Here is a 144,179-nt window from a genome sequence, read left to right as displayed (position 1 = left end):
GCTTTACAAGTGTTCCGGGTGGCCGCCTAAAACAGGTCCCTTTCATATGTAAATGGGGGCCCAATGCCTGTTTTAGATACCCTCGCTGAAATTGGTTGGCGATCAGCGGTGCAGATGGCGGGTCTGCGCCACTTAAGATTCTTCAGTGGCCCCAGTGGTTGCCAAGGAAATGTAAGTACATTTTTAAAAATATTTATCAGTCATTGTTGCTGTGGAGCCAGGAGGTGCGGGAGTGCTCCCCCGATTCCACTGCACTTGCGATCGCCACCCCCCACCCCCCCATCCATTACCACTTCAATCCCCTGGGACTCACCTTCAGGCCTATATTCATATCTTGAAATGAGGCCCAAAGTTCATTTTCGTCCAGCCCAAAAACGGGCCCACATGAATTTCTACTCCTGAGTTCAGCTCCTATGATTGTGTTCTATATGTCCAGATAAACTTTACTCTTTCTTCAGCATCAGTTCATGCTTTATACGTTGCCTTTTCCTTTTGAGAGCAGTGAAATTGATGGGATTGGTGGGCTGCCTTTAAAAGGGACTTGAAGAAAGCTCGAGGCAATTCTCATTAGTCACTCTGACAAAGTTTAGTGCTTATCAGAGGATGAGTGAAAGGAAAGGGCTCTTGTTGATCATGGCAGAAGTATTGCACAGATGGTAGGAAAACATCTTATGTGAAAAGCTGATTTTCAGAAAGTGGTGGAAAAGATATGTGGTGCAATTTGAAGAAATCTGATCCAGGATGGTGAGGCCCAGTTTCCCTAGTTTCATTAAATATGACAAAAGGTGCTGAGTTGCACTTTGTACAGCTTTAGCCAATAGCCATTTGATTGCTCTAAAAGGATACTTTTCACTTCAGTGACTAACCATAACCACAGCGCAGCTGATCATGTTATATTCAGAATGCCATTAAAATGGACTCTTATTCAGAATTTTGTTGAACTACAGTAGTTCAGTTTCATTAATTGAGGTCAAATGTTCAGCACTGTAAACTCCCCAAATAACAGTGGCAGATGTAACATTGTTGGAGAAGCCTAATGTTAAGTGGCAGCAATTTTTTATTATAGGATTTTACAATGATAAAGACATACAACACCATCTACCAATTTACAAATAAACATGTACCACAACTGTGCATAACCCAGAATACAATACATAATGCAAATATACAGAAACACGGCTAAAGCTGTAAACACAAAGAAGGTGGTTTCTGAAATCTATCATTTACCTACCCCTGCTAAACAAATGCAAGATTACATAGGCCTAATGGACAAGAATGCTATAATGCTGTGCATGTATGAAGATACATGGAAATAGTGACCTCTGCAGCACTGAATCCATAACTCAGGAACAGTTTAATTTGCACCTTGTGTGTTCTGATGATAGAATTCGGAGCGTAGATTTTATTTTTCTCAGTTTTCTCATTTTCTTTCTCTCCTCGTCTCGTGAACACTGACCAGTACTAGGGTACCATGGGTGCTGGCAGTTATAGACTCATAGAAACTTACAGAACAGGATCTCTAGTGCCTCAATGAAAGAGCAATTTTGTTTTCATGCGTAAGCCTGAACAGTTCATGTTGACTGGCTATTCAATCATGGGACGCATTCTAAACTATCCTGGCTCGGCACAGATCAGGAATTTCTTGACCTTTCTGGTCTATATACCTCAGTAGTAATCATGAGTTGTACTTAATTATGTTCTTGCTTTTGTGGGCAGTCACATATTTAAATGACTCCAATAACAAAATAAATGAGTTTCTTTCCTGTTTCAATTGACTTTCCAATTGTCTTCCCTCACTTTCAGAGAGACTCACAGAACTGAATTTGTTTTCATTAGAAAAAAACAAAGTTGTATATATTTAAGGTGGAGATAGACAGATTTTTGAACGATAAGGGAGTCAAGGTTATGGGGAGCAGGCAAGAAAGTGGAGTTGAGGCCAAGATCAGATCAGCCATGATCTTACTGAATGGTGGAGCAAGCTCGAGGGGCCAAATCACCTACTCCTGCTCCTACATCTTATGTTCTTATGTCTTATGTTCTTATTGAGGGGAGACAGAATCAGTTTTACACTGTGGTACAATGAATTACACACTGGCCTTTCACTGCTGGGGTTTTAGGTCTCTGTTCACTTCACAAACTGCTTCTAATTTTGGCAATTTCATTGAGAAGACCCATATGTGGCTAGAGTGGTGAATGGGGGGGGGGGGGGAAATGCCTGCTCCTGTCCTCATTTGACATTCACACCAGAGGACTAAGGTGTGGTAGTCACTGGATAGCAACTGGGAGCAAGAATCCTGGCTGATTTATATTTTTCCTCCTGAGCCCAGTGACACTGAGGTCAGTTGAAGCACCACTACTGTCACCTAAGCTAAGATAATTCTGTATGAACCAATTATTTAAACTGGAATCTTCCTGTTCTGTATGGCTCAATACCACAGCAGGCAGGGCATTCACTGAAGGAGACCATTGGAGGATCCTATATTTTTCCCCTTAGTGAGGAACGATAGTTGGAAGTTTGGAAAGGTCTCAGGTGAATAGCTCCCATCCCTTTTCGTGAGAGTTATCCCATTGGGAAGACCATACTGACATGGATTCATTTCGTTCTGGGAACAATCTATTCTGCTCTGTGATTATTCAGGTGTGAAGGATAGGTGTCTACATCTGCCACCAACATTTTAGGGTAGATAATAAGAACCCAGAAATCCTACTAAGATCTGACTCCAGGGGATGTCCAGAAGGGGTTCTGGCAGGCAGTCGATTGGTTGATTTCTGTTCGGACTTTATACCAGGCAGGCTCAAATTTTCTGACTCATTGTTTCTATGTTCCTACTGTTTCTCCAGCAAGTGCTGGGATTGTCAGGTTTCAGCTGTGAAGGTGGGTTGGGACACAATATAGCAAACTGAGGCTCGGGCTGCTAGCTTGGAGATCTTTGTGCATTGTTTTCCATGAATGTCATGTTCTAGGTTGTTCAATTCAATTCAATTTTTTTTTTCAATTCAAATGCTTTATTGGCATGAAAGTTTACAGAGAACCATATTGCCAAAGCTTACATAGCAAAAAGGTACAGTTTTCCAACATTCTGTAGGTGTCAATCGATTTGACATTTGTTGGGTACATACAATATTACTTTTAAACAATATTATCTCCATTTCCTTCCGATTGTGTCAGTGTGCCTCAGTTACATTAGCATAAAGGAGGATTGGAATTATGCTGCTGATTTAGGGAAGGCCATAGTAAAGCTTGAGAGGCCCTTAATCAGTCAGTAGTCTGGTAACCTCAAACCACATCAAAACCAACAAGTACATGGCCTTCAGGTGTTGGAAGCCCCACTGGCAGATAAAAGCACATCAGCAGCTGTTGGTGTGAATAAAACTTTCCATGTTCCACTAATTATAAGTTAATTAGGAGCTTGTTTTTCCAGGATTGGTAGCTTCCTCCCAGCTGCACTGGAGGGGGCAACCAACATAGGCTAGTGTCTTGGTGTAGAAGATTTTGCCGCCTATTCCTTCTAACAGGGCAACTATAGTTACTTGAGGTTTTGTATGTAAGAAAGTGACGGGTAAGTGGGTGAATAGATAGAGGTGGCATGTTGTTTGGCAATGATGTGGCAGAGTAATAATGTTATAACAGTATAAAACTGTAAGATCTTTCTGTTTCATTGCTTACAGACCTTGAAATGGATTAGTATTGTTTTCCCCTGGCCTATATGAATTGTAGAATCTGCTAGTCTAGAACATAGAAAGCAGCTTATTGCATGAGTGAAGGGAATGCTTTAGGGACGTATAGGGAGTACAACAGATTGTTTGTTTATTTTTCAAATGCTGACTCTCCTGAATTAAGCTTCTGCATGGCAGGGCTTTGCAATGTTGCATTGCTTACACTCCAAGTACAGAGACATCTAATGTCTCTTCTTCTTCTTAAGCAGTCCCTCGGAACCAAGGATGACTTGCTTCCACATTAAAAATGAGTATGCAGGTGACTGATTAGTCCAATGCAGGACCTACAGTCTCTGCCACAGGTGGGTCAGACGGTGGTTGAAGGGGCAGGTGGGTGGGGTGCTTGGGTTGACGTGTGCTCCTTGCGTTGCCTGCGCTTGGCTTCCGCTTGCTCCCGGTGAAGAGATTTGAGGTGTTCGGCGCCTTCCCTGATGCTTCTCCTCCACTTTGTGCGGTCTTGGGCCAGGGATTCCCAGGTGTCGGTGGGGATGTTACACTTTATCAAGGAGGCCCTGAGGGTATCCTTGAAGCGTTTCCTCTGCCCACCTGGGGCTCTCTTGCCGTGTCGGAGCTCCGAGTAGAGAGCTTGTTTATGGGAGTCTCGTATCGGGCATGCGGACAATGTGACCCGTCCATCGGAGCTGATCGAGCGTGGTCAAAGCTTCTATGCTGGGGATGTTGGCCTGAGCAAGAACACTGACGTTGATGCGCCTATCCTGCCAATGGATTTGCAGGATCTTGCGGAGGCAACATTGGTGATACCTCTCCAGTGCTTTGAGGTGCCTGCTGTACGTGGTCCATGTCTCTGAGGCATTGAGCAGGGCGGCTATCACTGCTGCTCTGTAGACCATGAGCTTAGTGCCGGGTTTGAGGTCCTGGTCTTCAAACACTCTCTTTCTCAGGTGACTGAAGGCTGTACTGGCACACTGAAGGCGGTGTTGGACTTCGTCGTTGACGTCTGCCCTTGTTGACAGTAGGCTCCCGAGGTATGGAAAGTGGTCCACGTTGTCCAAGGCCTTTTTGTGGATTTTGATAATCGGGGGGGCAGTACTGTGTGGCAGGGGCAGGTTGGTAGAGGACCTTTGTCTTACGGAAGTTTAGTGTAAGGCCCATGCTCTCGTACGCTTCAGTGAAGGTGTTGACGATGGTTTGGAGTTCGACCTCCGAGTGGGCGCAGACGCAAGCATCACCTGCATACTGTAGTTCGACGACAGTGGATGGGACGACCTTGGATCTGGACTGAAGGCAACGGAGGTTGAACAGTTTCCCGTTTGTTATGTAAATTAGCTCCACTCCAGTGGGGAGCTTACTGAGGGTGAGATGGAGCATTGCAGCAAGGAAGATCGAGAAGAGCGTTGGTGCGATGGCACAGCCTTGCTTGACCCCGGTTCGTACATGAATTGGGTCTGTGGTGGATCCGTTGGTCAGGATCACGGCTTGCATGTCATTATGAAGCAGGCGGAGGATAGTGACAAACTTCTGAGGGCAGCCGAATTTGAGGAGGACACTCCATAATCCCTCACAGTTGACAGTGTCGAAGGCCTTCGTGAGATCAAAGAAGGCCATGTACAGTGGTTGGTGCTGTTCCCTGCATTTTCTCTTGTAATTGACGTGCGGTGAAGATCATGTCCATTGTGCCCCTTAGTGGGCAGAATCCGCATTGCGACTCTGGGAGGAGCTCTTCAGCCACTGGGAGAAGGCGATTGAGGAGGATTTTTGCAATGACTTTCCCTGTGGCAGACAGCAGGGAAACTCCTCTGTAATTACCGCAATCGGACTTGTCACCTTTCTTGAAGATGGTCACAATTACGGCGTCTCTGAGACATCTAATTTTTATGCTAAGCAATTAGCCTTATCTATGCATCGATGTGTATATAGAACCAGCCATTGTGAGAATGGGGGGGGGAGGGGCAGTTATTGAACTAGCAAAGGCTATTGTCAATAAAATGCTCATTTGGAATAAGCTCTTTGATTGGTAAGACCAGTAAGTTGGTCCATTTATTTGAAATGTCTGTTAGTTAACCAGTCATCCATCACTTGCCTTCCTCTGACAGAATATAGATGTCAGAAAATGTTACTAGATACTGATCAGGAGAGTAGCAAGCCCTATAATCAGGCCTGATTGCCACTGTCTTCCATTATCTTTCTCACTTCACCCTCCCTAGCGCATTCCTCCTTTCCCACCAAGTCTCTGAACCTGTGTACTTCACTCATTACTTGTCTCCTCCTGTTACTGAATCAACACCCAGCTGTAGGCTGACTTAATCATTTGCAAAGGACTGATGTGCACTCTGCCTCATGGCATTAAGCCAACCAAACAATGACCAACATGAACCAGACCTCAACAATCAAGGGACTGGAAAAACACAATATATAAGCCATGATTTTTTGGTATATATATTTTTTTAAACTACAAAATAAAAATATCTTGGTCCAGAATTTGTGGTCAACAGTGAAGCAAAGGCATTCGCTGCTGGTCCTGGAGTACACTTTGCGCAAGGATCTCACAATCCCTGTGTCGAGAACTTTGAGATTTTCCACAGTCAACTTAAATCAACGGAGTATAATGGGGATCCCCTTGTGCGAGCTGCTGTGATGTCAACAAGCTGTCTAAGTAGCCAATCAAAGCACAGAATTCTCACAAACAGTAAACAAGGAAGTGAGTAAGCTCTTAAAATTCTAAGGGGGAAAAATTCAGTTGGTTGGCGCCTCCCATTAGCGCCTTAAGAGGGCGCTAATGGGGCGCAAAGCAACTGGCGCCCAGGCGAAATTGAGCAGACATTTTGCGGCGGCGCTAAACAATACCGCCCGATCTCCTGCGCACACAGATCTTGACATCATTTGAGTGTGCAACGCCCTTGTGGCGCCCCGGAATTGAAATTGAGTGGCGCCCCCCTCCTTTCTGCCTGGCGCAACCAACAACAGGTAGACTGGAATGCTTCCCAGTTGCTGTGGGGTTGGGGGGGCGCTATTTAAAGGGGGCGTCTTCCTGGCTTTTGTGTGGTAGACATTTTTGCACCACTCATTCTGAGAGAGAGAGAGATTTTGGGAGAGAGAAAGAGAGACTTCTGCATTGATATGTTTGAGGAGCAGTGTTTGTGAAGGCTGCGCTTCAGCAAGGAGGTGGTCACTGAGCTCTGCCACCTGCTGCAGCCAGATCTGAAGCCTCAACTGAGGAGCAGGATGTCTCTGTCGGTGGCAGTAAAGATAACAGTGGCTCTCAACTTTTATGCCACCGGCTCATTTCAATCAGCTACTGGGGTCATCGCCAATATCTCCCAGTTCGCGGTCCATTGCTGCATCCATCAGGTCACAAATGCCCTCTATAAAAGGCGACGAGAGTACATCTTTTTCCCCATGACCCCGGCCAAGCAGCATGAATGCGCTATGGGCTTTGCAAAGATAGCGGCCTTCCCAATGATGCAGGGCGCCATTGACTGCATGCATGTGGCTTTGCATGCTCCGCATGAGAATGCAGAGGATTTCCGCCACCGAAAGGGGTTCCATTCCTTAAACATGCAGTTGGTCTGTGACCACAGACAGCTGATACTTGCTGTCAATGCCTGCTATCCTGGCAGCAGCCATGATGGATACATCCTGCGCCAGACTACAGTGGCAGAACTTTTCCAGGCACCGCATCACCCAGGTCGTTGGCTTCTCGGGGACAAGGGATATCCACTGTGCACCTGGCTGATGACACCGCTCTGTACCCCCAACACCCCTGCTGAGCTGCGGTACAACGAGAGCCATCAAGCTACCAGGAACATCGTTGAGCACACAATCGGCGTGCTCAAGCAATGGTTCCGCTGTCTGGACCATTCTGGAGGAGCCCTGCAGTACTCGCCTGAGTGAGTCTCCCACTTCGTTGTTGTGTGCTGCATGCTGCATAACCTGGCAATCCTCAGGACCCAGCCAATGCCACCAGGCCTTGGAGCACCACCAGAGGGGGAGGAGGAGGATGATCATCAGCAGCACCAAGGCAGGAGGGAGGCCCACAATGTAGAAACTGGAAGGGCCGTCCGTCAACGGCTGATAGCAAGCTGCTTCTAGGCCCCTGCTGAGGAAATGGCTTCTGCCATTGAGAACAACACGAATGAAACAAACCTGCAACCCCTAAGCCGGCCAAGGCAGCAATGATTGCAAAGACCAAACATGTACATTTTGAATATAAAAACTTATTTATTTTACAAACTCTGTGTGTGTCATTTCCTCATGACAAACTAATAGATAGAAACACAAAAAAACAGTCATTATCATAACTGGTTCTCACAACCTGGAGATAATGTCCAAAACACTAAACAAAAGTTTGACCACGAACCTCAGCCTTTAATAAAAAAATGAACAACATTTTGTCACACCTCCTACTTTTTGCCCTTCGAGGGTGATCTCCTTCCCTTGCACACTTCCCCCCTTCCCACCCTACTGCTCCTCCGTAATGGGACCCCAGTGGCTGCAGCAAGGCTGGTGGAAGGCTGCTGATTGTCAGAACCTGAGACTGCAGATGCCCTTGAAGGATGGCTTCGACCAGCTCTGGGCCTGGAGGGCCCGGCTGCAGACTGCACCAACTCTGCATGGGCGGCAGCAGTCTGTCCTACAGGCGATGGCAAGTGCAGTGGAGAAGTGACAGTGGTGGCAGCAGGAATGCTGTCATCTTGAGAGAGGACATCAACTCCCTGCTCGACCGACACACTGGCACTCCCACGGGGCAGCACTTCAGCATCCAGAGCAACCTGCTGGAGCACAGATTGCTGGCCTGCTGCGGCGTGGTGAGAGCCCCAGGGAAATGTGACGGAACCAGCGAAGATGACAGCAGTCAGTGCTCGCGTGGCCTCAATCTGAGTCTGCATGAGAGCAGTCAGAGATGGGGTATTGGCAGCCAGTGACTGAATTGCAGCACTAAACATTTGCGTGGCATCCGCCTGAGCTACAGCGAAGTGCTCCACACTCCTTGCCAGTGATTCAATGCATTCGGGCACCCTTCCCACTGCACCCATGAGCTCAGTGTGCATGTCCACCGCCTGGGTGTTCATTTCAGCGATCAGCTGCTCCTCCTCTGCATCCAGTGCAGCAGGACTCGCTGGTCTACTCTCCCTCTGGGGAGAAGGACCCCCGAGCTTCCCTACCCCCATCGCATTGCTGCAGCCCGCTGGGTCCTGGAGCTTCACCCTCATCAGACCATTCCCCCCTGCTCCCCTCCAGGGAAGACGTGTTCCCAGTGTGGGTATGGGCTTCCTCAGGAGAGGGTGGCGCTGATGCTCCAGCTTCATCTTCCTCCTCGCCTGCAGCTTCACTCCCACTGGCAGCTTGAGGGCCCGTCTCCTCAGCTGGTGAATCACCATCTGAAAGCAGAGAAGTACAAGAGTAGCTTTATCGTGAGGACAGGGTGGCAGCAAGGGAGGAATGAGTGCAGCGATTTAGTAAGTTGGATTGAAAGTGTCAGAGGCTGGTGTTCTGAGGGACAAGTGGAAGGAGAGAGGACAAAAAGGTGATGACCTTACCATTGCTGTCCAGAACGGGGTCGGCCTCTCCAGTGGCGATGGGACCGATGACCCGGCTTGACACAATCCTGTGGACGCGCTCCTCAAGATCGCTGAGGGGTTGCAGCTGAGGCCGCCCTCCAGCCATCCGTTGCTGCTGTCTCCTATTATGAGATAGCTTGGCCTGCAAGAAAAAGGACGGCGTCTGAGTAAATATACAGGATTGGTCTTGCCTGATGTGCCTCCCATAGGTGAATAGCCCTTACTGTATGCAGCCATGGTCTTGCCTGATGTGCCTCCCATAGGTGAATAGCCCTTACTGTATGCAGCCATGGCCTTTCCTGATGTGCCTCCCATAGTTGAATAGCCCTTACTGTATGCAAAGTGTGGAATGTGCATGTGTGTTTCATGAGAGGGCCATAGGTGTTGGATGAGTGTTGGGCATTGGGGTTTTAAGACCCTCTGGCCATAGAGTGAGGTTGAGATGGAGGGATGGAGAGGTATTGAAAAAAAGCCACTCACCCTGACGACCCGAGTGAGGTCGTTGAACTTTTTTCTACATTGTATATGGGTCCTGGGCACCATGGTCCTGGAGGAGACGCTCTGTGCCACCTCCCTCCACACTCTTCTGTAGTCACGCGGCAACGGCCTCCTGCCACTCTCTGTGTACAGTATTGATCTTCTGTGCTCCACCGTGCCAACCAGAGCCTCCAAGGCCCGCTCGCTGAAGCGCTGTGCTCGCTCCCTGGCCCTCTCCATAGTCCTTGGCTGCAAAGTTTAGGCAGAGGTCTCTCCAGGCCGAGATTCAAGGCTCCAATGAGCAGGGTGTGGCTGGAGAGCAAGATCGACCCTCCCCTTTAAGAACTGGCTGGCGCCAGTATGTCTGTGTTCCATCGCTAACTGACAGCACCTGCGCTGCGCCCGCGCTCTGAGTTAGCGCCTCGCTCCACGGCCTTTGCGCCTTAAGAGAGGTGTGTAGCGCCTGATTTAGCGCTCCAATCACCTCCAGGGACGATAAAAGCCAAGTTTGCCGTCGGAGGCGATAATTAGCACCAGGCGCTAAACTTTGCTCACGGCCGATAATTGTGCCTCAAACGGGGCGATACTGAATTTTTCCCCCTAACTTTTTTAAAAAATTAGAGAGAGCAATAGAAAGATTGCGGCTCTCACATGGGGAAAGGGCAAACCTGAAATAAAGGTGGGCAAACTTAAAAAAACATTTTTTTTTAATTAAAAAAAAAATTATCTTTTATTAAACTGGACAAATTTCACATTGCACAAAGTTAACATTAGTTTTTCAGGCCTTTGTTTAGCAGTCAATACACTGTTAAAACCCCAGTTACACCTAATCCCTTTGGGTCTAACTTTTGGTGAGGAATTTAACAACGTACTTACTGCGGAAGAGCTGAAGTGGGTGATTACACAGACTGCCAGCTCTGTGCCGGGGTTGGGGGGAGGGGGGGGGGCGGTTGCACGCACGCACAGCGCAGCCTGTGTCAGAGTTGTCAATGACAGACTGCAACTTCAGGATACGCCAAATCCTGAAGTTGCAGTCGGTTTCAAAGCAAACACAGTCAGTTCGTTATCATCCCGACCGCAAATTCCAGGCCCTTATTTTATAAACAAATGATTGGATCAAAAATGATATGATCCAGATTTTAGCAGAAAGGGCATCCTCATGAGTGCAATTCCTTAGTGGCCCCAGAGTTAGTTGTTCATTCACGCTTGTGTAATAATATCAAACAGATCCCTGTGTAGTTGCCCCTAATACACATCCAACAAGTTCAGGATATTGTAGGGTAAATTAATAGGTTCTGAGTGGGAATTGACTTTGGGAAAAGAAATGTTTTGATGGTGTGCCACAAACTGATTGACAGCATTAATGTGCATTTTTAGCCTTTCCTGAGGGAACCATCTGCCATTACATCCACGTTTGTGTTAGTTGAGGAGGCTTTGAAAAAGCAGGTGGTCTCCAAGCTACACTCACTGAAATTATCTCACCCTGTGGAAAAGCCTTTGGAAAAAGTAATCACTTGAAAATACTTTTTGATGTTCTTCATTAGCAGAAAGCATCGCTTTACATTTATGTAATAACATTACATTACTGAAAATGTAACACGTTGAACAAAAAAGGTGACTTGCCCTTTCTGGTTTTTTTTTTCCATTCACATTCTTTTTGTTTTGAAATAACACTCTCTCCTCACCCTTTTGTTTTGTCCTCACAATACATCTCATGAAATTGTGTAGATCTGCCCAATGAATACATTCGCCTACATCCCACCACACATCAGTAGCAAGGTTTCACAGTGTGGCTCTTGTTTTAACAGAACTTAGCTTTTCAGTTTCAATGGACTGTAAAAATCAAGTTGGGAATGCAGCTTAGAAAGTATTAGATGGGAACTCAACGCAATTTAAAAGTTGTCAAATTTCAATCGTTTGCTCAGAAGAATAGTCTGCTAAGTGTTACCAACTGCGCTAGTGTGTTTTAGTGAAATGCAGCCCATATTGCATTTTGAAGGCACCATTGATCTAATGTATACTAGGTACTAGTAGTACTGTGATTTGGTCTGGCCCCCAATAATCTTTGCTTGTGCTCACCATGCCTTTTATGAGCCAAAACTTAACCATATAGGTGTAGTGAATGGGATGTATTATGTCCCAGGGCTAACAATCTACAATCATACCATTGGGTTATACTGGATATAATGACTGATGTTCTGTGTGTGTATAGGTTGCCGGCTGGGAGCCTCACCCTTCGACAGCTCGTACCAAGAAAATCAGCCCCATGGTCTGGGGTGTTCGCCATATACTCCTGAAAAACACTAGAGGGTAGACTTCACGGAAGTTCTCCCCATTTCTTGCCAGAAGTTCGGCAGAAGGTCAGCGGAAACCTTGGCGAAACAACGTAAACAGCCATTTCCACTGTGTCTCTGCATTTTGGACGATCTTCCACCAAATTTAGGGTGAGAGCCAATGTCAGAATACGGGATACAAATCATATTTGAAGCTGTTCTCCCCCCCACCCCCCACCTACATATTATCAGACCATATATTTCAGGCTAAGCTACAATTTGTTTATTACAAGAAAGAAATATATACAGAAGTAAGTTATAATTAGCAGATCAAATAGTAATAGAGTACCTCTCTCTCGAATATTTTTAACTGTTTTCTGAGACCAAAAAGATACAAATTTTTGAGATTCTTATTAAGTCTTTGTTCGGAGTCATTTGGCTGCTGCTCAGATATAGCTGGTCCAGAAGACTTTTCATATCTTTGAAAGAAAAAATCTTTTCCTCACTAAGAAAGTTTCATTTGAAGCAGCCTCAGAGCGAGAAATAAGCTTTTAATTAATTATATCTTATGGACAGATGGAGCATGACCTGATGCTCCCCTCCCCCACCACCCTACTCATCTGCTTCATTACCAGATCAATTGCTCTGGCTTTTTTTCCCCCCTTTCAAAAACAATGATTATTCTTTTGAAGGTCTGGGCAATTAGGGATAATGGCTACATTTGCATGCTTGCATTCTTTGACAACTGCCTGATTGGTATCTACAGCATAAAACATCCATCACCCTGTATGTGATCTGTAACTTGGTTAGCAGAGCCTAAAGGATCCTAACCTATTTAACATGTGTGCGTTCAGTCACACCCACGCACCACCACCAACAACTGCGTTATTTAATGCAGAACAAAATGTCCCAAGGTGCTTCATAGATGTGTAATCAGAATTAATGCTAAGCCAAAGAAGGAGATTTTAGATGGAGTGACTCAAAGCTTGGTTAAAGAGGTAGGTTTTAAGGAGGATCTTGAAGGAGGAGAAGGTGGCGAGAAGGAGGGCCTTAGGCAGGGAATTTTAAAGTATTGGACTAGGCAGCTGAAGGCAGGGTCATCAAAGGTGGGGTAAAGGGAGGGGTATTGCACAAGAATCCAGTGTCGGAAGAATGGAGAGTTCTGTGTTGTAGGGCTGGAGAAGGTTACCCAGATCGGGAGGGGTGAGGCCATGAGGGAATTAAACATGGGGATGGGAATTTTAAATCGGAGGCATTGGGAGTCTGGGAGCCAATGTAGGGTCAGCAAGGACAGGGGTGATAGGTGAGCTGGAATTGGCGCGGGGTAGGATTAGGGCAACAGAATTTTGGATCAGCTGATGTTTACGGGGGTGGAAGATGGAAGGCCGGCCAGGAGAGAGACAGAAGAATCCCCTTTCAGCAAGCAGTTAACAGAAGTCAGTTTAAATCTGCCAATCTTGTCCTGGCTAAAACTTTATAGAAAAAGATATTGGAGACAAAAGTCCATGGCTATTCAGCATACTGCCTCTGTTACTTTGACAATGGTAAAGGCAGAACAGTCGGAAACTAGGGAAAAATCAAAGATGATTTTGTGGGAGCGAAGTAACTGCCTCCCCCATACAAGGTGATCATCGTGGGGGAGGGCCAAGGGCAGGGACTCTCTGCATCAGAAACTCTTGCATCACAGGTCTTCACTGGGATCCAGCTTATGGTTGGTGCTGGTACGGCTGGTGAAAGCAGATGAATTGACCAACTTGGGAGTAGATGTGTACCACCTGGTTCCAAGCTGCGATCGAGGCTAGGTTCCCTGAAGAGGAAGAACATTTTTTTACAAAAATATCTTTTCATGCAACTCTCATATCGAAGGGACCAGAGGGGGCAGCAAATATTTTTCCAGGGCACCCCCCACCGCACCCCCGCCCACAACCCTTGCCTGGCTCATGTCCAACAGGCTTTCTACCTTGGAGACAATGATAGGCACTTTAGATATGCCCACCAGTGGCCCAGACACCCACCAATGTAAGAAGGAGAAACAATGGAGGAGAAGCTGAACTTGTGCCCAAAACAGGCAGAGCGATTGGCCACTGGTTCATGCCGGCCTGAGACCTGAGCCTAATTCTGAGCCATAAAGGCTAGGAAGGTGCAAGTATGATCCAAGATTTGTGATTAGTCAGCCAAACTCATCCAGGGTGGCAGTGGGTACACTATAATTGGTATCAGTGTCCCTGGAGTGGAAGGGGAAAATGCCACAGTAGGGCAGCATATTGATAAGGAGAAAAAGAGGGGCACAGTTGGATCCTTGAGGAATTCTAGAGGTGCAGGGATGGGAAGAGAAGCCATTGCTGGAGATGTGCCCGCGGTGTTTGGGTTGAAACCAGGCAAAGTCAGTCTCATGGAACTGAACAGTGGAGGAAAGGTAATGGAGGAGGATGCCATAGTCTACTGTATCAAATGCTGCAGAGAGGTCAAGAAGGGCAAGAAGGTTTAATGCTCCTTGGTTGCAGTCACAGAGGATGACCTTGGCTAGGGCCATCTTAGTGCTCTGAGAACAGCAGAAGCCAGACTGGAGGGATTTGAACAGGGAGTTTGTGCTGAAGTGTCAGGTTTATGCACCTCTGGATACAGAAATTTGGGGGTGTGGAGCAACATATCTTTTCTTGTAGAGTCCCAATAATTCTAACACAAGCCCTAATCCTAATAAAGGTTTTTACTTTATTAACCTGGACAATTTTGCACTAGATTTGAGTGGGAAAAGTATGAAGATTATAATCAAAATATATATTTATCTTTTGAGCTATAGGCTGTGCCGCACCTGTTGCTGCAGCTAGTGTTGCCTTGTTTGTAGCTTCTAATGTAATTATTCAACCCTCCACCTTTAGCACCTAAACTCAAAGCATGACTGGTATTTAACAGATCTGAGCACTGAAGAAGCCAGAAAGATAATTTGAACATACATTTCTCCCGAATTTCAATGTTAAAAGAAAATGTTCATGTTGTTTACACAATTGACTTTTTCTTTGATGTTCCTCAGAAGCAATCGTCGGAACAAAAACAAAATAGAAAATCCTCCTTTGGAACCAGGAGCAGCAATCACATTTTATCTTAGCATTTAACATTTTCTGTGGAATTATTGAAATATTTTTGACATTTGAACTGATTTAACTGATGACAAGCTAAAGTTTAGCACAAAATTGTGTTTCTTAATCTACATATTGCCAGAGAATCACTTTTATGTTTAATTAATCTGCATGTTTCAATAATCTACCTTTTCCCTCATAATCACCAGCTTTATACATTGATACTTTGGTATCATGCTAATTTTGAAGGTAAATTTGTAATAACTTGTTTGAATTCAATGTCAAAATATTTTACATTTTGTATTCACTTCCCATGGTGCATTTATATGGCACCTTATCATGTCCCTCAGAAACATCCTAAAGCACCTCACATACAACAAATTCCTTTGAAGTGCAGTAATTGTCAATGCGAGTAAATGCCACAACTGTTTCGCGCATAGCAAGGTCCCAGATGCAGAAATGAATAACCAGTTAATCAACAACAGGCCCTACCTGTCAAGATAGAACCAACCATATCTGTAGACCCTGGTATAGTTCCTAGCAATGACTGTTGGGAACGGTCTTCACAGGGTCTTGCACAGCAGAGAACTAGATGCCGAGCTGTGCCATCTGCTGTAAGGACACCTGCAGTTATAATGCGACAGAGACCACAAAGGTCAGCTGTGGCCTGAAACAGGACTTCAGCTTCTTGCAGACACATTGCAATATTGACCTGTAGGGATGGTACTGTGGAGTGGCAAAGCGGTCCCCCTCCTTATGATCGCCTTGTGCAGTACCACCTTCACTTCAGCAGCCATCAAACGGTGGGGGGAGGGGGGGCACATGCTGGCCTGCTCCCTCACTTGCATACAGAAATCTTGGGTTTCCCTTACTTTCACTTATGTTATCACTTCTTAGTCCCCTCCTCCTTCAAGCTTGGTAAAGGTTGATAATGGGTTGATATATTTTCTAAACCTTTCCAAAGGTTTCAGAATGTTTTTTTGTCAATATTCTGATACTCCCTTTTAGAGGTTCCCTTCCCTTTAAATTTCATTTACACACAATTTCCTGCTCCTATCACTAGTGTGTTGCCTGCACCTGTCTAAATCTGCATCCGGAACTATGAAAAAGAGCCAATGTCAGGATATGAAAGGATTTGCAAATTTCATGTCTCCCCCGAAGATTTACTTTTGGTTTAGTAAAGAAACCCTGGTTGGACTGAGTTTAAAATCCAGGGCTCAGCAAGTTGGCTGCGGTCAGCCTCATGGCCAAGGCCTGTAAGTTTCAGTTTGGACTCAAACTTGGATTCCGATGACTGTGAGAAGGAACTTTCCAGAAACTCGAATGCAGACAGACCTTCTGCATTTATGCATGAAAAGCAAACCCAGTGGCATTCGGGCCTCTGATTAAAACCCATCAAGGTTGTTTACACAAACAATCAAGAGCAGGCAAGGCCTATTCAATATGTAATGGAACAAGTTTAGCTGCATTTCAGACCTTCGTTAGAGAACATCGACACTGTTTACAAATGATCAACGGGGCATTCAGACTGGAATGGCCCCATCACGAAACCCGTTGGACAAAGGGGAACACTGAGGAGACGTTTAAAACCGATTAACTGGCCATCCAGGTCGATGGGCCCAGATCAGTACCCTTTGTATGAGTTTTAACACATCCAGATCAGACAAAAGAAACAAGCTGATCTGGCGGGAGATAAGGGCTACTGGGAAGGGTATAACTAGTCCCTCGGGAAGCCACCTCTCTCTCTCTCTCTCCCGCCTTGCCTCCGGTGCCCTGCCGTATCATTAACCCAGCGAGAGGATCGTCGATGAAGAGCCTGTCCAGGGAAGTAGGATACCCGCAGTTATGTTTGAATTACTGGGGTATCTCTGCTTTGGGACGGTGAAAACCTAAAACATCGGCAGGCAACAGGGCACGGAGCAGGCATTTCAACATCCTAGACTGGTGAGCATCAATTTTCTGGCCCATTACAAGACAATCTAGATATGTGCAAAGGGTGGAAGTTAAGGGGAATTGCTAAAGTGTCATTTTAGTCATTTTCTCTCGATGTGTCCATTTCTCCTCCCCCGTTAAGTGTAATTGTGCTGCATCCATAGTGATTTTTCTCTGTATAGTAATTGTTTCTCTTTTTTTAATAAACATTGGTTTTCTTTGCACCAAACCACTGGTCTCGTTTGTCTATATCGCTACTTGTAAATAAATCCGGTGGTCAGAACCAAAGGGGAAGCGATTTGAACCGTACGGGGCTGGAGCAGCTCAGACATGACTGACTGGTCAGACACAAACCCCAAACCAAAACCCCCTACAGAAATGGCGACCACGGCAGGACCATCGGCGACAGTATGCAATATAACAGACAGTGGTGCGGAGGGAGAAACCGCAATGGAAGAGAGGTTGTCCACTTATGTGTGCAGAAAGGTCAATATTGCCAAGAAATGGGTGGGCACTATGTTAAAGGCCGAGCGTCCCATAGACGCCGCCGCCCAGTGGATGGCAAGTAAACAGCATAAGAGGGCAATTGAAAAGGCAGTCTGGTTAATGTGTTACAAGAAACAAGTCCTAGTACTGGACAGTGTTGTAGCAGCACAGGCCGCCAAGCTCAAGAAATTGGCCCTTGAAATGCAGGATAAGGTTTTAGCGGAAGAAAAAATGCTAGTGGCACTTCAGGCGTTAAGCCAAGAAAGAGCACAGACGGCAAGGGAACACCAGGCAAAGGTAGAGTGCCTGGAGGCCTGGGCCGACGAAGTGCAATGGGAACATCAAGCAACGGTAGAGCGTCTGGAATACCAGACCGTTGAAACTAAAGTCAACGCTAGGCGCAAGTTGGAGCACTTAGAATACCAGGTCAGAGAGGTGAGGGGCAGCGAGATAAGGCTGCAGGACATGATTTGCGACCTCACCCAAAAATTAAAAGAGCAGGAGGAGAAAGTAAGGGAGGTAAAGGCAGCATACAAGCTAGCCTGCGACCGGGGGTTCGAGGAGGCAGATCACGGGCCCTATAGGGAGGAGATAGAAAGCTTGGGCGTGGCCTTATTGAGGGCAAAGGGCATGGTATGCCTCATCAGCCCAAAGGTGGGCCAGTCGGACTTTACCGGCAACCCAAACAGAACCATCCCACAGGCAGCACCCGGGACAAAGTTGGCTAGGGAATCAGAGGTCCCACGGCCGCCACCCATAGCTCCGAGTTTTCAGGGGTTCTGGCAGTGAGGGGGGGTGGAGGATGAAGTGGTAGGGGAAGCACAGCAGGCCCCGCTAGATAGGCCGGGACCAGGGCTGGTGTACCCCCTCCGACAACGGAGGTACGGCCTGCCCGTTGATGACGAGGACCCAGGGGCCATCCAAAATCAGTTTGTGGTGCCGCATGACACCCAACAGCTCAGGGCCATGGTTAGTCACATCCCCAAGCTCACTGAAAAGGGAGACCCCTCTCTGCATTTCAGGGACATAGAACAGGCAGCGTGCGTTAATGACTGCGATGACGCACAGCAAGCTAAGATGCTGTTGTTTTCTCTGGGGAGTGATCTCCTCCAGACCCTATCTGATGAATGTAAAATGGGGCAGAAAGATTATGAGGATTTGGGGAACGAGATATTGGAGGCCATGGGACTCAATGACGGTAGTCCGTTCGCCCGGGTGGAAAAAATGGTACAGCTCCCAGGGGAGTCCCCGCAGGCGTTCGCAGACAGGCTGTGGCCAGTCTACCGGAGCGCATGCCCGGGAATGCCAGCGCGAACATTACTGAACCAAGTCCAATTGACCCACTGGCTCCGTTGTCTAATGACAAACTGCCTGCCCCAAATCCGAGCCCAGGCTGCAGCCTGGTTTGACCCCAGTAGCCCCCAGACCACCGAGGAAACAGTGATCCACCAGCTCACGATAGCATTAAAAAATATAAGGGGTATCGAGATGCCCCAACCCAAGGGGAAAGTCCATGAGGTTAAACCTGGGGGCCAGAATAAGAAAGAGTGGCACCAGGAGGGGAACCGCCCCTCCCCGACTAAGTTAAACTGTTACGGGTGCGGGAAGGACGGCCACTAGCGCAAGGATTGTAAAAATCCATGGAAAGACAATAAAGTAAAGAATTCATCAGCCCTAGCCCAAAAGGCAGAGCCAGGTATCCCTCCCGCTGCGATCGAGCCACTCTTGGAGTCGATACGAACTCTCCTCCTGACCAGCCAGGGGAAATGGCAGCCACCACCGGTGTGGTGGTTCCCTCGGCCCCCTTTGACGCCCCACAATGACTAGAGCCAGTGCAGCCTGTCGACCTGTGTCCCCCAGAAAGGCATGCACAGGAAGAAACCTCCTGTAAAATGGAGGAATATCTGCGGTGCCAGGTTACGGAGGCTAAGTTAGTTGAGCAGGCTTTAAGGGAGGAGAACGCTAGGTTAACAGCGAGGGCTGGGAGTTTAGAGGGTCAGCTAAGGGTTTTTAAAATGGTTCATGACCAGTGTGAGCTGTTTAAACCGGAGCAGGGAAACAGGCAGCTGGGATTCAACCCGAGGTTAGAAATCCTCAGCCTGCAGCGGGCACGCGCACGCAGGCTGCACACGCAGGCGCAGTCGCGTGCGTCAAGGGAGAAGTTCCCCAGCACTTTATCCAGACCACTCCCCCTCTCTTATGGGATTCCGAGGAGAAGGAGCCCGAATCAGATGGCCCCGAGCCCGAACCAGGTTTCGAACCTGGAGGGGAAGACCCTAAGCCATCGGCAGCCGGTGGCGAGGGATTGCCCATCCCCAGTTCAGGTTTGGGAGGGGAGGGACCCGAGGGAGAAGGCCCCCAGCCAGCAAGGACTGTGACCCGAGCCAAGGGTCCGCTCGCCAGGGTAGCCCCACCGGTAGCACTCCCTAGGAGGTCTCCTCGGCCACCCCAGCCCAGAAAAGTATGGTCACCGGCTCTTCAGTTAAAAAGGGCGGCCTCCTGTGTCAGGGCGAAGCCGAAAGACAGAGGTCCCCAGCCAGCTGCCATAAGCTGCGAGGGACCAGAAGTGGAGATCAGTGCAGCCACACCGCAGGGAGCAGCCTGCAGCAGCCCAAACAGGGATTAGGCTGGCCGCCCGGAGATGGGCGGCGGATGTATATAGTTTAGGTAGTATAATTTTAAGTAATGTGTAGAAGGTTAAGTTAGGGTGTTTTAATTTAATTCTATGTAAGGAACCGGTAGTTTATAAGTTTTAAGTATGGAAGCGTTCCAGAGTGCTGTCTACGTGAGCCGAGGTCGCGGGACCCGATCACACTTCCCCCGAGCCAGGAAGCCTCCAGGGAACCTGGCTAGATGCTTTTATGTCTTTTTCAGAATTTTGAAATGTGCGGAGGCATAACCCTGCTCGCGCTGAGCCTCGCGAGAAGGGGCGATGTCGAGGACCATCATATCTTCGGATGCTCGGGGAAGAGAGCGCCCCTAGCACATGACGGAAGTGGTCTACGGGAGGCGGATGAAATCACCTCATATGTCCACGAGGGGAGCTGGCCAGGATGGCTGGGATCCAATTCGACCCAGTATTTTAGTGAGACCGGCTTCACGTATGGGGAGGCCTCCCTCCAGTGCCCGAGGATACGAATCGTCACCCCAAGGATTAGCGTCACCGTGGGCAAAAGAATATGTTTGACGTGTAAAGGGAACGTTTCCCTGGATAGATGGTGGTGGCTCAGAAAGTTAAGCAAAGACATGGGGAGCCCCAGGGTAGAGTGGGAAAGGTTAGGGAATAACACTCACAGGACCATTACAGGGACCCAGGGAGGGTTAAGTGTGTGCTGGGATAAATGGTGGGAACCGGATCTGGGGATCTACGTCTGTATGTGGGGATCAGAGAAAGTCTGCCCACAGGCGTTTCCATCATTTTCCGCAGCCAGTGGCAAAATAACAGGAGGGGGATGGACTGGGAGTCCCGCCTGGACGCATGCGCGATCCCGTACTCCCCAATCTCGGTTAATGCCACTGAACTAGTGACCCACCCCCGACGGCCCCTGCCCATGACCCCGACGTCACGGACAGTAGCAGAGGGATGCCCCACCACCACCAAGGGACCAGGGAACGGCCTGGTGCTAGTACCGACAGACCAGGTGCTGTACCAAGGGGTGCATTACGTGGTGGCCTCGGTGATTTTAAACCTCACTGAGGTACACATACCTGCATGGTGCCCCGCAGAGACTGCCAAATTGTATCAAGCCCTATTAACTCAGATGTTTTGAAAATTCCGTGAATTTGACTTTTCGGAGGTCAATAAGACCGCATTGTATACTCACCATGAGATTTGGGACGGGTTGGGAGGCAAAGAAGGGGCGTTTTTAATGATGTTTTAACTGGTTTTAACACGGGGTCCTCGGTCATCAACAGTTTAGATGACATCGAGCTGCAAACCCACATTAATGGTCTAAAAGCGCAATTAAAGGGTATTTTAACTGATGAGAATAAGGTGGTAGGTTTTGAGTTGCATGAATCACAGAATCACAGAATCACAGAAACCCCACAGTGCAGATAGAGGCCATTTCGGCCCATCGAGCCTGCACCGACACATATCCCACCCGATCCCCGTAACCCCTACACCAACACATATCCCACCCTATCCCCGTAACCCCACGTATTTAATCCCCCTAACACTAAGGGTCAATTTATCATAGCCAATCAACCTAACTCGCACATCTTTGGACTGTGGGAGGAAACCGGAGCACCCGGAGGAAACCCACGCAAACACGGGGAGAACCAGACCATGACTCTCCATTTGAAGGAGATCATCGCAGAGCTGGAAAACATGCAAAGATGGTAAATGCTCTCATCAGGGAGGACAGAAACGCTTCTGACCAGGCTGCGCATAACGAGGTGTGCGTGCTGTATGGGGCATGGTTGCTGGGCGAGGGCCGCAGCAATCTGGAGGATTTAAAGCAAGGTTTAGACCCCTCCTGGATCAGCAACAAACACCTCACAGCCCTCCACCCTTATGAGAACGCATTAAGCCCGTGCCAGCTCCGGTTAGCTTCTGAGGCCTACCCAGTCCCAGTGGACTGTGGGCGGTCCAACCACACCGTCATGGGGATAGTTGTAAGAATGCCGGTCATGGGCGGGATGGCCCGACCCGCACCGGTATACAGGGTGGAGAACATTGGAATCATTCAAGGGGGTGCACACATTCGTTTTGCAGCGGTCCCGCCCTATGTCATAAAGTGGGAGCACACTATGACAGGTACTGACCTCTCGGGGTGCCGTAGCCGGGGAGCACACATCATCCTGTGTCCCCAGCACTTGAATGCCTATTCGAAACCACAATGCGGGTTCAGAGCTGCTGACGCGAAACCTATAAATTGTACCATGGAAGCCATGGCACAAGGCCATGTTCCCCCACAGGTAGCATATATAGGAGGTGGGACATATTGCGTCACCACAAGAGCGTCTCACTACCAGCACAGACAGCACAGCTGGTGCGCGGTGAGTGACAGCAGCTTCTGCTTCAAACCCGAGGCAGAAGTGGCACAGATACGAATTGTCCCCATTCCTGAACCGTCCACTGTTCACCTCACTGTGGAGGAGAATTTTACCCACCTCCAGAAATATGTCGCCCACTTCGGTTACCTGATTCCCCCTCTCCCAGAGCACCTTACCAAATTATTAAAAGCCATTCTAGTATCACAAAAGCACTTCTACACTTTGGAACAGAAGACTGTACAGATAGGGGCTGACATTTTAGATATTACGACCCCGCCCTGGTGGGACATTTTTGAGCGTATAGAGGTCACCTCCTGGATTCGAATGGCATCCCACATCTTAGTAGTCTGTCAGCTAGGGATCGTCCTCTACCTGGTTTGTGTCCAGTGTAGGAGAAAGGGTCCCGAGGTAGAATTTAAAGCGAAAAGGTTGTGGAAGGACCGGTATGCCCAGGTGGAAGAGATGTTTAAAACCAATTAACCGGCCATCCAGGTCGATGGGCCCAGATTGGTACCCTTTGTATGAGTTTTAACATGTCCAGATCAGACAAAAGAAACTAGCTGATCTGGCGGGAGATAAGGGCTACTGGGAAGGGTATAACTAGTCCCTCGGGAAGCCATCTCTCTCTCTCTCTCCTGCCTCACCTCCGGTGCCCTGCCATATCATCAACCCAGCGACAGGATCGTCGACGAAGAGCCCATCCAGGGAAGTAGGATACCTGCAGTTACGTTTGAAATACTGGAGTATCTCTGCTTTGGGGTGGAGAAAACCTAAAACATCGGCAGGCAACAGGGCATGGAGCAGGTGTTTCAACATCCTAGACTGGTGAGCATCAATTTTCTGGCCCATTACAAGACAATCTAGATAGGTGCAAAGGGTGGGAATTAAGGGGAATTGCTAAAGTGTCATTTTAGTCATTTTCCCTCGATGTGTCCGTTTCTCCTCCCCATTAAGTGTAATTGTGTTGCATCCATAGTGATTTTTCTCTGTATAGTAATTGTTTCTCTATTTTTAATAAATATTGGTTTTCTTTGCACCAAACCACTGGTCTCGTTTGTCTATATCGCTACTTGTAAATAAGTCCGGTGGTCAGAACCAAAGGGGAAGCGATTCAAACCGTACGGGGCAGAAGCAGCTCAGACACGACTGACTGGCCAGGCACAAACCCCAAACCAAAACCCCCTACAGATACTGGATGCAAACCGTATTGAATCTGTCTAAAACCAGCCAATAACCATTTCAGTCTAACCATTGTGCCTGGATTATAAAATCTAGGCTATAAAGGCTAAACGGAAGCAACTTAATGATGCTCTGTGTTTGAAAATGTCAGTGCTCAGGAGCAGTGCTCCTCTGGGTAATAGCAGCATTATAACCTCTTTTATGGGGATAGAAAGTCTAGAGTAAGTGTTTTTGTTAAAACTACTCGATTGTATATATATTATCTAAAATTTCATGGTTGTTTTTTAAATGGCAATTCAAACAAGTTATTACAAATTTACCTTCAAAATGAGCATGATATCAAAATATCAATGTATAAAGCTAGTGATTATGAGGGAAAAGGTAGATTATTGAAATGTGAAGATGCAATTAAACATAAAAGTGATTCTCCAGCAATCGAGTCAGATCTGCCTGCCTGCTAGTCAGCTCCAGTGATCCAAATTATGGAGAGTATCCCAGAGTGGCTTCAAACCAGCCAGCGGGAACCCCTGAGCCACATAACCCCAGAAAACCAGCTGGAAATGATGGTGGTGTTCTGGTTCAGGAGTAGCCCTCAGGCCGGTTTGAAGTTGCACCTTCTGCTATTTATGACGGAACTGATTGGGATGTTTCTTGTAATTATTATCACCAGTGGGTCTCCATAGTGGCAATAAGATTACATTTGCACAAAAAAATTGAAGGAGTTTTGAAATAATGGTATTATTTTCTTTTATGTACTTTGAACAAATCAGAATTACCATCCACTTCAAGCTGATTGATAGATATTTGTTAGATATTTAGCAATTATTTTCAACTCACTGGGGTAGATTTTGATTTTGTGTGATGGCGAATCAACAGCCCGTTTTACCTCTCCCCAGGTTTTATTTCTAGTCACCTCAATGGAAATCAAAATGGGGAGAGATATAAAAAGGGCTGCTGATTCGCTATCAGCCATTTTACAGTATCACACCAAGTCAAAATCTACCCCACTGTCTTTCCACTATCTTAGGGGGAAAAATTCGGTTGCTTTGCATCTCCTGTTAGCGCCCTAAGAGGGCGCTAATGGGGCACAGCGCAACTAGCGCCCGGGCCCGGCGATGTTAGCGCCGCTCACGAAATTGACCAGACATTTTGCGGTGGCGCTAAACACTACCACCACGATCTTCTGCGCCCGCAGATTGTGACATCAGTCGAGCGTGCAACACCCCAGTAGCACCCCGGACCGGATATTGAGTGGCGCCCCCTGCCTCACCACCTGCCGCTAGCAACAGCAGGTTGAGGGGAGCGTTTTGCAGTCGGGAAGAGACTGGGGGAGCGCTATTTAAAGGCGACCGCTTCCTACATTTTTTTGTCGGTGACATTTTTGCACCACGCATTCTGAGAGAGAGAGAGAGAGAGACCTCTGGAGAGATTCAATGCTGTGTGAAGGAGTTTTGGTTACTGAGCAGCACTTTGCAGGTTCATTTTGATTTGGCCTTCCTTGCATCGATTTAGAAGAGACTTTAGGGGCTGCACTCTGAGCTATTTCTCTGGGCCTCTCCATTGTTCTTTCCAGCAGATTTGATGTACAGGTCTCTCCAGGCCGAGATTGAAGGCTGCAATGAGCAGGGTGTGGATGGAGAGCAAGATTGACCCTCCCCTTTAAGAACTGGTCGGTGCCAGTGTGTCTGTGTTCCATTGCTGATTGACATCACATGAGCTTCACCAGTGCTCTGAGGTAGTGCCTCGCTCCTCGGCGTTAGCGCCTTAAGAGAGGTGTGTAGCGCCTGATTTAGCACTCCAATCGCCTCCAGGGGTGATAGAAGCCAAGTTTGCAGCCGGAGACGATAATTAGCGGCAGGTGCTAAACTTTGCACCTGGCCGATAATTGTGCCCTAAACAGGGCGATACCGAATTTCTCCCCCTTAGTCTTTTAAATATCTGGATGTCAAATCCATGCCTGAGAGGCCTATTTATAATGGGCAGCCTTTTAAATGCTGAAAACAGGAGTAAACCCATTATGAAAGTAGTTACATATCAATTTTTGAATTCTACCTGATGCTCTTCTCTGTCATAAATTGTCCCTGGCCGTCATATAAAGATGGCTTCTACACACTGGCCACTACAGTTCTGATAAAGATTTATGCCCAAAATCTCAACTTTTCTTCCTCTTTCAGATAATGTTCGGTCTGTAGCACATTTACGTTACAACAGTGACTACATTTTTTTAAGTACCCAGTTGGTTGTACAGCAGTTTGGGATGTCCTGAGGTCATGAAAGATGCTACATAAATGCACGTCTTTCTTTCCTTTTACAATATTTTCTGTTCTTATTTTAGATTTCTAACATTAATGTTTTTTGGTTGTGGCTCAGTTGGTAGCACTCTCGCCTCTGAGTCAGAAGGTGGGTTTGAGTCTCACTCCGGTGCAGTGCTGAGGGAGTGCTGCACTGTCAGAGGTGCTGTCTTTCGGATGAGACGTTAAACCGAGGCCACATCTGCCCTCTCAGGTGGACGTAAAAATCCTATGCCACTATCTTGAAGAAAATCAGGGGAGTTCTCACCATTGTAGGTCATAGTTTAGCCAAACATTGGATCAACAACAAATGTCAAAAAGAACATGTAATGAAGAACTAAGGTTAACCTAACTGGTTTGAGTTTGAGGTTAGGTTAAACTGAGTTTGAACATAAAAATATTTTTTTTTCTGAATTATTCAGAGCCAGCTGTATTTAAGCAGCCAACCTCCATCAGTAACACCAACATTGACTTAAAGCTGCCAGAGCAGTTAACAACACAGGCTGGTGAGAGCATTTGTGCCGGAAATACACTGGGAAAATTGGATGGGAAATGTGCCAGACGGAGTCTAGTGAAGTGAAACTAGCTCTCAGACTCATATGGTGGAACCTTGCTGAGGAATGTAGGATTTCTGCATGATGGAGCTCAGGCTCACCAGGGAGTTACAGTGCTACAAACAGGTGGTTTGGTCCAGTGAAACCTGCAGCACCTGCCTGCATGTTTAACATCTGCAGGGGACCTGAAGAATCCTTTGTGCAGTGAGAGAGTCTCATAATATCAAGACCTTTTGTGGTTCCCCTTTCAGGGTACACAAATGTGTTACTTTTCCCTTGTGCAGCAGCTCAGTATAATATGTCACTTTAGTTGCAGTACTGGGGCTTTTTATTTCCTGAAACCTTCCTGCAGCTTTTAGTTGATCCACTGCCTTTTCTCTATGGCACCACCCTAACGTTGCTCCACTCCTACCTGTCTCAAAGTAGTCAGTGCCCCAACTCTAATAACGTCTCCTCCTGTGCCCACACAGTCACCTGGTGTGCCCAAAGACTTCAACCATGCATTCTTTCTAATTGCCGTTTACACGCTGTCCCGCAGTAACATTATCTGTAAGTAGATGGACGATTAGACCATCAAATAGAATTGTTTTTGGTTCACCTCCAATATAATTTAAAACTTTTAGCCACAGGACTCAGTACAATGGTAACATCACAGTATCAATATGCTTATGGCTGTTATTGAAAAGAACTTGTTGTTATTGAGTCAGAAAACCAGAAAATTCAACCAGCTCCATAGTTTACAATATTTCTGATATTATAAATGTTGTTTGCAGTGAAATCCTTGCCCCGGGGAATTTCCAAAATGCAGTCCAGACATGAGTGCGAGGACTAATAAAGAAGTCTTCATTTTATAATAGTCTGCAGTGAATAGGAAAAATATCTTTAAAACAAGCTTTTCCCCCTTGAATGAATAAGATTAATATAATACTCATTAGAAATTATGGAATATTTTTCTCACTCATATACTCAGTGCAATTTAAATTATTTAAATAATTCTCTGATTTAAGATATTCACTTGTCAGATTGCACCTATTATGTGCAGTTACAGAAGGTTAGAGATTAGACTTTTGGTTAACGCTGTTGCCCAGCCAAATCGCCGATGGTTCAGTGCATCTAATAATATATCAGCGCCATCTAATGGTGAATATGGGACATATCAGGAAAATGGATAACAGTCAGTAAACAAGCACCTGTAGAAACTTGAAAACGATAGCACAAGTGGCTAGTCAGTGGGTGGAAAATCCAGTCCTATGAGCAAATTTAGTACAGAAGGGCCAATTTGATTATTAAAGATGCACACGTTTTGCAGATTGAATTGAATGAAAATGTATTAGCTGTAATCTGTGTAATAAATATTAGAAAACAATACAGCTGAAATGCTTCTCTTCTCCCTATATTAAAATGTGTGTTTCTTTAGCATTTCCTTGAGGGATGTTCATTGCAACCTGTAACAATTATCTTCGAACCAAGAACTGGACTGCTTCCCATTTAGTGTGGACTTTCGTGTTTAATAGTTTAAAAAAATCTTGCTTCTTACCCTCTTGACTTTGTTTGAGTAACACAGTGCAAATGATTCTTGGTTTGATCTGAGTTTATCAGAAGGTTTTTATTGACTTCTCAAGTGCCTTATGAGGCTTCACACATTATAGTTAATGGCCCGGAATTTGTGGTCCGGATGACGGTGAACTGACAGCGTTCGCCCTCATTCTGCCTTTTGAAACTAACCGCAACTTCAGGATTTGGCACAAGCGCATGCAGAAATCCTGAAGTTGTGGTCTGTCATTCGCAGCTCTGACACAGGCTTTGCTGCGCCCGCGCCCCACCTCGACCCCCCACCCCACCCACACAGCCGGCAATCTGTGTAATCACTCAAATCAGGGAAACTGACAAAAACTTCGGCTCTTCCGCAGTAATTATGCTGTTAAATTCCCCACTAAAAGTTAGCCCCAAAGGGATTCGGTGTAACTGGGGTTTTGTCAGCGTTAAACAGAGGTTAAGGGCCTGAAAAACTAATTTAAATTTTGTGCAGTGTGAAATTTATCCATTTTAAGAAAAATTTAAATTTTTAAGAAACTTTAAATTTTTTTGGAATTTTTTTAAAGTTTGTTCATCTTTATTTCATGTTTGCCTTTTCCCCATGTGAGAGCCCCAATCTTTGTTTTGCTCTCTCTAAAAAATTTTAAAAGTTAGAATTTTAAGAGCAGTCTGTGAGAATTCTGCATTTTGTTTGGCTGCTTAGACAGCTTGTTGATGTCACAGCAGCTCATACAAGGGGATCCCCACTAACCTCCGTTGATTTGAATTGAAGGTCGGAAAACCCGAAGTTAACACAGAGATCACGAGATCCTTGTGCGAAGCGTACTTCGGGGCCAGTGGCGAATGCCTTCGGTTCGCCGCTAATCGCAAATTCCAGGCCATTGTATTTGAATGTACATTCATAATGACAGTAATTTGCATTTATTATGGCGTCATTAACATACGAATTGTACCAAAATACTTTACAAAGGGGCAACAGAACACTAAGTCGGGGGGAGAAATTAGGGAAGGTGATTAAAGGCTTGGGGTTAAAGGTGGAGTTTGAAAAGGAATTTGGAAGAGGAGAGAGTCTTGGGAGGGAATTCCAAAAAGCAGTACCAAGTCAGCTGAAAGCAATGATAGGACAAGAAGCTGTACAAATGGTCTCAATCTGACACAAGAAATCCATGAGCTCCTCACACTTGGATTTTAGGTTAAAGTGGAGGGAGCCTGGTCAAAGCTTTAAGGAGGGGGTTGGTCACAGAAATAAAAGTCTGGCCTTACTCCTAAATCCCTTTCAACTTCAGCCATTTTGACACCATTTATGGACTACCCATTTTTCTTCCTATGTACAGTACTTTGTACTTGTTTATTAAGTATCGTCTGTCACACTTCTGCTCACATACATATTTTGTCCTATTTATTTTTTAATTCCCGAAAAGCCTCCCCAGATTTAACTTCTTATCCAGTCTGGTAGTCTCTGTGAATCTGAGTGTTTTCTATTAAGCTTCTGACTGCAAGTAGGTACAATAAATTGGAAACAGTAGGGACACTCCACTGGGCATTTACCAAACCCCAACCCCACTCCCGCCCTGATACCACTCTTGTAACAAGTATCTGTTGAATCCTATACCTCATCCAATTTCTTATCCATTTCCGGGTTATACTTTGAGTCTATATCACTTTAACCTTAAGTCTTTCATGCAAAACTTTGTCAAACTTTGCCTTTTGAAAGTACATTACATCATAAGGCTTTCCACAGTCTACTTGGGATGTCACTTGTTCAAAAAAGTCAAGGAGAATCTTTCCCTTCTGAACCCATGTTGGCTGCCATTCACTAGTTTATTGTCGTATAGATAATCTTCAAATTTACTCCTGGCAATTAATTCTATTATTTTACCCAGTATAGATGTGAGGCTAATTGGGATGTGGTTGCCTTTGTCTGCTTTGTCACTCTCTTTGAAAATAGACACTATACTTGCCCATTTCCAATCTAGAAAGATGTCTCCAGTATTTATCGATTCCTCATAATTATCATCAACACCTCACAAATCTCACCCTTTGTCTTTAGGATAAATACCACCTATGCCTGGGGATTTATTTGTTTTGACCCTGTTCCAGCCGACCTCACACCTCCATTTCATTTATGTTGAGCTTGCTAATACTAAGTGGATTATCACTAATATTGCTTCTACCTCTCCAGTGAATACTGTACTTGGATGAAGTAATCATTTAGTATATTCGCTATTTTATGCTCATCCTCAGTTTCTGCCCTATTAGCATCTTTTGGGGTTCTTTACTTCTTCTTTGATTGCATTTTTATCAACCAGCTTTACCTGTACTCAAGAGAGGTGCAGATTCTGGTTTTATAGTGCTTTAGAGGTTCCACAATCAGATATTTGTGAAATCAGATTTTAAATTTATGCACTAGCCTCCCAAAATACCAGAAAACTGAAACCTATTCAGCTACTATCATAGAATCATAGAAAGTTACAGCACGGAAGGAGGCCATTTCAGCCCATCATGTCCGCACCAGCCAACAAAGAGCTATCCAGCCTAATCCCACTTCCCAGCTCTTGGTCCGTAGCCCTGCAGGTTAGAGCATCCCAAGTGCACATCCAAGTACTTTTTAAATGTGGTTAGGGTTCCTGCCTCTACCACCCTTTCAGGCAGTGAGTTCCAGACCCCCACAACCCTCGGGGTGAAGAAATTTCCCCTCAAATCCCCTCTAAACCTTCCACCAATTACTTTAAATCTGTGCCCCCTGGTTTTTGATCCCTCTGCTAAGGGAAATAGGTCCTTTCTATCCACTTTATTTATGCCCCTCATAATTTTATACACCTCAATAAGGTCTCCCATCAGCCTCCTCTGTTCCAAGGAAAACAGAACCAGCCTATCCAGTCTTTCCTCATAGCTAAGACTCTCCACTCCCGGCAACCTTCTCGTAAATCTCCTCTGTAACCTCTCTAGTGCAATCACATCTTTCCTGTAATGTGGTGACCAGAACTGCACGCAGTACTCTAGCTGAGGCCTAACTAGTGTTTTATACAGTTGAAGCATAAACCCCCTGCTCTTGTATTCTATGCCACGGCTAATAAATGCAAACATTCCGTATGCCTTCTTAACCATCTTATCTACCTGGCCTGCTACCTTCAGGGATCTGTGGACATGCACTCCAAGATCCCTTTGTTCCTCTACACCACTCAGTGTCCTACCATTTAATGTGTATTCCCTTTCCTTGTTAGCCCCCCCCAAATGCATTACCTCACACTTCTCCGGATTGAATTCCATTTGCCACTGTTCTGCCCACCTGACCAATTTATTGATATCTTCCTGCGGGCTACAGCTTCCTTCTTCAGTATCAACCACACAGCCGATTTTAGTATCATCTGCAAACTTCTTAATCATACCCCCTATATTCAAGTCAAGATCGTTGATATATACCACAAAAAGCAAGGGACCTAGTACTGAGCCCTGCAGAACCCCACTGGAAACAGCCTTCCAGTCACAAAAACACCCATCAACCATTACCCTCTGCTTCCTGTCTCTGAGCCAGTTTTGAATCCAACTTGACACTTTGCCCTGGATCCCATGGGCTTTTAACTTCGTGACCAGTCTGCCATGTGGAACCTTATCAAAAGCCTTGCTAAAGTCCATATACACTACATCAAACGCACTGCCCTCATCTACCCTCCTTGTTACCTCCTCAAAAAATTCAATCAAGTTTGTCAGACACGACCTTCCCTTAACAAATCCGTGCTGACTATCCTTGATTAATCCATGTCTTTCTAAATGAAGATTTATCCTGTCCTTCAGAATTCTTTCCAATAATCCACCAAGGTTAGGCTGACTGGCCTGTAATTACTCGGTCTATCCTTTTCTCCCTTTTTAAACAAGGGCACCACATTAGCAGTCCTCCAGTCCTCCAGCACCACACCTGAAGCCAGAGAGAATTAAAAAATGGTCAGGACCTCTGCTATTTCCTCTTTTGCTTCGCTTAACAGCCTGGGATACATTTCATCTGGGCCTGGGGATTTATCCACTTTTAAAGCTGCTAAACCTTCCTCTCTCACTATGTTTATTTCATCTAATATTTCACACTCCTCCCCCCCAATAGCAATGTCTGCTTTGCCCCTCTCCTTTGGGAAAACAGACACAAAGTATTCATTAAGAACCCTACCAACGTCTCCCGCCTCCACACATAGGTTACCCTCATGGTCTCTAATAGGCCCTACCTTTTCTTTAGTTATCCTCTTAATATATTTATAAAACATCTTTGGGTTTTCCTTGATTTTACTTGCCAAGAATTTTTCATGCACTCTCTTTGCTTTCCTAATATCATTTTTAATTGCGCCCCTGCACTTTCTGTACTCCTCTAAAGATTCTGGAGTATTTAGCCCTCGGCATCTGTCATACGCCTCCCTTTTTTTCTTTATCCTACCCTATATGTCTCCAGACATCCAGGGGGCTCTAGATTTGTTAGTCCCACCTTTTTCTTTAAGGGCACATGTTTGGTCTGAACCCTCCGGATCTCCTCTTTGAATGCCTTCCACTGCTCTGCCACTAATTTACCTTACTAGACAGCCAAAGTTTAAATGTATGCTTATTTGCCACTACTGCACTGTCCCTTCCAAATCACCTAGACTATCCTTGGTTGTAGATGCATATCTAGCACTTGACCTTCAGGAATTGGATACATAGGGGGTGATTTTCTCAGCTCCAAGGAGGCGGGTATGGGGCAGGACTGCCAGGAAAGTGGCAGAATTTGGGGGCGGTTGTAAACCCACCCCCAACCCGCCTCCGTGCCCTCTTGCCAGGAAGCAGGAAGCCATCCAGCCCCGGGTCCCACCTCCTTGGAGGTGGGAAGGGATTAAAGCCTATTAACTGCCTGTTAATCATGGCCCCACTGATGTGCAGCAAGGTGCTCTCCAGCTCCTTGCTAGCAGGGAAGTGCGGGTGGTCCATGAGAGTGATGATGGTGAGAGGGGACATGGAAGTGGGGGCTCCTCTCAAAGCGCTTACACTTCTCCCCTATTGCCACCCCCTCAGTCAGAGCCCCAGATGGCTCTTTGGATCGCAATGGCCGAGTCTGCCCCTGCACAGTTGCAGGAGGAGCAGACTTTGGCGGGGCCATCACAGGCTCCAAAACCCAGAGGATGACCGCCAAAAGTGTCTAAGCAGTCGCAGCAGGGAAGTGAGCAGACTGCCTCTAACTCTGCTGAAGCCACAGGGGTAGCACTTCGCAGAAGCACGCAGAAGAAAAAGATGACACACAAGTAGATTCACAAGGGTAGCCACTTGGGTGTTTTAGCCAATGTTAATGTTAGGTTTCCGTTAATGTATTGTCAACCATAAAAATCATTATTTTCACCACTTTCCCGTCTTGGACATATTTGTGTGCACCTTTGGAAGTGGCTTAGTGAGTTGCAGTGAATGGTGAGACATAACGGTACCTCCAGCAATGGTGGTCAGTGTGAAAGGAATGGCTTGGTCATTGTAGGGATGCTTTATGGTGTTGCTATGGGGTGGTGCCAACCTGGCGCAGCATGTGGCAGCCATATGGGTGTACTACATAAAGTTAAGTAAATCTGGCCATGATGAGGTCATCCCTGGCCTCCTGGGCAGCAATGTGCTTGGGTGCTAGTGGGATCAGGCCTGCAGGTTCCTCCAGCTGTCGAAGTTTCGACTGTTCAATAAGACTCTGTGAAACAAAGTGATCGTCAAAGGCAGACTTTATTTAACTACTTGCTAGCAAGGGGAGCTTCACATAGGCAATGGCTATCGTGACTTCTCCGAATACATGGACAACAGCACCTCTTTTTATACACAAAGATCAAAACACTTTATCATATGACATGGTATGGTATTGAGACACAATTAATAACATTAAGAAAGAGATGAGTAAGGAATGTTTAAGGTCAACAAGAAGATGACTAAAGGGTCAGCGGAGCCTCAGTGTCTTAAGATAAGGTTAGTCAATAGATAATCAAAAAGTCATGATGCAGGAATACCTTTAGATAAAGCTAATTCATTTTATACAATGGAGACGGTTTGTCTCTCACTTTGGTTCTGGACATTCATACGAATGTTTACAGTACATGTCCTTCGGTTATCATGCTTTTTGTTCTGCTAAGCTTATCTTGTTTATGGAACTGTCTAGCCTGCAAGCTACAAAGGAGTCACATCCTCTTCCTTAAACCGCTTCCTAATATGGGCCTGCCCGTTTCCCCTTATGTTATACTGTGTGAAGCCATTTTGGCCTGTTGAAACAGTTCCAGACTCCATTTTAATATAAGAGAGTATGTGTGCTTATTTTATACTAATATGTGTGGATATATATTTCTATGCTGATGCACTTCTACACAGCTCCTGCTCCTCCTTGTCTCCCAGCTGATGCTCCTGCTCCTCCTCCTGTGAAGAGGCTGTGCGCTCAGTGCCTTGCTCCTCATGCAGTGCTAATACTCGCTGCTGTGCCATGTTGTGCAGGGCGCAGAACACCATGACGATTCTGGAGACCCTCGCTGGTGCGTACTGAAGGGCTCCTCCAGATCTGTCAAGGCATCTGAAGTGCATTTTCAGCATGCCTATTGTCTGCTCTATGACACATCTGGTGGAAATGTGGCTTTCATTGTATCTCTCCTGGGCCTCAGTACTTGGCCTCCTCAAGGGTGTCATGAGCCATGTCTTCAGTGGATAGCCCTTATCTCCAAGCAGTCAGCTGGAAAGTCAGTTTGGAGGAGCGAAGAGCTAAGGGCAGGTGGACTGGCGAAGGACAAGTCATGGCAGCTGCCAGGGAATTTGGCACACACATGCATGATGATCTTCCTATGGTTGCAGACCAGCTGCACTTTGAGGGAGTGGAAGCCTTTGCGGTTGACAAAGACTCCTGGGTGATGATGGGGTGCCCTGATGGCCATATGTGTGCAGTCGATGATGCCCTGCACCCATGGGAAGCCAGCCAGAGTGACAAAGCCGAGTGCCCGCTCAGTAACACTGGCTTCATCAGTGGCAAAATTGACACAATTGGCTGACTTGTCAAAGAGGACATCGGTGACCTGTGTAATGCATCTGTGGGCGGCCGACTGCGAGATGCCACAAATGTCTGCTGCAGATTCCGGGAAGGAACCTGCGGCGAAGAAGTTGAGGGCGCTGGTGACTTTGACAGCCACTGGTAAGGTGTGTCTACCCGCTCCTCTGGGCTGCAGGTCTTCCTCCAGCAGTGTGCAAATGTTTGCAACCTGAGCCTCCTTTGGCGCTGCTTCTCAGTCATGTTGAGGAAGATCATATTCTGCCTGTATAGCCTGTGTTGGGGGTATCGCCTCCGGTGCGGTGCAGCCCTGTGCTGATGCCCTCTGTCCTGTGCAGCTTCAGGTGGTTGAGGAGAAGGCTGATGGTGTTGGGGCTCATCATGGTCCACTTCTGAGGACCAAGGTGAGGCAGTATAAGTGGCACCCATGCTGATGGAATAGATGACAGGTCAAGTAGAAATCAGAGGAGCAAGCTGTCAATGGTGTGATAGGTTGTAACAATAAGGTAAGACTGGATGGCGACTTTGCTGGAAACACTTGCAGCCTGTAGAAAGCTAAATGTGTGCTGGGAATGCAGTCAGCAACAGCTTCTGCCTGAAGAAAGTGACCAGCTGTGAGGTGGGAGCTTTCATAGTACATTTCACCCTATCAACTAATCAGCTGGAGCAATGGCCACTCAACTACCGCCTCAGGCTGACAGACGTGGTTCCCGAGCTGCGTGAATCCCGTGAGCAGCCGGGGGAATTTGAAAGGTAGGCTGAAAAAGGCTCTTAAGGGTCTGACAACTACCTGTTAATGATTTGAATTAGGTCCCCCGCCTCTGCCGGTCGGGTTGCTGCCGCACCAGCAAACACGTCTGAGGGAAAGGCACGTGGGGGCGGGATGACGGCGGGTTCCCGACCCGCTGCAACTTATTTCAAATTTCCCACCCGATTCACCTCCAATCGTGCCCGCACGGACTCCAGAAAATTCCGGCCCTTGACTCTGTTTTGATCTCTCCCTGCCCAGTGGCAAACAGACTGATTTTAGCAAAAGTAGGGGATGCACAATCAACAGACTCAACACAAATCCGGGAACAATCCTGGAACCTCCTGGTCTGTATGACTCGGTAACATACCATCCATGTATTTGCCCACTGAGCTAGTAGGAGAGTGTATATATCTATATAGACAAATTTATGTTCGATACAAATATTTATAATTTGGACCCAATACTAAAAGCTATATAGTTCATGCATACTGAAGGCCTTTCAACATACCAAAATGATTACATTTGGTTTAGTGCATTCCTTCAGGATTTCATTCCGAACTTCCGAAAACCGAAACCCTCTAAAAACCGAAGGTTTTTTCGTTCAGCGTAAGTCGTGCGCACGACCTCGACCCCCGCCGACCCACCGCCCTTTCGGATAAGGGATAGTGTATCCTTTATCCGCACTTCCGAAAACCAAAATCCTCTGAAAACCGAAAGGTTTCGTTCAGTGTAAGTCGTGCGCACGACCCCGACCCCCCGCCGACCCCGACCCCCACCCCGACCCCACCCCCGACAAATTTCCCAGTCTTATAAAATACCTTCTGAAATCCGAAATTTTCCGAAAACCGAAACACGGCTGGTCCCGAGGTTTTCGGATAAAGGATAGTCTACCTGTAGTAACAATATTTCATATTTATATTGTACAGTGCATACAACTGCAGAAAAATTGTTTTAATTGCTGTAAAAAGGGTCCTGCCTCCAATAATTCTAGCTCCTAAAAATGTTGGCAGTTGACTGACACTATTGATAAATATGTCACTGCTATAAAGCATGTCCTCTAGAAACATCATATACCAAGAGACAGCATTTATTACAGTACATTGTCAATGTAGTACACATATGGAATCAAAATTCAGATTCTGTCACAAACTTCTGAAAGTTATAAGGAAGATATGTTTGAAATGTAAAACTATCTCAGCAGTCCATGTTCTTGTACACAAAATGGTTAGTCGAAGGCATTTTTTCCACCATGATCAGAGCAGCCAGAGTGACCTCTGATGCCCCCTGGCTTGCTTTGGAAGTATTAATCCTGAGCTGCAGGAATGACAATCCATACACATAGCAGGATGGGGCAGGTCTGTGCTATCAGTGTTTGCTGTGGCTCAGTGGGTAGCACCCTTGCCTCTGAATCAGAAGGTTGTGGATTCCAAGTCCCTGTCCAGAAACTTGCACACAGGCTGACACTCGAGTGCAATACTGAGGGAGTGCTGCACTGTCAGAGGTGCCGTCTTTCAGATGAGATGTTAAACTGAGGCCCTGCCTGCTCTCTCAGGGTCAGGTGAACGTAAAAGATACCACAGCACTATTTTGAAGAAGAGCAGGGGAGTTATCCCCAGTGTCCTGGCCAATATTTATCCTTCAATCAACATCTAAAACAATTTATCTGGTCATTATCACGTTGCTGTTTGTGGGACCTTGCTGTGCGCAAATTGGCTGCTGCATTTCCTATATTACAACAGTGACTACACTTCAAATGTAAAGTGCTTTGGGATGTCCGGTGGTCATGAACGGCACTATATAAATGCAAGTCTTTGTTTTTTGTCCATTATGTATCTAGGTATCCAATTTAACAGTTTAATCTGTGCAACAAAGAATTTGAGCACTTCTGACTATAAGCAGGTTTGGATGTCACAGCACTGAAATAAAGTCAGGGACAGCTGTTATTTCATGGTGATTTAGATCATGATTGCATTCATGGGTTATGACGGTATGTGATAGTTTGAGGGGGCTAAAAATCACCAATAGATCATTTGCTTTAATGGCTAGTTTTGTTATTTAAAGGTCATGTTTTATCAAGAGTTCACTGCTTGCAAACCAGAAATTCCTCATTACAAAGCCAAACATGGGTCAGTATTATCTATTTGCCCACCAAACGATCAGGGAGCTAAACAAGCTGTTTTTGTATTTCTTTTAAACTACTAAGCATAGAATCTGGATTATAGAGCATCCCAAAGAGAGGCCATTTAAGGAGAAGCTGCAGATTTGATGGTTAATGCACCCTAAAGATTTCAGGTGATCTTATACCTGTTGGTATATTATATATGACAAATTATTTATCAAGATTTTTATTGGAAAATTACCCTTGTTTTGATGGAATTGACTGCACATTGTAGGAAATATTTAAAAAAATTAAATTGCACACAAAATATTTTAGCAAAAATGTGGCAGTAACCTTTTTGGCAATTTAGTTAACTGCTCAAAAGCACTTTTTGGGGGGAGATGGGGACATCAGGCTTATTGTACGTATTCCTGCACTACTAGCTCTTTCAGTGAAGGCAGGTTGCTTTGGCTTCCGTGTAGATCCTGTAGGTCAGTCACCTTGCGTTGGAGGTGCTGCATGTTCTTGCCCAGCTCATTACCTAGAGTAATCTGAACCTTCAGCAAAGGGATAAGGTATTTGTGGCGACTGCAGTTATGCAAAATAATCCCACCTTTCTCACAAAATTGGTAGGCCCCATCTATATTACCCAAATCTCTGCAGCACACACTGATAGCACTGAGTGTAAGAAGAAGCCGATCATAGTAACGCATATATAGTTTTTCCTGCAAACTAAGTACATTCAGAAGAGTATTGAAAGCTCTGGTATACTGTCCGCTTCTAAGGCAGCCGTATCCTTCTCGCACTTCTGGTAGGAAGAAGAACTCAATAAATTCATCAGATTCACGGATATCTTTGATCGCATACAACTGTCTTAAATAGTCCATGAACGCCAACTTGCGTTCAGCAATTTTGTCCTGCATGAAGTTCCCAGCCATGATTTTCTTTGGGAAAGTAATTTCTTCTATCTCTTCTTTAAAATTCTTCAAGATGTTTTTATGTAATTTTTCAAAGTCTGAGTATCGCCGTTCAATATAAGCTTGGCTGCCATCATAGGTGCCAGATTTTATCACGACTACTTTGTACATCTGGGGAGGAAAAAACTGATCAGAATAGTTGAGAGTAATTTCAACTAATGGCACGTGATTGATTAAATAATAAAGAGATGCCATGGATACCCTTACAATGGTCTAAAGGTTAGTCAAACATTTCCACTCAGAGGGTACAATTTTTTTTTTTTTACTAACTTTGGCACTGGCCAATTTGGTGCAGCACGCAGCAAAATTGGGATTCTGTTCGACAGCACAACACCTTTTGAGAATTTCAGATCCTTTTTTACATAAATACAATTCAGAAGCTCTACCCCACTGAGGTCTGTGGGATTTGCGTTATTAATTAAGGACTATGTTTTCCTCCCTCACTAATTTTAGCACAAAATGGATGTGAATATAAAGCAGGGAACAGAATTAGCAAACGGAGGAAATTATTTCCCAAGGGCACTATTCCAATCTGCAATCTGAGCAAAGACCAAACTAAGAAATGGACTTTTTTTTTTTTTTTTTTTAAGTAGAAGATTTCCCACACTTTCTTCCACTTGCACAGTTGTGGATTTCTGCAAATATTGTACTTTCACCTGGGGAGGAATAGAAGAATCACAAAACATGTTGGAAATATCTAGAATTGGAAACATCCAGAATTCAAACGCGATGGCAAAGAAATTGCACTAATACGTCACAAGGGTCTAGTCAGGCTGAAATGGAACAAAACTCTAGGAGGCAAAAGCAGTGGACCAATAGGAAGTTGTTGGCATGTTAATGAAGAAGGTCTACAAATGAGCTATAGAGTGAGATGAAACGATTACATAGCAGCACATACACTAAGAATAATGTTTAATTTGCTGTTCAGAATTTACACAAATTGCAAGATTAGTCATCCTGATATCACAATCCTGTCAGGAGGGAAATGTAATATTTGGGGATTTCTCTGATAGGAATATCATTGTTCAGTGTGAAAGGAATATTACTGTTCAGTGTGAAATGAAGCAAAGCGTTTTTTTCAAGAGTTTTTGTATTGTGATTAGACACTGAATATTTTAAACAAAAAATTATGATTTCTACATTTTGATAATGATGAGAGCCTTTGGTAGCTTGGTTGCTAGAAGAATAATGTTATCATCTAATGGGCTAGATTACCCACTCATTCAGAGTTGATGGGTGGAAAGTCAAGGGTTAAATCCTGTTGTAAATGTTCTTTTTAAACAGTAGTATCAAACAAATATTTATGGCAGGTTGAAAATTGAGCATGGAGTTACAATGACACTGACATTCAGGAGAGGAGTTAGTTTCATTTGGACTGCAGATTATGCCAGCATCAAATAGGGAAATAAATTTGCATTTTTTCACAGGGTGACCCCCATCTAATTAATAACCCCTGCCAGCAGCCAGTCTTCCATGCCAAAATGTGGGCCATGAGTCATAGCAGCACCTATTGAGGTCATTATACGTATTTCCCTTTAAGTCCTCCAGCAGCAACATATCAAACACGAAGGTTTTTATGCAGCTGGCTTGCCTAATGTCCTGGGAAAAATCAGTTGCACATAAATAGCCCTCCATGCACCTTCTGGGATTGAACTGGTTTCTCGTAATTCAAACCAGCTGGTCTTGGATATATAGGTTGCATGTTGTGGTTTGGGTAAAATTTAAAGTCCGGTTGCCAAATCTTCACAGTCGTGCTATAACTTAGATTTGACGGTGGGCGATTTGCAACTGGAGCGTGCATTTGGCGTGAAGTGGGTTTCACTACACCTGCCCTGTGACTCCAGCAAGAGGCCCAAACAATTTTCATGGTAGGGCCTCACCTAAACATTTTGGGTGAGCTGCTGAAGGTTTAGAAGCTGCTTTTGGCCAGGCTCACCTGGATGTGTGCTACTTGCACCCAATCTTTTCAAGGTCATCCCATTAGCTTTGCCCCCAGTGCAGATTTCGACAGGTGAAGGGAACACACTAGTCATGGGAGTGAAATTTAAAGGGATGGAAGCAATTAAAGGAGTGACAGAATAGGGTGACAAAAATTCTGAATGGTTTAGAAAGGTTCAGAAAGGTTCTCAGCTGTTGCCAACACTAAAGGAGAAGGGACTAAGAAAGAACAAGCAGAAATTAAGGAAAAGGAAACCCAGGTGGTAGGTATGATTTGGAGGCTAGTGACAGTGCAGCCCGGCACTCAACTCCCAGGCACTAATGCTTCTCAACTTTTAAAAAATTCAGTTTTGTGCTCTAGGAAGGAATCAAGTGCTCCACTTCATTCCTGGAGGGAAACAGGCAGCAGGCGGGGCAGTAGGTGAGCAGTGCTGCACAATGGGCTGTGCAGCGCTGCTGCATTGAAAGGCTCCTTCCCTCCCTTAAAGGGAAAGGCCATCGCTGCAGGCTCTGCAAGGAAAAATTTACCTGGTCCCCGACGCCAGCCGCGATGCGGCCCGATGCACTGCAGCAGAGTGCTGGGCCGATCGATAGCTGATGACAAAAAAAAAAACTGCAAATAGCATTTAAGATTTTTTTTTCATCTACCTCTGCCACCTCGCCTTTAAATCTCGCCCCCAAAGCATCCGGCCTCCCGATCAACGCCTCCTGCAGTTGCCATCGCCCGGCAGGGGGGCGGAAATGAATTTTGGGTCCGGAGCGCTACTGGGTTGATGCACAACTGGATGATGTCATGATCTCCGGGTGCAGGAGGTCATGGCGCTAGAGGTTACCACCACCGCAAACCACCAGGTGAATTTCGCGGGCGACGGTAACATCGGCATGCCCGGTAAGTCCTTGGCGGTCCATTATCGCTCCCCAGAGGCACTAAGGCACCAAATTTCTAGCCCAAAGTATTTGTTTAATGTCTCTGCCATTTCCTTATTGTCCATTATAATTTCTCCTGTCTCTGCCTCTAATGGGCCTATGTTTACTTTCACTAATCTCTTCTTATTTACATACCTATAGTTTACAGTCTGTTTTTATGTCTCTTGCTAATTTACTCTCATATTCATTTTTCTCTTTCCTTATCAATTTCTTAGTCCTCCTTTGCTGAATTCTAAAATCCTCCCAATCCTCAGGCTTACTACTCTTTTTGGCAACATTATAAGCCACTTCCTTTGATCTAATACTATCTTTAACTTCTCTTGTTAGCCACGGTTCAACCACTTTTCCTGTGGGTTTTTTGTGCCTTAAAGGAATGTAAATTATGCATTAATTCTTTAATGCTAGCCATTGCTTGTCTACCATCATACCTTTTAATGTAATTTCCCAATCTACCTTAGCTAACTCACCCCTCATACCTACATAGTTTGCTTTGTTTAGATTGAAGACCCTAGTTTCAGATTTAACTAAATCACTTTCAATCTGTCCTAATAGCTCCTTTTTTAATTTAATTATTTTTAATATGGATATAGTTAGAGGCTGCAATGTGGTGCAGATTATGAAATCTTGTGTTGAAGCCTGCCTTTTTTTCCAGTTTGAGGCTGGAGCTTAAAGTTGTTGTCAATCAGAACATTTTCTAAAACTCACCAAGTAATTATTTTGTAAACCCTCTGAGAACTCTGCGTTCCTCCAACTCTGGACTCTTGGATATCGCTTACTTCCTTCACCCCACAATTGGTGGCCATGCCTTCAGCCAACTGGCCCCCCCCCCAAGGTCTAGAATTCCCTCCCTAAACTTCTCCACCTCTTGTTCCTCCTATAAAAGACGTTCCTTAAAACCTACCTCTTTGATCAAGCTTTTGGTCACCTGTACTAGTCTCCTTCTTTGGCTCGATGTCAAATTTTGTCCGTTAACACTGGGTATTGTGCGGCGAGTGTCTCGCCTCCTGACTCCCCAAAGCCTTTCCACCATCTACAAGGCACAAGTCAGGAGTGAGATGGAATGCTCTCCACTTGCCTGGATGAGTGCAGCTCCAACAACACTCAAGAAGCTTAACACCATCCAGAACAAAGCAGCCCACTTGATTGGCACCCCATCCACCACCTTAAACATTCACTCCCTCCACCACTGGCGCAACGTGGCTGCAGTGTATACCATCTACAAGATGCACTGCAGCAACTTGCCAAGGCTTCTTCGGCAGCACCTCCCAAACCCGCGACTTCTACCATCTAGAAGGACAAGGGCAGCAGGTGCATGGGAACACCACCACCTCCAAGTTCCCCTCCAAGTCACATACCATCCTTCATCATCACCAGGTCAAAATCCTGGAACATCCTCCCTAACAGCACTATGGGAGTACCTTCACCGCACGGACTGCAGCGGCTCAAGAAGATGGTTCACCACCACCTTCTCAAGGGCAATTAAGGATGGGCAATAAATGCTAGCCTTGCCAGGGACGCCCACATCCCGGGAATGAATTTAAAAAATACTGTATCCCAAAATGTTATTTTCTGAAAGAAGACTATCTCATTTGCATTTGAATGAGTGAACTTTTCTGTCGAAATAGCTTTGTGTCCTGAAATATTTGCCTTCCAACACTAACAAGAGTGCGGATGGCAAGACGGGCACAAAAGACTGCCAAGACAGATAAAAAGATTAAAAACATCTAGGAACGATTCACTATCTGCTGGAGTTAGACTCCATAGCTGCACTGGTCCCTTTATGGGCCTCCAAGTTTGAGGGTTATGTGAGGACCATAAATCACATCATTACCAGGGTCCTCTACAACACTGATTACCAGCTCTGTAGGAATAATTCGTAATAATGTCATAAATCCAGCAATTTCACGATCACCATTAAGTTGAATGGGGAGCCTAATGAGGAGAACAAACATTTATCGGCTTTGGCGAGACGAACGACGGAATGGCGCAAATCATGCAGAAATTTGCGGAGTATTGGAACGGATCGTGTGTCTCTTTCACTCTGCCAATTGCTGTATTTTTTAGGAATGAATAATGCTGAGTGCCATTAACGCATCATTCGAATGGCATGAATTCCCGACAATTTCTAGCCCATTATGTCAGCTAATGTACAAAAGAGCCTCAGCAGAAAAAAAAACACACAATGTCTTGTGGCTATAAAGGGAAAATTCTGACTAACCGCAACAAGACCGAAATGTAACATCTTACTTTGTTTCCTTAAGGTGGTCTTTTCTTTATTTTTCATAGTAGATGTCACTTATTTCGAAAAATCTGAATTTGGTTCAGGTAAAAGCAGTTTGGATTTAGCTATTCCTGTTCCTTTATGTTAAAAAAAAAAATGCCAAATATCCCCTCCCCTGCCCACACATTTTATTAGGCCTGTGACCAATCATGGGGTATGTTCGCAGTCTTTGTTCAATACTTGCTATAACAAATACAACCATTCCACTAAAATGGATGTACAGAACTCTGTGGCAATCGCCGGAAATAAATTACTGAAGAACTTTGCAGTGCAGAAATGAAACCACTGTTGTAGGATTTAAGGAATATAATTACACAACATTCTGCATAGTTACCCTACATTAGATTTTCTCTTTAACACAAAACTCTAGCCTTTGTATTAAACATCAAGTGAGTAAAACTTCCAGTAATTCACGAAGTATTAAGTTCCCCCAGATGTTCACATTCCTCTTTTTGTTGCTAAAAATGATTCTTTAAGGTATATCACATGTAGTTCATTTCTCTTATTAATGGGGAAGTGGTTGCAAAATGGTTCCATACCATCTGACAACAATTTTTAGTAAAATTAGTATGAGGTGGATCTAATGGCAGTAACCATTGGAGACACAAATGAAGCATGGTATATTTTAGTAGAAGGTCATTCTTAGTAGCAGAAGCATGAACTAAGCATTTGAAGAACTGGCAGAATCATTTGAAATACAATTAAAATTTTCCTCTTCTAATTTTAAAATATGCCTTGGGGCATTCATTTGAGACTTGATTCGCAGCCGTGAAAACACTATTCATATGGTAATCTGATTAATAAGTTTTGTGCTTTGGGAAATAGATTGATGTTGTAAGGACAATGGATAAAAATGAGGCTCTCCTGTAGAACTTGAGGCCTAGCTGTAATAGTTTACATGGGGTGAACAGCGATAGGTTTGTGTCGTAAGTGGGAATTTTTTTTAAAAATTCATTCGTGGGATGTGGGCATCACTGGCAAGGCCCATCCCTAGTTGCCCTTGAGAAGGTGGTGGTGAGCCGCTTTCTTCAACCGCTGTAGTCCATGTGGCGAGGGCACTCTCACAGTGCTGTAAGGTAGGGAGTTCCAGGATTTTGACCCAGCGACGATGGAGGAACAGCGATATATTTCCAAGTCAGGATGGTGTGTGACTTGGAGGGGAACTTGGAGGTGGTGGTGTTCCCATACGCCTGCTGCCCTTGTCCTTCTAGGTGGAAGAGGTCGGTTTGGGAGGTGCAGCTGAAGAAGCCTTGGTGAGTTGCTGCAGTGCATCTTGTAGTTGGTACACACTGCAGCCACGGTATGCCAGTGGTGGAGGGAGTGAATGTTTAAGGTGGTGGATGGGGTGCCAATCAAGTGAGCTACTTTGTCCTGGATGGTGTTGAGCTTCTTGAGTGTTGTTGGAGCTGCACTCATCTAGGCAAGTGGAGAGTATTACATCACACTCCTTACTTGTGCCTTGTAGATAGTGGAAAGGCTTTGGGGACTCAGGAGGTGAGACACTTGCCGCAGAATACCCAGCCTCTGACCAGCTCTTGTAGCCACAGCATTTAGGTGGCTGGTCCAGTTAAGTTTCTGGTCAATGGTGACTCCCAGGATGTTGATGGTGGGGGATTCAGCGAAGGTAATGCCCTTGAATGTCAAGAGGAAGTGATTAGACTCTCGCTTGTTGGAGATAGTCATTGCCTAGCACTTGTGTGGCACGAATGTTACCTGCCACTTATCAGCCCAAGCCTGAACGTCGTCCAGGTCTTGTTACATGCGGGCATAGACTGCTTCATTATCTGTGGAGTTGCAAATGGCACGGAACATTGTGCAGTCATCAGCGAACATCCATTTCTGACCTTATGTTGGCGGGAAGGTCATTGATGAAGCAGCTGAAGATGGTTGGGCCTAGGACACTTCTCTGAGGAACTCCTGCAGCGATGTCCTGGCTGAGAGGATTGACCTCCAGCCACCACAACCATCTTCCTTTGTGCTAGGTATGACTCCAGCCAGTGGAGAGTTTTCCCCCCCTGATTCCCATTGACTTCAGTTTTACTAGGGCTCCTTGATGCCACACTCGGTCAAATGCTGCCTTGATGTCAAGGGCAGTCACTCTCACCTCACCTCTGCAATTCAGCTCCTTTGCCCATGTATGGACCAAGGCTGTAATGAGGTCGGGAGCCAAGTGGTCCTGGCAGAACCCAAACTATGCATCAGTGAGCAGGTTATTGGTGAGTAAGTGCCGCTTGATCGCACTGTCTACGACATCTTCCATCACTTTGCTGACGATCGAGAGTAGACTGATGGGGCGGTAATCGGCCGGATTGGATTTGTCCTGCTTTTTGTGGACAGGACATACCTGGGCAGCTTTCCACAGTGTCAGATAGATGCCAGTGTTGTAGCTGTACTGGAACGGCTTGGCTAGAGGCGCAGCTAGTTCTGGAGCACAAGTCTTCAGCACATCAGCCAGGATGTTGCCGGGGCTCATAGCCTTTGCTGTATCCAGTGCACTCAGCCATTTCTTGATATTACGTGGAGTGAATCGAATTGGCTGAAGACTGGCTTCTGTGATGGTGGGGACCAGAGGAGGATTATGATCATCCACTCGGCCCTTCTGGCTGGAGATGATTGCCTTGTCTTTTGCACTCACGCGCTGGGCTCCACCATCATTGAGGATGGGGATATTCATGGAGCCGCCTCCTCCCATTAGTTGTTTAATGGTCCACCACCTTTCACGACTGGATGTGGTAGGACTGCAGAGCTTTGATCTGATCTGTTGATTGTGGAATCGCTTAGCCCTGCCTATAGCATGCTGCTTCCTCTTTTTAGCATGCATGTAGTCCCGTGTTGCAGCTTCCCCAGGTTGGCACTCATTTTTAGATACACCTGGTGCTGCTCCTGGCATGCTCTTCTACACTCCTTATTGAACCAGGGTTGGTCCCCTGGCTTGATGGTAATGGTAGAGTGAGGGATATGCCAGGCCATGAGGTTACAGATTGTGGTGGAATACAATTCTGCTGCTGCTGATGGCCCACAGCGCCTCATGGATGCCCAGTTTTGAGCTGCTAGATCTGTTCTGAATCTGTCCCATTTAGCATGGTGGTAGTGCCACACAACACGATGGAGGGTGTCCTCAGTGTGAAGATGGGACTTCGTCTCCACAATGACTGTGTGGTGGTCACTGCTACCAATGCGGTCATGGACAGCTGCATCTGCGACAGGTAGATTGGTGAGGACGAGGTCAAGTAGGTTTTTCCCTCGTGTTGGTTCTCTCACCACCTGCCGCAGGCCCAGGCTGGCAGTTATGTCCTTCAGGACTCGGCCAGCTCAGTCAGTAGTGGCGCTACCAAGCCACTGCTTGGTGATGGACATTGAATCCTCCACCCAGAGTACCCAGTGCTTCTTCCAAGTGGTGTTCAACATGGAGGAGTACTGATTCATCAGATGAAGGAGGACAGTAGGTGGTAATCAGCAGGAGGTTTCCTTGCCCACGCTTGACCTGAAGCCATGAAACTTCATGGGGTCCGGAGTCAATGTTGAGGACTCGCAAGGGCCACTCTCCTTCCCGACTGTATACCACTGTGCTGCTACCCCTGGTGGGTCTGTCCTGCCAGTGAGACAAGACTTACCCAGGGATGGTGATGGAGGAGTTTGGGACATTGGCTGAAAGGTATGATTCTGTGAGTAAGACTATGGCAGGCTGTTGCTTGACAGCTCTCCGAATTTTGGCACAAGTCCCCAGATGTTGGTGAGGAGGACTTTGCAGGGTCAACTGGGCTGGGTGTGCCATTGTTGTGTCCGTAGCCAGTGCAGCGGTCGATGCTGGGTGGTCCGTCCGGTTTTATTCTTGTAGTGGTTAGTTACAACCGAGTGGCTTGCTTGGCCATTTCAGAGGGCAGTTAAAAGTCAAGCACATTGCTGTGGGGTCTGGAGTCACATATAGGCTGGGACAGCAGATTTCCTTCCCTAAAGGACATTAGTGAACCAGATGGGTTTTTACGACAATCCGATAGTTTCTTGGTCACCATTACTGATACTAGCTTTTTAATTCCAGATTTATTTAATTAACTGAATTTAAATTCCCCAGCTGCCGTGGTGGGATTTGAACTACACGGCGCTGGATTCTTTGTCCAGGCCTCTGGTTACCAATCCAGTAACATAACCACTATGGTTACCAATCCAGTAACATAACCACTATGCTACCGTTCCTCAATGCTGTTTGTGCTTCTCAGTTTTAATTTGAAGTGAGCTCTACAGTAACAAGAACATGCACCAAGCAGCTGTGTAAAATATACAAAGTAAAATTACTTTAAATACTGAGGACAAAAGATCTCCACCCTCTCCCAAAAAGAACTGAACCTGTTTTTATTCTTTTTCAAGAATTTTTACAATTCCATATATTTGCAATTCCAGGTTTGAATAGTGAACATAAGATCACAGGAATTGTATTTTTGATTCTGTACTCAGTAGGTTCCAGAATTTCCTCTGTGGTATGTTTAGAGCAGTGACAAGAATGAAAGAGAGCTGGTGTGTAAGACAGGTCAATGGGGCAGGAAGGACAACCCACTTCCCCTTTTTTAAATGTACCGTTGAAGAAATATGCAGCATGCCAAGTTTCCAAGACGGGAACTTCCCAGTTTTTCCTGAGGGCACTGTACACTTCTTGAGTGTCTGGCAATGACTTCAGTAAAGTACACAGAGTTGTAATTTATTTTGTGTGAAATTTTTTGAATTAGCTCTGTATCAAGTTTTTTAAAGCAGGGGAAATATTTCATCTTAATTTGTATGTTATTGATTTTTTTTGTGTCGGTGCTGGGGAATGGAACACTTGGTGCTTATCGCTGACATCTGTTGCCTACTCAGGTGAGGTATAACAGGGTTAGACACAGAATAAGCTTCCTCTACTCTGTACACTTTGTTCTAGAAATTCATAAATATTATATATACACACACACACACATATGTAGGTTAACACTCCATTTTGCATTAACTATATTGAGTACACAGGCTGTTGATGTCTCCATGGCATCAGCTGCCAACAAAAGAAATGGATAATAATAGATTAAAACACACCACAAACTAGGTATGTATGTATAAATAGATACATGGAGAGATGTATATCATGGCCTAGAGTTTCCATTAGTTATTAGCCTGAAATCAGCCAAATCAGTGTAAAAGATCAGGGAATTTTAAGCACAAATTACGTCGAGTGCAAGTCGAGTTTCCGCGATCTTTAATGCTGGCTTAAAAATCATTGCACTGGAAGCTGGCCCAGCCCTCAGATTGAAATAATGAGCATGGCGAGTTTTGACCGATTGCGTCCGCTCGAGGAGGCTCTTCAAATTAAGAGTGTTTTTTTTGGGAGCACAGGCACGTTTTAAAATATAATATTTAATTTACTAAGAAACTGACTAATGTACACCAATGAAACTAGTAAATGGTTCAGTATAGATTTTTTTAAAAGTCATTTTCAGTTATTTAAAATCAGGTTACTTGCAGATGGTGGACTAGACACTGATTAAAAATGATTGTGATTAAACCCATTTTCAGCTGTATTAATAAAACGGCACCAGATTACCACTCTTTAATATATCAAGGAATATTTTTAATGCAAGGAAAAAAAATGTTTTATTACACTGCCCAATTGCGACGATTCATGGCAGATGATTTTAAGTTTGTGATTATGCAAATTAATTCGAGTGAAAACAAACCATAAAATCGCTTTCGAAAGAACAGTGCAATTTCAACCACAAATTGCGCTAAGATTGCCAATTGCGCCCAAAGCGGAAACTCTAGCCCCAAGATGATAATTTTGTCTGAGGCGTCAGATGGCAGTTGTAACCTGCTTGAGATTTTGGTCCAGTGATATAAGATGTCCTTTGTACCTCTTGTACTCACTCTTTGTCCATTATCTTCTGTATAATCACAGGAGATCCAGTCTACTGAATCAAACTTACCACATATTTGGACCCCTGATCTTCAACAATTCTAGTTTCTGGTATTTCAAAGAGCAGCCGGATTGGCTTCACCTTCTTATTCACCGTGTTCCAGTACTGCAACTGTTGCTGTGTGGTCAGTGTGGCTTCTGGGACCGCAGTGCTGTAAGGGGCTAAGAAAGGGAGAAAAATCTAGTTTGGTTTTAACTTATTGCCACATCAGTAAAACATTCAACTTGCAACTTTTTACTATTGGCTTGGAATCAACCCAGTAACACCATCAATAATAGTCCAGTTCTTTGTTGTGTTGGATGATGATAGAATATTTATTGCAGATATTGTGGCAGAACCACTGAATGACTCTGGCTAACTGTATATAATTCTCTTATGATGGTCGAACACCGGCCTAAACCTGTACCATTGTGTTAGGCATTACTGTGTTTTGTATATAGAGTTTGCATGTAGGGGGCGTGGCCCCTTTAAGAGCGCAGGAAAACGCAGGCAAACGCGATGACGTCACGTCGCAAACCACAGGACTGCAGTCCTCGTGGCATCGCCGTTGAGTAAAGACCTGTTTAACTATTCTCTGGTGTCGATCTCCGTTATTCGTAGGAATTCGTTAATTCCTACATTGGTGACCCCGTTTTTGTGAACGTTTTCACAAAAGAAGAGCACAGCATGGAAGCAAATGCCGTTTTGCTAAAGCTACCACAGTTCTGGGAGCAGCAAGTGCCCTCGTGGTTTATTCAGGTCGAGGCCCAGTTCGCCCTAAGGAACATCGATGCGGATCAGACCAAGTATCTTTACGTGGTCTCCGCACTCGACAGCTCTACCGCCTCTCGGATCGTCAGCCTCCTCGAAAACCCCCCAACGGAGCGCAAGTATGAAACCCTCAAAGCGCGGTTACTGCAGATTTTCGGGCTCACAAAATCGGAGCGCGCCCGTCGATTACTCGCTATGCCCGGGCTCGGGGACTCCAAGCCTTCACAGTTGATGAGCCAAACGCTCACACTCCTGGGCTCAGAACGGGAATGTTTTCTATTCCACGAGATTTTCCTCAGCCAACTGCCCTGGCCAGATCTGAAGTTGAAGACTGCACAACACTCGCTGCGGAGGCTGACAAAATTTTCGCTGTAACTCGGCAGTACTGTGCCGCCACGAGGCACCCATCCCCCGCAGACGCCGCCACAGCTCGTCAGCCTGCTGGGCTGTGCTTCTTCCATGCGCAGTTCGGCGCGAAGGCGAAGCGTTGCCGCCCTCCCTGCAGTTTTCCCCAACAAAAGAACTGACACTACGACCACCGAGGGACGGGTTTAACAGGCACCCCGCGGCCGTGATGGCGATCGGCAACGTGGGAAAATTGCTGTTCATCACCGATACTCTCTCCGGTCGTCGTTTTCTGTGCGACACCGGAGCGCAGTGCAGCATTTTACCCGCGTCCGCCCTCGATGTGCAGACAGGGAAATCACGGCCCCACCCTGGAAGCGGCCAATGGCGGAGGAATTCGGACCTTTGGCAGACGGCGAGTGGAGGTGTGCCTCGGGGGGGCAACGTTTTCACTGGGAGTTTGTTACGGCCAAAGTTTCCCAGCCCCTCCTCGGCGCGGATTTCTTGTGCGCCAACAGCCTCCTGGTCGATGTTAGGAACCGGCGGCTGATCAACGCAGCAACTTTTCATTCTCTTCCGTGTAACACTACGTCGCGCACCGTCTGTGCGTTCCCGACTCCTGATGAGTTCGCTCGCCTGCTCGGCAAATTCCCCGACCTGACAAGACCTACGTTCTCCTCCACAGCCACGAAACATGGTGTGGAACACCACATCATCACCACCAACGGCCCCCCGGTCTACGCGTGGGCCCGGCGCCCGGCAAGCTGGCGGTCGCAAAGGCGGAGTTCGCAACCATGGAATGGTTAGGGATTATTTGCCGGTCAAATAGTCCCTGGTCTTCACCCTTCCACATTGTCCCGAAGCCTGGCAGCGGATGGCGGCCATGCGGCGACTATCGACAACTAAACAACGCCACCACTCCTGATCGGTACCCGATCCCCCATATCCAGGATTTCTCTGCCCATTTGGCAGGGAACACAGTGTTCTCAAAAGTCGACCTCGTCCGGGGCTACCACCAGGTCCCAGTTCATCCACAAGACGTCCAGAAGACCGCAGTCATCACCCCATTCGGCCTCATCGAGTTTTTACGGATGCCGTTTGGGTTAAAGAACGCCGCCCAGGCTTTCCAATGCCTGATGGACTCCATGCTGCGGGACCTCAAGTTCCTCTTCGTCTACCTGGACGATATTCTAATTGCCAGTCCTACGAAGGAAGAACATACCCGTCACCTACGCACCCTTTTTCGACGCCTCAGCCAACACGGCCTGATTATCAACCTGGCCAAGTGTCAGTTTGGCCTGCACCAAATTGACTTCCTGGGGCATCGCATCACCTCAGACGGAGCGGTTCCTTTACCTTCGAAGGTAGAGGCGGTGACATCCTTTCCACGCCCGCAGAACATAAAGGCCCTGCAGGAATTCCTAGGTATGGTAAACTTTTACCACCGTTTCGTGCCTAAGGCAGCACTACTCATGCAGCCCCTGTACGAGGCCCTCAAGGGCAAGACTGGCAAGAACCCGGTAGACTGGACGGATGACATGGCTTGAGCGTTCGCCGACACCAAAAGCGCCTTAGCCAACGCGACTATGCTGGTGCACCCGCTGCCAGGTGCCACCATAGCCCTCACCACCGACGCGTCAGACTACGCAGTCGGTGCCGTGCAACAGCAGTGGGTGAACGGGACGTGGCAGCCGTTGGCATTTTTCAGCTGTCAACTACGGCAGAACGAGAGAGCATAAAGCAAGTTCGACCGGGAGTTGCTCGCTCTTTTTCTGGCCATCCGCCATTTTCGGTTCCTTCTGGAAGGACATCCTTTCACTGCTTTTGTGGACCATAAGCTGCTGACCTTTGCAATGTCCAAGACCGCCGAACCGTGGTCAGTCCAACAGCAGCGTCAACTGACCTACATATCAGAGTTCACCACAGATATACGGCACGTGGCCGGTAAGGACAACCTGGTGGCAGACTGCCTCTCCCGCGCGATCGTCAATACGGTTCATTGGGGACCTCGACCGCCCCGTCGAGACAGCACAATCACCGAGAGGGGGTCAGCCGCCCGTCGTCGTTACAGCAGACCAAGCGCGACCGCCCGCCAGCCTCCGCCTCGAGTGTACAGGAGTCGTTTTGACAGGCTTGTCAGACCCCCTCACAGTTTGACTATGTCCGTTAAAGCGAATTCTGGGGGGGGGGGGGGGGGGGGGCACATGTGGCAGAACCACTAACTGACTCTGGCTAACTGTATATAATTCTCTTGAACAATGTTCTAACACCGGCCTAAACCTGTACCAGTGTTAAGCATTACTGTGTTTTGTATATAGAGTTTGCATGTACGGGGTGTGGCCCCTTTAAGAGCGTGGAAAAACGCGGGCAAACGCGATGACGTCACGTCGCAAACCACGGGACTGCCCAGGTAGTCCGCGTTGCATCTCCGTTGAGTAAAGACCTGTTTAACTGTTCTCTGGTGTCGCTCTCAGTTATTCGTAGGAATTAGTTAATTCTTACAATATCACATTTTCTTATGCCTGTGCCCTATCAGTCCTTAGAATCAGAAATTATAGCACAGAAGGAAGCCATTTGGCCTACTGGACTTGCACCAGTGCTAGCTCTTCAACGGAAGCTATCTATTCAAATCTCATTTCCCTGTATATATGTTTTATATTCCTTTTCAAATATTTATCCAATTCTCTTTGAAATGCTACAGACTTAGCTACTTGTAACATTTTCTGTGTTCTGATAGCATTATGTTAAAAAAATTCTTCGAACTTCTGATTTAATTCTTCTAGTGATAACCTTGGGCTTGATTTTCATTGAGGAGGCTGGACTACAACTTTCGGGGTTGTAGTCCTGCCTCCATCGAGTTGTAACCAACCTATGCGATTTTGACTTGATTGACCTTGTTGAGCCCACCCAGTGGGCTCAGCAGGCCAATTAAGGTCCACCCGGCAACAGGTGACATCACAGATTGATATTTCATCTGTCAAGACCTTTTGACAGATGAAATATCAGCATTTGACAGCTGTTTGAAGCTGTCAAACACTGACAACCTGTACTCCAGGTTAATTCCTTCCTCTCAGGATGATTTAGAGATCTCCCCAGAACAGAAAGCGGAATGCTGGAACTTTTGACAGCTCGCGGCCATTCTGCTTTCTGTGCCGGTGAGATGAGGGGCTCCCAAGACCTGAAGGAAGGAAGGCTGTAAAGGTAAGTACATGTAAGTAAAACTTCTTTAAACACTTTACACACACCAAACACACTTACCTCTTCACTCATGCACCCATCACTCACCTGAACACCAGACATCTCGACCCCTCCAAGCCCTTCATCCCGACGGCCCACCTCGCTAACTTGGCATGGTTTGGAGCCGTCGGGAATCCCACATTTCACCAATGAAAATAGGGATTAGGCTAAAAACTGCCTGTTAACTACCTGTTAACAGGCAGTTAATTGGCACTAATCCCCTTCCTGCCTCGGGGAGGCGGGTCCCAGTGTGGGTCAGGTACCCGCCTCCTTTGAAACTGGCATGGAGACTGGTTGGGGGCGGGATGGGTTCGTGCCCCCCCGATTTCGGGATTTTAACCCCCCACAGCCCAATGATTGTTACTAATTTGCCACAGTGGGAAAATCTTTCACAATTTAACCTTTTAAAACCTTTCATAATTTTGAAAATCTGTGTTAGATCCCTCCCTTAACCATCTCTGTTCCAGTGAGTAAAAAGAAAGTTTTTGAGCCTTTCTTTCTCTCATTTCTGGCATGATTCTAGTGAATCTTCCATGGTTTTAATATCCTTTCTATAATGGGGTGCCTAAAACTGCACACAATATTTCATCTGTGTCTAACTAATGTCTTGTAAAATTCAACATAATTTCCTTTTATATTCAATGCCCTTGTATAAAATTCAGAATCTCTTACCTTTTTAATGGCCTTTTCTACACCTTTAAAGATCTTTTTATCCACACTCCTGGATCCTTCCTAACTCAGCAGGTAGGATTTTCTGCTCCTGCAGTCACAGCCACGATTTTCCATCCATTAAACTGAATAGGTGGAAAACCAGAGGCAGAAAAACCCGGCAAGTCTGTTGTTTTAACATGCTGTACCCAACATGCTGCCCTGTCTATTCCAGGTTTAGGGAGAATAGTTCACTCATGTTTAATGTCTTGTGCTGTTTTACTCAGGATAAAACTGAGCACAAGAAGCCAGCGAAATCATAGAATAGTACAGCACAGAATGAGGCCATTCGGCCCATCAAGTCTGCACCGGCTCTTTCGAAGAGCAATCCAGTTAGTCCCACTCCGAGAATATTTCGACCTATATCTTGATTGAGTTGGAAAGCATTCAAATTGTTCAACATCTTTACAATAACACAACTTAGCATTAAATGTAGTAGTGAAAATATATTTTTATGTGATTGGTTACACCACCTCTTTTACCTGCTTTGTTTTGTGGTGAAACTCCACCCACTGTGTTGCACCCTTGTGCACAGATAACTGTGCTTCCAGTACCAGTACCACTTTCTTCCATATTAGGCTTTTTATTGCAAAATGCTGCTGAACGTTCATTGTTCACTAATGAATTTTGTTGTTTGCTAATCTGATCATTTTTGTCATCTTCCATTGCTGCAACAATCTGTAACAAGTAAAAGCACAAGGTTATATTTTTGAATTTGTCTGTTCTAAGAGATCCTATGGATGACATTAACTAACTGTAAAGGTTGCTGAGGTGTAGATGAGTTGTGTTATTGGATGCAGTATTTTTACAGTAGTATGTTTCCTAAGCCCAAGTCCTAATTTGGAGGATTTGTTGTTTGTACTCATCTAAAAGAATGAACAAAAGACAAGGGCCTAGAAATTCAGTGGGCTGTGCCACCTGTTAGCGCCCTAAGAGGGCACTTAGTGGGTTTTGCGCCACTGGCCACGCCTCCCGCTAAATTTAGCGGGACGCTAATGGCGGCGCTAGCCGTTGGCGCAGCGCCCCGAACGCAAAATTTAGTAGCACCCACTGCTTTAACGCCGGTCGCAATTTGCGACTGGTTCAGGGGGGCCTACCTGCGGCGGTAGAGACGCCGAGGTGTGGGGCGGCCATTTATTTTGCTGGCTGCCTGCCAGCACCTCCCCGCGCCGCCGTCCCCGGCCTCCTGAGCACCCCCCCGCGGAGTGCCGGCTGTGTCCCAAGAGCCCGGCACTTCTCCTCGGTGCCGGGCTCTTTTGCCGGCACTCGCGCTCTTTGAGCGCGCTGCAGCAGGCCCCTCCACTTTAAGGGGAGGAAGGCCTGCAGTACGCCGTGCCGCAGCGTGTGGCACTGCAGCACGTTGTGCTGCGATTTTCAGTTGCAGCGCCCCAAGAGGGATGCGGGGCGCCTCAAGTAGCGCCGCGCTTCCATCTGGGGCGCTGAAAGTGAATTTGCAGCGGGCGGCCGCGACTCCTTCCGGGGCGGTACTTCCGGTGCCTTGGGCAAGACTGGCGCCCTAGGCCAAGCACTTTTATTCTCAGAAATGTCTCAAGGTGCTTAACATTTAAAGAATTCCTTTGAACTGAACTGAGGCAAGTGTGACAGTTATTTTGTGCACATTTTGAGCTGGCTGAAATTTGGAGGGCAAGTGGCATCGGGTCACCCGATTGGTACTCACAGCTTGCCATGATTATGATGAGGCTCAAGGACATATTTAGCATGGTCCTCAGGCCTTGCCGTTTTGGCGCGCCCTAGCTGTGCACCGCATGAATCATGCCTGGTTTTTGGCGCTAATGAATTTAGGACCCTCTGTTTCTCAAATATTCCTTGAGACATGGAGGGTCCTAAATTCATTAGCTCCAAGAGAAATCACTAATTTCTCTCAATGTTTCCCATAGTTTCATGCTTGTTTCATTGCCTGTTCTTTACTCAAGCACTTTACAAGTCATTCTATTTCTTTTCCTTCATGTGTGTATTTTTTTCCCCACTCCTTTCCTTTTGTTCTGTTCCCGTTTAACTGCTGGTCATCTGTAAGATCTTCCTCTTGGCTCTCAGTATCCAAGCAAGTGGACAATAATTGGCTAAATGAAGGGATGATTTTTAGCCAATTGAAATCTCAAATTCTGAAAATTGATATATGAGAATGTCATGTACATCACTGGGTTAATCTTAGACTTCTAAAACCCATTAAACCCAGAAGAAATGCTGCCAAGTTAGTGAACTATTCAATGGTTCCCAAAGTCTAATTGCAACTGGACATGCAACCTTGCCTATGGTGCGCTAAAGGTTTATAAATATTTTGATCAGCAGAAATCCTGAGATTGAATCCTGGAGTACTCTACAACATCCTCCTTTATCCTATTTTAGAGACAAATCTCTTGTGAAGCATTTTATCAAATGTCTTCTGAAAGCCTAGATGTCTAAACATCCATTACATTGCACTTGTCTACCAAGTCAGTTACATCCTCGAGGTTGGGCTGGGAATAACTGTCTTTACTCTTGTTAAATATGCTTGATTTGCTTCCTTTTTGATAGGCTCCAGTGTTTTTCCTACAATAGATGACAAGCAAGCAGGTAATTATCCTGGAATCAGGTTTTCAAAAATGCAAACATTAGTTATGTTATGAACAATATCTTTTAATTTAATGAGCTGTAAAACATTTCAGCTACAAATCCCTCAAATATTTTCTTATGAATATTTAACAGCTTCAGATTTTCTTAAATGGCCATTTTGGTACTAATTTGTATTTTCTCCAAGAATTTAAAAATGCATCTCTTACCTTTTATATGAGGACTTTGATTAAGCAGGTGGTGATGAGCAAGTCTGGTTATGCAGCATCGGACTTAGAGATCTAAAACATTAAGCTGACTGACACATTGCAAACTGCCCTGTGCAAGTCCTTCTACCAGGTTGAAGGCAGATGTCTGTCTAATAGTTGATGAGCAAAACTTGGTATGCAGGTATTGGATACCATTAAATGGGAGCTGCATGTGTGATTGTGCACTAATATAGCCAGGGTTCTGTGCCAACCTTGATTAGGTTGTGGAGAGCCAAACAATTACTGCTGAAGCTCCATACTTTTGACTAATGACTATCATTTATGTTCATGTTGTGCTCAGATGTTATGCTACTCACCTTGTAACGTGAGGGGGATTCCCGGTACCACATGTCCTTCTAGTGTATTTGTCAAATGTCTAATGGCAAATGGTGGCTATCTTCCATGTGTGGGGGAGGGAGTGATGGGGCAGAGTGGGAGGTAAGCAGGGTTCCTTTGGGGTCTATTTGACCCCAGGATTGCATGCCTGGTCATGAGAGTAGATCTTCCCTTGCAGATTCAGTAATCCAATCTCTGAGCCAGGCAGGTTTGCCATACTCTAGGGCACTGTTGATTGCTGGGATTTTAATGTTGTTTTTCTCCATCTAATCTTAACATTTCATTTGAACCCCTTTTTAACTTTAGAATTAACTTGAAAATCTTTTACCTGTTTTCTTCTTTACACTGGCTCCCACCATCCATTTTGAGAGTGGGAACAACTTCTAAACAATAGTTTTCTTTGGTTGAAAATAAGTTTTAAAAGCTTATTTTCCAGCCAATTAAAATACCTAAACCTTAAGATTGGCCTGGTAATGGCAATGACTCAACAAAATTAATCTATCATATGTAACATTGCTTCAAAACAGGAAGTGGCTCTGCCAAATGAGAATACTTGTCAGCAGCCCCTGATGCCTGGCAGTATAAATTCATCTGTGGCACGGTAGGCAAGTACAACTAAGTCTTTACATTTTGCACACAAAGTATTTCCTGTGTTTCCACATGGATGCATATTTGACAATCTTCATGCATTTTATGTAAATACTGCTAAATAAAGCACGTTGGTAATAATCCCCTGAGGGTTCTGTAAATGTCAAGCTTAAAACCCTGAAACTTTCTTCAATGATCATGTTGAATGTGCATAGAATCTTTGAGTTATTAGGTGCTCTCCTGAGCTTTAGAGAACCAGCTACACTGAAACATTCATTAACACGATATCAATGACCTCCTAGATTGGGGTACCCAAACTACCATCACTGAGCCACTTGGAGCCTGTGAGTCCTAACAGCCTAGCCCACAAAGCTTCTACTTCTTATTTGTTAACTTGTTCTCTTTGAACTTCATGAGACTGGAAGTTTCAAATGAGCTGCTGTTAGTGTTTTGCCTTAATCGTGGATAAATCAGAGCACCAAGATCTGTTAGCACAAAGCAACTAAAGTGGTTCATGAGGGTAAAAAGCTTGGCCACACCTGTCCTAGAACATGGTAGACTGCAAGGAGACCCATGCTTTGTGGGCTGATTCTGTACTGTAAAATTCTATGTAATTACACAAACAGGCCATTTGTCCCAATAGCTCTATGCTGGTGTTTATGCTCCACAAGAGCCTCCTTTCACCTTAGCAACATGTCCTTCTATTCTGTTCTCCCTCATGCAGTTATCTAGCTTCCACTTAAATGCATCTATGCTATTCGCCTCAATCACTACATATGGTAGCGAGTTTCACATTCTCACCACTCGGAGTAAAGAAGTTTCTCCCAAATTCTTTATTGGATTTATGAGTGACTAACTTACAGTATATTTATAACCCCTAGTTTTGGACTCCGCCACACGTCTACCCTATCGAATCCCGTCATAATTTTAAAGGACCTCTATCAGATCACCTCTCAGTTTTCTAGAGAAAAGAGCCCCAGCCTGTTCTATCTTTCAAGATTTATAATCATTCCACATTCCATGTTAGAAGCCAATAGTTTGTTTGTGATTTTTCATAGCTACAGATAATGCAGTGCTGATTACAAGATCATAATGGATGAGGAAGGACATTCGGCCCATTGGATTCATCCATCCAGAGAAATCCTGATGCCCCCTCACCCATTGTTGCATTTAACTGTTTCTTAAATGATGCTGGGGATTTTGCCTCCTCTACTTTATCTGGAAGGTTAATCCACATGTTGATTACTCTGTGTGAAGAAAACATTCCTGCTATACATTGTAAATGTACCCTCGCTAGTTTAAACTTGTGTACCCTAGTTCTAATTTAATGTTCTGGATTCACTTTTTCTATACTTTTAACAATCTTATATACCTCTCTTAGATCATAGAAACATAGAAGATGATCATCCAAATTCAGTACCCTGCCCCTGCTTTCTCCCCATATCCCTTGATCCCTTTAGCCTTAAGAAATGTATCTAACTCCTTCTTGAATATATTTAATGAATTGGCCTCAACTGCCTTTTGTGGTAGAAAATTCCACAGGTTCACCACTCTCTGGGTGAAGAAATTCCTCCTCATCTGTCCTAAATGGCTCACCCCTTATCTTTAGACTGTGACCCCTGGTTCTGGGCTCCCCTGCCATCAGGAACATCCTTCCTGCATCTAGTCTGTCTAGTCCGGTTAGAATTTTATAAGTTTCAATGAGATCCCCTCTCATTCTTCTAAACTCCAGTGAATATAAGCCCAATCGACCCAATCTCTCCTCATACATCATTCCTGCCATCCCAGGTATCAGTCTGGTGAATCTTCGCTGCACTCGCTCCATGGCAAGAACATCCTTCCTCAGATAAGGCGACCAAAACTGCACACAATACTCAAGGTGTGGTCTCACTAAGGCCTTGTACAATTGCAGCAAAAAATCCTTGCTCCTGTACTCAAATCCTCTCGCTATGAAGGCCAACATACCATTTGCCTTCTTAACCGCCTGCATGCTTACCTTCAGCGACTGGTGCTGAAGGACATCCAGGTCTCGTTGCACTTCCCCTCCTCCCAATCTATTGCCATTCAGATAATAATCTGCCTTCCTGTTTTTGCCACCAAAGTGGATAACCTCACATTTATCCACATTATACTGCATCTGCCCAATCACCCAACCTGTCCAAATCATCCTGGAGTTTCTCGGCATCCTCCTCACAGCACACACGCCCACCCAGCTTTGTGTCATCTGCAAACTTGGAGATATTACATCTAGTTCCCTCGTCTAGATCATTTATATATATTGTGAATAGCTGGGGGTCCAAGGACCGATCCCTGCGGTACCCCACTTGTCACTGCCTGCCATTCGGAAAAAGACCCGTTTATTCCAACTCATTGCTTCCTGTCTGCCAACCAGTTCTTTATCCAAGTCAGTACCTTGCCCCCAATCCCATGTGCCTTAACTTTACACGCTAATCTCTTATGCGGGACCTTATCGAAAGCCTTCTGAAAGTCCAAATACACCACATCCACTGGTTCTCCCTTATCTATTCTACCAGTTACATCCTCAAAAAATTCCAGTAGATTAGTCAAGCACGATTTACCTTTTGTAAATCCATGTTGACTTTGTCCGATCCTGTCACTGTTTTCCAAGTGCTCTATTACATCTTTTATAATGGACTCTAGCATTTTCCCCACTACTGATGTCAGGCTTACCGGTCTATAATTTCCCGTTTTCTCTCTATCACCTTTTTTGAATAGTGGGGTAACATTAGCTACCCTCCAGTCCATAGGAATTGTTCCAGAGTCTATAGAATTTTGGAAGATGACCAGCAATGCATCTACTATTTCTAGGGCCACTTCCTTAAGTAACCTAGGATGTAAATCATCAGGCCTTGGGGATTTAATCGGCCTTCAATCCCATCAATTTCCCTAACACCATTTCCTTACAAATACTGATTTCTTTCAGTTCCTCCCTCTCATTAGACCCTATGTTCCCTGACATCTCTGGGAGGTTATTTGTGTCCTACTTTGTGAAGACAGAACCAAAGTATGTATTTAATTGGTCTGCCATTTCTTTGTTCCCCATTATAAATTCCCCAGATTCCGACTGCAAGGGACCTACGCTTGACTTCACCAATCTTTTTTCTCTTCACACATCTATAAAACCTTTTACAGTCAGTTTTTATGTTCCCTGAAAGCTTACTCTCATATTCTATTTTCCCTCTCTTAATTAATCCCTTTGTCCTCTTTTGTTGAATCCTAAACTGCTCCCAGTCCTCAGGTTTACTGCTTTTTCTGGCCAATTTATATGCCTTCTCCTTGGATCTTATGCTATCCCTAATTTCCCTTGTTAGCCACGGTTGAGTCACTTTTATTTTTATGCCAAACAGGGATGAACAAATTCTATAGTTCATCCATGCGATCTTTGAATGTTTGCCAGTGCCTATCCACCATCAACCCTTTAAGTAACATTCCCCAATCAATCCTACCCAACTCACACCTCAGTTTCCTTTATTTAAATTCAGGACCCTAATCTCTGAGTCAACTACTTCATTCTCCATCTTAATGAAGAATTCTATCATATTATGATCGCTCCGACCCAAGTGGCCTCGCACAACAAGATTGCTAATTAATCCTCTCATTACATAATACCCAGTCTAAGATGGCCTGATCTCTGGTTGGTTCCTCGACATTGGTCCAGGAAACCATCTTGTATACACTCCAGGAATTCTTCCTCCACAGTATGGTTACTAATTTGGTTAGCCCAATCTATATGTAGATTAAAGTCACATGAGAACTGCTGTGCCCTTATTGCACGCATCTCAATTTCCCATTTAATGCCATCCCCAACCTCCGCATTACTGTTTGGATGTCTGTATACCACTCCCACTAATGTTTTCTGCCCCTTGGTACTTCAGTTCTACCCATACAGATTCCACATCATCAGAGTTAATATCCTTCCTTACTATTGTGTTAATCTCCTCTTTAACCAGCAATGCTACCCCACCTCCTTTTCCTTTCTGCCCATCTTTCCTGAATATTGAATACCCCTGGATGTTGAATTCCCAGCCTTGGTCACCCTGGAGCCATGTCTCCGTAATCCCAATTATATCATATCCGTTTACATCTATTTGTGCAGCTAATTCATCCACCTTATTACGAATGCTCCTCGCATCAAGACACAAAGCCTTCAGGCTTGTTTTTTTATCACTTAGACCTTTTAGAATTATTATTTACTGTGGCCATGTTTGATTTAAACCCTTGATTTATCTGACTGCCACAGTTGCTTTTCTCCTTCCTGTCTTTTGCTTCTACCCTTGCTTCCCTTTCTTCTGTCTCCCTGCACAGGTTCCCAACCCCCTGCCATTTTAGTTTAAACCCTCCCCAACATCACCTCTCACACACCTCTTTTCCAGGCTAAAAAGCTCAAGTTTCTCCAGTCATTTCTCATAATTCATAACCCATTAGCCTCATCACTCTTCTTTGCACAACCTCTGGCACTTCCAAAAAATAAAAATCACACCACAGGTTGACTGGACTGTACATGGTACGCAGAGTGCAAGTTTTCTTGTCATGTCCAGTTGAGGTCACAAAACTAAATTTTTCCAAATAAAAGGATAATGCTGACAGGACTTTGGAAATGCCCAAGATATGTATTTGTACTAGGCCACAGCACCATTTTTGAAAGAACATTATTCTTTTATTTTTGAACAAACAATCCCTCCCTGAACCTACTGTAACAGTTGAAATGAAATTTGTTTTTATCCATCGGTGTACACGTTCAAACATACGTCAAGAATGGCAGTCTTATGTTTCCGTGTCAAGTGTATCCTGGGGAGCGCTTCTTTAGCCTCAGTCTGGTGTTCTGAGCCATATAGATTGATCCCCAGCCTGTGCTGCATTAGCTTATCTCAATGGGAGCAGGGAGCTACAATTGAGCTCAATGACCTTGAGCTAGAGAGGGAAACTATTTGCCAGACTTCCCACTTATGATATCCAATGACCCCTAGTGGAAAATATGCATGTATGGGCATCTACTGAAGGTGAGAGTGGGCTCAGCCCTGATAACCTAATGCTCAAGTAGCCCTTTGAGACTCACATCAAAAGAAGCCATTTGGATGTGTTGCCAGAGGGGTACCAGCACACACAGAACTATACACTGGCCTGAGGTCAGTACCTTCAAAAAGGGAAAAAAAGGGAGAAAATGGGCAAAAAAATACTATTCTGATGTAGTGGGAATCTTTTTTTTTTTTTTTTTTTAAATTGGATTAGGATAAAAGTCAGAATGCTTTTGATAAATTCTTTACTTTTTCCAGAAACACTCATTAAATATTTTTCTCCACTTCATAAAATATTACTTAAACCTGATTGATGTTGAGGTCTGGGACAAGTTACATGGACATTTTATTGAAGACATTTATATATAAAGAAAAAGATTGTAACCAGTCTTATAACATTTAATATGGATGCAGTAAGCTGCAGTAAGGAAAAAGCCACAAGACACTGCAATTAAAAAAAATCTTTAGACACCAACTTAAACACCGTTACACAATAGCAAATGCTTCTACATGTTAAATGTTACCATTAAGCCTGTGAAACTATTGCAATTGCCTTTTAAAAATAGTACAGGATTCCATTCTCTTTGGAAAAAATATACACCTGTAGTCAAGTAGCTATTAATTACATAGTACAAAGACAAATCTCCATATTAGCAATATTTTGCACATATGGGTTTGGCAAATTGTGCAGTAAAGCCACAATTTTATTTTGATAAAACAGGCTCCATTAGTTCATACTATAGCTCTCATTCAAGCAATGGAAAAATGACTGACTAAACTGTGGGAGAACATAAACCAATCATAATCGCATTTGTAAGAGTCATTCTAAAACAGACACTATTAACAGTAAATTATTTTTCTTTAATTTCTGGAAAATATTTAGTTATTAGTAATTTCACTACATGCAAGACTATTACCCACACGTGAAAATGAGAGTTTAAAATGACACTCAAGTGTCCATCAGAAGTAACATGCCCATAAAATAAATTTAAGATCTCACTAGTCACTACAAGTTCCAGATATCCTGCCACTGCCATAAATGAGACATCTCTGTACAGCTCAAAGCTGTGGGTCCCTCCCACACACGACAAAACTGCTATAACTCACCAGTTCAATAAAATGTCCTCAAAATATATTTAACAGCCCAAAATATATTAAACAGCCCAAAAGAGGACAAATGGGAGCAAGTCTGTATATTGTAAACACTGGGGGGGGGGGTGGGAGGAAGGAACATTGAAACCTTGAATTATTTTAATGCAGTATATACACATTATTGCAGTCTACAAAATAGGAAGCACTGAGTTCAAAGCACGAACTAACCTTTAATGTCTGAATTTCTTCCTGGAGCTCAAAGTAGACTCGGACTTTGCCACTGTTGTGACCTTAGAAGTAAACAACTGAAGTGCGTTCCCAGCTTTACATAACTGAAACACATTTCGGTGGATGCATGCAGTTATGATAAAGACACTGTGATTTACATGATTGGAAGAAAGACAGATGCTATGCCCTGTTACTCTAAACTAAATACATCCTGTAAGGGAGGAGTTTATGCAAAGTGAGAATGTTCTTTAGCAGATTTTTTAAAGGGACACTGTATCCATTCAAAATGTTTGCAAACCAAATGTTTGTATGTGGAGGGAGCAGAGACAGGAGGTGTTTGCATCATTTTTGTTACATTAGTATCATGTTCAAGTGGTATGATAATTAGCTTGAGGAAACTTCCATCATCATATGTGTTTCTAAAGAAAACAAAGACGTTAATCAAACACTCTTTCAGGATCTGATATCCTTTTAAATGCACAATATCTTCATGCTTTGGGAAATCTTATTTGGGGCAGAAATATAGAAGACTCATAGGTCTTTGCAGTTATTTTTCAACTGATGAAAGCCCAGTTTTTTTTAACATAATAGAATCTGTTCAATAGCTTTGATTCTGGTGAGGGAACACTGCCCCTTGCCTTGTTCTTTGCTCCCGCAATAATTTTCATAGACCTGCTGATGGCATTTAGCGACACTTCATATTGTGCAAGGGTTATTAAATCCATTGCTTATGGAAATACCCTAGTATGACTTCTAAATTAAGAACACAATAAAAGCTCAGAACAGGCAATTTTTCATCTAAAATACACCCACATACAAGATAGAACAGCTGCACATTTTGAAAGCAAACAACTAAAACTTCTGTGGGTTTTCAGTGATATCAAACATAAGAGGAAGTACCAGGCCATGATCAAAACTTTCAATTTTTGAATAATAAAACATTTTATAAATAGATGCTATGAATTATTTATCCATTTTTCAGATGAGACATTAAACCAAGGCCCTATCTGCTCTCTAGGGTGGGCATGAAAGATTCCAATCACACTAGTTGAAGAGAAGGGAAGTTCTCCCAGTGTCCTGGCCAACATTTATCTGTCAACCAACATCATTAAAACAGATTAATTGGTTATTTGTCTCGTTGCTATTTGTGGGACTTTGCGGTGTGCAAATTGGTTGCCACGTTTCCCTATATTACAAAAGTGACTACACTTCAAAAGTATTTAATTGGCTGTGATGTCGAGGTTGTTGGAGATTTTTTTTAATTTAAAAAATAACTTTGTTTCTTTTTTCTCTCTTCATCCAATCTGTCTTTCCTTCTCTATTTTTCTTTCTGTATCTGATTTGACATTGAATTCACCCACTCTAACTTACACTTCCTTGTTCAGACCCTGCGCTGTTCATTTCACAATCCTTGAATCTGGTTGGTTAAGGAAATACCCAGTTGCTTGCCCTGTTCACACAGATCCCAGATGTCCTGTAGAGGGCGCCGCACCATTTCCATCTCACACTTCCAGCAACATGCAGGGCAAAATATCGTCAACATTAATTGGGCAAGGACAAGTCTAACTAACAGCAGGTGCTGTTCATTGGCCTGCCACAGCAATTTTTATGCCAATATCACCAGGTGCTCAGTTGCTGTGTTGTGTTCTCTTTTTCCTTGGCTATAAAGCCTGCCAACACTTAGGTATGGACCTTGCCAGCCCTGGGGAGGTGGCTTTGGAGGTGGGATGGCCGGGAAAATGGCAGAATTTGGGGGCGGGTGCCCAACCCGCCCCAACCTGCCTCCATGCCATCTTGCCAGGAGGCGGGTAGCCGTCCCGTGCCGGGTCCTGTCTCCTTGGAGGCAGGAAGGGATTAAAGCCACTTAACTGCCTGTTAACAGGCAGAAAATAGGCTTATCACCATTTTGCCCACACAAGTGCGGGCTTCCCAAAGGCTCCGAAACCCGCCAGGGTCACCAAGGCAAGTAGTGGGTCTGCAGGTGTCGGAGGGGTCCAAAAGTGTGCTGTGGAGGTGAGTGATGGGTGCAAGTGTGGAGAGGCGAGTATCTGAGGTAAGTGCAAAATGTTAGAAAAAGTGTACTTACTCCTGCAGGCTTCAATCGGTGGGTATGCGGAGAGTCTCGCACCTCTGAGGTAGAGATGACGTATGGCCATTGCATTCTCCAATGCAACAACCATCTCATTTCTGCAAAAGAAAGAGGTTTGATGAGGTCTTGAATCCAAGGCCTCATCAAACTACAGAGAACGTCACTGTTTGACAGCTTCACAGAGCTGTCAAACGATGACAATTCATCTGTCAAAAATTTTTGACAGATGAAACGTCATATGTTGACATTCTCTGCAACCAGCTTTCCCTTAATTGGCCTGCTAAGCCCGCTGGGCGGGCTTAACAAGGTTAGTCAAGGGAAAATAGCGTGGGTTGGCCAAAAGTCGATGGAAGCGGGACTGAAACCCAACAAGTAGGAGTCCTGCCTCCAAAGGCTCCCCATTGGCAAAATCACCCCCTTCCTATCTAGGTTTATACATGAAAAATGGCCACTCAGTCAATGACCATGGAACTGCAGCACAGCATGAGGCAGCACCTTTGGGTGGAGGTGAGAAATAGGGAGATTTTTTTTTTTTTTTAATCTGACATTTTCCTTAGTTGATTATTTTAATAATGAGGAGCCAAAAGAGTTTATTTACAGTAGTAGCACAAGGAGCACAAATGCCCAGTGTGTTGCTGCTCATGTTGGTCCTCATCACCCATCCATCTGAAAGGAAGGATATTAGCTCTGATGATGTGGAATCTGTATGGGTAGAATTGAGAAATACCAAGGGGCAGAAAACGTTATTGGTAGTGGTATATAGACCTCCAAACAGTAATGCGGAGGTTGGGGATGGCATTAAAATGGAAATTAGAGAAGCGTGCAATAAGGGCACAGCAGTCATCATGGGTGACTTTAATCTACATATAGATTGGGCTAACCAAATTAGTAACAATACTGTGGAGGAGGAATTCCTGGAGTGTTTACGGGATGGTTTCCTGGACCAATATGTCGAGGAACCAACCAGAGATCAGGCCATCTTAGACTGGGTATTATGTAATGAGAAAGGATTAATTAGCAATCTTGTATGAGGCCCCTTGGGTCGGAGTGATCATAATATGATCGAATTCTTCATTAAGATGGAGAATGAAGTAGTTGACTCAGAGACTAGGGTCCTGAATTTAAATAAAGGAAACTACAATGGTCTGAGGCGCGAGTTTCGTAGGATTGATTGAAGAATGTCACTCAAAGGGTTGATGGTGGATAGGCAATGGCAAACATTCAAAGACCGCATGGATAAACTACAGAATTTGTTCACCCAGTTTGGCATAAAAATAAAACAAAAAAGGTGACTCAACCGTGGCTAACAAGGGGAATTAGGAATAGCATAAGATCCAAGGAGAGGACATATAAATTGGCCAGAAAAAGCAGTAAACCTGAGGATTGGGAGCAGTTTAGGATTCAACAAAGGAGGACAAAGAGATTAATTAAGAAAGGGAAAATAGAATATGAGTGTAAGCTTTCAGGGAACATAAAAACTGACTGTAAAAGCTGTTATAGATATGTGAAGAGAAAAAGATTGGTGAAGTCCAGCATAGGTCCCTTGCAGTCAGAATCAGGGCAATTTATAATGGGGAACAAAGAAATGGCAGACCAATTAAATACATACTTTGGTTCTGTCTTCACAAAGGAGGACACAAATAACCTCCTAGAGATGTCGGGGAACATAGGGTCTGATGAAAAGGAGGAACTGAAAGAAATCAGTATTTGTAGGGAAATGGTGTTAGGGAAATTGACGGGATTGAAGGCCGATAAATCCCCAGGGCCTGATAATCTACATCCTAGGGTACTTAAGGAAGTGGCCCTAGAAATAGTAGATGCATTGCTGATCATCTACCAACATTCGATGGAATCTGGAACTGTACCCATGGATTGGAGGGTAGCTAATTTTACCCCACTATTCAAAAAAGGTGGTAGAGAGAAAATGGGGAATTACAGACCGGCAAGCCTGACATCGGTAGTGGGGAAAATGCTAGAGTCCATTGTAAAAGATGTAATAGCAGAGCACTTGGAAAACAGTGACAGGATCAGACAAAGTCAACCTGGATTTACAAAAGATAAATCATGCTTGACTAATCTACTGGAATTTTTTGAGGATGTAACTGGTAAAATAGTTACGGGAGAACCAGTGGATGTGGTGTATTTGGACTTTCAGAAGGCGTTCGATAAGGTCCCGCATAAGAGATTAGCATGTAAGGTTAAGGCACATGAGATTGGGGGCAAGGTATTGACTTGGATAGAGAACTGGTTGGCAGACAGGAAGCAAAGAGTTAGAATAGACGGGTCATTTTCCGAGTGGCAGGCAGTGACTAGTGGGGTACCGCAGGGATCGGTCCTTGGACCCCAGCTATTCACAATATATATTAATGATCTAGACAAGGGAACTAGATGTAATAGCTCCAAATTTGCAGATGACACAAAGCTGGGTGGGCGGCGTGCTGTGAGGAGGATGCCGAGAAACTACAGGATGATTTGGACAGGTTGGGTGATTGGGCAGAAGCATGGCAGATGCAATATAGCGTGGATAAATGTGAGGTTATCCACTTTGGTGGCAAAAACAGGAAGGCAGATTATTATCTGAATGGCAATAGAATGGGAGAAGGGGAAGTGCAATGAGACCTGGGTGTCCTTGTGCACCAGTCGCTGAAGATAAGCATGCAGGTGCAGCAGGCGGTTAGGAAGGCAAATGGTATGTTGGCCTTCGTAGCGAGAGGGTTTGAGTACAGGAACAAGAATGTCTTGCTGTAGTTGTACAGGGCCTTGGTGAGACCACACCTTGAGTATTGTGTGCAGTTTTGGTCGCCCTATTTGAGGAAGAATGTTCTTGCCATGGAAGGAGTTCAGCGAAGATTCACCAGGCTGATACCTGGGATGGCAGGAATGACATATGAGGAGAGATTGGGTCGATTGGGCTTGTACTCGCTGGAGTTTAGAAGAATGAGAGGGGATCTCATTGAAACTTATAAAATTCTGACAGGACTGGACAGACTAGATGCAGGAAGGATGTTCCTGATGGTCAGGGAGTCCAGAACCAGGGGTCACAGTCTAAGGATAAGGGGTAGGCCATTTAGGACAGAAATGAGGAGGAATTTCTTCACCCAGAGTGGTGAACCTGTGGAATTCTCTACCACAGAAGGCAGTAGAGGCCAATACATTAAATATATTCAAGAAGGAGTTGGATATATTTGTTAAGGCTAAAGGGATCAAGGGGTATGGGGAGAAAGCAGGGACCGGGTAATGAATTTGGATGATCAGCCAGGATCGCATTGAATGGCGGAGCAGGCTCGAGGGCCGAATGGCCTACTCCTGCTCCTATCTTTTATGTTTCTATGAAAGGTAGTACAGGTTGTGACTCATCACTTATGTCATGATAGATCAAATAATTGTGAGGAAAATCAGGAGTCACAACAGGAGGAAACTGATGGAAAAGACCATTGCAGCAGCAGGTCAGTTAACAAAAGCAGTGAATCATCTGAATTTGTATTATAAGTTCAATTTTGTCATTATTCCTGTGCATTAATTTATATTAACCTGCAAATTACTGTCAGCATGAAACTTAACTTAACATTAAGCCCACCTGAGTCAGAAGGTTGTGGGTTCCAACCCCACTCCAGGAACTTGAATACATCGAGCGTACTGCACAGCAACAGGCCATTCTGCCCAACTGGTCTATGCCAGCGCTTATCCTCCACACGAGCCTCCTCCTACTCTACTTCATTTAATCCTATCAGCATATCCTTTTATTCCTTTCTCCCTCGTGTGCTTATCTAGCTTTCCCTTAAATGCATCTATGCTATTAGCTCCAACTACTCCTTGTGGTAGCGCGTTCCACATTCTTACCACTCTTAGGGTGAAGAAGCTTCTCCTGAATTTGCTATTGGATTGATTAGTGACGATCTCATATTTATGACCTCTAGTTTTGGACTCCCCACAAGTGGAAACGTTTTCTCTACAGTACTGATGGGAGTGTTGCATTGTCTGAGGTACCATCTTTCAGATGGAACGTTAAACCAGCCTGTTCGTGTGTATGTAAAAGATGCCAAGGCACTAATCAAAGAACAGCAGAGAAATTCTCCAGTGTCCTGGTCAATATTTAACCCTTCGTCAATGTCACCAAAAACAGATTAACTTGTCATTCGCATCGCTGTTTGTGGGACCTTGTTGTATGCAAAATTGGCTCCTGCATTTTTTAAAATTTGTTTATGGGATGTGGGCGTTGCTAGGACATATGTGATGGGCAATAAGAAACAAAAGCATAGTTTATCGCAATGTAGACATACTATCCAATCCACCAGCAAAGATTCATGCAGGTCAATGCCTGCCTCCCTGGAAGCTTCTAAAAGTCTGTGCCACCCTTACTTGAAATTACTAAATATATAGATGAAGAAAAAATATTAGAAGCAGCCCACATAGATTTCAGAAATGAAGATCATGATTGACAAGCATGATAGATTCTTTTGAGGTGAGAACAGATATGATGGATGGGGGAAATACAGTGGGTGTGGTGTACATTTCAGAAAGCCTTTGACAAGGTACCACCCTTGAGACTATTGGAGAAGAAGATTAAGGGTTATGGAATTAAGGGAAGGGTAGCAAAGTTAATTAAAAACCAGCTAGCAGGGAGGAAATAGTAAGAGTTAAGGGCAGTTTCTCAGAATGGTTGAAAGTGGTAATGATGTCCCACAGGGTTCTGTTCCAGGACCACTTCTGTTCGCGGTGTGCATCAATGATTTGGGTATAGGGCTAGAGGAAGTGGTGCCCAAATTTGCAGATAAACTTAAATAGGGGGCACAGTAAATAATTCTGAGGACCAAAGGAAGCTGCAAAGTGATATTGATAATATAGTGGAATGGGCAAAAAAAAAGAGATGGAGTTCAATGTTGGTAAATGTAAGGTGGTACATTTTGTTAAAATAAATGTGATAATTATACTTTGGGTGATATGAAAGAGCAGAAGGATTTGGGGGTTCATGTTCACAAGACATTAAAAACAGCAGCTCAAATGGATAATTAAAAAAGCTAATGGAATACTGGGTTTTATGACAAGAGGTATAGCATACAAAAGTCACAATGTAATGGTGAATCTGTATATAAACCTTAGTAATACTATTGTTGGAGGATTGTGTAGTTTTGGGTTCAACTGCAACACTATTGGAAATGTGGAGGCAAGAGTGACAGCACAGATTTACGAGGATGTTGCCTGGTATGAGATAATACAAGTACAAAGAAAGACTTAAAAAATTGAGATTATTTTCAGAAGTGATTTGATGGAGGTGTTTAAAATTATGAAGGGATGGGACAGAGTAGGCAGAAACAGACTGTGTCCAGTATTTGAGGGGTCTAGAATAAGGGGAAATTGATGCAAGATTAAATGTTAGTGATTTAGAACAGACCATATAAGAAGTTTTTACACAGAGTTTGTGAGGCTATGGAATGCACTACTGGAATTAGTGATTGAACCAGAGACCATGTCAACATTTAAGAATTGGTTAGATAAGTGGTTGAGGGAAAGGAGAAATGAAGGTTATCCTATGCAGCCACAGCTCATGCACCAATCACAGACAGCAGAGGATCCCAGATATAATGGCCTGTATTTTCCGATCGCAGGCCTCCCTTGCCTGAGGGCTCCCGGGATGCACACGTTTCTGCTCCTGGGCCTCTCCAAACTTGAAGTGCGCAGGGCCCACATATCCCAGGGGTGCATGTAGTTTGCAGCGTCCCTGGGATCACATGGGCCATGTGAAGCCAATCACAGAAGGGAATCTCCCTTCATACATTTGACAGGAAGATCTGTCAAATATATGAATGGATATCGATGAAAAAAAATAGTAAAACTTTTGAATGTAAAAAACCCCACATTTTTTAAATGACTTGAAACTACAATAATTTAAGTATTTTAAACAAAATTTTAATTTTTTGAAAAAAATTAAAGTTTTTTTACAGGGTTAAAAATAAACTTACCTTTTTAAAAGTATTTTAAAATGATAAATCAGTGAAAAAAATTTTAAACTTTTTTTCAACTCTTATCCTGGTAAAAGCAGGCCTGCTTTTACCAGGCGTAAGAATTGTAAGGGTTTTCTGCGGGCAGAGGGTTTCCAAAAAGCGGAACTAACTGCCCGCAGAGGTCTTTCTCCAGGGCAGCCGGAGGATCTGTCAAGACCATTCTTGACAGATCGGAAATGCCGGTTTTCAGCGCATGCACTGTGTATGCCTGAAACCAGCATTTCCGATGTCCCTACGGGTGGGTACACAACGCGTACCCACCCGTAGGGTTCAGAATATCTGGGCAAATAAAACTCTTGCTACAACCAGATTTTATCAAACATATCATTGGTCTCTTGAAGCAGCACTTCACATGTCAGGATCAATCAGGGGTAACCTTACAATACAATTCTTGGGTTTCCAAAGTAATTATTGTCCACTGCATACTTCATAACCGTTCTGAAGAGAAGCCTTAGCATGCAGGTTGATGGCTTTTAATCCTATTATCATGCTCAGTCAATGAGGAATTAGCAACAGTACCAGCTATGCAGCAAATTAAGCACCTTTTACTAAATCAAGTTGCTGTGGCGTACCGATCACAGAAAGGACACAATCCGCTTTCCGGTCCGTAGACTATAAATCAGGCGTCATGCCTTTAAGAAGGATCACACCTTTAAGAAACTCGATCTGCAACATAGGTAAGCCCAGAGCGGGGGAGGAGCAGTCGAAGCTGTGCACTGATGAAAGGCAGTCGTACTGTGTAGCCTGGCAACCGCTGGCCTTTTTCAGCCGCCAACTGCGCCCCCCAGAGGCCAAATACAGCGCCTTTGACCGCGAGCTCCTCGCACTGTACCTGGCAGTCCACCATTTTAGATTTCTTCTGGAGGGCCGCCCCTTCACCGCGTTTGTCGACCACAAACCCGACATTCGCGATGGCGAAATCTGCGGACCCGTGGTCAACCAGGCAACAACGCCAGCTCGCTGCGGTGTCCAAATTCACCACGGACATCCGGCATGTCTCCGGTCGAGACAACTTGGTGGCCGACTGCCTATCCCGCCCCGCCGTCCACCTGACAGTGGACTATGCTCAACTGGCAGCGGAGCAACGCACCGACCCCGATCTGCTCTCCGCGCCCACAACCCTCCCAGGGCTGCGACTGACTGACGTCGCCTGCAGCCCGTCCGCCGTCACAGTCAAATGCGACACCTCCTTGGCGCAACCCCGCCCCGTAGTCCCGGCGTCCTGGCAAAAACGGGTGTTCGACATCGTCCACGGCCTCTCACACCCTGGCACCCGCGCATCCATTAGACTGGTGGCCAACCGATTTGTCTGGCGCGGCCTGCGCAAAGATGTGCGCGTCTGGTCCAGATCCTGCATAGCTTGCCAGCGTGCCAAAATCCACCAGCACGTCAAAGCCCCACTCGAGGAGTTCACCGTGCCAGAAAGAAGGTACGACCACGTCCACATCGACCTCGTCAGCCCCCTGCCGCCATCACAAGGTCACACGCACCTGCTGACAATCGTGGACCGTACCACGCGCTGGCCCCAGGCCATTCCACTGACGTCCACCACTGCCGACATTGCGAGGGCGTTCATCGGTACCTGGGTCGCTCGGTTCGGCATCCCCTCCGACATGACGGCGGATAGAGGCCCGCAGTTCACCTCTGATCTGTGGGCCGCCATCGCCCGAAACCTCGGGGTGGCCGTTCACCACACCACGGCTTACCACCCCCAAGCCAACGGACTGTGCGAGCGATTCCACAGGTCCATGAAGGCGTCCCTCCGCGCCAGCCTCGAGGATGAGGCTTGGATCGACCGCCTCCTGTGGGTGCTACTTGGCCTACGCTCCGCGGTCAAGGAAGACCTGCAAGCCTCGGCGGCGGAACTCGTGTACGGCCAGCCGCTGCGCGTACCCGGAGAGTTCCTGCCCACCGCCACGACCCCCTGGTCGGCTGACCCGCAACGCCGCGCTTTCACCAACCGAGCACAACAGTTTGCTCCGGTACCCACCGGCCAGCACGGCGAACCAGCAACCCGCGTACCACCTAGCCTGCACATGGCCAAATTTGTTTTCGTGCGCCATGACGCCCACCGAGGACCTCTACGGCCCCCATACGACGGACCCTACAAGGTACTCCAGACGGGGAACAAGTTCTTCCTCCTCAAAGTGGGCGGCAGAACTGACAAGGTGTCGGTCGACCGGCTCAAGCTGGCGCACCTAGAGCCAGACAAACCCGTTCAAGTGGGCCAACCCCCACCGCGGGGCAGACCGCCTAAGAGCCGGACGCGTCCGACTGCCCCGCTCCCGACACCAACTGCCAAGAGCCGTTCTGGCCGTGCCAACAAGCCGCCACGCCGGTTCGTACACTCCCTACTAGTGGATTCTGGGGGGGGGGGGGGGGGGGGGAAGCTGTGTGGCGTACCGATCACAGAAAGGACACAATCCACTTTCCGGTCCGTAGGCTATAAATCAGGCGTCATACCTTTAAGGAGGATCACACCTTTAAGAAACTCGATGTACAACATAGTTAAGCCCAGAGTGGGGGAGGAGCAGTTGAAGCTGTGCACTGATGAAAGGCAGTCATACTTTGTGTAGTCTCCGACTCCATTTTGTGTTCAGCATGCAGCCTCAACAATTAAACCTTTTCTGTTGAACCTCTCAGAGTTCAGTATTTTTTGCTAGGAGTACGTAGACTCCTACATTGCCTTCTAACAAGTGCCAGAAGGGCACCATTTCTTAAAGGGGCAAAACTACCTTGTCCTATGCATTCATGCTCAATTTTTCAAATACCATCTGTTGCTAACCTATCTACAAATATAATGCAATAAAACAACCTGTAAAGGCTGGAATCTGAAACAAAAACAGAGAATGCTGGATATTCACAGCAGGTCAGCCAGTAGTTGTAGCGAAAAGACAAGTCGATGATTTGGTCAGGGTGCTTTCCCTGCCGGAAATGCTGATCTGTCTTTTCTCTCCACAGATGCTGGCTGACTTTCCTCTATATGTCCGATACGAGCTTTCTCTCTTACACATATAAAGCACCAGAAACTGGATGGCAGGGAAGCGAGCAGCCTCCAAATGATTATGGGACGTTGTGGTGTGGGACTGATCGCAGGGCATCCCTCACCCCCCATGTGACCTGAATGCTTTATGAAATACAAACAGCCTTGGGTATTGAAGTAATGAGTCTGCATGGGTTAAAAGATGGGAAGTGGAGAGTGCTCGGTGTGCTTTCTTACCCTGTTCCGCCTTTACGCAGAGCATTTGAACTCCCGCAACAGAGTTGATGGCACCAGTTCAGAAAGGGTGCAGCCTTTCCGGCCATGAAATTGCCTTCGGCATCTACACTGAAGAGGGAAGTTGGTAACAAGTTGAGAAGCACAACGCAGCCGCCGAGGTTTTTGCTGTCAAGTTAGTACAACTTGGTGACGGGCGTACATCATCTAGAAAGGTAAAATCCCACACTCTCCAGCCTCTTACTGAAGGTATTTGTGGAGTTCCAAATCTTGTGACAATATTGCTGGAACGTGTGATTGGCCAAGAGCCCTGGAAACCCCGGTATCTCAATTACCTGCTCTTGCTCGTCGTGACAAGTTGTCACATGCTCTCATCAAAACTTCCTGCTTGCTAGATAGGGTATTTTTAAAAATGTACTTGGAAACATCCATTTGTAAATATAGCCATTGGCGAGTAGAGGCTTTTATTTATTTGATGCTGGGTTCGTATTGGACAAATGAAATAAAAGCGATTGCGTGCTGTGCTGTATGTAATTCACCCGTGTGTGTATTGTGCGGATTCCACAGCCTCAGAACAATTGTTCGATTTAAGCTTGTGCGTTTGCAGTTGTTTGAAAGCGGTAATTTCTGACTTTGTGACAGTTGAACCTTCCCGGAGCTCTGACGCCAAGGGTATAGAGGAGGGTATACAAAGTATAATCACGTTTTATTTTTAAAGGCAAAATTATGCCCACTTTTTGACAGCATGTAATCAAAACGATATTGAGTTTACACACTTTATTTTTACGAACAATGACAGACAGGTAAAGACCATCTGGTCCGTCCAGTCTCTCACACTTGCGATACCTTGTGTATCACATCATATACACTCCACTCCACCCGAAACCATGTGATCTCCTGGGAGGCACCAAAAAAACATTAAAAACCCAGGCCAATTTGGGGGAAATAATCTGGGAAATTCCTCTCCGACCCATCTAGGTGATTGAAAATAGTCCAGGAAATCACTCTGGCCCTGAATTCTCTGCAGTACCTACCTTCTGTAAGAGGTGATCTCCAACCCAGACAGAAACAAATCCTGCTCTTCCTTGAAGGAATTCAGTGAGTCTGCGTCCACCACAGGAGTCGGCAGTTTGTTCCAGAGGTCCACTATTCTCTGTGGGGAAAAAAACACCTCCTGACATTTGAAGGCTAGGAAAAGAATGTGTTAGGCATATACCTCATCAATATATCTTCCACATACATATATGTAGTACTTAAATATTTGCATGACAATTTTTTTCTTTCATAAATTTCATTATCATTAATGTGGGCTGATAAATTCCATCTGACTATCAAATGGATAATCCTCTGTGGTTTCTGGCCTATAATTTGTAATACACAGCTAAAAATGTGGCCACTGTGGCCTAGTGGTAGCACTCTTGCCTCTGAGTCAGTTGTTGTGGGTTCAAGCTGACACTTAAGTGCAGTACTGAGGGAGTTGGAAGTGCCGTCTTTCGGATGAGACATTAAACCGAGGCCCCGTCTGTGCTCTCTGGTGGATGTAAAAGATTCCATGACACTATTTGAAGAAGAGAGAGGGCGTTCTCCTGGTGTCTGGTCAATATTTATCCCTCAACCAACACCTTAAAAAAAAAGGCTTGGTCATTTATCTCATTGCTGTTTATGGGACCTTGTTATACGCAAATTAGCTGCTGCATTTCCTACATTATAACAGTGACTACACTTCAAAGTATTTCATTGGCTGTAATATGCTTTGTGATGTCCTAAGGTCGTGAAGTGCGCTATATAAATGCAAGTCTTTTATAAATTGACTTATCCCCAACCTTTGCCCAAAACTGGTATCTGATTAATAGTTTAGGTGCATCTCATCTAGGATTCTATCAGCTTTCCTTGGATTTAAAGGCTCTCGGTTAATCTTTCTTTCAGATAAAGCTATATTACATTGCTCAGTCAGCTCATTGATCCACTTTTAATTTTGATCATTGCATATTAATGAAGGTGCGTGCAGAATAATTATAATCTGAAAGTTAATGAGAAATGACGATAGGTACAGCACTCTTCATGTCAAATGAAATAAACCTCAAGTTGTGTACCTTGAGTGGAACAATCTCTTTTTTTTATGGAATCCAAAGAAGAACATCAGATCAAAAGCACAAGACAGCAATTTAAGCAAGGTAAAGGCATTCTGGGTGGCCATTTCTTTTGTCAATAGTTAGGGTCTGTGGTAGTTATTGAGATGGGGAGCTATTTTTTATAGTATGCTATTATATTATCAGTGATTTATTTTTGAGACCAAAGCCTTGAAATTACTATTGGTAATAATAGTGGTTGAATACTTAATGCCTGCATATAGCATTCTTTTGTCTGCTATTTTAATATAGGTGTTAACCCACTTGTGACAGAGGAATATCATACTAATGTCACCAACAGTAATTTCAAAATATATTGTGTGTGTGTGTATATATATATATATGAAAATGTATCAAGTAAAGTGTCAAAAATCAAGATTATTTGGGTGACATGAAAGAAAAGAAAGACTTGCATTTATATAGTGCCTTTCACGACCACCGATCATCTCAAAGCACTTTACAGTTAAAGAAGTACTTTTTTAAAAGTTTTTTTTAAAGTGGAGTCGCTGTTGTAATGTGGGAAATGCGTCAAGTAATTTGTGCACAACAAGCTCCCACAAACAGCAATGTGATAATGACCAGATAATCTGCTTTTGTGATGTTGATTGAGGGATAAATATTTGCCAGGACACTGGGGATAACTCCCCTGCTCTTCTTCAAAATAGTGCCACAGGATCTTTTACGTCCACTTGAGAGAGCAGACGGGGCCTTGCTTTAACGCCTCATCCGAAAGACGGCACCTCCGACATTGCAGCACTCCCTCAGCACTGCACTGGAGTGTCAGCCCAGATTTTTGTGCTCAAGTCTCTGTGTAGGACTGTGAACCCACAACCTTCTAACTCAGAGACGAGAGTGCTACCCACTGAACCACAGCTGACTCTTACTCATGTCCATGGACTTCTTCTAGAAACTAAACCCTGTAGATGTGCAAGATACTCGCTTCTACAGTTGTTATTACCCCACTGATTGAAGAAGCTCCATCCAGAATAGTGATCAAGAAATTGGATCGCAGGCTTAATTAGTTGGGCTGACTCCCTTGTAGACAGAAAAGTGGCTGCCTCTAGAGGCACTGTTTATGTTTACTGGCAGTGCCACGTCAGCAGGTGCTGATTAAAACCATCTCATTCTGTGGATGTCAACATCTCCAGAGGCAGTGGAATTGTCTCATTTACTTTGCAGCACTGTTACTAAATTTGGTGCTGGCATTGGTAGCGATCCTGTAATGTAACTATAGCATATATTTTTCCATGTCTTCTACTTTATGGACCATTTGCCACCACTGGTCCTTCCTCGGCTGGGATTATGGGTGCATATTATTGTTCCCAAGTAGTTACACAATTGTCATTGATGCAACTCCATGGTCAGATTCTTAAGAAAAGGAACATAAATGCAAAGGAGTGGGATAAGGTATTAAATGATGCATTCTAATTAAAGTTTGGTACCTTAGTTACTGCTGTTATCTGATGTAACTATCACTGTAAGGTTCACATCCCGAAAACTCTGTTTACCTGCAATACCCTTGGAGCTCCATTGCTGTTAAAGCCGCTGAAATTACTACTCAATATCTGTAGTACAAACAATATTGGCATGGCAGCCATACTTGATAGGTGAGGGAGGCTTATATCATGGCCATATGCTATATATGATTGGGTGCTGAAAAAGAACAGAGGAAATTGACTATCAAGAGGAATTGCTGGGCATTGTGATATGCTAGAAGCAGGAAACCTCAGGATCTATGATTTTAAGAAGAGATGAAATATGGAAAGTAACTTCAGGGGGGGTGTGTGTGCATGCGCATGCCTGTGTGTATATGAGATGGTGAGAAGCCCAGCAGGGAGTTGCAAGAGTATTTACAATAGTGATGTGTGGTCTAGGGAGTAACTTCAGCAGTGAGTGATAGTCAGGCCCAGCAGTGAGTAACTCAAGTAGGAAGGTGTTTCCATAGAGTAAATCCAAGAGGTGGCAAGGCTATGTTAAATCTTCAGGTATGATATATAAAACCCCCTGTAACAAGGAGTTCTCCATGTTGTGAGCCCTGGAAAAAATTCATTGGGAGAAGGGGTGAACTCTTGGGTTAAATAATACATGGTATAAAAGTGAGTTCATATCAGTAAATAATAAATAAATATTAGGATTTTTGTTTTATAGTCTTGTAATGTGCTTTTTTTAATGATAATTTGTTTAGTCTGTGACTTGTTATATTGTGTACACTTGGAAGCTGGCCAGCAGTGAGCTTTATATTCACACCTGGAATTTGATTGCACAAATAATTATGTGGCAGTAAAGCCCTTTTGACTAAAGCAGGGAAGTTACTGTTGTACATTCCACTGTCAAAGTTGGTGAGGTGGTTGTGCTTAACACTGATGACTTCTCTGATGTATTGACAAGCCAGCTGTCAGGGGGCGATTCAAACAACATGTTACATTTTGAGATCACTAAGGTGGAGGGGGAGGGGGGGTGCAGAATCGTGCCCGCTGTGTCCTTTTATTGACATTTTCAGCAGGTGTTGCCAGGTACTCTATAGAAATGTCAATGAGAAAACAGATCAGCCTTTATACTAGTCCCAAAAGAAAATGCCAAATCGATTTAAAAGCAAGAAGGCAGTTGCTTTAACTATAAATTTACTCTGATGTGAGAGGAAGGATGCTATAAGCTGTGTACTGAGTGTTCAATATGCAATGTTGTTTTCAAAATAAGATATAGACAGAAGATGTAATGGGGCAGCTAATTTTTAAAATGTTGCCATTAATTACAAATAGCAATCATTACCTTTTGTAACATTTTTCTCAAATTATTTCATTGCAGTTCCCATAAATGGACATTGTCTCCTCTGATCTGGAAACTGTAATGTTTTTAAATAAACTGCCCTGCATAGCATGACTAATAGTTATCCTATTTGCAGTCAACTGGATTAATGGGTGTCATTAATAAAGTTTTTTATTGATTTCCACTGCTTAAATTCCTGTTTTATTTTCAGGTAGTGAATTGGTTAAAGATACAAAATTCCATTTGAATTTGAGAAAAATACAAACTAAAATTTCCCATTGTTTGTGTGACACTGGATGATTCATAGAGCCCAAGGAAGCCTGGGAGTGGATGAGGATCTGCCACCTTCCCAACGGAGGCTGAGGAGCAGGCCACCTGTGACTTCAGACGAATGGGACCGAGAACTCATGGGTACTGGCCTGAAAAGAACAATGTTCGAGGGGCATCACACTTATGTGCAGCCTCTGAGGTCAGTCTCTGAGAATGTGTAGCAACTGACCGCTGTGAATCTACAGTCCACTGCCCTCATTTGCAGCACCAGGGATGCTTTTCCTTCAGTGCACACATTAATGGAACATGTGGCAGCTTCATTGGAATCTGCAACAGACCCCCACTTAAGAAGAGGGACCAGTCAGTGCCTCCACTTCCATGGAAACAGAGTGGTGGCAGGTGGGGGCAGAATAGATGGTGCTCAATATACCAGCTTCCAGACCCTAGCAGCTGGGAGGCATGCTGCTGTCTCTTGGCTTTCAGGATCTGATAGCTGCTGTTAGACTAGCTGATCAGTGGGACCACAGGCTCCATGTAATGACAATGGCTGGAGTTGACCAGCCTGAGTTTACTTTCACTCAGGACAGCAGCATGCGCCAGGCCTCTGGCCTTCCCTCTCAGAGCACCACACCAATGGCAGATGGGAGGTGACACCAAAGTTGCCCAGGAGCAAGCTCTAGAGATGCAGCCAACAGCGACTATCTCCCAGGAGCAAGTTGCTATGAGAGGAGTGTCACCTCAGTCTCGACCCTTTTGTAGAACACGAATACCTAACCAGCTCTCGTGATACTGGCCCTTGGGTTGCACCTAGGGGAAGCACTAGAATATGCATGTGTAGCTACCTAGGGGAGCTTGGTGTTAGCAAATGAGTAGGTTGGCATGTGTTCACTTTAGACTTTGTTGCATTAAAATAGAATGTGCACTTAAGTCATACTTTGTTGTTCATGGAGGTTAGTCATACAGGAAAGGGTTCACTTATTTCATGCTGACTTCTTCAATCAGGAGATTAATATTGGCACCTTCATGTAGGAGCAAAGGGGCCTAATGTGTTGTCTTAGTGGCGGAATTATTATCCATGTGAACAGGGAGTAGACTTAGTAACCCACAAGGCACTTGCAGAGTCTTAGGGGTCGATTTTGTCGAACCTGTCAGGAAGAAGGCGGGACTTCCCCTTTCGGCTTTCTGACCCGCCTACTTCGACGTCCAGCCAATCCACGCGATTTTCCCTTGATTGACCTTGTTGAGCCCGCCCAGCGGGCTCAGCAGGCCAATTAAGGGCCACCTGGCAACAGGTGACGTCACAGACTGAAATTTCATCTGTCAAAATTTCTGACAGATGAAATATCAGTGTTTGACAGCTGTTTGAAGCTGTCAAACACTGACACTCTGATTTCTAAGATGAGTCCTTCTGCGCAGACTCATTTAGAAATCTCAGCAGCACTAAAAGCTGAAGGCTGTCACTTTTGACAGATCGCAGCCGTTCAGCTTTCAGTTCCGGCTGAGTGCTGCGCTCCCGACGGCTACAGGAAGAAAGGCTGTTAAGGTAAGTAAAGGTAAGTAAAAGTTCTTTACACACTTTAGACACACCAAACACACTTACCTTTACACTCATGCCCCCATCACTCATCTGAGCGCCGACATCGCGACCCCTCCAACTCATTCAACCCGACGGCCCGCTGCTCTAAGCTGGCGTGGTTTGGAGCCGTCGGGAAACCCACACGAAACCCCTCAAAATGGGGATTAGGCTAAAAACTGCCTGTTAACTACCTGTTAACAGGCAGTTAATTGGCACTAATCCCTTCCTGCCTGGTTTCTGCGGGTCCCAGTGCGGGGCAGGTATCCGCCGCCCCTGAAACTTACGTGGGGCGGGGTTTTGGGCGGGATGGTGTCGGGACCCCCAAAGTCGGGATTTCCCCCCCCCCCCCAACACGCCTGAAACCCCGCCTGACGGCTCCCTGAAAATCTAGCCCTTAGCATCATAACGGCACAAAAGGAGGCCATTCGGCCCATTGAGTCTGTGCCAGCTCTCTGTAGAGCAATCCAGTCAGTCCCATTCCCCTGCTCTACCCCCATAGCCCTGCAAGTTTATTTCCCTCAAGTCTCTATCCAGTCTCCCCTTGAAAACATTAGTGTGTCCGCTTCCACCACTTCCATCGGCAGCGACTTCCAGGTCCTCGCCACTCGCTGCATGAAAACATTTTTCCTCACATCCCCCCTGTATCTCTTGCCCAGAACCTTAAATCTGTGTCCCCCAGTCCCTGTACCATCAACTAGTGGGAACAACCGTTCCCCATCTAGCCTATCCAAACCCGTCATAATCTTGTACATCTCTATCAAATCACCCCTCAACCTCCTTTGCTCTAATGAAAACAAATCCAGCTTCTCCAACCTGTCCTTGTAGCTAAGAGCCCCCATCCCTGGAACCATTCTGGTGAATCTTATCTGCACCCTCTCAAGGGCCTTCACATTCTTTCTTGTGAAGAGGTCAGTCAGGGAGGGCAAAGTTTCAAAGGATCAATGCATTGTGAGAACTTCCAGCAAATCTTGCAGTTGCCTGCAGGGTCCTTTGCATGTTTTCACACACAATCTCTACGTTCAGGGAACGGAAGCCCTTCCTATTGAGGGGGTTGTTTGTAGAAGCCCACAAAGCAAAGTTGGTTCCACCTATTGCACCCTGGACCTTGCAAAAAGCCAACAACCTCATAAAGCTGGATGGCTGTAGCTCGCTGCTGCTTTTCTGTGAAGAAGGTCGATGAATTTCCCCAGCTCTCCTGTAAAGTACATTAGTAACCCAATGAACACATCTGCCTAAGAAGGGATCCCGTGGCTGCCTGAACTGATCTTGCATCATAAAAGTTGAGTGTGGTTGTCATCTTCCAAGCCACAGAGAGAACCATGGCTGGTAGAGCTTCCTTATTACCTGTTTGGTGAAGTGCAATTTTCTAATACACATCTCCTCACTAAGGTCTTCATAGGTCCTATGTTAGCTGTATATTCCTGTGGGGGGGGGGGGTAAATATGTGATGGATGTGCCCTACTTAAAAGTTGTAATGTCCTTCTTTCTCCATCCTCTCTTGCTCTTCCTTCTCCTCCTCCATAATAATGGCATGCAAATGTATGCCCATGGAGAATGTCATACCTGCTCCTGAGAAGCCCTCACAGGGGATGTGGGGTCAAAATAGCCCAGTGGTCTCACACTAGCAGAAGAAGTCAGAAGCTGTGTAGGCAGAATACCAAAAGAATTCGCTCCAAAAAATCAGTCTCCGCTGCAGATTTCAGTAGAAATGAAAAGCAGGCGGGCTCTATAACAGGCGCGCAATCCGCTCCACTAGTTTAAAGGTGAAAATTACCCCCATTTGTAAATTGTTTGAGAAGAGCTTCACAGCTTTTCATTCATTAGCATTTCACTGGCTGAATTTAATCACAGGAGCAAAAGAAGTCTTTTGCAATTTCTTGGATTTCTGCTACTTAACTTTTAAAGGCCCATAAACTAAAAGATTTTCAGCATTTGTTGCAGTTGTAACCTTTCAAAATAAGTTGATTTAATCAAACATAACTCATTTTGGTTGAATATTTATGGAGTTTTTAAAATTATTACAGATAATTTGGCTACAGTAACACCCAAGTCCATTGAGGAGCATTTCATCACTCACTTCCCATTTCATCACTTGCTTTCACTCACTCCTCCATCCTGAAGAGTATATTTTGCAAGAATACGGTTTGTTTGGTAATCTAAAAATGGCTTTTCAGTCCTAACAAGCAGTTTCTTTGAATTCTTATTGTGAAACCGCAGCTGCATCAAATCGTTCAGCATTTGTTACTGTGGCAGAATTGTTTTTATATTTCAATTAGAAACAAACTTCATGATTGATCTGTTTCTTTCTCTGAATAGGGTTATTCACCCACATTAAAATAACCTGGTTGTAAGGGCAGCAAGTAGAATGTGCGCTGATCGGCTTATTAAGGCACAAAGACATCAATTCATCACAATTCTTGGAAGCGGCTCAGTGGAAAACTTTGAGAGCATCCTTGATCACTTATTAGCATGGGATCTTCTAAACTGGGAAGAATATGAAAATGTGAAATCACCACGACTTCTGTCTAGTTCCAGTCGTAATCTCCTTGATATCGTAGCATGTAAAGGGACCAGAGCCTGTGAACTTTTTATTGTGGTGTTGGAAGATGTCATTCACAGCTCACAGCTGTCCGATTTAATTCTGGAAAACTATAAGCCTCCAGAAAAGACTGACGAATCTTCAGCATCACCATCATTATTGGCTTCTCAAACTCTTCAAAAACACAGGCCGGACATAGTGAGGAAGCTGCATGGACGCATTGCCGCTGTGTTGGAACTTCTGCGTAGATATGGCCATTTTTCAAAATACGAATGTGATGAGGTTCAGTTGCCAATATACACACCTTCCCAGCAGGTACATGAACTGAGAGAATTATCTGTGCCACTATATAAGGGTGGGGTGAGGGGAGCGAAGGATTACAAAGGCATCAGAGACTGATATCTCTAGTCTTGAGCTTTTTAAAACCCAGATGTTTAAAAAGAGTAAATTATACTTGACAGGAAAATACTGTTTTTATAATGTAATATTGCTACAGGTTGTTCTGAGACTACCTTTCAGCCCTGAAAATAATTAATTAAATGCTAGGCAGAGGACATCATAAGAGGAGTTGTGAAATGTGATTTTATATCTCGCATGCTTATAACTTATTCACAACCTCTTCACATCTGTTTTGGTCAGCCCATGAGTGACATAAAAATCATATCCTGTGGCTGCTTGTCAAGTATTCTGTTTGTGCTATATGTTAGATGATTAATTAAATTGATGTGTGTACTTTGTTAAAATGGGGGCTAAATAGTTCTGTATAGATATTTTATATTTGCCTTGTATTTTTCTGCCTCCTCTAACCCTGCACCTTCCCAGTCTTTGATCCTGTCCTTTTCAAGACTGAGCCCCCTCAAGATGCAGTTTTTTCCTCCATTTCTCCCCGCCTCCACCCTCACTAAATTTCACCCAGAAAGCTCTCAAACTTTTTCATCAACCCACCCACCCTGCTGCATCAACTCCTGACCATCCAACTTTCCCTCTATAGACCTATGCTTTCCAACATCATTATCTGTCCCTAACCTCCAGAATGGTCTTCTGTCCTCCTCAATTGCTGTCACCACCCACTTCCATTGTCTCCACCTACTGTCCCATGGAAACAATCTGAGAAATATATTAAATAAAGGAACCAAAAAGATTGGGAAGATTAATGTGGAGTATGAGAAAAAGACTAGCAGTCAGTATAAAGAGAAATAGAAACTTCTTTTATAAGCGCTTAAGTAAAAGGGTAGTCAAAGATGTAGTGAGAACACAGATACTAAGGAAGCCATCTTATAATTAAAAGTGAAGGAATGGCAAAGGCACGTGATGACTATTTTGCTATCCTGTTTGGCTCCCACAAACACCTTTGCACCTCTGACCTGCATGCCATCAACCATCAAGGCTGCCATCTCAGGCTAAGCCCAGAAGTATGGAACCTGGCTTTCTCCCCACATGTGATCCATCACCAAGATCATTCCTTGCCCCTTAAGTATCTTCCCCTCTGCTTCCAAAACTCTTAACTTTATACTCGTTGATTTGTCCAGTGGTCTCCTTGTGGCCTCCCACCCTCCACAAACTACAACTCATTCAAAACATTGTGGCCACACCCCTATCACCGTCATCCTTGTCACGCTTGACTGGCTCCTATACCTTAGTGGAATTGACTTTTAAGATCCTGGTCCTTGGTTTCAAATCCTTCCATAGCTTCACCCAATCCTACCTCAACAATCTCCTCCATCTGTATGTCTGTGCATGCACCTCGTCCGATGCCTGCCATTCCTTCACCACTTCCTCTGCTCCATCATTGGCAACCACAATCTGCAACTCCCAGCACCTACACCTTGTTATGTTCCTCCCTATATTCAAAAGATTCCTTATGATCCTTTTCGCCTGTACTTTTGCCTCCCCTCCGCCCCCCTACTATTTCTCTTTCTTTTTCCCTCCCCCCTCCCCACAACGCCTGCCCTCGGTTCACAGCCCTATAAAGGACTTTGACATGTTTTTCTGTGTGTGGACTCTATAGAAATGCAAGAATTTGTTGCTGCTGTCTATAAATACTATAGTCAGGATTTCTAGGTATGATTTTAGGTAGTTAACATTTTTGCTCAATATTTTGGCGGAAAGCAGCTTCTTAATGTGAAACAATCCGACATTCTTCTGTGTCAGGGCTCTATATAAATGCAAATTATCGCCTTTTGTTAAAATTGTTGTGTCATTGACGATTGTCACTGCTGTATTGTAATGTATTCATTTGAAGATGAACAGCTGATGCATGTGCATTCTACAGTTCCTGTCATCTCATGCAATGCTATTTTTGCTGTGTTTAATATTTCAATGTTAGGCACGAAAGCTGCTAGATCTCACTAAAGCCAAGGGGGATGATACAGCTCAGATTCTGTTAGACTACATTGAATCTGAACCTGGACCCGTCAAGCCTGTCCTCGGTAAGAAATATCTCCAGCTTCTTAAAATTGATTTTTCTGTCACTGCTGCAGTTGTACTGTAAAACTGTCTGGGAGAGGTTCCTGCTTAGTTAACCAGTAGCATTAAACCTCACTGCTTTCAAATGCAGAAAATGCAGAGCACTGTGAATGTGTGTACTTAAATCACACACAGAGCCCTGCTAATTAGTGTCTGACTGCTAATGCCATTTTTAATATTAGTGAAAACCCATACTGTTCTGCGAGCTTTTTACTAACATAAAAATCACAAAGGTGGCTCAGCAGCTCATTCAGAAAGGACGGCTTTGCATCAGTTGCAGTTATACTACAGCAAATAAGAAGTACAAAATTGGTGAAATTAGCTCCCTGTGGTCTCGTACCCAAAGTGGACATTTGAAATGATGCTAGGTCGGCTGCAGTTACGCTATGCATTGTGCATCGTTGCAAAGACAAAACCTCTTTGTGGTGATGCAAAATGCACAATCTAACTGCTCTAAATGAGACATTTATGCTTAGGCTTAACTTATCTCTTGTGGTTTTTGCACATCGGCAGCATGGTTGCAATGTTTAGCTGCTAGCCTGGCCTGTCCTTTAATGTCACTGCTCGGATACTCTGTGGAGAACTGGTGTAAATTAGAGGCTAATTATTGTGGGAAATATTTCTATATTGGCAGCTTCTTGGGTCCTCTTCTTGCAATTTTAACCACCTCCAGGTTATTGCACATCTGAAAAAGCAGCAGGAAATAATTGTGCATTTCGTAAACTTTAATTTTCAGAAGATTGTTTAGTTGTAATAGATATCTTCTACAAAGTGGAAAGGTTGGAGTGTGACTGAGGAGCTCAAATCTTCAGTGTAACCAGCAGATCTCCTGCGGGATTTCTCACTTTTCAAAACCCATCTTTTCGACCAAGCTTACAATCTAATATCAGACCTCCAAACTGTACTGGAGAATGAAGGCAGACGGCACAGAATTCTGGGTGTGTGTGCCAACAAGCTTGCTAGAAATATCATGCGTGCCACCAGGAGGGAGGTGGCACTAGCACTCAGTGCCAACTCCCTCATTCCCAGGAGTGCAGAGCAGTGCTGGAAAAAGCCCATTGCCTCATCAGGGTAGGCAAGGTAACACACTGGGCGTTCTTCCTTTTCTTCCTTGTCCACCCTGGGCACCATCACACTCTTCACCCTCTTAAAGCAACATTTTCACAATGCACTCTAACCCTTCGCAATGCACTCTGGTTTAGGGAGCCTCTAACTCAGTATCTTGCATTATGGCCAACCAGATCGCCTAAAACTTACATGCACTAAAATCCTTTCCTGCACTTTAATAGGCTCAAAACGCCACACCTCTTACATCAGCTCTCCCATGCTACTTGGCACACATTCCAACTGCTAGTCTTTCCTTCATTATCTTCTTGCAGGAGAAATTGGCACACAATGTTCACCAGAGCCAGGCCACTAGAGGGGACATCCCCACTTTTAAATTCCTCATGTCCTACAAGGAGAAGGCAATGTAGCTCATGGGGAGGCATTTTGCTCTTGTGGGAGATGACGAGGTTGGTGGCATATTATCGGTGCCAGGTTAGTGACTGAATATCTAAAGTAAGAAAGAACTTGCATTTATATAACTCCTTTCATGACCTGAGCACATCCCATACTGATGCCGTCATTCCTGGGAAGCTCCACAAAGACACAAGCTTCCATCTCCTTCTCTGACTCCATAATGCCAAGAGAATATTACTCACCCATTCTTAGATTCTACCTTTTTTCCTAATCTGGAAATTGAGATATATAAGGGCTGAACAGTTTACCAATCAGATAGCTGTATGTATGGGATCATTTTTTGTTGTTTTCCAATTAGAAATTATATTTCTGGTGGTGATGATGGGGGTTATCGTCTTATCTGTGAGTGATGTCACAACAGACATGAATTATAAGGCCTGTGAGAACTGGATTCCTCTCTAAATTACATCCCTATTCCACCCTCCCCTCCTTGCATCCTTGTTCTGTCCTTCCAGGCCAGGAAATCTTGTGGTCCTTTTTTTTAATTGTTCTGTCCAGAGGTGACTGACAAAACAAGATGGCGGCCAAATAGATTTTCAAAAGATATTTGGCCAATTTTATTGGTGCCTGTTCTCCTTTTTAGGTATCTGTTTCCTGACTGCTGATTCTTGATTGGTAGTTTTCATTATTGTTTTTGATTGGCTGAACATGGGAATCACCCGAAGGCATAACTGTCCTTACACTCAAGATCTATGTACACCCAGAAGAGCTTTCCCCAGCATTCTTGGGCTGCATGGTAGCCATACGGAAAGCTTGATTTCCATGCTGACTGCAAAAACTACAGAAAAACACTGACTGTTTTATATGACACCTTTCACTTAGCATTATGTTCTAAAAAGCTTTACAAAGGAGAGCAATGAACACTGAACAGCAAGTAGGAGGGAAGTGACTCGAGTCAAGGTCAAAGATGTGAGCCTTGAGGATGATTTTGAAGGTGGACAGAGGGGAATCAAGGCAGAGATTTAGGAAGAGAATTCCTGAGTGCAGGAGCATTGTTATTGAAGATTGGTGAAGGACAATAGTTTTGAATGGGGATTGGGAGAAGCAAAGCCTGAAGAAAGGGATAATTATATGATTCCCGTGACTATTGGGTCAAAGAGTGGTAGTTGAGTAGTAAAGATTTGGGTTTGGAGGGGATCAAAAGTGCAGGTGGGTCCCATACCTTAATTTTTGAGACAAAAAAGTCTGAATAACAGCAATTGCCAGCTACACACTTGCCCTATAATTCTACTGATGAAAGCTTTACCTCTGCCAGTGATCCACAGCCCTTATCTTTCAATTTCCAGGTAATACTGGCTCATTCTAGAATTGAGCATTTGTGGCAGCTTCTTTCCTGTGTCATTGGCCCATAATTTGCGGTCAGCGGCCATGTGACGGCGATCACCGCTGACCTCGAAGAAAGCTGCCCACTGATATCCCTGTGGAAAAACATTAGCAGCTGAATGGAGATAAAACTGACTGATACAGCACATGAATGGGTTTCCACTTTAGATAGAGTGGAACAAAAGATCCATTTTGGAAAATATACAGATTTATTTCAATAAGCTTTGAAAAATTTCTACTGCTTTGCAAGAACAAACTATTACAATTCTAAAGAAATTTGCAAACGTTAAGTCTGTAAATTTGTTTATCTGTAGTTTCATGGCAATTAATCACGTTGAGAAACCGTGTCTGCTATTAGATTAATAGAATTTGTTGCTAAATAGTAATGTACTTTTTAATGTCTGTTATTCACAGCACATTCAGTAGACTTTTTGCTGCTCTTTTATTTCTGACTGCTTCTTGTAGAGAAGCTCAACACTTTGTGCCTCAGAACTATAATTAACAAAGCTTGTGGCTTACCTAACAACCCAGCTACTTAACAATGATCCCCAGCTGCCTGCCTGCCAATTATACCAATATTGTGCCCGTACCTACTGTTCGAGAACTCTGCAATGCAGAACATTGTGCGGATTGTGTTTCAGTTGCATTGCCTAGGCATCTTGGGTAAAGCCTGCCTGGCCCTAAGTTATTTGCGCTGTAGAGCTGGCTCGCTTCGTGCTTCTCAACCGTCTGAATTATGAGGAAAGACAGATTTTAAAAAAGCTTCTCAGCCTGGATAGGAGGTGTCTGAAAGATGATTTTATCATCGGAGTGATTATTTGCACAAACAAATGAGTCATTCTGCGCATGCACACTATATGAGACGGGACCGAAACACCACCCCGCCCCCCCCCCCCCCCACCGGAGCCATACGTGCGCACCCCATGTTGCGACTGCGCATGCGCCTAGCTGCAGGGCTGTGGTCTGAACCACGTTTCCTGTAGGCCCAGCTCAAATCTGGAGCCCATTCACTAGCTGTAGGCCCAGCTCAAACCCCCAGCCTGGAGCCCATTCACCGAGGCCCAGCTCGGTAGGGAGAGAAGGTCAGGAGCTGGGGTGCAGGGAGAAGGTCAGGAGCTGGGGTGCAGGGAGAAGGTCAGGAGCTGGGGTGCAGGGAGAAGGTCAGGAGCTGGGGTGCAGGGAGAAGGTCAGGAGCTGGGGTGCAGGGAGAAGGTCAGGAACTCGTGATGGTGGTGGGGGGAAGGTCAGGAACTCGTGGTGGGGGGAGAAGGTCAAGAACTCGTGGTGGGAGAGGTCAGGAACTCATGGTGGGGGGAGAAGGTCAGGAACTCGTGGTGGGGGAGGGGAGGTCAGGAACTCGTGGTGGGGGGAGAAGGTCAGGAACTCGTGGTGGGGGAGAGAAGGTCAGGAACTCGTGGTGGGGGGAGAAGGTCAGGAACTCGTGGTGGGGGGGTAAGGTCAGGAACTCGTGGTGGGGGGGTAAGGTCAGGAACTCGTGGTAGGGGGGGTAAGGTCAGGAACTCGTGGTAGGGGGGGAAGGTCAGGAACTCGTCGTGGTGGGGGGAGAAGGTCAGGAACTCGTGGTGGGGGGATAAGGTCAGGAACTCGTGGTGGGGGGGAGAAGGTCAGGAACTCGTGGTGGGGGGGAGAAGGTCAGGAACTCGTGGTGGGGGGGAGAAGGTCAGGAACTCGTGGTGGGGGGGAGAAGGTCAGGAACTCGTGGTGGGGGGAGAAGGTCAGGAACTCGTGGTGGGGGGGAGAAGGTCAGGAACTCGTGGTGGGGGGGAGAAGGTCAGGAACTCGTCGTGGGGGGGAGAAGGTCAGGAACTCGTGGTGGGGGGAGAAGGTCAGGAACTCGTCGTGGGGGGGAGAAGGTCAGGAACTCGTGGTGGGGGGGAGAAGGTCAGGAACTCGTGGTGGGGGGAGAAGGTCAGGAACTCGTCGTGGGGGGGAGAAGGTCAGGAACTCGTGGTGGGGGGGAGAAGGTCAGGAACTCGTGGTGGGGGGGAGAAGGTCAGGAACTCGTGGTGGGGGGAGAAGGTCAGGAACTCGTGGTGGGGGGAGAAGGTCAGGAACTCGTGGTGGGGGGAGAAGGTCAGGAACTCGTGGTGGGGGGAGAAGGTCAGGAACTCGGGGGAGAGAAGGTCAGGAACTCGGGGGGGAGAAGGTCAGGAACTCGTGGTGGAGGGATAAGGTCAGGAACTCGGGGGAGAGAAGGTCAGGAACTCGGGGGGGAGAAGGTCAGGAACTCGTGGTGGAGGGGAGAAGGTCAGGAACTCGTGGTGGGTGGGGGAGAAGGTCAGGAACTCGTGGGGGGGAGAAGGTCAGGAACTCGGGGGAGAGAAGGTCAGGAACTCGTGGGGGGGAGAAGGTCAGGAACTCGTGGGGGGGAGAAGGTCAGGGACTCGGGGGAGAGAAGGTCAGGAACTCGTGGGGGGGAGAAGGTCAGGAACTCGTGGTGGGCGGAAGGTCAGGAACTCGTGGTGGGGGGAAGGTCAGGAACTCGTGGGGGGGAGAAGGTCAGGAACTCGGGGGAGAGAAGGTCAGGAACTCGTGGGGGGGAGAAGGTCAGGAACTCGGGGGAGAGAAGGTCAGGAACTCGTGGGGGGGAGAAGGTCAGGGACTCGTGGGGGGGAGAAGGTCAGGAACTCGTGGTGGGCGGAAGGTCAGGAACTCGTGGTGGGGGGGAAGGTCAGGAACTCATGGTGGGGGAGAATGTCAGGAACTCGTGGTGGGGGGAGAAGGTCAGGAACTCGGTGGGGGGGAGAAGGTCAGGAACTCGTGGTGGGGGGGAGAAGGTCAGGAACTCGTGAGGGAGGAGAAGGTCGGGAACTCGTCGGGGGGGAGAGAGAATGTCAGGGACTCGTGGGGGGGGGAGAAGGTCAAGAACTCGTGGTGGGAGGAGAATGTCAGGGGCTCGTGGTGGGGGGGATGGTCAGGAACTCGTGGTGGGGGAGAAGGTCAGGACCTCATGGTGGGGAGGGAGAAGGTCAGGAACTTGTGGTGGGGGGGAAGATCAGGAACTTGTGGGGGGGGGAGAGAAGGTCAGGGACTCGTGGTGGGGAGAAGGTCAGGAACTCATGGTGATGGGGGGTAGAAGGTCAGGACCTCGTGATGGTGGGGGGTGGAGAAGGTCAGGAACTCGTGGTGGTGGGGGGGGTGTCAGGAACGTGATACAGGTCTAAAGGATGGGGATGAGAGTGAGAACATGATTCAGATGGGAAGACGGATCACGTTCCGTCCCCCCCCCCCCCCCGTTAGACGTGGATCGCGTTCTTCCAACCCCACTCCCTTTACATCTGAACCACGTTCTCCCTCTCCTCTCTCTAGATCACGCTCTTGACCATGAACAGCAGTGAGTTGATTTCTCAGAAAGCCTGGCATGTGTGCGGCAAGTGACACCATTGGACTGGTGAAATCCAGAAGTCAGGACACTGTCACTATTCACTTTGTACCCAATAAACCTGTTAACAATCCGTGACCCACACACCATGCCCCATCAGTCACCGCAGCTCCCACCCAGAGTGTTTAGTTTGACGGAGTGATTAGCGACACTGTGGGTACTTCCAGTTGACCGTATGAGCCAGGCCACTTGATGATGTCAGTCTCAGCACATGCTAAAAATCTATGGTACTGCGAGTGATGTCCCTTGCAATGATGTCACCCTCGTCTGTTCTCATTGAATGAAACGCGCCTCACTAAACCAACCTTGCAGCTCAAATTATGTAAAATAGTCACTGCTATGGATTTCACTCAGTAAATCAGGCAGCATTTACAGAAAGAGAAACAGAGTTAACGTTTCATGTTCTGATAAAAGGTCATCGACCTGAAACGTTAACTCTGCTTCTCTCTCCACAGGTGCTGCCTGACTTGCTGAGCATTTCCAGCATTTTGTTATATAACTCAATTGATGATTGGGAGGAGATCAACAGGGCAGGCCGTACGTGGACATGTGAGAGTTGCCTTGCTTTTCTAGGTGACCCTCCAGATTATCAGCTGGACGCCACTCTCATGGCTGCACTTGGCTCGGGGAGCCTGCCTGTGACAATGACTGGATCAAATGACACATTGCAGAGACTTTGAATTACTCTCCAGCAGGCAGGATCAAACTACACATTTCAGACAAACTGTTGGATGTGTTTGTCCGCCAAGGGAACCAATCAGAAATCAGGTCCAACCCATTTGTGGTGCAAATAAACGCAGCCTTTTATTGCGATGTATAAGTTAGTGAAGGAATGGAACAGATAATGGTGTCATATTACTTTAAATTGTGAGTAGAACAATAAGAATCTTTTGCTGCAAACATGTTCCTGCTGCAAACAACATGGGCCACTAAACAACGGGAGGGAGGATGGCATTTAAAAAAATTCATTCACAGGGTGTGGACATCGCTGGCAAGGCCAGCATTTATTGCCCATCCCTAATTTCCCTTGAGAATGTGGTGGTGAGCCGCCGCCTTGAAGTGCCGCAGTCTGTGTGGTGAAGGTACTCCCACAGTGCTGTTAGGTAGGGAGTTCCAGAATTTTGACCTAGCGACGATGAAGAAACGGCGATATACTTCCAAGTCAGGATGGTGTGTGACTTGGAGGGGAACTTGGAAGTGGTGGTGTTCCCATGCGCCTGCTGCCCTTGTCCTTCTAGGTGGAAGAGGTCGCGGGTTTGGGAGGTGCTGCCGAAGAAGCCTTGGCGAGTTGCTGCAGTGCATCTTGTAGATGGTACACACTGCGGCCATGGTACGCCGGTGATGGAGGGAGTGAATGTTTAAGGTGGTGGATGGGGTGCCAATCAATATTACAGGATGGTAAGACAGTGTACCGATAGTAGTACGAAGGTTGCAGTGAACGCCATACCTTTTAAATATCTCTCTCTTTTTTAGATAAAGTTTGCTTGAAGTATCAGGAAAAGTTGAGTTCTACATTGGCTGCTCAGTCCCGATTTCTAACAAACTATGCAGGAACTGAAAATATGTGCCTGGAGGATGTTTATGTGGATTGTATCTTGGAAATATCCAACACTGCTGCTGAAAATGGCTGCTTGCGGTTCCTTATTGGACTGGAAGACATCTTTGGACCAGATGGGATATTAAATAAAGATGCAGATACTGTGTTGATCGCTGGGGAAGCAGGAAGTGGGAAAAGCACTTCACTGCAGCAAATGCAACAATTATGGGCAGCCAAACAAGCATTCCAGGACTTCACATTTGTATTTGCTTTCAGCTGCAGAAGGTTAAACTTCATTGATAAACACATTTCACTTAAAATATTACTGTTTGAACATTGCTGCTGGCCTGATCATTACCAAGATGAGGTTTTCCAATATATCCTGGACCACCCTGAAGAAATCATGTTTATGTTTGATGGGTTTGATGAATTTAAATTCCAATTTACAGATGAAGAAAGGCACTGTTCTCCCACCAAGCCCACCACTGCACTGAATCTGATCTTTAATCTCCTCCAAGGAAACTTAATGAAAAACACTAAAAAAGTTATGACCAGCCGGCCAACTGCAGTAACCGCCATTCTAAGAAAATATCTGCAGAAAGAGATTACTTTAAAAGGTTTCTCACGGGAGGGAATCAAAATGTTCATAAGGAAATGCCACAGCAACTCATCAAGTGCAGAACATATTTTATATTTTATCGAAGCAAACTTGGCTCTTCATGGGCTCTGCCATGTGCCCTTCTTCTGTTGGATTGTGTCCAAGTGCCATGAGCAGTTAATGCAGAATGGCAGTAATTTCACTCAGACTATGACTGATGTTTATCTGCTGATTCTGGAGCACTTTTTATTGCATTTTACACACAACAGCCAGGGAATGAATGAAGTTCTACCGAGCCAAGTTGATACAATCCTCCATCTTAGCAAATTGGCACTGGATGGTTTAACCTCTTGCTGCTACATATTCTCAGCTGTACAGCTACGAGAGGCTGAGATATCTGAAGAGGACATTTCTTTAGGGTTCCTTGTCCATAGTCATAGTTTTTCCCATGCATCTAGTGCAGTTAATAATAGGAATTATGAGTTTCTTCACATCACTGTCCAGTGTTTCTTTGCTGCACTGTACATCACTTTAAATGATGATGTGGGACAATCGACTCTTTACTCATTGTTCAAAGCCAGACAGAAAAAAACATCCTCATGCATGATGTCAGCAGCCTGCATTATAGGTTTCCCATGCTATTGCCACCAGTCTCATGAACAACATGAAAGGAGAAGTGAAACTATGTTGCAAGAAGCAGAGAGATCAAATCTCCAAATAACAGCGAGCTTTGTTTCTGGGCTTTTGTCTGGTAGGCACAGGAATCTGATGGGGAAGTCCTCTTGCATACAGAAGCAGTCCGAGAAGTACAAACTGGTTAAAAAATACTTGGCAAAGAGCATACAGAAACACTTCCTATCTATACCACCAGCTGTTGGTGGGGAGAAGAAAAGCATGCATGCATTGCCAGAATTTGTATGGTGGATCAAATGCATTTATGAAATGCAGGACAGTGATTTGGCCAAACAAGCTGTAAGTAAACTGGAGGTGGATCACTTGAAGTTGACCTATTGTGGAATAGGGCCAGTTGAGTGCACTGCCCTTGCTTATGTCCTCAAACACTTGAAAAATCCTGTGGGATTACAGCTGGATTACAACTTGGTTGGTGATGCAGGAATTGAACAGCTCCTTCCCTGTTTGGACATTTGCCAGTCTATTTAGTAAGTGTTTTTTAGCTGGAAATTACAGTTGCCGATATTAGCAGAGGTATGCTTAATGTGTTCTTGTGACATTCCTTTGTCTGCTATTTTGGGAAAGATGTTAACCTAAAGCTCAGAAGTCCAATTAACTGCACTAGTCTTTTGTTGCTATGTATTCTCATCTGTACAGGTAAGAGAGACCGAGATATCTGAAGAAGAGTTCCTTGTTCATAGTCATAGATTTTTTATTAAAAAAGACAGGAATATTGTAGGACCATGGTATGCATTTTCCCCCAAATATTGGAAACAAGTCATTCCTAGGCATTGGTTTGGGCACACACAGGGGTGGGTGGTGGGGAAAAATAATATAAATTAATTTAAACATAGAAGATAGGAGCAGGAGTAGGTCATTCGGCCCCTCGAGCCTGTTCCACCATTTAATGAGATCATGGCTGATCATCCAAATTCAATACCCTGTCCCTGCTTTCTCCCCATATCCCTTGCTCCCTTTAGCCTTAAGAAATATATCTAACTCCTTCTTGAATATATTTAATGAATTGGCCTCAACTGCCTTCTGTGGTAGAGAATTCCACAAGTTCACCACTCTCTGGGTGAAGAAATTCCTCCTCATCTCAGTCCTAAATGGCTTACCCCTTATCCTTAGACTGTGACCCCTGGTTCTGGACTCCCCGCCATCGGGAACAACCTTCCTGCATCTAGTCTGTCTAGTCCTGTTAGAATTTTATAAGTTTCAATGAGATCCCCTCTCATTCTTCTAAACTCTAGCGAATATAAGTCTAATCGACCCAATCTCTCCTCATACATCATTCCTGCCATCCCAGGTATCAGTCTGGTGAATCTTTGCTGCACTCTTTTCATGGCAAGAACATCCTCCCACAGATAAGGCGACCAAAACTGCACACAATACTCAAGGTGTGCTCTCACCAAGGCCCTGTACAACTACAGCAAGACGTCCTTGCTCCTGTACTCGAATCCTCTCGCTATGAAGGCCAACATACCATTTGCCTTCTTAATCGCCTGCTGCACCTGCATGCTTACCTTCAGCGACTGGTGCACAAGGACACCCAGGTCTCGTTACACTTCCCCTTTTCCCAATCTATTGCCGTTCAGATAATAATCTGTCTTCCTGTTTTTGCCACCGAAGTGGATAACCTCGCATTTATCCACATTATACTGCATCTACCATGCATCTGCCCAATCACCCAACCTGTTCAAATCATACTAGAGTTTATCTGCATCCTCCTCACAGCACACACGCCCACCCAGCTTTGTGTCGTCTGCAAACTTGGAGATATTACATCTAGTTCCCTCATCTAGATCATTAATATATATTGTGAATAGCTGGGGTCCTAGGACCGATCCCTGAGGTACCCCACTAGTCACTGCCTGCCACTCAGAAAAAGACCAGTTTATTCCAACTCTTTGCTTCCTGTCTGCCAACCAGTTCTCTATCCAAGTCAGTACCTTACCCCCAATCCCACGTGCTTTAACTTTGCACGCTAATCTCTTATGCGGGACCTTATCGAAAGCCTTCTGAAAGTCCAAATACACCACATCCACTGGTTCTCCCTTATCTATTCTACCAGTTACATCCTCAAAAAATTCCAGTAGATTAGTCAAGCATGATTTACCTTTTGTAAATCCATGATGACTTTGTCCGATTCTGTCACTGTTTTCCAAGTGCTCTGCTATTACATCTTTTATAATGAACTCTAGCATTTTCCCCACTACCGTTCAGATAATAATCTGTCTTCCTGTTTTTGCCACCGAAGTGGATAACCTCGCATTTATCCACATTATCCCAGTTTTCTCTCTACCACCTTTTTTAAATAGTGGGGTTACATTAGCTATCCTCTAATCCATGGGAACTATTCCAGAAACTATAGAACTTTGGAAGATGACCAGCAATGCATCTACTATTTCTAGGGCCACTTCCTTAAGTACCATAGAATGTAGATTATCAGGCCTTGGGGATTTATCGGCCTTCAATCTCGTTAATTTTCCCTAACAACATTTCCCTACAAATACTGATTTCATTCAATTCCTCCCTCTCATTAGACCCAATGTTCCCCGACATCTCTGGGAGGTTATTTGTGTCCTGCTTTGTGAAGACAGAACCAAAGTATGTATTTAATTGGTTTGCCATTTCTTTGTTCCCCATTATAAATTCCCCTGATTCTCACTGCAAGGGAGCTACACTTGACTTCACCAATCTTTTTCTCTTCACATATCTATAGAAGCTTTTACAGTCAGTTTTTATGTTTCCTGAAAGCTTACTCTCATAATCTATTTTCTCCCTCTTAATTTGAGTTGTGTTTTGTGGCGATGAATAGGTCTTAAAAAATGGACTTGAGAATTATTTTAATGATAAGCGCTGGGTTTAGTGAGGCGATATGGTATCCGTTGACTTGTTAGCCCTGTCAAAGACTACAAGAAATGTTTCTCCTGTACCCAAGTTCTTATCTTTGAACTGAGGTTTTAGCCTTGGCTTAGTGCTAGCACTCTTAACTCTGAGTCAAAAAGTCGTGGGTTCAAGCCCCGTTCCAGATACTTGAACACATCTAGGCTGACACTTCAGTGTGTTACTGAGGGAGTATGCACTGTTACAGGTGCTGTCTTTTGGATGAGACGGTAAACCGTCTGCCCTTCCAGGTGGACATAAAAGATCCTTTGGCACTATATGAGGAAGAGCAGAGAGTTCTTCTGGTGTCCTGGCCAACATTTATCCCTCAATTAACACCACCAAAACAGATTATCTGGTCATTTATCTCACTGCTGTTTTTGGGACATTGTGTGCATATTAGCTGCTGCAATTCCCTGCATTACAACAGTGACTGCACATCAAACGTACTTCATTTGGAGTGCTTTGGGATGTTCCGAGATTGTAAAAGATGCTATATAAATGCTAGATCTTTCTTTTTGGGTGCTTTTGAGCACTAAAAATCTGCATGTTTATACCTAAAGAACATTGTCTACTTTCCTGATGCTAAATATTATAAAATGACAAAAGTGGAACAACAGGCCAGCATAGTTCAGAGATGTCATGTTACCTGAAATGCGTGAAATGGGGGAAGGTCAGTTTACAAAAATGGTGGCTTGTCCATTCAATGAATTGTGACCTATTTTGCAGGTATTATATTCCAGTCTCCATGGTATATTTAAAAATATTATTTTGCCATGCTTCAGGCTTTCTGCTAATCCTTACGTTTGAACAAAGATTCAGATATTGGTTTCCATTCTGCTCAATTGAAGGTCTGACCTTTGTTTCAACTGCACATAACATTGGGCTGGATTTTGCTGTAGAAATAATGGCTGAGGCCCACAGTATTCACCGTTATTTACATGGAAATTAGACAGTAACTTCCAGTGATTGCGCGTGCGCAGTTAAATGTGGACATTGCTGTCCGTGATGCGACGTTCCTCCGAAAGTTTCCCGAAACGGCATCTCACTGCCTGACTCGCTATTCAAATACATTGAACGGCGTGAAGTTGTTGTACTTACCTCATAATTACAGACTAAACTCAGCAGAAAAAGTTAGTGCTTGTCCATTCCAATGTAAGTATCCTTTTCACAGCGTGATTAGTCTTAATTACTGCCAAACAACCGCTCTGGCACTGAAAATTAACTTATACAAATGTGGAGTCTCATTCCTTCAGATTTCTAGTTCTTGATTTAAAAAATAAATTTAAATAAAAACATTTTGTTTTACTTTTTCTTTCTGCCTCTTATCTCTCTCTCTTAAGCCAATCTTTCTTTCCCTCTCTTTACTTCACTCTCTGTACTTGATTTGACATTGAATTCACTACAGGTAGACTATCCTTTATCCGAAAACCTCGGGACCAGCCGAGTTTCGGATAAAGGAGAATTTCGGCTTTCGGAAGGTGGGTCGGCGGGGGTCCGCGGGGGGGTCGGCGGGGGGTCGTGCGCACGACTTACGCTGACGCTCAGCGTAAGTCAGTCGGGGTCGGCGGGGGGCGGGGGGGGGGGGGGTCGGCGGCTGGCGGGGTCCGCGGGGGGGTCGGCGGTTGTCGGGGCTGGCGGGGTCCGCGGGTGGGTCGGCGGTTGTCGGGGCCGGGGGGGTCGGCGGCTGGCGGGGTCGGCGGTTGTCGGGGTCCGCGGGGGGGGTCGGCGGTTGTCGGTGTCCGCGGGGGGGGTCCGCGGGGGGGTCGGCGGTTGTCGGGGCCGGCGGGGTCCGCGGGGGGGTCGGCGGCTTGCGGGGTCCGCGGGGGGGGGTCGGCGGTTGTCGGGGCCGGCGGGGTCCGCGGGGGGGTCGGCGGTTGTCGGGGCTGGCGGGGGGGTCGGCGGGGGGTCGTGCGCACGACTTACCCTTTATCCGAACTTCCGCAACCGGAACCCTCTAAAAGCCGAAGGTTTTTTCGTTCAGCGTAAGTCGTACGCACGACTTACGCTGAACGAAAAAACCTTCGGTTTTTCGAGGGTTTCGGTTTTCGGAAGTCCGGATAAAGGGTAGTCTACCTGTATTCTAACTCGCACTAAGGCCGCGATTTTACTGGCGCCCAGAGGGCGGGTTTGGAGGTGGGTCCGGAGTTAAAATCAAAATGATTGATGATGGGTTGCGAACCCACCGCCATCCCGCCTCCACGCAACTTTATAAAGTGTCGGGTCTGCAAGTTCTGATCAGACCCGACACTAAGCGGCGGGAAAGCCACTTAAGGCAGTTAACAGCTTGTCAACTGTCTGGATAATCCTATTTTGAGAGGCTCTTCCCATTTTGCAACATTTTCAGCGTGTTGCACATCGTGCGACAAACACATCTGATTGTACCGGGTTCAGCAGTTAGCTGAATAGTTGACAGCTGCTCCTGCAGCATAAAAGCTGACCTGTAACATGAGTTCACTTTCAGATGCCAGAACTTTGTGTTTTGAGGATCTGGAACACATTTTGCAGGTGTATTGAGGTTGTAAGTGTTTAATTTGAGATCCATATGCACTGTGACCTCCTTGGAATACCCTCTGCCCACATTGACTGAGCGCTTATAACATCTCTTCCTCAACTGAGATACATATCAGCGGGATGGGAACCATTTATACCCTCTCATCCTGGTCCTCCATATCGAAGGTAGAGCAGCCGCGGCAGCAGCAGAACCAAGTACACCAGCAGTGCCAACAGGAACGCCAACCTTCTCCTCAGCCACCTGATGCGGCACAGGGCATCAGCACAGGGCTGCACCGCGCCACAAGAGATGCCCCCAACACAGCGTTTACAGGCAGAGGATGAGCGTCCTCAACATGAGTGAGCAGCAGTGCCAAAGGAGGCTGAGACTTTCACGAGAGGTAGTCGCTGACATCTGCACAATGCTGCACCAACAGCTGCAGCCCAGAGGAGCGGATGGACACTCCTTACCAGTGGCTGTCAAAGTCACCACCGTCCTCAACTTCGTTGCGTCAGGGTCCTTCCAGGGATCATCAGCAGACATCAGCGGCATTTCCCAGTCGGCCGCACACACTTGCATCACGCAGGTTACCGATGCCCTCTTTGCCAAATTGCACAATTACATCCACTTCTCCATGGATGAAGCAAGTGTTACTGCGCATGCAGTTGGCTTTGCAAATATGGCAGGCTTCCCAAGGGTGCAGGGCATCCTAGACGACACACATGTGGCCATTAGGGCACCCCATCACAACCCAACTGTATTTGTGAACTGCAAGGGCTTCCACTCCCTTAACATCCAGCTAGTGTGTAACCACAGGGAGAACATTATGCATGTTTGCACCAAGTTGTTACCCTTCTGACTATTTGTGTGTTAACTTTCTCTTACGCGTGCTTCAACGTGGTGCTTCCCCTGTGGCTTTAGCAGATGTTGGGGCACCTTGCTCACTTCTCTGCTGTGCCTGCTTAGACGCCTTTGGCGGGCGTCCTCGGGGTTTGGGAGCCTGGGAGGGCTCTGCAACAGTCTGCTCCTCCTGCGGCTGTGCAGGGGCAGAGACGGCCATCTCAGTTGGGTGAGGCATCTGGGTCTCTGACCGAGGGCTCTGCAATGGCATGGGAGTGTGACGCTTGGAGAGGAGCCCACACGTGTTGTCGACCACCAACATCCCTCTCATGCGTCACCCACACTTCACTGCTAGCAAGTAGCTGGAGAGCACCTTGCTGCACATCAGTGGGGCCATGAGGACCTGTCTCTGTACTGACAGTTCTCAACTGAGACGTCCATGTACCTTTGGTTCCTCTCCACGATAGATGCCCATCTATCCTCCATAGCTGACCGTCAATCTAGAAGAGTCACCATGTTCATTTGCATCTGGTGATTTGTGTCCTCCATGGAGGTTGCCATCCTATCCATGGCAACACCTACATTCGCCACTGTGTGCACCATGGCATTGCTCATGTTTGCCATGGACTCCTCCGTTCTCTGCACACTCACAGTTAGCGTGGATGCAAACCCTGTCAGAGATTCCTGCAGTTGTTCCTGGAGTTCCAGCACTGCTCTCTTTCTGGATGGCCCCAGAGGCACAGCATCCACATTGCAGCTGAGCAGAACTAGGAGAGTCCTGCGACCTCCAACGAGGACGCTCCTCTGCTGTCCCTGCCGCCACCATCTGCTGATGTTCACTTATGAGCTGTGATACACCAGGTGACAACACTACTCTATCTCGCAATGGACCCACCGAGGTGTGTGTCTGCGCTGTAGTTGGGTGTGCTCATTTCTGCTGACGCTGCTCCCTCAGATGTTGCAGCTTCCTCTGAGGAGTTGCCAGCTCTTTCTCCTGGACATTGGGGAGGGGGGCTCTCGATGGTCCTGTGGTGGAGTAAAGGCATGAGTTAGACATGTGATATTTAGGTAGCAGACACATCCCATTGTGCAGATGATCAGAACTCAATCTGTATGAACATCAGATGCCATATCAGTTACTCATGGAATCTAAATGAGAGGGTTGAAAATCTATTCTGTCACCAGCTTGCTCTACTGCGCCCGTCTCTCCGTCCCCCACTTCCAGCTCCTCTGCACCTCTGACAATCCCGATAGCAGCTTCCTTAGCGTTGGTTAAATGCGCCAAGGAAGGTGGGCCTCCTCCTGTCCTCCCCCTCTCCCTCTTATTGTGGGCTCTCTTTTCCTGCAATGAGGGACACAAGTGGAGTTTGAGCGAGAATGTTGGAGTGAGTGTAGAGAATCCATAGCATAGGTGCTGAGAGGGAGACAAAGATGGAGTGAGGTGCCAATACCAAGGGCCCTCCCTGTGCGTTGTTAAGTTGTTGCCATTGCATAGCAGTGAGAGGGAGTGTGAGGGCAGCATAGTCGAATAGTGAAGTGATTCTGTACATAGAGAGAGAGGGATGGTTAAGGGTGTAAGGGATGTAAGGGGAAGTTGGGATGTGCAGGAGTAGGCTGACAATGCAGAGTGCTGGTGATGAGAGGAGATGGGAAGCAGATTGAAAGTAAGTGGGGTGTTATACTCACTTTTGCTGAGTGTAGCAGATCATTGAACCTTTTCCTGCACTGAACCCAGGTGCGTGAGCACAAAGACCTGGCGCTCACCTCCTCAGCAATTTGCAGCCAGGCTGCCTTGGTTTGCTGAGGAGGCTTCCTCCGTCCATTGGATGGAAGCATAATCTCCTTGCGCCCTCTCACTCCCTCCACAAGAGCATGGAGGGAGTCATCATCAAAGTGGGGAGAAGCCTTGGTTCTTGCAGCAGTCATCTTGCAAACAATAGCAATGAGGAGCATTAGAAAGTGAGTAAAACCCAAAGGCTGCATGGGCCCCTTAAATGCAGCTGAATCGAAGACGTCAGCAGAGGCGAGCAGCAGACCCGAACCCACTGATTGGGCCGGCTAACGTACACGGCGGTCTTAATAAGCCCAGTTAACTCAAAATCGATATTGAAGTGCGGCTGAAACCGACAGCGGGACCAGAGCCCGCCGAACAGCCAACCCGACGTGAACCCGCCTCTGCTGGCAAAATCCAGCCCTAAGTGTTGTTGAGTATTGAATGACGTTATTCTGCAAATTGTGTGCTTATGACCATTTTTCACCAATTGTCAAAAATCTTGAGTTCAAAAATCACATACAAGTCAATACAAGTGAACTAAAAACAAGTTCAGCCCCTATCCTGCAAAACTAGGGTGACGCTAAGCATTTAATGTCAGAATGCAATTTCCTGACTTCATTCTTACATTTTAAACATGATTTTAAAAATAACTATTCCAGGATTACAGTAATGTTTTGTGACTGAATACTAATGTTGAAACTGGTAGCTATACACAGTGCAGTACTTGTATTATACACTAAGTGGAGCACAATACTATTTTATCACCTGCATCCGTGAATAAGGCTCACATCCATTGCACATTGTAATAAAATTTGCTGGCAAGCAAAGCCAAAATTGGGAACATTTTATTTAAATTTTGATGATCGATCGGAAACAAAAAGGGGGCGAAATTCAGTAGGTTATTGCCTGGCGGGGGTGCTTACGAGGTGCTCAGGCAGTAGCGCTGCGGCAGGGCAAATTCCACGCCGCACGGCAAATTCGCCGGCCCCATCGCGCTGGCGATAACAGTTAGCGTCTCGGCACATTCCGCCATGTAGATCGTGATGTCAGCGAGTGTGCAGCGCCCGCTGGGCACCCGATCTACAAACTTCAGTAGCGCTCCCCACCTCACGCCGACAGCGCCAGGGAGCGGAGGCGTGAACCAGCCGGCTGGAGTCTGGCATGGCGGTGCTTAAAGGGATGTGCCCCAGCTGTCAAGGAACTTCCATTCCAAAGGTCAGATTTGAGTGGCCGAGAGCACAGGATGTATCTGCAGCCAAATAAAGGCTGCTTAGTCCCTGGAGTGTTGCGGGTCATCAAAGGACTTTGCATTTCATCCCACAGTACATCGCTGTTCTGCACTCCCTGAATCATTGGGGGCTGGTGTGCAGACTCCAGTGACCCTCCCCTTTAATGGCTGGAAGGCGCCTGCGCCAGTGCTCACTCCCGATTACACAACACCTCATATTAGTTATCGCTTGAAGCCTAACGCCACCCACTTACACCATTACATAGAAACATAGAAACATAGAAGATAGGAGCAGGAGTAGGCCATTCGGCCCTTCGAGCCTGCTCTGCCATTCAATGAGATCATGGTTGATCATCCAAATTCAGTACCCTATCCCTGCCTTCTCCCCATATCCCTTTAGCCTCAAGAAATATATCCAACTCTTTCTTGAATATATTTATTGAACTGGCCTCCACCGCCCTCTGTGGCAGAGAATTCCACAGGTTCACCACTCTCTGGGTGAAGAAATTCCTCCTCATTTCAGTCCTAAATGGCTTACCCCTTATCCTTAGACTATGACCCCTGGTTCTGGACTCCCCGGCCATCCAAAACATCCTTCCTGCATCTAGTCTGTCCAGACCTGACAGAATTTTATAGGTTTCGATGAGATCCCCTCTCAATCTTCTAAACTCCAGTGAGCCTGATTTAGCACTCCCCTGCATTCTTTGAGTGCTGAGACTGAATTTAGCGGGCAGCGAGATTGATTAGCGCCTGGTGCTAAACTTCCAACTTCTCAAAAGTTAGCGCCCCAACCAGAGCGATACTGAATTTCTCCCCCAAAGACTTTTAATTGTATTAATATAATCTAAGAAAGTATAAAGTGAAGGAAAGTGCCTTTTACTGGTATAGGCCCATCTTTGAGCAGTTCTTCAGACTACAACTCACAAACTGTCTCCATATATTTGAATAGAATCAAATAACAAATTTCTTATAGTAATATGTTTGGGCAATGGTACACATCCCGTATGGACAACAGACACAGCCATGGATGCTCATGACTGCACAGAATTTGAGCTGTTACCAGGAGGTGCACAGCTTCCTGACAATTTAACAGCCAGACCTTAATCAGTCTTATACCAGACACCTCTCCTTGAAGTGACCATTTTAGCAAAGAATATTAGAATTATGTCAGCTTACAAGTAGATTGAAAATGTCTTTAATTACAGTAATGATTTTCAATCAAAAAATATAGTATGGTGGGAGCAAATGTATTAAAATGGAGTTATATTGATTTTTGCAGTTTTTCTGTTTATTTATGTTGATTATATTTTTATGTTTATATATTGCAGCCTCCGAGCAAATAACATTTCTGATCAAGGAGCCTCCAAGCTGGTTGACCAAGCTCTTGGCTGCCGCAATTTACAAAAGATTGCGTAAGAACAATTTTGCTGGGTGTTTCTGTTAACATGGTGCTGACATCTACAATTATTGAGAGTCTCAAAATTACTTAGTGATTTAAAAAACAATTCTAATATATTTATAACCATAAGGAAGTAGCTATAAGAGAATACAATGGAAGGTGATGTAGAGATAGGTGTCTGCATTTGTTTATTTATACTTTTAGCCCCACTCCCAGAGGCACAGCCATTTGTAAAGAGCTGGGAGTGCGGAACACTACGGGCAAGTCTAAAATTTGGAGAGATGGAATGTAAACCATATCAAAGTTTGAGGGAGACACATCTCCCTCCTCATGTTCTCCCCCTGCCCCCATTTCCCTCAGAGGTTACGGGCTGGATTTTCATTCAGAAGTCAGGAAGGAGGCGGGACTACAACTTTCGGGTTTTAGTCCCGCCTCCATTGAGATGCGGCCAATCCACGCGATTTTCCCTTGATTGACCTTGTTGAGCCCGCCCAGCGGGCTCAGCAGGCCAATTAAGGGCCACCCGGCAACAGGTGACGTCACAGACTGAAATTTCATCTGTCAAGACGTGTTGACAGATGAATTATCAGTGTTTCACAGCTGTTTGAAGCTGTCAAACACTGACAGTCTTCTAACCTGAGTCCTTCTACGCAGACTCAGTTAGAAATCACGCCGGCACTGAAAGCTGAAGGCTGTCACTTTTGACAGCTCGTGGCCATTCTGCTTTCTGTGCCGGCTGAATGATGGACTCCCGAAGCCTAGAGGAAGGAAGGCTGTTAAGGTAAGTACAGGTAATTTAAACTTCTTTACACACTTTAGACGTGCCAGACACACTTACCTTTGCACTCATGCACCCATCACTCACCTGAACACCGACATCGCGACCCCTCCAAGTCCTTCAACCTGACGGCCCGCCTCCTCCAACCTGGCGTGGTTTGGAGCCGTCGGGAATCCCCACAACACCCTTCAAAATAGGGATTAGGCTAAAAATTGCCTGTTAACTACCTGTTAACAGGCAGTTAATTGGCACTAATCCCTTCCTGCCTCGGGTCGGCGGGTCCCAGTGCAGGGCGGGTACCCGCCTCCTTTGAAACTTACGTGGAGGTGGGTTTTGGGCGGGATGGTGTCGGGACCCCCGAATTTGGGATTTTTGCCCCCCGCACGCCTAAAAGCCCTGCCTCACGGCACACTGAAATTCGACCCCTACATCTCTGCCCCCTCCTTATTTCAGATGACTTTCGATTCGGGTGCAACATGAATTTTCATGAAACTTAAAAAAAAAAAAAATGTTGTACAAATTCTGTGTGGTGAAGTAATCTGACTGTGTAGAAAGTATTGTGTGTAAAGCAAACCTTTATATTCAGGGAAAATCATTTACTACTCAAATTCCTATGGTTTTTTTTTAGATTGTTTCACAACAATTTAACTGATGCGTGCGCTCAGAATTTTGCAAAGCTTCTTAAACACAAGGATAACTTTCTAGCATTAAGGTAAGATCAATACCAGGAGTGTTCAACAAAGGAAGCATTTAGACATTTAAGGCCTGAAATTCCAGTTCGCCGGCAGAGCATAAATTGGGCGGATCACCTGAAGTGGATTTGAATTTGAGGCAGAGCCAGGTTCCACCAGGATTCCGCCCTGTACCAAGTCCCACTTTAAATTCCAGTGGGTTTGGAGCAGCTGAGTCCACCCCCCCTCCCCCATCAAGGGGGGGTGTCTGGGGTGGTTCCTGCGTTACCCAGGGAATTTCATCCAGTGTGCCCTTTATAAGGCCTCAACAAAACTGTCCACAGCTATAAGCTGGCATGACCTCTTGAGGCCTTTGGGAAGGCCCCAGAAGATTCACAGACAAAAGCAATTGATCCCAGTGGATTGATTACATTTATCTACTGCATTTTGGCTCTATTTGGAGATGAAGATGGTAAAAGCAGCCAAAGGTTTTTGACCTAGGAATTGTCTTGGGGGACCTCCTAGCAGAGTGGCTTTGGACAACTCCACCTTACAATAGTGGATCAGGGTGGGTGTCTCTGAAATGTACTTGAAAGCGCCAGGAGTCTCCCTGAGCATTCAAATGACCCTGTCCCTGGGATTTGGCTCTGGCCATCAATTTGGCTGGCCATGAGGACTGCTTCTGCTGCAATTGTACCAATGGAGAGGGCCCATTGAAAATTGTTGCTCATTAGATTTTTAAATGGTGCTTATTTATGCCTTGTATTCATTCTTTAACATTCCCAGGCTAGGCAACAACCATTTAACAGCTGCTGGGGCAGAAGTGCTGGCAGAAGGTTTAAAACAGAACAACTCCATCCAGTACTTGGGGTATGTCATTTTCATTGTTCTGGATTCACATGCTGATACTGAACATCATACACACTTCATTCACATAGGATCGCAAAGGCCAACAGTAAATCCTTAGATTATAATCTCTTTGTAATCTCTTTTACCTCTTGGGTTTGGTAGTTTGGTGATCATGCTACTGTAGAACATGTGCCTTCATAGTAACAGATAAAAATATGTAAATTAAATAATAGAATAATAGAAACTAATTCACATCAGTTATAAGATTTTCGGGGGTAATTTTTGAAGTCAATGGGAAGTAAAATCAGATGGGGTGTAAGAAAGAAAGACTTGCATTTATACAGTGCCTTTCATGCTCACCGGACGTCCCAAAGCGCTTTACAGCCAATGAAGTACTTTTGTTGTGTTGTCACTGTTGTAAAACACAAGGCTGATCCAGTCAGTTTCCCGCCAGGCACGCTGGGTTAAAATGACCCCCATTTCATTATAATATAACCCAGCGATGCCTTACACTGTGAACATGAAGTCATTTTACACCGTTTACTTCATTTGTGTAATATCGTGATTCATAAACTGTTTACTTCAATGTTTATCCAGACTTTGGGGAAACAAAATTGGAGATGCTGGTGCTTGTGCTATAGCCGCAGCTCTTGAGAACAACACGAGCATGTTATGGCTAAGGTAAGGATGCTTGTGTAGTAATGCTTCTAACAGAACCTTTTGATTTAAACTTTTTAAAAACATGTGTTTAGGTACGTAATTCAGTGGACACTTTTCTGACTATTAGTCTTGTAGGTAACAATGTTGGCAGTCGTGGTGCCAGGGCTTTGGCTTTAATGCTGAAGAAGAACACCGTCCTCGAGGAGCTGTGGTGAGTGTCTTCAAGACATCAGCATGGAAAAGTGACTAAATAGCGAAGCACTAGGCCTCAGCTTGTTTTGGGTGGGGTCAAATCATTAATCAGGCTGTCAGTTGAATTTATGATTCTTTTATTATGGCTACTGATATTTGTGGTTGCGCAAACTTGTTTTTTTACTGTACTCCTAGCGTGATGTTTGAAGAGCGCTTGCTGGTATGATGCTGCCCAACTTGTGCACTTCAAATAAGGTGTGAATCTCTTGTTAGTTTTGACACTGCTTTGGAAAGGGGTGCTCTTGAGATACTTCCACTAATTCAGCTTTTGCTGCTGTAATATACTCTAAGCAGAGCCTGTTGAATTCTGCAGCACCTCCAGGCCAATGCCTGTGGAAACCCCAACTAAATTTTGCAGTGTGAGAATGTAGATTCTACAATAAGGCTGCCCAGGATTTGGGGACATCACTGTTGCAACATATGTTTAAATACTGTATAAAAACAAGTGCAAAATTGGTTGCTGTTGTTAGGAGAACTGAGCATTTCAAATTGTTTAAAAACCATGTGCTATTTACAGTAATAATAGCTGTCACTTAATACCTGATTGTCTCGGCTGATTTTTCAGAGGCAGCTAGGTGTTAAGAGGCAACTAAGTGTTGAGTAGTAGGTAACGGATACCTGGTGTTCTGAATCAGAATAGAGCTAACTGACACCAACTTTCCATCCCCATCAATTTGTGGCTCATTAATCCCCATGTATTTCACACCTTGTACACTTAGCTGCTAAACTAGATTTGGAGCTTCTGTAAAGACATCTAATTAAGATGCTGAGAGCAGTGGGTTACATAATCCAAAAGCATTTCAACTTTATACACTTTAACTGCAACACTTGGAAATATATTGCCATTCCTTCATCGTCGCTGGGTCAAAATCCTGGAAATCCTCCCTAACGGCACCGTGGGAGAACCTTCACCACACGGACTGCAGTGGTTCAAGAAGGTGGTTCACCATCACCTTCTCGAGGGCAATTAGGGATGGGCAATAAATGCTGGCCTTGTCAGTGACGCCCACATCCCATGACTGAATAAAAAAAAAGTAAGTGCAAGGATCAAAATGCACAGTGATTTAAGGAGCAAGATAATCAATTGAAATTGATGTTATCTGACCCCATTTAGAATCAAAACATCAGGTATAAGTTCCAATAGAGTTACAATGGGGAAAACTGTTTAGGGAGGGAAATGATGAAAAAATGATGCACAGCAGTTCATAGAATTATACTGCACAGAAGGAGGCAATTTGGCCCATTGTGCCTGTGCCGGCAGCATCTTACTAAATTCCAGGGTGATTTCGATGGCCATGGGATCGCAGAGCACTGGGACCCTGATCATCATACTGAAAAACTGGGTTCTATAAAATAGGATATTTATTATTATCTTCTATCGCTTCGCACAGCACACGTCGGTCAAGGAAGGCAGGAATTCGGAAGAGTAATTGAAAAACTTGTGACAATTTAGCACTGAAATACAATAATTAATGTTTGAAAACTGAAGAAAAGATATGTAAATATGTCGCATTCTGAGATTTCGGATGGCAAGCATATTTTGTGGGTAAGGAGAAGCCCATTTTATGACCATTGATGTGGGTTGGGTAGAGGATAGGGACTAATTAGTAATATTGTATGGAGTTTCAGATGGGTTTCAAGTAAAGGGTCAGGGATGGCATGAGCCGACATGTATTCCTCAACCGACTAGACAACACGATGGGCAGTTTAGTGTGTGTGATTGCACGTGTGTATAATATAATATGCGAGCACTGGGAATGAGTGAGAGGCAGGCAATAGCTACAACTAGAAGACACTGATAGGTCTCGGGGAGGGCAATGCTACCTGAGGCTGTAGAGAGATCTGAAGTGGGCGGGTGGTGGAGGGCGAGGGTCAAGAGGTGGCATTGGGAACAGAGTAGGCAGAGAACCAGCAACATTAGAAATGGGAGTGGAACTGGTAGGGCCATGGTACAGGATTGCAGATAGTGGGCATCACCATAAGCTACAGAGCCATTGAGCTTCTGGAGAACTGAAAGGCAAGTAAGCATGCTTTATAGCTGTTCTGTGAGATGTTGATCAAGCAGCTCTTGGATCTAATTTTGGCTCAGTGAGCATTTCATAAAATTTTGAAAACCAGGCATGAGTCAGTAATTCAGCTGACCCATGATCCTAGATAGTCTGTTCCATCTTTTAAGCTGGCAGGTGATTTTCCTGTCAAAACCACCTCATGGCAAATGGTCTTTCATGCACACTAGTATGTTTAAAATAAATTGTTTGTTACTAGAAAATAAAATTCTAGTATTTCTTTCAGTTTATACTTGTTTTTTTGTTGTTGCAGCCTTCAGGAGAACAGTTTAGTTGATGAGGATATGCTGCACTTTGTAGAAGGACTTCAGAACAACTCAAGCTTGAAGGTTCTCAAGTATGTAGTGATATGCCAATAAATGTGAAATTTATCAAAAGCTTATGGCTCCAACTCTAATTATGTGCATAGATTCATACAGCACAGCAGGTGTCTGTGCCGGCTCTCTGAAAGAGCTATCCAATTAGTCCCACTCCCCTGCTCTTTGCCCATAGCCCTGCAAATTTGTGCTTGTACTGTAAGAAAGATCAGATCATGTATTTCCTTCTCCTTTCAGGGACATTGCTTGATTATTCATTTAATGTTATCAATTTGAAAGAGATACTCTTCAAGTTGTTTCCACTCATCCCAGGTGTACATGGTGTGCTATGTTTTCCCTTTGCTCATTGGTTCCAAAGTGTTCTTTTGCATTTGAGTCAGTCTTTCTCTTTCATTTCCATTGTTGCATCTCTGATTCAATGCTACTTGAGATTCCAAGCTAGATGCTGGGTTGGGATATCTTTTGAAAATCACAAAAGAGTTGGTATTACTGTTGACATCAGGGTAGGCTAGGTTAAGTCAACCTATTTAACCGTATGTCATCTAGCTTTCATGAAAAAAATATATCTAGGATAATCCTTCCTTGAACCCTGGAAAAAGTCTTAATACGTTGCATAAAGCAACATATTTGACAAAAAAGCCCACTGTACCTTTGAAAGGGCATTGATGCAACAGTGAGAGTTCAGAGAGGCATGACAGGCTCAAAGAATTGAACTTGATTTGATTAGAAGAAAGATGATTGAGAGATTAATTAACCTGCCGTCTGCTTGCAGAGGTAGCAAATACAGGCTCAAACTAAATAAACCACAAGCAAGACTAGGGATTAAAAGTTTTTTTTATGTAGGATAATAGATATAAGACTCCCATCAAGTGCAGTTCATGCTATATTGGTGACTACTTTTAATGAAATAGTTGGATCAATATCTGTATAAGATTGGGGTGGGAGATTATAAGAATATGTAAAAACACAGATTATCAAACACTGTATGGAACACTAATTCATGTCATAATCATAATCATAATCAACTTTATTGTCATTGTTAGTGCACAAGTGCAGTACAACGAAATGTAGGCTTGCGGCTCCCGAGAGTGTACATTTAGATTAAGACATTTAAACATTCAACATACATTTGGCTTGTAATACATTAACATAAACATAACCATAATAAAGTGCATTGGCAGATGTGCAGGCTTTAGAGTTTATTTGTGGAGTTCAGTAGGATGACAGCCCTGGGAAAGAAGCTGTTCCTAAATCTGGTCGTACGGGTGCGAATGCATCTGTAGCGTCTCCCAGATGGCAGGAGGGTGAACAGACTGTGGCTGGGGTGGGTAGGGTCTTTGATGATCGACCGTGACCTCCGTAAACAGCGTTTCTGGTATATGTGCTCTATGGTCGGTAGCCGGGTGCCGGTAATGCGTTGGGCAGTTTTGACTACCCGCTGCAGGGCTTTCCGGTCATAGTAGCTACAGCTGTCATACCATACTGTGATACAGTTTGTCAGGATGCTCTCTATTGTGCAGCGGTAAAAGTTAGAGAGGATCAGGGGTGACAGGTTACATCCCTTCAGCCTCCTTAGGAAATATAGGCGCTGCTGGGCCTTCTTCACCAGAGAGGAGGTATTGAGGGACCAGGAGAGGTCTTCCGTGATGTGGACTCCGAGGAACTTAAAGCTGTCCACCCTTTCCACCACAGCCCCATTGATGTGTAGCTGGGACCACCCATGTCCTCTGTGAAATGCAACTGGTCAGAATTAAATAGAGTGGATTGTAATGCTGGATTGATGTTCTGGTGTTTCACTAGATTATTTTGGGGAATAATTTCATAAGCGTGTCAGCTTGTTGGAAGTTTTAAGCCTGGCTAATTGCCTCCCTAAGAAAACATAATAAGTTGTGGAAAGTCCACAACAGTACATTGTACATGGTCTGTGGAAGGGATGATTTGATGGGCCAATTGGGCTTGCCTTCTTTTCTACTTCATGATGTTCTTGTATCTTTAGTTACATCCTCGTTTGGGTTAGCCTTTTTACTAGACTGTTAAATGTTTTGCTTTAAATGGCAGTGTTATTTTTCTGTAATCCACTGCAGATGAAATTCAATGGTACTCTCATGGTGTAGAACATCCTTTGAACCCCTCAATAAGATTTTACTTAATCACTGCCACCCTCCTGTTCTCTATGTCATTCACATTATCTGGGCTAGAGAAGGGAATATTCAGTTAGTCTTCCTGCTGCCCACTGCCATGTGCCAAATTACCATGTGTAGATGCCAGAAGAGGACAGGATTAGGTCCAGCTGGTCTATGCTCACACGTGATGAGTGGCTACTTCAGTGGCAACAGGAAGGTGGCTGTCAGTACATCTGGAACCATGTCTGAGTGTAAGGCAGCCTCTTCAGGGGAAGGGAAGAAAACTGTCAAAACATTTCCAGCTGAAAAAACATTGTTTTGATTGAACCATTGAAAATGATTGATTCCATGTGATGCTTTGATCTTGTACAATTAGCTAACAAGGTAAAACAGGCTTTTAGAACTTAAATAATGGACCTATGAGATCCATCCAGTTTCAGATTTGAGGATATTTCATTTTCATATGAATTTGAGGTGAGGCCACAATACTAACATTTTTAAAATGTAAGTGTTGATGGTTATACTCTTAGGTGTCCTTTTTTGGCTGAATACATTAATTATATGGGGATTTCCTGTTAAAGTGCAACAAGAATTCTGGGTCATCAAAATAAGCTATATTTAACAAAAGTAGATGGGGTGTGCATGTGGTCTCTGCGTGAGCATTTCCCGGGCACCCAGCAACAAATTCCAATTGTCTTGAGTCTGATGACTTGAGTCTGAATAAGTGAACGCCCATTCATATAGCTCTCCTATTCCCCATCCAGTAATAGAAACATTTAACATTAATTATCAGGCTGCGTGAGATAAAGACCTGTAATTGCCAACCATCTGGGGTTATTCTGCTAGCAAGACACTTGGCTGTTGTGGCTGGTCTTTTGCCTTTGAGGTATATCTGAGGGGCAGACCTAGTTTCTTCATTTCATTGCAATCAAGTGCACAGGTCACTGAGGTGAGCTAGAGCTTTGAGTCCGCAAAGGCATCCATTTATGAACAAGTGCTCATGAGACATATTTTGATATCAGAATATGTTGTTAAGGCACTGATGAGAATTAAGAACTGTATTGGTGATTTAATCTGCTGACCTATTTTGCTTTCTCTTAAGCATAAAGTACTTTTAGCCTAAACTACACAGTCTTTCGGTGTGGTGTTTTGTTGTCTTTTGGAGAGACCAGGAGGGTAAGGTGGGCAGCCTATATTATTTTTGATACATAACCCAATGGTATAAATGGTTATTGTTCATCCTGAGGCACATTATTCTATTCACTCTGAATAAGGTCAAGTTTTGGCTGAGCAATGGAGGATGACCTTGTCTGGTTAGTGTGAGTGAACAATATTGGATGCTGCCCGAATTACAAGAGCAACTTCATTATATGGGAACAGAATGTCCATATCATGGTTTTCTATTTCTTCCTGCCTGCAGGCTGGCCAATAATAAGATAAGCAGAAAAGGAATGGAGTTTATTGCCGCAGCTCTGAAGCACAATATTACCATTGCAGCTGTTTGGTAAGTAATGAGTTAAAAACAAACCAAATACATTGTGGGATTTCCAGCTGTATTTATTAAGAAACCACTGTACTCAACCCAAAATTTGACACCGAGCCTTATAAGGAGAAATTAAGGCTGATGACCAAAAGCTTGGTCAAAGAGAGAGGTTTTAAGGAGCATCTTCAAGGAGGAAAGAGAGATGGAGAGGTTTAGAGAGGAAGTTCCAGAGCTTAGGGCCTTGGCAGCTGAAGGCACGACCACCAATAGTGGAGTGATTGAAATCGGGGACGTTCAAGAGGCCAGAATTAGAGGAGCAAAGATATCTCGGAGGGTTTGGGGCTGGAGAAGGTTACAGAGATAGGGAGGGGTGAGGCCATGGAGGTATTTGAAAACAAGCATGAGAATTTTGAAATCGAGGCGTTGCTTAACCGGGCGCCAATGTAGGTCAGAGAGCACAGGGGTGATGGGTGAACGGGACTTGGTGCAAGTTAGGACACGGGCAGCCAAGTTTTGGATGATCCCAATGTATTATTGATTATTGCTAAACATGCAGTCTACATTAACTGCACTGTAAAATGCAATTCTTTTATGGCAAGAATTAACTGCAGACATGGGCGGGGTTGGCAAACTTATTGGGCCCGATATTTATGGGGAGGGTGCGGGTGAGGCTGAAAACAGTCGTAGAACCCGACAAGGCTGGGAATGTGGAGATCATGTCGAGCCTAACGGCAGGACCCCATTAGCAATTTTGGGGTCCATTCCCCACCTGGCAGCCGACCAAATAGACAGCCTGGCCAGAAGCCAGGAGGGAAAACCACCAGCGGCAGTAAGCCTTGGGGACAGTCAAAGGAGAAGGTTGGCCATCGTGACGGGGGGAGGAGGGGAAAGAGAAAGTGATTATAAGGGGGGTGGTAAAGAGAGTCTGCAATCGGCAGCAGGGAGCCCGAAGGCTTCCTTGAGGGGCCGGGGGAGCACTCCTGCTCCTCCTGGCCACAAGGAGCATTGGAAAAGGTAATTACCTTGTGGAACCGGCAGTTCCCACCTCCCTTTCACTACCAGGTTTCCCGACCCCTGGGAAACCCAAGCAGCACCAGTTCATTTTAAATCAGGTTCCCAATTGCACCATGGGAGCTCGATATAACTATGCTAATGAAGTATCCCGCTTCTCCATAACGGGACAATTGGATGCCATGAAACCCGTCGGCGTAAAGATGGTAACGGGCATATGTGCGGTGAGTTGGAGTCGAATTTGACGGTTTAGCCCCCGCCCTTCATGGGGGGGTTAATGTCAAGGCCATTATCACCAGACGATTTGGATTAGCTATGTTTGATTTTCCTGTTTAAAGATGGGATTGGCCTTATCTATATTGTCCCAAAAGGTCAAATAGATTTCTAATACTCTCTCCAGAGTCATATATGAATAAAACCCTTTTGCAGAGATAACATAGGGCTGCAGATATCCCTGGAAGCATATCTAAGCATGAGTTATGACTTTCAAGGGACGGAAATTTCAATGGGTGCGGGGGCAGGGTGAAGGAACTATTGAAGAAGCTATCAGACGCTGCAATGTGTCATATTCTATTTACAGCACAACCAGGAATCTTGTGCAACACAAGCTAATTCTGAAACAAAGTTGAGTTACATGAAAAATATTGAGTTGTTTTTCCATCAGGTTAGGAGGAAATCATGTTACTGCAGAGGAGATCGAAGAAATGACCAGAGCAGAAAGGAGATTGACATTTTGATCAGAAACTTGAAAAGGGAACTTTGTGACCTTTGATACTTGACTCCCGTAAAGAACTGTGCTTCTGTGTCTTTACGAAATGCATTTATAGATGAGAGAATTTTGTAAAGGCTAGGGTCATATTTATAAATCTTGTCTCTTTTTAATAAACAATTTTTATTTTATCTGTCAGCTGAATCATTAACACATTGTGGTTTTTATTTCTGTTCTTCGCTGGAATGATTCTGATGTTTGTATGACTAACACAGTGGATTCCACTTACAACATTGCCACCCTTTTATTGTTCCTGTCACCTACTGTGATCCTGACTCCTTCCAGTATCAGTGGTTTATCTAAAGAAAGAACATGCATTTATTTGGTACCTTTTTAATATCCTCAGGACATCGCAAAGCATTTCACAGCGAATTAAGTATTTTTGAATTGTAGTCACTGTTGGAAATTAGGGAAACCAGCAGCCAGTTTACACACAGCAATGAGATCATTTTTTTTTCAGTTATGTTGTTTGAGGGATAAATGTTGACTAGAACACTGAGAACTCGCCTGCTCTTCAACAAATAGCGCTGTGGGTTCGTTTATGTCCACTTGATCAGCCAGAGAGGGCCTCAGTTTAATGTCTTATCTGAACGACAACACCTCTGACAGTGCAGCACTCCCTCAGTATTGCAGTAAAGGCCAGAATTTTAAGTGCTTGACCCTCCCGGAGCGGGACAACCCGGTAACGTGCGGGAAATCCGGAAGTTTTAACTCCACAGCGTACATGTGACTTCACTGACCGGTTCCCTGCCCGGAAGTCAGCCTGATTGACAGGTCGGGCGGGAAACGCTGGGCAGGAGGCCGCACCACAGTTAGATACAAGCCCCGACCTTGGGGGGTGGTCCAATCCCGGCGGGGGGTTTTGATCCCCAATCGTCGGGGGGGGGGGGGGGGAGGGGGGTTGGGACTGACTCTGGGGGAGCTTAGGGGTCTGGGGGAGGAAGCACTGCGACTACTCCCGGCCCACAAGGATTGCTTCCTGCACTATCCTTGCCTCGGCCGGGGATCCCCGGCTGGCCACAGTTAAACCTGCACCGCAGGTTAAATCAGAGGCTTCCAGCCTCATTATCATCCAGCCTCCTGGGAGCGGGTTGGCTCGCACCCCCCACCACCCGCACCGTCCCATCTCTGTTAAACCCGGAAGTGGGCGGGTTGGGGTCGGGATTCACATTTTAAATACTTCAACATCTCAGCCGACCCAAACCCACCTGTTTTTTGGGGTTAAAAGTCCTCCCAAAGTGTCTGGATTTTGTGCTCAATCTTCTGAGTGAGGCTTGAACGCATGACCTACTGATTCAGAGGCACTGAGCTGAGGAAGGCACTTAACCCATGTTTTTTTGATGTCCATCTTTTCTACTGTTCATTATTACAGAATAATTCCTGCACATTTTATCATATTCTTGCTACTCCACACAGATGTAAGCTGAGATATCACTGTTTGAGGATTAACTGTGGATTACTGAAAGTTTTTGGGAGAATTTTGCTCCTCACTATTAGTTCCCAATATTGCTTATATTAGCTGCAGGAGTAAATTATGAGATCCACTACCCACACAGAAGGCTGACCAATAGAGTGTCAAAACTCATTTACAGGCATGGCAAGAAGATTGCTGACCTGAACAAAACTGCAAAGGTAAGGCTGAAGTACAATATATATTTTTTAATTTGTTTATGTGATCAGGGCATCGCTGGCAATGGCAGCATTTATTGTCCATCCCTAGTTGCCATTGAGAAGGTGGTGGTGAGCCGCCTTCTTGAACCGCTGCAGTCCGTGTGGTGATGGTACCCCCACAGTGCTGTTAGGTAGGGAGTTCCAGGATTTTGACCCAGCGACAATGAAGGATTGGCGATATACTTCTAAGTCAGAATGGTGTGTGACTTGGAGGGAAACTTGGAGGTGGTGGTGTTCCCATGCGCCTGCTGCCCTTGCCCTTCTAGGTGGAAGAGGTCGCGGGTTTGGGAGGTGCTGCTGAAGAAGCCTTGGCGAGTTGCTGCAGTGCATCTTGTAGATGGTACACACTGCAGCCACAGTACGCCGGTGATGGAGGGAATGAAGGTTTAAGGTGGTGGATGGGGTGCCAATCAAGCGGGCTGCTTTGTCCTGGATGGTGTCGAGCTTCTTGAGTGTTGTTGGAGCTGCACTCATCCAGGCAAATGGAGAGTATTCCATCACACTCCTTACTTGTGCCTTGTAGATGGTGGAAAGGCTTTGGGGAGTCAGGAGGTGAGACACTCGCCGCAGAATACCTAGCCTCTGACCTGCTCTTGTTGCCACAGTATTTATGTGGCTGGTCCAGTTAAGTTTCTGGTCAATGGTGACCCCCAGGATGTTGATGGTGGGGGATTCGGCGATGGTAATGCCATTGAATGTCAAGGGGAGGTGGTTAGACTCTCACTTGTTGGAGATAGTCATTGCCTGGCACTTCTGTGGCGCGAATGTTACCTGCCACTTATCAGCCCAAGCCTGAACGTTGTTCAGGTCTTGTTGCATGTGGGCATGGACTGCTTCATTATCTGTGGAGTTGCGAATGGTGCTGAACACTGTGCAGTCATCAGCGAACGTCCCCATTTCTGACCTTATGTTGGCGGGAAGGTCATTGATGAAGCAGCTGAAGATGGTTGGGCCTAGGACACTGCCCTGAGGAACTCCTGCAGCGATGTCCTGGGGCTGTGATGATTGACCTTCAACCACCACAACCATCTTCCTTTGTGCTAGGTTTGACTCCAGCCAGTAGAGCGTTTTCCCCCTGACTACAATTGACTTCAGTTTTACTAGGGCACCTTGATGCCAGACTCGGTCAAATGCTGCCTTGATGTCAAGGGCAGTCACTCTCACCTCACCTCTGGAATTCAGCTCCTTTGTCCATGTTTGGACCAACGCTGTAATGAGGTCGGGAGCCAAGTGGTCTTGGCGGAACCCAAACTGGGCATCAGTGAGCAGGTTATTGGTGATTAAGTGTCACTTGATAGCACTGTCGATGACACCTTCCATCACTTTGCTGATGATTGAGAGTAGACTGATGGGGCGGTAATTGGCGGGTTGGATTTGTCCTGCTTTTTGTGGACAGGACATACCTTGGCAGTTTTCCACATTGTCGGATAGATGCCAGTGTTGTAGCTGTACTGGAACAGCTTGGCTAGAGGCGTGGCTAGTTCTGGAGCACAAGTCTTCAGCACAATAGCCGGGATGTTGTCTGGGCCCATAGTCTTTGCTGTATCCAATGAGCTCAGCCGTTTCTTGATATCACGTGGAGTGAATCGAATTGGCTGAAGAATAGCTTCTGTGATGATGGGGACCTTGGGAGTAGGCCGATATGGATCATCCACTCGGCACTTCTGGCTGAAGTTAGTTGCAAACGCTTCAGCCTTGTCTTTTGTTCTCCCGTGCTGGGCTCCACCATCATTGAGGATGGGGATAGTCTTGGAGCCTCCTCCTCCCATTAGTTGTTTAATGGTCCACCACCATTCATGACTGCATGTGGCAGGACTGCAGAGTTTTGATCTGATCCATTGTTACAAAGAAATTGTGTGGAGTTTGCACATTCTCCCCGTGTTTGCGTGGGTTTCCTCCGGGTGCTCCGGTTTCCTCCCACAGTCCAAAGATGTGCGGGTTAGGTTGATTGGCTATGATAAATTGACCCTTAGTGTTAGGGGGATTAAATACGTGGGGTTACAGGGATAGGGTGGGACATGTGTTGGTGTAGGGGTTACGGGGATCGGGTGGGATATGTGTCGGTGCAGGCTTGATGGGCCGAAATGGCCTCTATCTGCACTGTGGGGTTTCTGTGATTCTGTCTGTGATAGGAGCAGGAGTAGGCCATTCGGCCCCTCGAGCCTGCTCTGCCATTTAATGAGCTCATGGCTGATCATCCAAATTCAGTACCCTGTCCCTGCTTTCTCCCCATATCCCTTGATCCCTTTAGCCTCAAGAAATATATCTAACTCCTTCTTAAATATATTTAATGAATTGGCCTCAACTGCCTTCTGTGGTAGAGAATTCCACAGGTTCACCACTCTCTGGGTGAAGAACTTCCTCCTCATCTCAGTTCTAAATGGCTTACCCCTTATCCTTAGACTGTGACCCCTGGTTCTGGACTCCCCAGCCATTGGTAACATCCTTCCTGCATCTAGTCTGTCTAGTCCTGTTAGAATTTTATCAGTTTCAATGAGATCCCCTCTCATTCTTCTAAACTCTAGCGAATATAAGCCTAATCGACCCAATCTCTCTTCAAATGTCATTCTTGCCATCCCAGGTAGCAGTCTGGTGAATCTTCGCTGCACTCCCTCCATAGCAAGAACATCCTTCCTCAGGTAAGGCGACCAAAACTGCACACATTACTCAAGGTGTGGTCTCATCAAAGCCCTGTACAACTGCAGCAAGACATCCTTGCTCCTGTATTCGAATCCTCTCGCTATGAAGGCCAACATACCATTCGCCTTCTTAACCACCTACTGTACCTGCATGCTTACCTTCAGCGACTGGTGCACAAGGACATCCAGGTCTCATTGCACTTCCCTTTTTCCCAATCTATTGCCGTTCAGATAATAATCTGCCTTCCTGTTTTGCCACCAAAGTGGATAACCTCGTATTTATCCACATTATACTGCATCTGCCATGCTTCTGCCCCATCACCCAACCTGTCCAAATCATGCTGGTGTTTCTCTGCATCCTCCTCACAGCACACACGCCCACCCAGCTTTGTGTCATCTGCAAACTTGGAAATATTACATCTAGTTCCCTCGTCTAGATCATTAATATATATTGTAAATAGCTTGGGTCCTAGCACCGATCCCTGTGGTACCCCACTTGTCACTGCCTGTCACTCGGAAAAAGACCCATTTATTCCAACTCTTTGCTTCCTGTCTGCGAACCAGTTCTCTATCCAAGTCAGTACCTTACCCCCAATCCCATGTGCTTTAACTTTGCATGCTAATCTCTTATGCGGGACCTTATCGAAAGCTTTTTGAAAGTCCAAATACACCACATCTACTGGTTCTCCCTTATCTATTCTACCAGTTACATCCTCACAAAATTCCAGTAGATTAGTCAAGCATGATTTACCTTTTGTAAATCCATGTTGACTTTGTCCGATCCTGTCACTGTTTTCCAAGTGCTCTGCTATTACATCTTTTATAATGGACTCTAGCATTTTCCCCACTACCGATGTCAGGCTTACCGGTCTATAATTCCCCGTTTTCTCTCTATCACTTTTTAAATTGTGGGTTTACATTAGCTATCCTCCAATCCATGGGAACTGTTCCAGAGTCTGTAGAATTTTGGAAGATGACCAGCAATGCATCAACTATTTCTAGGGCCACTTCCTAGGATGTAGATTATCAGGCCCTGGGGATTTATCGGCCTTCAATCCCGTCAATTTCCCTAACACCATTTCCCTACAAATACTGATTTCATTCAGTTCCTCCCTCTCATTAGACCCTATGTTCCCCAACATCTCTGGGAGGTTATTTGTGTCCTCCTTTGTGAAGACAGAATCAAAGTATGTATTTAATTGGTCAACCATTTCTTTGTTCCCCATTATAAATTACCCTGATTCTGACTGCAAGGGACCTACGCTTGACTTCATCAATCTTTTTCTCTTCACATATGTATAGAAGCTTTTACAGTCAGTTTTTATGTTCCCTGCAAGCTTACTCTCATACTCTATTTTCCCCCTCTTAATTAATCCCTTAGTCCTCCTTTGCTGAATCCTAAACTGCTCCCAATCCTCAGGTTTGCTGCTTCTTCTGGCCAATTTATATGTCCTCTCCTTGGATCTTATGCTAGCCCTAATTTCCTTTGTTTGCCATGGTTGAGCCATCTTTTTTGTTTTATTTTAATACCAAACATTGATGAACAAATTCTGTAGTTTTTCCATGCGATCTTTAAATGTTTGCCATTGCCTATCCATCGTCAACCCTTTAAGTAACATTCCCCAATCCATCCTAGCCAACTCGCGCCTCATACCATAGTAGTTTCCTTTATTTAAATTCAGGACCCTAGTCTCTGAGTCAACTACTTCACTCTCCATCTTAATGAAGAATTCTAGCATATTATGATCGCTCCTCCCCAAGGGGCCTCACACAACAAGATTGCTAATTAATCCTTTCTCATTACATAATACCCAGTCTAATATGGCCTGATCTCTGGTTGGTTCCTCAACATATTGGTCCAGGAAACCATCCCGTATACACTCTAGGAATTCCTCCTCCACGGTATTGTTACTAATTTGGTTAGCCCAATCTATATGTAGATTAAAAGCACCCATGATAACTGCTGTGCCCTTATTGCACGCATCTCTATTTTCCCGTTTAATGCCATCCCGAACTTCAGCATTACTGTTTGGGGGTCTGTGTACAACTCCCACTAACGTTTTCTGCCCCTTGGTATTTCTCACCTCTACCCATACAGATTCCACATCATCAGAGCTAATATCCTTCCTTACTATTGTGTTAATCTCTTTAACCAGCAATGCTATGCCATCTCCTTTTCCTTTTTGCCTGTCCTTCCTGAATATTGAATACCCCTGGATGTTGAATTCCTAGCCTTGGTCACCCTGGAGCCATGTCTCCATAATCCCAATTATATCATATCCGTTTACATCTATTTGCGCTGCTAATTCATCCACCTTATTACAAATGCTCCTCGCATTAAGACACAAAGCCTTCAGGCTTGTTTTTCCAACACTCTTAGTCCTTTTAAAATTATTATTTACTGTGGCCATGTTTGATTTACACCCTTGATTTCTCTGCCTTCCACTTTTGCTTCTCTTCTTCCTGTCTTTTGCTTCTACCTTGCTTCCCTTTCCTCTGTCTCCCTGCACAGTTTTTTGAACCAGGGTTGGTCCCCTGGCTTGATGGTAATGGTAGAGTGCGGGATATGCTGGGCCATGAGGTTACAGATTGTGGTGGAATACAATTCTGCTGCTGCTGATGGCCCACAGTGCCTCATGAATGCCCAGTTTTGAGCTACTAGATTGAGCTGAATATCAAGTACCTGCCCCAGGTAACCATTCCATAATATGTACTATCATTATCTATAAATTAATTTGTACTGAACCATTCTAACAATTAATAAAATCTTGTCCTGTACCGTCCTACCACGAGAGAAACAATCCACTAAATACTTGCCATGCATGGCACACCGCAGCATGGGGGGGAAATGCAGTCACATAGAAATCTTAAAGGTGGTTGACTCAAGAAATCCTGGTAAGCCAACCTAGCTGCATGATGCATGTTCATTTAGTGTCATGGAATAAGCTGCAGGATGGGTAACTACTACCTAAACTTGCATAACGCCCGAGTATTTATACTTTCCTTGGATGGCGCCACCAGCCGGCCGCCCAGTGTTATCTCATGAGTCATTTCTACATGAATGGTATGATTCATGACATTCTTCCCACCTGATAGATTTGGAAGTCCGACGACTTCCTTCTAGCGGATATAACGGACCACGAAGAGCCGCATTCGTTTCGATTTCTGTTTGTGGCCAGAAGGCATATCTCCTCGGACCGTGTCTTGGTCCCTGGGTCGCTTGGTTCGTACATGTAGGTTGACAGGGCCCGTGTCGCCTAGATCGATCTGAGGGGGATTGGGGAGATCGTGACTCCGGGTGCGGGTCCCCACAGGCGCAGAGCTGGCTTCATCTTGCTTGGTAGCTGGTGATTGTCCGGCGTCCTGGCTTCGGGTGGCCATCCCATGGGGAGCGCTCTGCTCCCCGAGTTGATTCGGCGGAGTAGCCGGCAGATCGCCTGATGTCCCGGGTAGGGCGTCATCCTCAAAGGAGCGCAGAGTATCAGCATCATTAATATGGATCCCTCTATCGGTGGGGTCCGTGGGATCGGTTGGACAGGGAGCCAGATCTCAGAGTGAAATGGTGGACTCCCGGCCATCAGGGTACCGCATGTGCGCGTATGTGGGATTAACGTCTGTTAGTTCCACCTTGTCGATGAGGGGATCATTCTTGGAAGATCGAACGAATCTTCGGAGCAACACGGGGCCAAGAGCTGCCAACCATGATGGTAGGGACATCCCATGAGTGGAGCGACGCTGGAACCCGAAGAATCGTTCGTGAGGAGTAACGTTGGTGGACGTAGAAAGAAGAGACCTGATGGAATGCAACACGTCCGGGAGCACAGTTTCCCACTGTTGGTCTGGTAGGTTGCATGACCTCAGTGCAAGATGAACAGCATTCCAAATGATAGTGTTATATCTCTCAACCTATCCGTTACCGATGGGATGATACGGTGTCGTTTTACTTGTGGTGGTTCCCCGTTGGGAAAGATAACTTTTGAGTTTGCTTGACATGAAGGAGGGACCCCGATCAGAGTGGATGAAATTGGCCGTACCGCAAAGGGAAAAGACCTGATCAAGGCATTTGATCACTGTGGAAGTAAACATATTGGGACAGGGGAAAGCAAAGGGAAAGCATAAATATTCGTCCACCATAGTAAGCAAGTAGGTGTTTCGCGTTGAGGAAGGCAATGGCCCTTTAAAGTCAATGCTGAGTCGCTGCATAGGCTGTATCACGTGTATGAGTGAGCCATCCGACGGACGGAAGAATTGCGGTTTTAATTCCGCGCAAATTCTACAAGTGGAACATGTTCTTTTCACGTCTTCCGTAGAAAATGGGAGATTTTTAGATCGTACAAAGTGCAACATACGGGTAATGCCAGGATGGCATAAATCAGTATGAAGATCCGCGAGAGTTGAAGTTGACATAGAAGAGCAGAATGCAGGTGTGAGGGTATCCGGGGCCACATTCTCTTTGCCGGGTCGATAATGTATGGTGTAGCCAAAGGCGGCCAATTCCATCCTCCAGAGCTGTATTTTGTTATTCTTGATCTTAGTGCGTTTCCGGTTATCCAGCATAAAGGCCACAGAGCGCTGATCGGTTATAAGCGTGAAATGGCGACGAGCGAGAAAATGACTCCATTTATGTACTGCTTCGATGATAGCCGTAGCATCCTTCTCGACAGGAAGATAATGGAGCTCGCTACCCTGCAAAGTTCTGGGCAGAAATGCAACGGGTCGACCACCTTGATTCAAGGTAGCCGAGATCACCACCTCCGATGCATCGCACTCGACCACGAAAGGGAGATTTTCATCGATGGAATGAAGCGTGGCTTTTTCCAGTTGTCGCTTGAGGTTGAAAGCTGAAATAGCCGTTGCCTCCAACGGAAATGACTTCGCGTGAAGCAGGGGCTGGACCTTGTCGGAGAAGTGGGGTATCCACTTCGCATAATAGGCGAACATGCCAAGTGCCCGACGAAGAAAGCTGAGATTCGTAGGGGGAGGGAGCTCCTGAAGCGGACGAAGTCACTCTGGATCCGGTTTGATGACACCATTGCCCACCCAGTAGCCAAGGATGTTGACTGATGGTACTAATTTCACAGATTTGGACTCATTTAAGGTTAAGTTGCGACAATGGAAAACATAAAAAAATTTCTGGAGGTTGGCATCATGCTCCTTCTGGTCATGACCAGCAATGGTGATATTATCCAGAATGGAAAAGTGCCCGTTAAGTTCTCCTGTTTGACTAGGCTATCCATTGCCCGTTGAAAGACGGCCACCCCATTGGTGACCCCAAATGGAAGGTGACAAAACTGGTAAAGCCGACCACTGGCCTCAAAGACCGTATACTTTTTGTCAGAGTCTTTTAATGGTACTTGATGGTACGCGCTCTTTAAGTCAAAAGTTGAAAATACCTTGTAGTTGGCAAGGTTATTGACCATGTCATTGATGCGTGGTAGTGGGTAGGCATCCAGGTCAGTATACTGGTTAATAGTTTGCGAGTAATCGATGCTTAGATGTATCTTGTGTTGCTTCAGAGGATTTTTAACAACGACGACTTGAGCCCACCAGGGAGATGAACATGGCTCAATGATACCATCAGCTAGAAGGCGAGAGATCTCTGCCTCGATAAAGGATAGATCATCTTGGCTGAAACAGTGATGATGGGCTTACATCAGGGGGAAAGATTGGCAAACAAAGAGGGCTCGTCGAGCGAAGCCGCCGAAAGCGCACAAAACGGTACTTTGTAAATAGTAAGCTCCGGCTTTGACCCTCCAAACTTGAAAGTGATTCTTTTGTGTTGTTTCTGGAAATTCTGTCCCAGGAGCACATCACTGCATAGGTTTTTGAGCACCCCGAGCCGGGTGGAGAAATAAGTGTGGCCATTGAGAATAAGGTCGACAAGACAAAAGCCGGAAGAGTTGGTGGTCAGTGTCGTCAGAGCCATTGCAATTTCCCTGTCTGAGGGGTAAACATGCAGTTTTAACTTACTGACAGCACGCCCACTAATGAAGCTGTCAGAGCTGCATGAGTCGATTAGTGCACTCAAAATGTGTCCACTTACCGAAACCTTCGTGGCTGCATGGGACAGACTTTGGGGGAAAAAAATGTGATGGGAGGAGGAGCAGTTTTACCCTTGACAGCTGTAACCTTAGTAGTGGCTCTTGGGGGAGGAGCAGTTTTATAGATAGTAGCTGCAAATCTAACAGGGGCTCTCTTATGTATACCTTAGAAAAGTGGCCTTTCTTACTAACAAAGGCTCTTGACTGGCATACCTTAGAAAAGTGACCTTACTGCAATGATTGCAGGTTGCGTTACGAGCAGGACAAAATTTCCTATAGTGGAATGCACCTCCACAGAAGAAACAATTCCTTCCAGCTTGCCAAGATGCCGCTAGGGCAGGGTCATCATCAGTGAAGGCTTCTAGGGTAGGGTTGTCATCAGCTAGTTTAGAGTCATCATCAGTGAGGGCTTCCACCCGAGGCCTATCGAAGGATTCACTAAAAGTGATAGCAGCAGCCCGTGCACGTGGTGAAAGATAAGTATCTGCATTCCTCTTTGCTAAGTCCAGAGAACATGCCTGGTCATAGGCAGCCTGTAACTCGAGGGTTTTATTCTTCAACAGACGCTGGTGTATGAAGGGAGATGCAATCTCATTAATAAAGGAATCACAAATTAATTCTTCCTGGTACTGCTCAACTGGGACAGCTTTGAGGTTACAATCCTTGCTGAGCCTGCAAAGCTTTTGAAGGAATTTGTCAAGTGATTTCCTGGGTTGTTGTCGAGTTGTGGCCAGTAGGGGCCGAGCAAAAATTTCGTTTGGGGCCTTAACATATAGTCACTGTAATATTAGGATAGCGTAGTCATAGTCTACACAGTCTTCGATATAGTCAAACACATGAGGAGATACATAATTGGCAAGTATCTCTAATTTAACAGGAACATTTTCACCACACACCCTGAGGAAGTTGCTGAAGGTACGATACCAGTGTTTCCATACCTTAGCAATTGTAGGTGAATTCGGGTCCAGGTCAAGACGGGCGGGTCTGAGTAGTTTGTCCATGATGGATTGATTACTACGTCGGAGTTCCCTTCTGCAGTTGAAGTCATAGCTGGCTGTTCCCGAAATCACTCAGAGCATGGAGCCGATACACAGTTGATTAAATTGACGTAAGAAAACTACTAAGCACTTGGTTTGAGTATAAAACAAGGCTTTAATCAACTATTTCACAACCATGAGTTTCTAGTTCCATCACTAGTTCCTGGTTACAAAAACGTCCTGAGCAAGCTGGGCCCACGCCCAAGTATTTATACTTTCCTTGGACAGCACCACTAGCTGGCCGCCCAGTGTTATCTCATGAGTCATTTCTACATGAATGGTAAGATTCATGACACTCCCATAGTGCTGTTAGTGCATAGGTAGGGAGTTCCAGGATTTTGACACAGTGACAATGAAGGAACAGCGATATATTTCAAGTCAGGATGGGGTGTGACTTGGAGGGGAAATTGCAGGTGATGGTGTTCCTATGCGCCTGCTGCCCTTGTCCTTCTAGGTGGTAGAGGTCAAGGGATTGGGAGATGCTGCCGAAGAAACCTTGGCGAGTTGCTGCAGTGCATCTTGTAGATAAGAACATAAGAACATAAGAAATAGGAGCAGGAGTAGGCCAATCGGCCGCTCGAACCTGCTCGGCCATTCAATAAGATCATGGCTGATCTGATCCTAACCGCCAATCTACTATCACTGAACCATCTCCTGAATCTAACAGAATTAGACACACGAAATAGGAGCAGGATCAGGCTACATGGCCCCTGGGCCCGCTCCGCTACCCACAGGGCCATGGCCGATCCGAACCTAGACTCATGTCCAAATTCCTGCCCGTTCCCCATAACCCTTTATTCCCTTTACTTCTAGGAAACTGTCTATTTCTGTTTTAAATTTATGTAATGATGTAGCTTCTACAGCTTTTTGGGGCAGCATATTCCATGGACCTACCACCCTCTGAGTGAAGTAGTTCCTCCTCATCTCAGTTTTGAAAGAGCAGCCCCTTATTCTAAGACTATGCCCCCTAGTTCTAGTTTCACCCGTCATCGGGAACATCCTCCCCGCATCCACCCGATCCAACCCCTTCACAGTCTTATATGTTTCAATAAGATCGCCTCTCATTCTTCTGAACTCCAATGAGTAGAGTGCCAATCTACTCAACCTCTCCTCATATGTCCATCCCCTCATCCCCGGGATTAACCAAGTGAACCTTCTTTGTACTGACTCGAGAGCAAGTATGTCTTTTCTTAAGTATGGACACCAAAACTGTATACAGTATTCCAGGTGCGGTCTCAGCAATACCTTGTACAACTGAAGCAATACCTCCCTATTTTTATATTCTATCCCCCTAGCAATGAAAGCCAACATTCCATTGGCCTTCTTAATCACTTGCTGCACCTGCATACTAACCTTTTGAGTTTCGTGCACCAGGACCCCCAGATCCCTTTGTACTTCAGTACTTTCCAGTTTCTTGCCATTAAGATAATGGCCCAGTAATTCCTCTCTGAACGGGTGAGTACAGTCAGGGTACTCACGCGTCTGTCCGGAGGAAATGCCCGTGTTCAGCATGCACAGCGCATGCGGGGAAAACCGGCATTTCCAGTCCTCTGAACGAAGGGGTTCAGAGGCACAGCGCGTGCGACTGCACAGGCAGCGCTTGCGCAGTGAACTTCGTCGATTTCATTCATGGATTCAGTGAGGGTAAGTCCTTGCAAGTTACACTTGAAAAAAGCATGTGTAAAGTTGCTCCAAGGCTGCGGAGGAAGATATATTTTATCGTGGAGCTTCTGAAAGGCAATATTTTTGTTTGGGAAAGGGAGGAAAGTTATTTTAAGAAATGCTGAGGTAAGTTTTAAAGTTTAATTTTTTTTTTTTAAACGGGTTTTCAGTACGGTAGGTAGAAGGAGCAATTGTGGCTGTGTGAATTGAATGTGAGAATGAGTGTTCTAAAATGAGTAATGTAACATTTCCAACACTTTTAAGAAAGAAACTTTTCATCAGTAATAAGTAATTATGTATGTATGTCCGCATATATTCCTTTACGTATATGTATGTATGTTTTTTATTCCTTTACTTATGTGTATGAATGCATGTTTTTAATTATGATTTTCCAATAAGTTACTTTCTCTGAAAGTCATAATTAAATACATACATTCATACACATAAGTAAAGGAATATATACATACACGCAAAGGAATATATACAGACATACATACATAATTACTTAAAAGAATATATTACTGATGAAAAGTTTCTTTCTTAAAAATGTTGGAGTCATTTTCACATTTAATAAACACAGCAAATTCAATTCACATAGCCACAATTGATCCTTCTACCTACAGTACTGAAAACCCGTTTTAAAAAACAAAAATAAACTTTAAAACTTACCTCAGCATTTCTTAAAATAACTTTCCTCCCTTTCCCAAACAAAAATATTGCCTTTCAGAAGCTCCACGATAAGAAATATCTTCCTCCGCAGCCTCTGGAGCAACTGTACTCATGCTTTGTTCATGTGTAAGTTGTAAGGACTTGACCTCACTGAAAGCATGAATGAAAGCGGCGAATTTTACTGCGCACGCGCTGCCTGTACAGTCGCACGCATTCTGCCTCTGAACCCCTTCATTCAGAGGACAGGAAATGCCGGTTTTCCCCGCATGCGCTGTGCATGCTGAAAACCGGCATTTCCTCCGGCCAGACGCGTAAGTACCCCGACAGTACTCGCGCGTTTGGAAGGGAATTACTGGGCCAACATTTTACATGTCAATAAAATGAAAAATTTAACAATTGCACGATTTGCCCCCTTGCATCTGCGACTGAGGGTCCAAGGAGGTGCATTGCGCAAGAGGTCATCGTCGTACGTATCATCACACTGTTCCCTTTCGGGAACTGTATGAAGTGGTGGAAGGATTTCTGGCCACGTTAACACTCCTTCCGTGACCATAACCATCTTCATACCAGCCATTAGGGTGGTTAGTCCTATGGCGTGAGGGTTTTACGGGCTCCCACAACCCATCTGAGGGGGGGGGCCACCCACACCCGCGGACGCAAGTATCCCGCTGGATGTCCACCCAGAATTTATAGTTGGAGCTCCGACTCCACTTGCCGGGACTGTCTGGAGCGGGGTTCGAAACCCTACTCCTTCTGGCCCAGCGGCGGGGATGCTTACCGCTATGCAAAAGGCCCACTCCGCGCAAAAGGTGACACCCATACGTTTCCTGCGCCTTTTCCCTCCCCGTGACTGGAGCCCTATGCTGCCACTTGAAAGACCAAGCTATCATCTGTCCTTTTTGCGGCGCCTTGGACTTCTCATTACCAATGATGAGCAGGCGCTGCACCTCCACCTCGTTGAGAAGATTGCTGAGGTCATCATCAGTTCAATTGTGAGTTTTTTAATGCTGTGAATTGTGCTCATTCCAGCCATTTCACGTTGCTAATCGGAGTGGGCCTTTGGCGTAGCGGTAGGATCCCCGCTGCTGGGCCAGACGGGGTAGGGTTTTGAACCCCGCTCCAGACAGTCCCGGCAAGTGGAGTCGGAGCTCCGGCTCTAAATTTTGGGTTGACATCCAGTGGGATATTTGCGTCCGTGGGTGTGGGTGGCACCCCCCTCCTTGTATAGCTTGTGGGAGCCCGTAAAACCCTCCCACCATAGGACTAACCACCCTAATGGCTGGTTCAAAGATGGTTACGGTCACGGAATGAGCGTTAATCACGGCCATAAATCCTTCCGCCACTTCATACAGTTCCCCAAAGGGAACAGTGTGAAGACACGTATGACGACAACATTGCTAAATAAATAAATGGAATAAAAAAAATTCTTTTAGGGCTTTTAAAAGTCTTTAAATTGCTTTAATTCTGTTTAAAACTACTTCAGATTCTTCAAAATAATGTAAACGTTTTTAAAAGTTTATAAAAGTTACCAAAAGCTTCATAAAAATACCAAAAACCTATTTAAAATGCTGCTTTGCATGTAAAAGTGCTTAGCAGCTTGTGAGAAACATTGGGGGCGTGTCCTATTAAACAGACCTCAAGGGGCGTGTCTCAGTTGCACAGCGTGCTACAGGCTTCGCGCTGGCTGAACTCCTGGGCGGCGTGACGTCAGATGCTGCCCGGGAGTCAACATTTTAAAACAGCAATTCCAGGCGTCCCTGAAGCTCAATGGCCGGCGCGTCGGGTAAGTGCATATCGGGGGCTTGCATGCGCGGCAAGCCCCCGACCCGAATTTCTGGGCCAATAACTTGCTCTACGATTTTTCCTGCCAAAGTGCATAACCTCACACTTTCCAGTATTGTATTCCATCTGCCAAATCTCTGCCCACTTATTTAGCCTTTCTATGTCCCCTTGCAGGTTTTTTATGTCCTCCTCACTCACTACTTTCCCTCCCATCTTAGTATCATCTGCAAACTTTGATATGTTACACTCGGTCCCCTCCTCCAAATCGTTAATGTAAATTGTAAAGAGTTGGGGACCCAGCACTGACCCCTGCGGAACACCACTAGTTACTGATTGCCAGTCCGAGAATGAACCATTTATCCCAACTCTCTGCTTTCTGTTAGATAGCCAATCCTCTATCCATGCCAGAATATTACCCCCAATCCCATGATTTTTTATCTTAAGCAATAATCTTTTGTGTGGCACCTTGTCAAATGCCTTTTGGAAGTCTAAATACACTATGTCCACTGGTTCCCCTTTATCCACCCTATATGTTACTTCCTCAAAGAACTCCAGCAAATTTGTCAAACATGACTTCCCCTTCATAAAACCATGCTGACTTTGTCCTATTAAATTATGATTATCCAAATGTCCTGTTACTGTCTCCTTAATAATGGACTCCAATATTTTACCTACCACAGATGTTAGGCTAACCGGTCTATAGTTTCCAGCCTTCTGTCTACTGCCCTTTTTAAATAAGGGCGTTACATTAGCAGTTTTCCAGTCGGCCGGGACCTTTGCTGATTCCAGGGAGTTTTGGAAAATTATTACCAATGCATCCACAATCCCTACCGCCACTTCCCTCAAGACCCTAGGATGTAAGCCATCAGGTCCAGGTGATTTATCTGCCTTGAGTCCCATTATTTTACCGAGTACCACTTCCTTAGTGATTTTGATCGTGTTTAGCTCCTCCCCCCCTATAGCCCCCTGTTTGTCCAGTGTTGGGATATTCTTAGTGTCTTCTACTGTAAAGACTGATACAAAATATTCATTCAGTGTTTTTGCCATCTTCATATTTCCCACCATTAATTTCCCGGTCTCATCCTCTAAGGGACCAACATTTACTTTAGCAACCCTTTTTCTTTTTATATAACTATAAAAACTCTTACTATCTGTTTTTATATTTTTTGCTAATTTACTTTCATAATCTATCTTCCCTTTCTTAATCAATCTTTTTGTTACTTTTTGCTGTCTTTTAAAGTTTTCCCAATTCTCTATCCTCCCACTAGATTTGGCTACCTTATATGCCCTTGATTTTAGTCGAATACTATCTGTCACAGGGCCGTGCATTCACTGGGCCATTTTGCTAGGGTTTCGGTAGTGGACCCAAGTGCAGGAAACCTATCCAAGGACTCGAGACCGGGTAGAACTCGAAAGCTGCTTCCTTGAGACTCGAGAACATAGAAACAGGGTAACACTCGAAAGGAGATTCACTTGAGACTCGAAAACACAGAGACATGGTAACACTCGAAAGGAGATTCAGTTGAGACTCTCAAACACAGAGAAACCCGAGAGAGCTGCTACATGCAGCCAGGTGAACCCAGGACTGAGCAAAGAGGACAGGAAACAGGAAGCTTAAATACAGGCCAGAGTGGTCACGTGACAGAATTAATCAAATGAGACAGGAGACAAATACATTAACAACACACAGGTGAGGCCAGAGGCACAGAGACAAAAAACCGAACAACTTTATTCATTCTCTGCCTTGCTCTCTGTGCTGCTGGTTGACCAGAAGGAGAGTGGAAAGTGGTGGTCTCCTTGACCAGGGAGTGGAGGAGAAGGGGAGACCCCAGACCACCACTACCACGCAACAACAACTACGGTGCCCGGAGAGAGAAGAGGAGAGGGAAAAAGGAGGCCAACATCTACAAGAGGAGAGGCCTTTCCACCACTGCCTCCCCAAATTGGCCTCCATTCCGGGAGAGAGGGGAGAGAAACAGCATCGACACCAACTGCTTGGAAGGAGGGAAGGAGCAACTTCTTCAACTGAACATCTGCAGGTGGGTGTCATTTGGTGCATTCTCCCAAAGACTTTGTATTGTAGGTGGGGGGAGGAAAGAAGACCGGCCGGAACACCAAGGGGTGTCTGTGTGTGTGTGTGTGGCTCTTGTAGAATACTAGGCCACACACACCACTAATAAGCACCCCTTCTATTGCCTGGCCTGGGACAGCTGGAGCTGCCTAGGTGAAGCCTTTAAATCTTTAATACATCGTTAAGACCTGGTGTAGGGCTGAGCCTGGGCATTCTCCAGCTTTCCCAGGTGAAGACATCTTCTCCCACTGCCAGAAGAACACCTTTCAGAGACTTTATTTTTTCCATCGGGGAGTGCACCCCTGCCGACACCCACCCACCTACCATCCTGAGTGGTGACCCTGCCTTTGCGGCCTCCCTCCTTCCCACCCCCCCCTCTCTCTCTTTGTCTCTCTCAAGAGGCACCTCTTTTCCAACTTTTAATTAATTGCCACTTGAGCAGAGGGGAGAAGGCCCCTCTCCCAATTCTAATCAATAAGGGGAGAGGTGGGCCTTTAATTTAACAGCTCCCTCTGCTCAAGGGAGGACTTTAAAAAAAAAACCGGAGGCCATCTTCATCATCTCAAGGCCTGTGACTTGGGGTGAGTGTAGCTCTTTATAAAAACCACCCCATAATGGTGACTGCATCTTCGCCGGTGGCGGGGCCAGCCAGGACTTATGCGGGAGTGGCAGCCACAGCCACAGCTGCTCCCGCTTCTTCTGCTGCCCCGTCACCTTTCAAACTGATTACAAAAAAGCTTGGGGTGAAGAGCTACACCCACCCCACAATGACAATTGAGGCGTGCGTTAAGGCCATGGCTGGGGTTGTCGGCCCTTCAGTCAGCCATCCTCGCCGCCTCAAAAATGTATGGGAAGGCTGTGTTCTTCCTGGGGTCGGAGCGGGCGGTGTCCCTGGCCGTCACCAAGGGGCTCATTGTGGGCGGGACCTTCCTGCCGGTGGATTCTCTTGAGGCCACCGCGCGGAGGATCGTTATTTCCAACGTCCCGCCCTATATTCCTGGTGAGCTCCTCCTCCCCCACTTGCGCCAACTTGGGGGGGTGAGGTCGGGGATTATACCCATCCCGCTCGGCTTCCGGGAAGCCAGCCTTCGGCACGTCTTCTCCTTCCGGCGCCAGGTCTTTATTCAGCTGGCGCGGGAGGAGGACACCGATGGGGCTTCTGTCGTCCTCCATGAGGGGACCGCCTACCGCATCTTCTGGATGTCGGACGGTGTGCGGTGCCACGCCTGCAAGGAGGTGGGGCACATCAGAAAAAACTGCCCCGCCTCCAGGGCCGCCAGATCATCTGGCGTGGCCGAGGCTGGTGCCGCTGCCGCCCCACCCCCGATCTGTCCACGCGTCGGGTGCCACTGATGCGCGGTCAACGTCGGAGGCCGATGCCTCCAGGGCCTCCGGCGGGGGGGAGGGAGCCCGTCCGGGCGGAAGGAAGTCGCGGCGCAAGACAAAACACCTCAGGGTGGGTCCCCCCGCGGAGGGCCGACCCCTAAATTTAGAGCCCCTGACACCCGCGCTCCTCGCGGAGTTGGTCGGGGCAGACGAGGGCGGGAGGGGCCTCGTGCCCGAGCCTGTGGCCGCAACCGCCGTAGCGGAAACGCCGATACCTGCGGCCGGGCTCAGGCCCGAGGAACCCGACAAACCTGCTCCGCTGGAGGGAGCAGAGGAGGAGGCCCCTGCAGACATGGAGGTCTCCCTCCGCGCTAAAAAGAAGGCGCGACCCCCTGGAAGAGGAGGGGGACCGGGAGGAGGAAGGTCCCTCCGAGCAGGGGGAGTCATCGCCCGCCGCGGGTACTGCGGCCCCCCCCCCCTGCTGTCACCATCTCCAGCGTTCGGCAGGGGTCGCCTGTCCCTCGGGAGGCTGAGGCAGATGTGTCTGTCCAGCACGTGCCTCCCGGGGATGGGGACGAGACCCTGCCCGTGGGGGGGGGGGGTCGCGGAACAACCCGCGGCAGAAATAGATATACTTTCTGTTCCGCTACCCCTCGCCGGGTCGGGTCTGGGTCGGGCGAGTTCGAGGAAAGTGAACTCCCCCAAAGCGACCCAGACATTTCCCAGGGGCTGCTCGACCTGGTCGAGGTTTTAGTTAAAAACACCCCATCTGCTGGGTCGGAGGCCGGTGGCGGGGAAGGGGGAGGCCCTCTGATTGTGTCTCCGGCGCCGGACGACCTGGAGGAATTCGGATTTGTTTTCTCTCCGATTTCTCCGGTCGTTCTGGCGTCTGGGGCGGAGGGGTACTCTGGACCGCCGCCGTCTCCTGGCCCGGCGCCCCCGGAGGAGCCCAGGGAGGAATCCTCTGCCGCCGATCCTGGGGGTGGGATCCGGGCAGAGGCAGGGCCGGCCGGTGCGGCCGAGCCGTTCGCTGCGCACTGCACACTGCGCGACGGACGGGTCGGCCGCTGGTGGCGACCCCCCGGAGGAGGACGGGGACTCGGTGATGGGCGCGGAGGACGATTCGGACTCCATCGTTGATGAGGCAATGGATGACCTCGTGCCCCTCGTCGAGTCTCCGCTCATCCCCGTCAGGGAACTCCGGGATTTTGTGGCCGTGTGCCAGGGTCGTCAAAACAGGACCCGGCTGGCCCTCGCCAGGTGGTCAGAGCTGGCGCTGCTCATCGGGTCGGTCCGCGCCGCCGTCAAGACCATGGGCGCGGCTCAGGTCGTTCCTCACTGGGCTGCTGAGGGAGTGGCGGTCGACTAGCGGCTGTGCTCCCTCCCCCCGTTAGGTGTAGGTAGAGGTTGCACTATGCTTCTGAGATGAAGATAACCATAGCCAGCCTCAACATCAACAGCAGCAGGGAGGCTCGCCGCAGATTTAATAACCTTTCGGTCCTTCGGGACGGGAAGTATGCGGTGTGCTTCCTGCAAGAAACCCACACTGTTCCGGGAGACGAGGCCACGTGGCTCCTGGAGTGGCAAGGAGGGGTCAGCATGAGTCACCTCTCCAGCGTTTCCAGCGGGGTGGCTATCTTGCTGGCCCCGCATTTTCAGCCGGAGATCTTGGGGGTCAAGGAGCACGTGCCGGGCCGCTTGCTCCAGGTCACTGTTCGCCTGGGGGGCGTGCCGCTCCATCTAGTGAACGTGTACGCCCCTCAGGCCGGTGCGCAGCAAGTGCGCTTCTTTGAAGAAGTGTCCGCTCTTCTGGGCTCCATCGACGCGGGCGAGTGCGTCATCCTCGGGGGGGATTTTAACTGCACCCTCGAGGTGAGGGACCGTTCGGCCCCCCAGCGATGCCCGGCGGTGATGGAGAAGTTGAGGAACCTGGTCGGGTCCTTCGACTTGGTGGACGTCTGGCGACATCTCCACCCCGACTCCAGCGCCTTCACTAGCGTGAGGTCTGGAGGAGGATGGTCCAGAATCGACTGCCTTTATATTTCCCGGGCGTACGTCTCCTGCCTTCCGGCGGCTTCCATGCAGCCGGTGCTGTGCACGGACCACCACCTGGTGTGGGCGGAGCTCGTTCCGCTGCACGCGCGGTGGGGGGGTCCGCAAACTGGCATTTTAACAACCTGCTGCTGGAGGACGCGCGGTTCCGGGATTCGTTTTGTCGGTTCTGGGCCGACTGGAGAAGGAAGTGGGGGGGCTTCCCCTCCTTGAGGCTATGGTGGGATGTGGGCAAGGCTCACGTCCGTCTCTTCTGTCAGGAGTACGCGAAGGGGTCGACCAAGAGGCAGGAGGCCCGGGTCGGGCGGTTGGAGAAGGAGGTGCTCGACCTGGAGTCCCGTCTAGGTCAACTCGTCGAGGACCCGGCCCTGCGGATGGTGTACGAAGAGAAGAAGGGCGCGCTGAAGGACCTGCAGCTCGTCAGGTCCCGAGGCGCGTACGTGAGGTCGCGGATCCAGTTCCTGCGGGACCTGGACCGCGGCTCCCCCTTCTTCTACTCGCTGGAAAAAAGACGGGGGGTCCGTAAGCAGCTCTTGGGGCTGCTGGCCGACAACGGATCTCTGGTCTCGGATCCGGAGGGAATCAGCGCGGAGGCCCGCGCCTATTACGGGGCTCTGTTCTCTCCGGATCCGTCCAGCGAGGATGCGCACAGAGTTTTGTGGGAGGACCTGCCGAAGGTCGGCCTGGAGGGCGCCGAAAAATTGGACGCTCCTCTGAGTCTGGAGGAGCTGACCGGCGCCCTCCACCAGCTCTCCAGGGGAAAGTCCCCGGGGCTGGACGGGCTGACCGTGGAGTTCCACAGGGCATTCTGGGACGTCTTGGGGGGCGACTACGCGCGGGTCCTGGGGGGAAGTTTGGCGACCGGGGAGATGCCCCTCTCTTGGCGCAGAGCGGTTATTGTCCTGCTGCCTAAGAAGGGTGATCTCCGCCTCCTTAAAAACTGGCGCCCGGTCTCCCTCCTCAGCACGGACTACAAAATTTTTGCCAGGGCCACGTCTGCTCGCCTTGGCGCCGTGCTGGCCCACATGATCCACCCCGACCAGTCCTACACGGTCCCAGGCCGGACCATCCACGATAACATCCATCTGGTCCGGGACCTGGTCCACCATTTCCAGAGGGCTGGGCTGTCGGTCGCCTTCCTTTCCCTGGATCAGGAGAAGGCGTTCGACAGGATAGATCACGAGTATCTCTTCGGGACTCTGCGCGCATTCGGGTTCGGGACGCATTTTGTCGCCCGGATCCGACTTCTGTACACTGCCGCAGAGTGTCTGATTAAAGTTAACGGGTCCTTGACGGCGCCCCTTCGCTTCAGGAGGGGGGTGCGTCAGGGATGCCCCATGTCCGGCCAGTTATACGCCGTTTGCATAGAGCCTTTCCTGCGCCTCTTGCGGAAGAGGTTGACAGGACTGGCTCTGCAAGGGCCGGGCGTGGAGGTGGTCCTCTCGGCTTACGCCGATGATGTGCTCCTCATGGTCACGGATCCCGCTGACTTGCGGAGGATGCTGGAATGCCAGCAGATTTACTCGGACGCATCCTCCGCCAGGATCAACTGGGAGAAATGTTCCGGACTCCTGGTGGGTCAGTGGCGGGTGGACTCCCTGCCGGAGGAGTTCAGGCCTTTCGCCTGGAGCACCACGCACCTCCTCTACTTGGGAGTCTACTTTAGCCCTGCCGAGGACGCCTGGCCGGCGAACTGGCAAGAGTTGGAGGCCAAAGTCACCACTCGCTTAGGACACTGGACAGGATTGCTCCGAGTGTTGTCCTACAGGGGTCGAACGATGGTCATAAACCAACTGGTGGCCGCCATGTTGTGGTACCGGTTCGTCACTTTGATCCCTCCCCCTGCGTTTGCCGCCAAGATACAGAAGAAGCTCATCGACTTCTTCTGGGACAAAAGGAAGCACTGGGTCTCTGCCGCGGTTCTGAGTCTCCCGCTTGGGGAGGGCGGTCAGGCGCTGGTGTGCCTCCGCACCCAGGCTGCGACTTTCCGTCTTCAAACGCTGCAGAGATACCTGTAAGTCGAGAATCCTCCAAGATGGTGTGCGCTGGCGACGTATTTTTTCCGCCAGCTGCACGGCCTCAATTACGACATGCAGCTCCTGTTTTTGGAAGTGGGCGGCACGCGTGCCAGCCTGCGGGAGCTGCCTGTCTTCTACCAGGAACTGCTATGGGTTTGGAACTACGTCGCTTCCAGGCGCAGCTCTCCCCCGTCAGGAATGGCGGCTGTCCTTCGGGAGCCGCTGTTCAGGAATCCGCACCTCCACGTCTACGGGTTCGGGTGGCTGGTGGTGGGCAGGGCTGTGCCTGGCAAGGTGACTAGAGTCGGGGACCTGCTCGATGGCGGAGGAGCGGGCTGGATGGTGCCGGAGGAGTTGGCGCGGCGCATGTCTTGGGCCAACGTCCAGCTCGCGGTCAATGCCATCGAGTCGATGAAAGCGACGCTGCGCCCCGGCGCCACGAGGTGTATCGAGGCAGCTCAAGCGCGTGGGGCGATCCCGTCCGAGTTTTCCCCCGTTCGGACAGAATTCCTTATCGGCGCCCAGCCCCGAAAACCCCTCGGGAACCGGCGCCTCACAACTTGAGCCGTCTCGAGGAAATACCCTCCGTGCCTTTTCATTCCGCACGGAGGGGTTTCCTGTATGGGCTGCTCCTGCACACTTTCCACTTTGTCATCTTCGCCTACCGTCCGGACACCTGTCTTGCCTTCCGGCGGAGGCGGAGGTCCCCAATGGAGGGCTCTCTATGCGGGAGTCCTCCCTTGTTCTATTGGGGACTTGGCCTGGAGGGTGTTGCACGGAGCAGTCCCCTGCAATATATTTTTAAGTAGGTTCACGGACTCCCAGACCGCCTGTTTGTTCTGCGGCCTGGAGGAGTCCGTTTTTCACATATATGTAGAATGTGAGAGGTTGCAGCCCCTCTTCCATTATTTGAAGGGGCTGCTCCTCGATTTTTGGTTGCACTTCAGTCCCACGCTCTTGATCTACGGTCACCCGGTGCGGAGGGGAGCGGGCAGGTTGGAGGACCTCCTCGTGGGTCTGCTCCTGGGCCTGGCTAAAAAAGCCATCAATTGGTCCAGGCAGTGGGTGGTCGAGGGGGTCGTCCAGCCAGATTGCCTCCCTCTCTTCCGCGGTCATGTTCGCGCCCGGGTGGCCCTGGAGATGGAGCACGTGGTGTCCGCCGGCGCGCTCGAGCACTTCCGTGACCGGTGGGCGCCGCGGGGACTGGAGTGCATAATTGGATTGGACAACCAAATTTTAATTTGATTTGCTAAGGTTTATTTAAAGTTTTAGAGGTTTAATTACAGTTTATTTGTTTAATTTACTTGGTCCATTTAAAAGAGGGACAAAAAACCAAACAACTTTATTAACTAGCCTAATTACTCTGATGAGATCAATTACTCGAGAAACAGGTGAGAAGAGGGGCCCAGAAGGCACGGCAGCAGTGCACCAAGGCCTCAAAAACCGCCCTCAGGCGGCGAGCAGAGGAAGTGCCGCTGAAGCCGTTACACTATCCTTAATTTCTTTACTTAGCCACGGATGGCTGTCTTTTCTTTTACACCCTTTTCTTCTCAGTGGAATATATTTTTTTGGGAAGTTGTAAAATAACTCCTTAAATGTACACCACTGATCATGTATCATCTTACCCTTTAATCTATTTTCCCAATCCACTCTACTCAATTCCGATCTCATACCTTCATAGTCTCCTTTATTCAAGCTTAGCACGCTTGTTTGAGATCCAACCTTCTCACCCTCTAATTGAATATGGAATTCAACCATGTTATGGTCACTCATTCCAAGGGGATCCTTTACTAGGACATTTTTAATTAATCCTGTCTCGTTACACAGGACCAGATCTAAGGTTGCTTACCCCCTGGTCGGTTCAGTTACATACTGCTCAAGAAACCCATCCCTAATACACTCAATGAACTCATCCTCAAGGCAGCCCTGCCCAATTTGATTTGTCCAATTAATATGATAGTTAAAATCCCCCATAATTATAGATGTTCCCTTATTACAAGCCTCAACTATTTCCTGATTGATACTCCGTCCAACAGAGTTGCAACTGTTTGGAGGCCTATAGACTACGCCCACTAGTGTTTTTTTCCCCTTATTATTCCTTACCTCCACCCAAACTGTTTCATTATCCTGATCTTTTGACCCAATATAATTTCTCTGTATTACAGTGATTCCTTCCTTTATTAACATAGCCACCCCACCTCCCCTTCCTTCCTGCCTGTCCTTCCTGATCGTTAAATAACCTGGTATGTTTAATTCCCAGGCATTGTCACCCTGCAGCCATGTTTCTGTAATGGCCACAAGATCATACCCATATGTAGTTATTTGCGCCATTAACTCGTCTATTTTGTTATGAATGCTACGTGCATTCAGATAGAGAACTTTCAAATATGTTTTGTGACACTTAGTTCCTG

At 46.1% G+C, this 144,179-nt stretch overlaps 2 protein-coding genes across 7 annotated transcripts; one reads left to right on the top strand and one right to left on the bottom strand.

Moving 5' to 3' along the window:
* Positions 1–36,867: 36,867 nt before the first annotated feature.
* snx20 (sorting nexin 20) lies at positions 36,868–77,557 on the bottom strand. Of its 3 annotated transcripts, none has more exons than XM_085991456.1 (4): positions 77,432–77,557; positions 55,473–55,668; positions 49,960–50,111; positions 36,868–38,982 (listed from the first exon to the last, which is right to left on the bottom strand). In XM_085991456.1, the coding sequence occupies exons 2-4, from the start codon at positions 55,654–55,656 to the stop codon at positions 38,311–38,313; spliced, it is 1,008 nt and encodes a 335-aa protein (XP_085847582.1). In that variant the 5' UTR covers positions 55,657–55,668; positions 77,432–77,557; the 3' UTR covers positions 36,868–38,310. The 3 variants fall into 3 exon arrangements, with proteins under 3 accessions (XP_085847582.1, XP_085847584.1, XP_085847583.1); XM_085991458.1 differs by lacking the exon at positions 77,432–77,557 and adding an exon at positions 76,401–76,490; XM_085991457.1 differs by lacking the exon at positions 77,432–77,557 and adding an exon at positions 65,090–65,286.
* nod2 (nucleotide-binding oligomerization domain containing 2) lies at positions 76,507–118,938 on the top strand. 4 transcript variants are annotated; one of them, XM_085991451.1, is made up of 12 exons: positions 76,507–76,612; positions 85,455–85,992; positions 88,004–88,106; positions 95,864–97,685; positions 107,751–107,834; positions 109,228–109,311; positions 110,057–110,140; positions 110,717–110,800; positions 110,907–110,990; positions 113,351–113,434; positions 116,958–117,041; positions 118,701–118,938. In XM_085991451.1, exons 2-12 carry the CDS (start codon positions 85,504–85,506, stop codon positions 118,801–118,803), a joined length of 3,105 nt encoding a protein of 1,034 aa, XP_085847577.1. In that variant the 5' UTR covers positions 76,507–76,612; positions 85,455–85,503; the 3' UTR covers positions 118,804–118,938. The 4 variants fall into 4 exon arrangements, with proteins under 4 accessions (XP_085847577.1, XP_085847579.1, XP_085847581.1 ...); XM_085991453.1 differs by having other exon boundaries at positions 118,696–118,938; XM_085991452.1 differs by lacking the exon at positions 76,507–76,612 and adding an exon at positions 81,490–81,761.
* Positions 118,939–144,179: the final 25,241 nt, after the last annotated feature.

This window comes from Somniosus microcephalus, chromosome 6, assembly GCF_052327205.1.
Source record: "Somniosus microcephalus isolate GS21.2 chromosome 6, FLI_Smic_1.0, whole genome shotgun sequence".
NCBI lineage: Eukaryota > Metazoa > Chordata > Chondrichthyes > Squaliformes > Somniosidae > Somniosus > Somniosus microcephalus.
Note: the sequence above shows the minus strand (reverse complement) of the source record. Positions and strands in the feature narration are given on the sequence as shown.

Coding starts and splice junctions, on each gene's coding strand:
- nod2 (XM_085991451.1), top strand. CDS start 85,504: ATGTGCGCTGATCGGCTTATTAAGGCACAAAGACATCAATTCATCACA. Junction 97,686..107,750: donor GACATTTGCCAGTCTATTTA/GTAAGTGTTTTT, acceptor TATATATTGCAG/CCTCCGAGCAAATAACATTT. Junction 113,435..116,957: donor TCAAGCTTGAAGGTTCTCAA/GTATGTAGTGAT, acceptor TCCTGCCTGCAG/GCTGGCCAATAATAAGATAA.
- snx20 (XM_085991456.1), bottom strand. CDS start 55,656: ATGGAAGATGACAAAAATGATCAGATTAGCAAACAACAAAATTCATTA. Junction 50,112..55,472: donor TTCACCACAAAACAAAGCAG/GTAAAAGAGGTG, acceptor TCCCTTTCTTAG/CCCCTTACAGCACTGCGGTC. Junction 38,983..49,959: donor ATCAGGGGTCCAAATATGTG/GTAAGTTTGATT, acceptor TTTCCTCCCCAG/ATGTACAAAGTAGTCGTGAT.